Source organism: Vicia villosa, linkage group LG4 (genome assembly GCF_029867415.1).
Source record: "Vicia villosa cultivar HV-30 ecotype Madison, WI linkage group LG4, Vvil1.0, whole genome shotgun sequence".
Taxonomy (NCBI): domain Eukaryota; kingdom Viridiplantae; phylum Streptophyta; class Magnoliopsida; order Fabales; family Fabaceae; genus Vicia; species Vicia villosa.
The window spans coordinates 61803163-61929259 of record NC_081183.1 but is presented as its reverse complement, the minus strand read 5'-3'; the positions used below and the strand labels follow the sequence as shown (position 1 = coordinate 61929259).

Here is a 126097-nt window from a genome sequence, read left to right as displayed (position 1 = left end):
TCCGTGTTATTTTCTTTGATACTCGTCCATTTCTTTCTTCAATAATCGTCCGTATTGATTAAAACACTCGTCCTCAATGATTCAAACACTCGTCCGTGCTATATTCTTTGATACTCGTCCGTATCTTCCTTCAGTACTCCTCCGTATTGATTCAAACACTTGTACGTGTTACTTCGTTTGATACTCGTCCGAATCTTTCTCCAATACTCGTCCGTATTGATTCAAACACTCGTACGTGTTACTTCTTTTGATACTCGTCCGTATCTTTCTTCAATACTCGTACGTATAGATTCAAACACCCGTACATGTTAATTCTTTTGATACTCATCTGTATCTTTATTACACTGGTCTCTGTTGATTCAAACACTCGTCCGTGTTATTTTTTTTTATACTTGTCCGTATCTTTCTTCATTATTCCTCCGTGTTGATTCAAACACTCGTCCGTGTTATTTTCTTTGATACTCGTCCGTTTCTTTCTTCAATAATCGTCCGTATTGATTAAAACACTCTTCCGCAATGATTCAAACACTCGTCCGTGTTATTTTCTTTGATACTCGTCCGTATCTTTCTTCAGTACTTATCCGTATTGATTCAAACACTCGTACGTGTTACATCATTTGATACTCGTCCGAATCTTTCTTCAATACTCGTCCGTATTGATTCAAACACTCGTACGTGTTAGTTCTTTAGATACTCGTCTGTATCTTTCTTCAATACTGGTCTGTGTTGATTCAAACACTCGTCCGAGTTATTTGCTTTGATACTCGTCCGTATTGATTAAAACAATCGTCCGTGTTAAATTTTTTGATACTCGTCTGTATCTTTCTTTAATACTCGCCCTTATTAATTCAAACACTCGTCCGTGTTATTTTCTTTGATACTCGTCCGTATCTTTCTTCAATACTCGTCCGTATTGATTCAAACACTCGTCCGTGTTATTTTCTTTGATACTCGTCCGTTTCTTTCTTCAATAATCGTCCGTATTGATTAAAACACTCGTCCGCAATGATTCAAACACTCGTCCGTGTTATTTTCTTTGATACTCGTCCGTATTGATTCAAATACTCGTACGTGTTACTTCTTTTGATACTCGTCCGAATCTTTCTTCAATACTCGTCCGTATTGATTCAAACACTCGTACGTGTTAATTCTCTGGATACTCGTTTCTATCTTTCTTCAATACTGGTCTATGTTGATGCAAACACTCGTCCGAGTTATTTGCTTTGATAGTCGTCCGTATTGATTAAAACAATCGTCCGTGTTAAATCTTTTGGTACTCGTCTGTATCTTTCTTTAATACTCACCCGTATTAATTCAAACACTCGTTCGTGTACTTTTTTTTGATACTCGTCCGTATCTTTCTTCAATACTTGTCCGTATTGATTCAAACACTCGTCCGTGTTATTTTCTTTGATACTCGTCCATTTCGTTCTTCAATAATCGTCCGTATTGATTAAAACACTCGTCCTCAATGATTCAAACACTCGTCCGTGTTATTTTCTTTGATACTCGTCCGTATCTTCCTTCAGTACTCCTCCGTATTGATTCAAACACTCGTACGTGTTACTTCGTTTGATACTCGTCCGAATCTTTCTTCAATACTCGTCCATATTGATTCAAACACTCGTACGTGTTACTTCTTTTGATACTCGTCCGTATCTTTCTTCAATACTCGTACGTATAGATTCAAACACTCGTACATGTTAATTCTTTTGATACTCATTTGTATCTTTATTATACTGGTCTCTGTTGATTCAAACACTCGTCCGTGTTATTTTTTTTTATACTCGTCCGTATCTTTCTTCAATATTCCTCCGTGTTGATTCAAACACTCGTCCGTGTTATTTTCTTTGATACCCGTCCGTTTCTTTCTTCAATAATCGTCCGTATTGATTAAAACACTCTTCCGCAATGATTCAAACACTCGTCCGTGTTATTTTCTTTGATACTCGTCCGTATCTTTCTTCAGTACTTATCCGTATTGATTCAAACACTCGTACGTGTTACTTCATTTGATACTCGTCCGAATCTTTCTTCAATACCCGTCCGTATTGATTCAAACACTCGTACGTGTTAGTTCTTTAGATACTCGTCTGTATCTTTCTTCAATACTGGTCTTTGTTGATTCAAACACTCGTCCGAGTTATTTGCTTTGATACTCGTCCGTATTGATTAAAACAATCGTTCGTGTTAAATTTTTTGATACTCGTCTGTATCTTTCTTTAATACTCGCCCTTATTAATTCAAACACTCGTCCGTGTTATTTTCTTTGATACTCGTCCGTATCTTTCTTCAATACTCGTACGTATTGATTCAAACACTCGTCCGTGTTATTTTCTTTGGTACTCGTCCGTTTCTTTCTTCAATAATCGTCCGTATTGATTAAAACACTCGTCCGCATTGATTCAAACACTCGTCCGTGTTATTTTCTTTGATACTCGTCCGTATTGATTCAAATACTCGTACGTGTTACTTCTTTTGATACTCGTCCGAATCTTTCTTCAATACTCGTCCGTATTGATTCAAACACTCGTACGTGTTAATGCTTTGGATACTCGTTTCTATCTTTCTTCAATACTGGTCTATGTTGATGCAAACACTCGTCCGAGTTATTTGCTTTGATAGTCGTCCGTATTGATTAAAACAATCGTCCGTGTTAAATCTTTTGGTACTCGTCTGTATCTTTCTTTAATACTCACCCGTATTAATTCAAACACTCGTTCGTGTAATTTTTTTTGATACTCGTCCGTATCTTTCTTCAATACTCGTCCGTATTGATTCAAACACTCGTCCGTGTTATTTTCTTTGATACTCGTCCATTTCTTTCTTCAATAATCGTCCGTATTGATTAAAACACTCGTCCTCAATGATTCAAACACTCGTCCGTGTTATTTTCTTTGATACTCGTCCGTATCTTCCTTCAGTACTCCTCCGTATTGATTCAAACACTCGTACGTGTTACTTCGTTTGATACTCGTCCGAATCTTTCTTCAATACTCGTCCGTATTGATTCAAACACTCGTACGTGTTACTTCTTTTGATACTCGTCCGTATCTTTCTTCAATACTCGTACGTATAGATTCAAACACTCGTACATGTTAATTCTTTTGATACTCTTCTATATCTTCGTTATACTGGTCTCTGTTGATTCAAACACTCGTCCGTGTTATTTTTTTTTATACTCGTCCGTATCTTTCTTCAATATTCCTCCGTGTTGATTCAAACACTCGTCCGTCTTATTTTCTTTGATACTCGTCCGTTTCTTTCTTCAATAATCGTCCGTATTGATTAAAACACTCTTCCGCAATGATTCAAACACTCGTCCGTGTTATTTTCTTTGATACTCGTCCGTATCTTTCTTCAGTACTTATCCGTATTGATTCAAACACTCGTACGTGTTACTTCATTTGATACTCGTCCGAATCTTTCTTCAATACTCGTCCGTATTGATTCAAACACTCGTACGTGTTAGTTCTTTAGATACTCGTCTGTATCTTTCTTCAATACTGGTCTGTGTTGATTCAAACACTCGTCCGAGTTATTTGCTTTGATACTCGTCCGTATTGATTAAAACAATCGTCCGTGTTAAATTTTTTGATACTCGTCTGTATCTTTCTTTAATACTCGCCCTTATTAATTCAAACACTCGTCCGTGTTATTTTCTTTGATACTCGTCCGTATCTTTCTTCAATACTCGTCCGTATTGATTCAAACACTCGTCTGTGTTATTTTCTTTGATACTCGTCCGTTTCTTTCTTCAATAATCGTCCGTATTGATTAAAACACTCGTCCGCAATGATTCAAACACTCGTCCGTGTTATTTTCTTTGATACTCGTTCGTATTGATTCAAATACTCGTACGTGTTACTTCTTTTGATACTCGTCCGAATCTTTCTTCAATACTCGTCCGTATTGATTCAAACACTCGTACGTGTTAATTCTTTGGATACTCGTTTCTATCTTTCTTCAATACTGGTCTATTTTGATGCAAACACTCGTCCGAGTTATTTGCTTTGATAGTCGTCCGTATTGATTAAAACAATCGTCCGTGTTAAATCTTTTGGTACTCGTCTGTATCTTTCTTTAATACTCACCCGTATTAATTCAAACACTCGTCCGTGTAATTTTTTTTGATACTCGTCCGTATCTTTCTTCAATACTCGTCCGTATTGATTCAAACACTCGTCCGTGTTATTTTCTTTGATACTCGTCCATTTCTTTCTTCAATAATCGTCCGTATTGATTAAAACACTCGTCCTCAATGATTCAAACACTCGTCCGAGTTATTTTCTTTGATACTCGTCCGTATCTTCCTTCAGTACTCCTCCGTATTGATTCAAACACTCGTACGTGTTACTTCGTTTGATACTCGTCCGAATCTTTCTTCAATACTCGTCTGTATTGATTCAAACACTCGTACGTGTTACTTCTTTTGATACTCGTCCGTATCTTTCTTCAATACTCGTACGTATAGATTCAAACACTCGTACATGTTAATTCTTTTGATACTCATCTGTATCTTTATTATACTGGTCTCTGTTGATTCAAACACTCGTCCGTGTTATTTGCTTTGATAGTCGTCCGTATTGATTAAAACAATCGTCCGTGTTAAATCTTTTGGTACTCGTCTGTATCTTTCTTTAATACTCACCCGTATTAATTCAAACACTCGTCCGTGTTATTTTTTTTGATACTCGTCCGTATCTTTCTTCAATAATCGTCCGTATTGATTCAAACACTCGTCCGTGTTATTTTCTTTGATACTCGTCCATTTCTTTCTTCAATAATCGTCCATATTACTTAAAACACTCGTCCTCAATGATTCAAACACTCGTCCGTGTTATTTTCTTTGATACTCGTCCGTATCTTCCTTCAGTACTCCTCCGTATTGATTCAAACACTCGTACGTGTTACTTCGTTTGATACTCGTCCGAATCTTTCTTCAATACTCGTCCGTATTGATTCAAACACTCGTACGTGTTACTTCTTTTGATACTCGTCCGTATCTTTCTTCAATACTCGTACGTATAGATTCAAACACTCGAACATGTTAATTCTTTTGATACTCATCTGTATCTTTATTATACTGGTCTCTGTTGATTCAAACACTCGTCCGTGTTATTTGCTTTGATAGTCGTCCGTATTGATTAAAACAATCGTCCGTGTTAAATCTTTTGGTACTCGTCTGTATCTTTCTTTAATACTCACCCGTATTAATTCAAACACTCGTCCGTGTTATTTTTTTTGATACTCGTCCGTATCTTTCTTCAATACTCGTCCGTATTGATTCAAACACTCGTCCGTGTTTTTTTCTTCGATACTCGTCCATTTCTTTCTTCAATAATCGTCCTTATTGATTAAAACACTCGTCCGCAATGATTCAAACACTCGTCCGTGTTATTTTCTTTGATACTCGTCCGTATCTTTCTTCAGTACTTATCCGTATATATTCAAACACTCGTCCGTGTTATTTTCTTTTATACTCGTCCGTATTGATTCAAATACTCGTACGTGTTACTTCTTTTGATACTCGTCCGAATCTTTCTTCAATACTCGTCCGTATTGATTCAAACACTCGTACGTGTTAATTCTTTGGATACTCGTTTCTATCTTTCTTCAATACTGGTCTATGTTGATGCAAACACTCGTCCGAGTTATTTGCTTTGATAGTCGTCCGTATTGATTAAAACAATCGTCCGTGTTAAATCTTTTGGTACTCGTCTGTATCTTTCTTTAATACTCACCCGTATTAATTCAAACACTCGTCCGTGTAATTTTTTTTGATACTCGTCCGTATCTTTCTTCAATACTCGTCCGTATTGATTCAAACACTCGTCCGTGTTATTTTCTTTGATACTCGTCCATTTCTTTCTTCAATAATCGTCCGTATTGATTAAAACACTCGTCCTCAATGATTCAAACACTCGTCCGAGTTATTTTCTTTGATACTCGTCCGTATCTTCCTTCAGTACTCCTCCGTATTGATTCAAACACTCGTACGTGTTACTTCGTTTGATACTCGTCCGAATCTTTCTTCAATACTCGTCCGTATTGATTCAAACACTCGTACGTGTTACTTCTTTTGATACTCGTCCGTATCTTTCTTCAATACTCGTACGTATAGATTCAAACACTCGTACATGTTAATTCTTTTGATACTCATCTGTATCTTTATTATACTGGTCTCTGTTGATTCAAACACTCGTCCGTGTTATTTGCTTTGATAGTCGTCCGTATTGATTAAAACAATCGTCCGTGTTAAATCTTTTGGTACTCGTCTGTATCTTTCTTTAATACTCACCCGTATTAATTCAAACACTCGTCCGTGTTATTTTTTTTGATACTCGTCCGTATCTTTCTTCAATAATCGTCCGTATTGATTCAAACACTCGTCCGTGTTATTTTCTTTGATACTCGTCCATTTCTTTCTTCAATAATCGTCCATATTGATTAAAACACTCGTCCTCAATGATTCAAACACTCGTCCGTGTTATTTTCTTTGATACTCGTCCGTATCTTCCTTCAGTACTCCTCCGTATTGATTCAAACACTCGTACGTGTTACTTCGTTTGATACTCGTCCGAATCTTTCTTCAATACTCGTCCGTATTGATTCAAACACTCGTACGTGTTACTTGTTTTGATACTCGTCCGTATCTTTCTTCAATACTCGTACGTATAGATTCAAACACTCGAACATGTTAATTCTTTTGATACTCATCTGTATCTTTATTATACTGGTCTCTGTTGATTCAAACACTCGTCCGTGTTATTTGCTTTGATAGTCGTCCGTATTGATTAAAACAATCGTCCGTGTTAAATCTTTTGGTACTCGTCTGTATCTTTCTTTAATACTCACCCGTATTAATTCAAACACTCGTCCGTGTTATTTTTTTTGATACTCGTCCGTATCTTTCTTCAATACTCGTCCGTATTGATTCAAACACTCGTTCGTGTTTTTTTCTTCGATACTCGTCCATTTCTTTCTTCAATAATCGTCCGTATTGATTAAAACACTCGTCCGCAATGATTCAAACACTCGTCCGTGTTATTTTCTTTGATACTCGTCCGTATCTTTCTTCAGTACTTATCCGTATTGATTCAAACACTCGTACGTGTTAGTTCTTTAGATACTCGTCTGTATCTTTCTTCAATACTGGTCTGTGTTGATTCAAACACTCGTCCGAGTTATTTGCTTTGATAGTCGTCCGTATTGATTAAAACAATCGTCCGTGTTAAATCTTTTGGTACTCGTCTGTATCTTTCTTTAATACTCACCCGTATTAATTCAAACACTCGTCCGTGTTATTTTTTTTGATACTCGTCCGTTTCTTTCTTCAATAATCGTCCGTATTGATTAAAACACTCTTCCGCAATGATTCAAACACTCGTCCGTGTTATTTTCTTTGATACTCGTCCGTATCTTTCTTTAGTACTTATCCGTATTGATTCAAACACTCGTACGTGTTACTTCATTTGATACTCGTCCGAATCTTTCTTCAATACTCGTCCGTATTGATTCAAACACTCGTACGTGTTAGTTCTTTAGATACTCGTCTGTATCTTTCTTCAATACTGGTCTGTGTTGATTCAAACACTCGTCCGAGTTATTTGCTTTGATACTCGTCCGTATTGATTAAAACAATCGTCCGTGTTAAATTTTTTGATACTCGTCTGTATCTTTCTTTAATACTCGCCCTTATTAATTCAAACACTCGTCCGTGTTATTTTCTTTGATACTCGTCCGTATCTTTCTTCAATACTCGTCCGTATTGATTCAAACAATCGTCCGTGTTATTTTCTTTGATACTCGTCCGTTTCTTTCTTCAATAATCGTCTGTATTGATTAAAACACTCGTCCGCAATGATTCAAACACTCGTCCGTGTTATTTTCTTTGATACTCGTCCGTATTGATTCAAATACTCGTACGTGTTACTTCTTTTGATACTCGTCCGAATCTTTCTTCAATACTCATCCGTATTGATTAAAACACTCGTACGTGTTAGTTCTTTAGATACTCGTCTGTATCTTTCTTCAATACTGGTCTGTGTTGATTCAAACACTCGTCCGAGTTATTTGCTTTGATAGTCGTCCGTATTGATTAAAACAATCGTCCGTGTTAAATCTTTTGGTACTCGTCTGTATCTTTCTTTAATACTCACCCGTATTAATTCAAACACTCGTCCGTGTTATTTTTTTTTGATACTCGTCCGTATCTTTCTTCAATAATCGTCCGTATTGATTCAAACACTCGTCCGTGTTATTTTCTTTGATACTCGTCCATTTCTTTCTTCAATAATCGTCCATATTGATTAAAACACTCGTCCTCAATGATTCAAACACTCGTCCGTGTTATTTTCTTTGATACTCGTCCGTATCTTCCTTCAGTACTCCTCCGTATTGATTCAAACACTCGTACGTGTTACTTCGTTTGATACTCGTCCGAATCTTTCTTCAATACTCGTCCGTATTGATTCAAACACTCGTACGTGTTACTTCTTTTGATACTCGTCCGTATCTTTCTTCAATACTCGTACGTATAGATTCAAACACTCGAACATGTTAATTCTTTTGATACTCATCTGTATCTTTATTATACTGGTCTCTGTTGATTCAAACACTCGTCCGTGTTATTTGCTTTGATAGTCGTCCGTATTGATTAAAACAATCGTCCGTGTTAAATCTTTTGGTACTCGTCTGTATCTTTCTTTAATACTCACCCGTATTAATTCAAACACTCGTCCGTGTTATTTTTTTTGATACTCGTCCGTATCTTTCTTCAATACTCGTCCGTATTGATTCAAACACTCGTTCGTGTTTTTTTCTTCGATACTCGTCCATTTCTTTCTTCAATAATCGTCCGTATTGATTAAAACACTCGTCCGCAATGATTCAAACACTCGTCCGTGTTATTTTCTTTGATACTCGTCCGTATCTTTCTTCAGTACTTATCCGTATTGATTCAAACACTCGTACGTGTTAGTTCTTTAGATACTCGTCTGTATCTTTCTTCAATACTGGTCTGTGTTGATTCAAACACTCGTCCGAGTTATTTGCTTTGATAGTCGTCCGTATTGATTAAAACAATCGTCCGTGTTAAATCTTTTGGTACTCGTCTGTATCTTTCTTTAATACTCACCCGTATTAATTCAAACACTCGTCCGTGTTATTTTTTTTGATACTCGTCCGTTTCTTTCTTCAATAATCGTCCGTATTGATTAAAACACTCTTCCGCAATGATTCAAACACTCGTCCGTGTTATTTTCTTTGATACTCGTCCGTATCTTTCTTTAGTACTTATCCGTATTGATTCAAACACTCGTACGTGTTACTTCATTTGATACTCGTCCGAATCTTTCTTCAATACTCGTCCGTATTGATTCAAACACTCGTACGTGTTAGTTCTTTAGATACTCGTCTGTATCTTTCTTCAATACTGGTCTGTGTTGATTCAAACACTCGTCCGAGTTATTTGCTTTGATACTCGTCCGTATTGATTAAAACAATCGTCCGTGTTAAATTTTTTGATACTCGTCTGTATCTTTCTTTAATACTCGCCCTTATTAATTCAAACACTCGTCCGTGTTATTTTCTTTGATACTCGTCCGTATCTTTCTTCAATACTCGTCCGTATTGATTCAAACAATCGTCCGTGTTATTTTCTTTGATACTCGTCCGTTTCTTTCTTCAATAATCGTCTGTATTGATTAAAACACTCGTCCGCAATGATTCAAACACTCGTCCGTGTTATTTTCTTTGATACTCGTCCGTATTGATTCAAATACTCGTACGTGTTACTTCTTTTGATACTCGTCCGAATCTTTCTTCAATACTCATCCGTATTGATTCAAACACTCGTACGTGTTAATTCTTTGGATACTCGTTTCTATCTTTCTTCAATACTGGTCTATGTTGATGCAAACACCCGTCCGAGTTATTTGCTTTGATAGTCGTCCGTATTGATTAAAACAATCGTCCGTGTTAAATCTTTTGGTACTCGTCTGTATCTTTCTTTAATACTCACCCGTATTAATTCAAACACTCGTCCGTGTAATTTTTTTTGATACTCGTCCGTATCTTTCTTCAATACTCGTCCGTATTGATTCAAACACTCGTCCGTGTTATTTTCTTTGATATTCGTCCATTTCTTTCTTCACTTCTCATGGCAAATATGATGCTGCATGCCTACCCTACTTCTCATGGCAAGATATGGTGCGCGAAAGAGTAAAAGGGACAAGGAGACAATACCGAACGGATAGCAAATCCGCAATGAGCTAGCAAGTGTAAGCAGAGAAGTCCAGAATACTTCGTGTAAACCATCATCAAGCAAAGCAACTCAGAAAGCATCGTCGCGAAAATAGATCACCAGCGACATGTGGCACGCGTCGAGCATAACTACATAAGCAACCTGCAAGAGAACACAAGCCATACAATGCAGGAATATACATCTCAATGAATGAGAGATCAGATGAATCCCGTCGGGAAGAAGTTCGTATCCCACAAATAAAGTGGAACACGACTCAAATCAATCGCTTTGGAAGCGAATTCGTGTCCCACAAATAAAGTGGAACACAAAGTAAGTCGAATCGCAATCGAAGGCTCTCTCGAAATACCTCGCACATCTCAACAACTAAATCAGTAATAACAAGGAAGCATGCACCGACCATAGACAATACTAGCAATTAAATTCTAAATGAATTCTAAAAGAAAATCTAGCAAGATTAAATTGTTTTTTATGGCATTTTTATCTAAGAATAAGAACAAAACTATGTACAAAATATTAAAATTCTAACAAGCAAAAGGTATGACATGTTTTTATTCATTATCTCTTTTATCAATGCGAGAAATCTAATCAAACATAATATTTTTCATGGCATTTTATCAAAGAAATAAAACTAAACAATATAACAAAACATTAAAATTCTAACAAGCAAAATATTACATGTTTTTGTTCTTTTTATATCAAGCAAAAATCTAACAAAGTGAATTCATTTTATGTTTTTATTATACTCTTCTTTTTTATAAAAATAAGAAGACAAAAAAAAACTAATTCTAAACATGCAAAATGGTGGATCAAGGGGGTTTATTGTTGGAAACAGTGGTGCAGAGAGAAGCAAGGGCGCAGGGCCCAGGGATTGAGGCCCAAGGGAGTTATTTTTGTATTAGAAAAAGAGGTGCGTCGGCTACAGGGGTGTATGGAGTAGCAATTCGGTGATAAGGCCCAGAGGAGTGTTTTTGTATTGATAGCATGACCAAAAAATGGAGAGTGCGCGGGCCTATGGGGAGGTACAGCAACGAATTCACTTAGAGGCCCATGGAGTTTTATTGTTACAGTTTGATTTTGTTACCAAAAACAGTGGAGTACCATGCTCTTAAGGGGAGTGTGCATAAGCAATCCGTGGCCCAAGTCATTAATCCACAAGATTTTGAATCAATTCAGATTTAATTACCAAAATCGTATTAAACTCAAATTGACTCAAACTTCATTATACTTAATCAGGAAATTATGGGAATTGGATCCTCTCCAATTTTTCTTCTCCTGCCTTCTCTCATGTGCAATTTGAAGTGGTTGGATTAATCCAACTGTTGGAAAAAAGACACCATTTAGGGAAGAGAGAGAAAACCTATTAGTTTTAATTTTCTTTTATTCTGTTCATATCTTATATAACTTCAAACAAAATAACGACCATATCAATTTTTATTTTCTTTTATTAATCAAATGTTTTAATAATAAATATACTATAACTATTCTTATTTTTAATTATAAAATATATAATAGTAAATTATCCAATTTATTATAACAAACAATTTTTTTTCAATGTATAATTTGTGTGGTTCAACAGTTTTTTTATTGACTATTCTAAATAAAAGAACGTTAAAAATTTAAAACGTAATATATAATAAGTTTTTTTCCCATTTTTATGGTGACAATGTGAAATAATTAAAAAAAATTAAGTCCATCTTTAGTGATATAATTAAAAAAAATTAAACAATGATGTATAGTAAATTATAATCAATTTATTATAATTATTGTTTATGTTGACAGTATTATACAATTTTAAATTTAACTATTATTTTTTACTTATATATATTTGTCTTATGATGTTTATGATACATAATTATTATTCTGATTATTCTCATCTTTTAAAATATAAAAATTTACTAGTTGATTAAATAGTATGGAATTATTTTAATTATTAACAAATAAAAATATATAAAAGTATTTTTTGATAAAAACTATTAAAATAAAAAAAGAATAGCTTGAGTGAAAACAAATTATATAGGAAATGTTGTGGTTTTTTTATGGTATTTTGTTTTAAGTTATATAGGATAGGAATAAAATAAAATAAAAACTAATACTTTCTCTCTCTCTCTCTTCCCTAAATGGTGTCTTTTTTCTTTTATATCTTTTAGCCATTGGATTAATCCAACCATTTAAAACTGCACATGAGAGAAGGCATGAGAGAGAAAATTGGAGAGGATCCAACTCCGAAATTATGTCAATTTAATAACAATTAATCAAGGGATTAACTCACTCTTAATTGAAAGAAAAAACAAAAAGGGATTTAGGGCACAAACTTGTGATAATCACGTTCTTCTTCTCCACATGAACAGCAGCGGCTGTGGTATCATCTCCGTCTCTGATCAAACACTCAAGCCTCCGTCTCAATTGATCCTCTCTCGGTTCGCATCCTTTCTCTGCTATCGATTTGCTCTCATCTCTCCCCGTCCTCAGTTCTCTCTTTGCCTGGCTCTCACGTCTTTCTCTGATTCAACTATGAACCTTAGTTCAACCGATCGGATCCGATGGTGCTTCGAAAGCTGCTATTCACCGAACTAGAAATCCGTAAGTCTTTCGATAAACCTCAGGTACTTGATGCTCTTTTGTTCGTTTCTGAATCTTGATGCATGTTCTGAAACGTTGTTGTTGGTGATGATGAGGTTGAAGTTTTGTTCCTGAAGATTATTGAAGATATGGTGCTGATGTTGATCATTAAAGTGCGAAGATGACGATTCGATTTGATGGAGACTCGATGGAGCTCGAAGAGAGAAGGTTCGAGAGTGAATGAATCGTAGTCCTTGTGATTGAAGAATAGAGGAAGATTTTTGTTGAATGATGATTGGAATATTATCGGTGATTGGTGAAGAAGATGGATGAATGAAGAAGGTTTGAAGGGTATGGTGGTTTTCTGATGCGTTTTCTGTGCGATGATTGATGAAGGTTGAAGACTTTGATGAGCAATAAATGGAGTGTTTGTGAACCTTTTCTGTTATCAATTCAATGGAGAGAGCTTTTGATTTATGTTGAAGCTTGGAGAAGAAGACCAAGAGAGAGCCAGAGTTTGTTACTGATGAAGATTAAAGAAAATAGAGAGAGTTTTCGGTTATGAGTTTGTTACGTTTTGCTTCTCTGATTTTTCTGTTATCAGGTTGAATCCAAAGAGGGAGAGAGTTGAAGAGTGTGTTGATTTAAGATGATGAAGGTGGATTGAAGTGTGAAGAAGATGAAGAACGGTTCAGAGGAGAGTTTCGTGGCTCAAGAGTTTGTTACATCTTTCTGTTACCGAGTTTTTTTCTTTTTCCTCCCCTTTTTCAATATTTTCTGTTATAAACTCCTCCCTCCCTTTGGAATTCAGTTACCTTCTCTTTTGTTATGCTCTCTGTTGGTTATGCAGGCAGGCTTTGACATGTTGGTTCACCGTTCGGTTCGAATCCTCTATGATGCAGGGTATGTAGCAAGTGGCGGTTTTGAGCTGATTGTATGGAAGCTGATTTTTTTTAGCATAAATTTTGGTATATAGTTTTCTATGTGGTCTAACGCCAAACTGGGATTAGGGATGTCAATGGGGCGGGGCGGGGGCGGGGATACATTCCCATCACAATCCCCGCCCTCGAATTTATTCCCCATCCCCGCTACGGGGTAATTTTCTCCCCCATCCCCGTCCCCGCGGGTCCCCACAGATCCCCGCGGTTCCTGCGGAGATCCATAAATATAATTTTTTATTTATTATTTTAAATCAAATTAATAGTAAAAGCTTCAAAAACTAACCACAAAAAATTTAGAAATTATTTCTTTATGATAAATATATTGTTTTAACAATATTTAATCTATAATATTGAGTGTCATGACCACCAAAATTTAAAAAAAAAAAAACTGAAATAATCATTTAGATCCCACTCTTTTACAAACAATACATATATATTTTTAATTTTTGTATAAGATTAATCCTATAAAATGAAAAATAAACTTACATAATAATTTAAAATTATACATAAATTCAGGACATTATGCTATTTTAGGCGGGGCAGGGACTCCACGGGGCGGGGGATATTTACGCCACCCCCGTCCCCAAAGTGTCTTCGGGGAGATTTTGTTCCCCGTCCCCGTGGGGAGAAAATTCCCCGCCTTTGGGGCCCCAAACGGGGAATCCCCATGGGGATCCGTTAGCGCTAACGGAGACAAGTTGACATCCCTAACTGGGATGTACTGGATGTAAGGGTATTGGGATCTTGGTTATTTTTTGTTGTTGTAACTTTTGCCATTTGAATTTTGAATGGGCTTTTCTTTTGTAGTGGATTTTGAATAATGGATGGAAATTGTATTGAAATGAGTTTGAAACTTGAATTTTGAATGGACTTTTCTTTTATAATCGGGACCCGAAACAATTCTATACTTTAAACCAACTAAACTTGCACATTGAGATCTCACAGTCAAAAGTATTCTCTAATGAATCAAAATCCTCAATCTAACGAAAGCTCGTCTTCGATTCTCAAACCACAAATGATTTGCATTTCCAGCAACCAATTAATTTGAAAGAAAGAACAATGATGCCTTAATTACAATGAATCATCAAGTCATATATCATACAAAATACTTCCTTAACTAATGACTTTAACATGACCATAATACTTGGAGAACTTCTTTGATGAAGATAAGAATTGAGCACATAAGAACGTCTCGACATGAAATCCAATGATTCTCAGTTGAATTAACGATTGCAGACACCATGTATAAGAAACTCTTTATAATTTTCTTCAGTTTTCGAATGACGAAATAAACGTCCTTCATAACTTATGGCACAAAGAAAGAGGGCAAATTTTGGGGTGCAACAGTCTCCATTATGGGTTGTAAGTCCAAACCTATAATGGATAATTGCCAGGATTTCCACGTACACGTGGGGGGTGAGTGGCACGTGCTCCCCATCCCGGGTCAACTGCCCCATGATCTTCGGAAACGTGGATGAAGTTGCCCGTTACGAGAGACGAAACATTTTTACTTGTCGTGGGAGGCAGTTGATGACATGCCCTCGAGTGAGAAGCACATGGGAAATATGCTCTCCACTAGCCCTAGTGGATTGGGTCAGTGTATTGAACCATCCTCGACACGAATGTAGATTGGACTCTGCCCGACAGTGGACCAACTCTACGCCCAGTCCATAACAGTAAATATAAATAAAGTTTAAATATAATTTAATTAAGATGAAGTTTTGAAAAAATGTATCAACATTTAATTAATATAATTGATTGTTTCAATTATAATCAATAATATTTGATTATTTTGTAAGCAAAATATATTAAATTTAAATTTAAATGCATAAAATGTGAAATGTAATAAATTTTCAAATTTATTTATGTCTGTGATTTATTTTCTCTAAGTAATTAATAAATTAAGTCATTATACATTTTACAATTAAATCATTCATTTAAAATTTATATAGATATAAATAAATTTCATATTATACCAAATATTATTTTATGGGGTTAAAACTTTTTCAACAATTTTCATTTTTACCACATATTAGCATTTTTTTAATTTGAATTTTTTACGAGAAATTGATTTTGCTAATTTAAAAATATTAATTATTTTTGACAATTTTAGTATACTATTTATTTATCAATGCATATTTATAAATCTTACTAATTAAAATTAATGCACGAGTCTTTTATTAATATCCATTAAGCTCTTTAAAAAAATATTTATAATTCGATGCAATGTGCATTTTTTTTATCAACGATTTACTCTTAAATTCATGTCATCAAATACAATTAGATTTTGGATGATATTTCAGAGAGAAAATTTCTTTACAACCCCCATGTTTTCTTGGTCACCTCTGGTGAAAAACCCAAACTACCTCTTACTTCGAAAATGCATTTCCGAAATGCAAAAAAAATGCTGTTTTCGGAGATGCATCTCCGAAAATGCCTTTTTTTTCTTTCAAAATTTGTCTTATTTCGGAAATGCATTTTCGAAAACAGCATTTCGGAAGTGTATTTCCGAAATACTGCGCGTTTTGCAGATTAAGCAAAACAGCTCCCTTCCCCATTCAATTTACCAAGATTTTTGCAAAAGCAAGTGGAAATTCTACATTAAGGCATTCCAAAAGCTACTCTATCTCAACCTAAATCATCTCAATCTCTTCAATCGGTAAGTTTTTCGATTTTTAGATCTATTATTCAAATCTCTATTAGGGTGTTTAGAAATTGCAAAAATTATATTGGGATAGGTTGGTACTGCTATTTAGGTTGTTTAGAATGATTAAATGTAGTTTTGATGTTGGATTTTGGGGTCTGCCATGGAAGCTGCAGGAGTTGTCTTCGCAGGGGTGTTTCAGAAGTTTATTTCCGAAAACACCTTCATTCCCAGTTTCGGAAATGAACTTCTGAAGTGGTCCAGAATTGAACTTTTTTTTGTTTTTTCAATTGTTTCGCATTCTTATTGATTTCAATTGTTGTCAGGAACATGGAAGGCAACCCAGCACGCATCAGACAGGGGAGAGAGACCCAAACAGCGTCGGCTAGACGCGAGCGAGCGGCGCAGCTGGCATCGATGCAGGGACGGGGTCGTCGTGTGCGAGTACCCGTGTAGATGGACGAGGGTACATCCTCATCTGGATCCAGGAGTCGTCTGGCTCGGGTCTCTTCTTCCCGCCAGGAGGAGGAGGAGGCAGTTACATACCACGAGGCGGAGGAGGTACCGGATGTTGACCCTCCACACGGAGAGCACGAGGAGCAGGAGGAGGGCTACCCGGGAGGGCCCAGTGACACGAAGTTGTTGATTACCTACAACGAGCACGTCGCTCGGCATATATGGGGGGGAGAGGTATTTTTTTATAATTTGCCCGACTTTATTATTTAACCGTTTTTAATTTAACTGTTTATTCAACATTTTCTTAACGGTCTAATTAACAGTGTTTTTATTTGTTTTTGTTGTAACAGGAGAGACAGACTTTGAAACAGGTGAACCACGCCTGTAAGATTTTCAGTCTCTTTAAACCAGAGGTGCAGTGGTTTAACGACGCGGTGACAGCTTCAGGGCTACGTGGGCTGTGCATGACGGGGTATACCACCATCAGCCACGGCATGCAGGGGGCCTTTGTGGAGAGGTGGCACAGGGAGACGTCTTCTTTCCACTTACCGGTTGGGGAGATGACGATCACCTTGCACGATGTGCAGTGTCTTCTCCACTTGCCGATCAGAGGGAGGCTGCTGGACCATTCCCGGATCCAGCGGATCGAAGCCATTGAGTGGATGACGCTCTATCTCGGTATGGAGTCAGATATGGCTGACTATAAGTGTCAGACGACAAATGAGCCTCATATCCGGTTCACCACACTGAACGCTTATTTCGAGAACCACCTGGTGGCGGCGGCTGTAACAGCCCGAATTTTATTATTTGGCTAATTAAATTAAATAAGGATTTATCTACTTAATTTGGACGAAGTTTGATAATTAATTGGATCGCCGGTGTTATTGAGAAACGTGTTCGGATTATTAAGTGAAGTTGGAATTTATTCGATTAATCGAAGAATTAATAAAGTGGAATATGTAGAGAAATAATATTAGAAATAATATTATTATTGGATTTTTATTTAATTGAGATAAAATCGGATTTAATTGGATTAATCGGAAAATAATGTTAAGGATAGTAATATTATTTGTTGGAGCATAATTATTTATTTGAACTACTCTATTTTATCAATTGGGCCTAATCAGTTAGAAAGTGAAATTTTATGGGTTAAGCCCAATATGAATAATATAGTAAGGGTTGGAAGAGTAGAGGTATCATAATTTTCATTTGCAAAAGAAGAGGAGAAAGGAGACTAAGAGGAGCAAAAAGGGGAAGAACAACAAGGGGCAAAAGCTAGGGTTTGAAGCACATTGGAGAGGTAAGGGGGAGAATCCCTAATCATTATGGGTTAGTATAATGGGGTAATTGTTAGATTAACATATTATATTTGTTCATAGTTAAATCTTAGAAAGTATGTGTTTTAATTCCTGTTAGTATATTGAAATCTGCAGAAAATTTGGATTTGAAAACAAGATGTAATACTGGAACAAACAACTGTGTCATTTATTTGTTTTAGGAACGAAACTGGGAGTGGAGTAGTGGTGGGTATACCGATACACTAGGAAGCGTGTACTCTGTGCATTAATCCTTCATCCCTTCGCTACAGTACTAGCTAGTCAAGTAGTAGTATGCGGTGTATAGCCTCATAAATTGAATACGTGTTAGTCTATACCCTTAGTTCAATTGCTACTATTACTACCCATTAGCACAAGAAAGCTGTAATTATTGGTATTAGACTGAAGAAAAAAACGTGAAATAGGCCATAGTGAATGTACCATTGGTTCAACTACAGCGTATTAGAAAAGTTCACTACTTACTGTAGCGAATAGCAATGGCATGTGGTGGTGGTGACCACTTACTGTATCGTGATGTAATTAGAGAATAAAATAGTACTTCCTTTCTCTTCATGCCCTTTAATTCACTTGCCAATGTTATTTGTTCATTGGTCAAAGGAAAGTGTGGATTAAACAACATTTTTAGTGATAGAATGCTATAGGATAAAGAAATGTCATGGTGATGCATCATTGGCCAACAAAAAAAAATAAATAAAAAACGTGAGGACCAATATATATTGTGATAGGAAATGCTAAGGTACCAACACCTACTTAATTGTCCATTACTGTTGTTTTCCTGAACTATAGAAACGTGGATGCATGTCCTCCTAGTATATGTTTCACTTAGTTGTTCTCCTTTATTAATTAATTGGCTACTGTTCATTACTTTTGGTCAATTGAAGAGACATACACACACCACTTGCTTTTTGAATGAACATGATACTATGATGTACCATTGGAAAATAAAAGTGTGAAGTAGCAATATATCTTAGTAGTAGAAGTGCTAAAGGTACATAGTTGTTCAAGTAAAGGAGAAAACGTGATTACATTACACACTTGATAGAATTAATATTATATGACTACACATTTGATAGGATTAATTATATCACTACACACTTGATAGAATTAATATTATATGACTACACACTTGATAGAAACGTGAGAGAATATATATATATATATACTTATATTAATTAATAAATGGGAGATATCAATATAGTTGATTACTAGAATGTTTAATTGATAAGTTTTGGTAGACTAATTAGTAAATAATCATAGTTTGGTGAAATTAATTATTATATTAAAATAGTAGACTTCTAATAGAAATGACACATAGACATGTTCTAGTATTGTTCTAAGGTAGAATCTTTTATGAATAATTAAGTAGTATAATTCTAATGGCTTGTTAGTTTATTATTAAAAGAGTAAATCGTATCTAATTGAGAAATTGTGAGCTAGTATATAACAATATTAATGACTAGTATTAATTAAAAATGGTGGATTGGATTTGTGTGTTGATTATTATATGTGAATAATGCTTATGTGATGAGAATGTTGTGTACAATATTGTGGAATAATTCATTGAGTGAATTATTGTGATATGCTAAATATTAAGATGGTAGAGATGATCTTAATTGCATATGGTTGATTAACATTGTACATACATTCATATCATGGATGCCTTGAAACAAAGGTGGTTTGCTTTGAAACATAAGCGAGGCTTAGATTCTAAAGTGAATCGGAAGCGGTAAACTATATGTTTACGTTTGGTGGGCTTTGGTCTTGTCCGGATCGGAAGCGTGGCTTGGATTCTAGATATTGAATCGGAAAGCGGTGAAACTTTGGGTTCACAATTCGGTACCACATGCATAGCGTCACATATCTTGCATTGAGTCACATTAAAATTATGCGATAATTGAGTATGTGAAGTTGATGTAGTTGTGATATGTGTATGAGTTGATAATTGAAACGAGTGAAGTTTGAATACATATTTGATTCAATGTGTGAATATGTGAGAATTATGATTGTGTACTTAATTGGGAATATAATAGTAGAATTGAAATATTATATTATTTAAGCTTGTTGTATACTCGATAACATGTGAATTATGTGTTGATTTCTATTATATATTCCGTTTTACATACTATGACTAATTACTTGAAGTATTGATTTAACCATTGTATTCTGTTATACTTTCTTCATAATGGTTCGTATTCTCACCCTTCTGTTTTAATGTTGCCCTCGTTTGGCGACATGCAGGTTCTGGAGTTTAGTAGCCGCGTGTGACCTAGCCAGAGGTTCTTCCTTGGTTATTGGAGACTAGGTAGTGAGTCGATGCTCTGGTCATGTAACACTGGGTAGACTAGGTGTATTGAACTCATGTTATATTTGCGTATGTATTATGCTATGACTGGTAAACTTATTTATTAGTTACATGTCTTTTGAGAGGTTTACAAGCCAAACCATTTTGATTATGTTTATGTTGAATTGAGATTTATTAGTCGATGTATGATCATGGTATGGGACATGAATCATTATAAATCACATGAGTATCATATATTTCCGCTGTGAATGCATATTCAGATTAAATTGTGATTTGATATTGAGTGTTATTAAAAATGACCAGGAGTATTGTGTTGTATGGAATAAACGCTGTCAGTTTTTTTTAAAGGTTTTTAGTTCTTCTAAAAGCATCAATGTGACGCCCTTTTGAATTATATGCATGTTATTCTCTGATTATTTGTTAAATATTTTGGGGTATAGAAAGGGGTGTTACATTAGTGGTATCAGAGCATGGTCGACCAGTTGGTCAAGGTTATTAATGTCTTTTATCCTGTTGTATTTGATTCGTGTATCTGACACGATCGATACTGTTTTGTCTGGTTGTTTGGTTATTTAGGACGATGGCTGCGGGAAGGAATGTTGACATTAATGTTGAGGCAATGATGAGGTGGACTGGTGCGATTGGACAAGCGCCGCAACAGAATGTCGGTTATGGAGGAAAGGATGAATTCCGTGCTTTTGGGGACTTTCGAAGGTGCAACTCGCCGATCTTTGAAGGAGGGTATGGACCGGACAAAGCGCGCGCATGGATGAGAGAAATCGAGAAGACCCTTCAAGTCGTGAGTTGTACTGATGTACAGAAGGTACAGTTTGGTACTCACATGCTGACAAAAGAAGCTGACGGTTGGTGGAATAATACTGTGCGGAGATTTGAAAGAGAAGGTATTGAAGTTACTTGGACTCTTTTCCGTGATGCATTTTTGGGAAACTTTTGTCCAGAAGATGTGCGTGGAAAGAAAGAAGTGAGGTTTCTACAGTTGAAACGAGGAGGAGAACAGTTCCGTGAGAAATCGTATGATGACATGAGGGGACAATCTGGTATTGGCAAGAAGCCAAGTGGGGGAGGAGCTTCTATTCCTATTAAGTGCTACAGGTGTGGCGAGACAGGTCACAAAACTGTTGATTGTGGAGTTGGTTCGAGTAGGATTTGCTACAATTGTGGTGAGCAAGGACGCAATTGTGCCATGTGCGATAAGCCAAAGAAGGAGCAAGCGGAAGGAAAAGTGTTTGCGTTGTCTGGTGCTGAGACTACTTCTAAGGATAAGTTAATCTGAGGTACGTACTTTATTATTGATAATGGTGCAACGCATTATTTCATTTTTTTGGATTGTGCTATAAGATTGGATTCATGTTTTATCTGTTATGCATGGAAGTGTAGTCATTGATAGAACTGCGGTGGCTTTGTTTCTATTTCTTTTACGTGTTTGAATTATCCGTTGAGCATCTTGGTAGAGATTTTGGGATTAATTTAGTTTGTTTTCCGCTAGACCAATTTGATGAGAATTTGGTATGAACTGTTTGGAGTTGAAGCAAGTAATTGTAACTTTCAGAGAGATTTTGGGTATTGGTGTTTTATGTAATTTCGAGTGCGAGTTTTGAAGGAATACTATAATGGTTTAGTAACGATGGTTTATGCTTCATTATGATTGTCGACTGTCTATTGACAAATTGAGGACTTGATCACCCTTAATCTATTGTTGATAGAAGAAGAGATCGTATTGGACGGAATAGACTTCTCTTACTAACTTGGTAGCGTGTAAAGCGACTAAGGAGAAGTTGAAGAGTAGATTTGAGGAATTGTTTGAGAAGAGGTTCATTGTCTGAGTGTATAGTCGTAGAGTACCTCTGTTTGTCGAGTAAGAAGAAAGAAGGTTGTGGCCGATGCATTGAGTAGGAAATAATTTTATAAGTTATGTTGAGGATTCAAGAATTGGAAATTGTTGGAACGATTTAGAGAATTGAGTTTGGTTGTGAAGCGACGTCTTCGTGTGTTAAGTTGGTATGTTGAAGCCTACTTGTGATATTATTGACAAGATTATAGAAGGTTAGCAATCGGATTTTGTAATTGGTTGACAAGATGATATTGATTAATCAAGGAAAAGTGATAACTTTTGGATTTTCGAGAATGGTGTCATGAGATGTTGTGATCGAGTTTGTATTCCTGATGGTTCGAATTCGGACAAAGAGAATTTTGGATGAGGAACATCGTAATGATTTGAGTATTAATCATGGTGTTAATGATGTATCGAAATTTGAGGAAATGTGTAGTGGTAAAGTATGAAGAGGGATATACCGGAATCGTGTATTTGAGTTGGATTTGTCAGGAACCGTTTCGTTTGGTGCAACAGTTATCTATTTTCGAGTGGAAGTGAGATAGTATCTCTATAGATTTTGTTTCGAGATTGACGAGGCATCGAGTAATTGTGAAGTGAGTTGGGTCAGTGTGGATAGTTGACGAAATGTGCTCGTTTTATTCCGAGGAAGATGGATTACCCGATGAAGAGACTTGCTAAGTTGTGCATCGAAAGAATTGTGTGTTTACATGGTATTTTCTTCGGATATTGGGATGACATCTTTTGAAGCTTTGTGTGGTCGTAAGTGTAGAACGTTTTGTATCAGTATGAATCGAGAGAGAGAGTGGACGTGGTTTTGGTGTTGAGATGGTTGTGTCGACTGAATTTTCGAGGACGAAAATATTTTAAGTGGGGGAGAGTTGTAACAGCCCGAATTTTATTATTTGGCTAATTAAATTAAATAAGGATTTATCTACTTAATTTGGACGAAGTTTGATAATTAATTGGATCGCCGGTGTTATTGAGAAACGTGTTCGGATTATTAAGTGAAGTTGGAATTTATTCGATTAATCGAAGAATTAATAAAGTGGAATATGTAGAGAAATAATATTAGAAATAATATTATTATTGGATTTTTATTTAATTGAGATAAAATCGGATTTAATTGGATTAATCGGAAAATAATGTTAAGGATAGTAATATTATTTGTTGGAGCATAATTATTTATTTGAACTACTCTATTTTATCAATTGGGCCTAATCAGTTAGAAAGTGAAATTTTATGGGTTAAGCCCAATATGAATAATATAGTAAGGGTTGGAAGAGTAGAGGTATCATAATTTTCATTTGCAAAAGAAGAGGAGAAAGGAGACTAAGAGGAGCAAAAAGGGGAAGAACAACAAGGGGCAAAAGCTAGGGTTTGAAGCACATTGGAGAGGTAAGGGGGAGAATCCCTAATCATTATGGGTTAGTATAATGGGGTAATTGTTAGATTAACATATTATATTTGTTCATAGTTAAATCTTAGAAAGTATGTGTTTTAATTCCTGTTAGTATATTGAAATCTGCAGAAAATTTGGATTTGAAAACAAGATGTAATACTGGAACAAACAACTGTGTCATTTATTTGTTTTAGGAACGAAACTGGGAGTGGAGTAGTGGTGGGTATACCGATACACTAGGAAGCGTGTACTCTGTGCATTAATCCTTCATCCCTTCGCTACAGTACTAGCTAGTCAAGTAGTAGTATGCGGTGTATAGCCTCATAAATTGAATACGTGTTAGTCTATACCCTTAGTTCAATTGCTACTATTACTACCCATTAGCACAAGAAAGCTGTAATTATTGGTATTAGACTGAAGAAAAAAACGTGAAATAGGCCATAGTGAATGTACCATTGGTTCAACTACAGCGTATTAGAAAAGTTCACTACTTACTGTAGCGAATAGCAATGGCATGTGGTGGTGGTGACCACTTACTGTATCGTGATGTAATTAGAGAATAAAATAGTACTTCCTTTCTCTTCATGCCCTTTAATTCACTTGCCAATGTTATTTGTTCATTGGTCAAAGGAAAGTGTGGATTAAACAACATTTTTAGTGATAGAATGCTATAGGATAAAGAAATGTCATGGTGATGCATCATTGGCCAACAAAAAAAAATAAATAAAAAACGTGAGGACCAATATATATTGTGATAGGAAATGCTAAGGTACCAACACCTACTTAATTGTCCATTACTGTTGTTTTCCTGAACTATAGAAACGTGGATGCATGTCCTCCTAGTATATGTTTCACTTAGTTGTTCTCCTTTATTAATTAATTGGCTACTGTTCATTACTTTTGGTCAATTGAAGAGACATACACACACCACTTGCTTTTTGAATGAACATGATACTATGATGTACCATTGGAAAATAAAAGTGTGAAGTAGCAATATATCTTAGTAGTAGAAGTGCTAAAGGTACATAGTTGTTCAAGTAAAGGAGAAAACGTGATTACATTACACACTTGATAGAATTAATATTATATGACTACACATTTGATAGGATTAATTATATCACTACACACTTGATAGAATTAATATTATATGACTACACACTTGATAGAAACGTGAGAGAATATATATATATATATATACTTATATTAATTAATAAATGGGAGATATCAATATAGTTGATTACTAGAATGTTTAATTGATAAGTTTTGGTAGACTAATTAGTAAATAATCATAGTTTGGTGAAATTAATTATTATATTAAAATAGTAGACTTCTAATAGAAATGACACATAGACATGTTCTAGTATTGTTCTAAGGTAGAATCTTTTATGAATAATTAAGTAGTATAATTCTAATGGCTTGTTAGTTTATTATTAAAAGAGTAAATCGTATCTAATTGAGAAATTGTGAGCTAGTATATAACAATATTAATGACTAGTATTAATTAAAAATGGTGGATTGGATTTGTGTGTTGATTATTATATGTGAATAATGCTTATGTGATGAGAATGTTGTGTACAATATTGTGGAATAATTCATTGAGTGAATTATTGTGATATGCTAAATATTAAGATGGTAGAGATGATCTTAATTGCATATGGTTGATTAACATTGTACATACATTCATATCATGGATGCCTTGAAACAAAGGTGGTTTGCTTTGAAACATAAGCGAGGCTTAGATTCTAAAGTGAATCGGAAGCGGTAAACTATATGTTTACGTTTGGTGGGCTTTGGTCTTGTCCGGATCGGAAGCGTGGCTTGGATTCTAGATATTGAATCGGAAAGCGGTGAAACTTTGGGTTCACAATTCGGTACCACATGCATAGCGTCACATATCTTGCATTGAGTCACATTAAAATTATGCGATAATTGAGTATGTGAAGTTGATGTAGTTGTGATATGTGTATGAGTTGATAATTGAAACGAGTGAAGTTTGAATACATATTTGATTCAATGTGTGAATATGTGAGAATTATGATTGTGTACTTAATTGGGAATATAATAGTAGAATTGAAATATTATATTATTTAAGCTTGTTGTATACTCGATAACATGTGAATTATGTGTTGATTTCTATTATATATTCCGTTTTACATACTATGACTAATTACTTGAAGTATTGATTTAACCATTGTATTCTGTTATACTTTCTTCATAATGGTTCGTATTCTCACCCTTCTGTTTTAATGTTGCCCTCGTTTGGCGACATGCAGGTTCTGGAGTTTAGTAGCCGCGTGTGACCTAGCCAGAGGTTCTTCCTTGGTTATTGGAGACTAGGTAGTGAGTCGATGCTCTGGTCATGTAACACTGGGTAGACTAGGTGTATTGAACTCATGTTATATTTGCGTATGTATTATGCTATGACTGGTAAACTTATTTATTAGTTACATGTCTTTTGAGAGGTTTACAAGCCAAACCATTTTGATTATGTTTATGTTGAATTGAGATTTATTAGTCGATGTATGATCATGGTATGGGACATGAATCATTATAAATCACATGAGTATCATATATTTCCGCTGTGAATGCATATTCAGATTAAATTGTGATTTGATATTGAGTGTTATTAAAAATGACCAGGAGTATTGTGTTGTATGGAATAAACGCTGTCAGTTTTTTTTAAAGGTTTTTAGTTCTTCTAAAAGCATCAATGTGACGCCCTTTTGAATTATATGCATGTTATTCTCTGATTATTTGTTAAATATTTTGGGGTATAGAAAGGGGTGTTACATTAGTGGTATCAGAGCATGGTCGACCAGTTGGTCAAGGTTATTAATGTCTTTTATCCTGTTGTATTTGATTCGTGTATCTGACACGATCGATACTGTTTTGTCTGGTTGTTTGGTTATTTAGGACGATGGCTGCGGGAAGGAATGTTGACATTAATGTTGAGGCAATGATGAGGTGGACTGGTGCGATTGGACAAGCGCCGCAACAGAATGTCGGTTATGGAGGAAAGGATGAATTCCGTGCTTTTGGGGACTTTCGAAGGTGCAACTCGCCGATCTTTGAAGGAGGGTATGGACCGGACAAAGCGCGCGCATGGATGAGAGAAATCGAGAAGACCCTTCAAGTCGTGAGTTGTACTGATGTACAGAAGGTACAGTTTGGTACTCACATGCTGACAAAAGAAGCTGACGGTTGGTGGAATAATACTGTGCGGAGATTTGAAAGAGAAGGTATTGAAGTTACTTGGACTCTTTTCCGTGATGCATTTTTGGGAAACTTTTGTCCAGAAGATGTGCGTGGAAAGAAAGAAGTGAGGTTTCTACAGTTGAAACGAGGAGGAGAACAGTTCCGTGAGAAATCGTATGATGACATGAGGGGACAATCTGGTATTGGCAAGAAGCCAAGTGGGGGAGGAGCTTCTATTCCTATTAAGTGCTACAGGTGTGGCGAGACAGGTCACAAAACTGTTGATTGTGGAGTTGGTTCGAGTAGGATTTGCTACAATTGTGGTGAGCAAGGACGCAATTGTGCCATGTGCGATAAGCCAAAGAAGGAGCAAGCGGAAGGAAAAGTGTTTGCGTTGTCTGGTGCTGAGACTACTTCTAAGGATAAGTTAATCTGAGGTACGTACTTTATTATTGATAATGGTGCAACGCATTATTTCATTTTTTTGGATTGTGCTATAAGATTGGATTCATGTTTTATCTGTTATGCATGGAAGTGTAGTCATTGATAGAACTGCGGTGGCTTTGTTTCTATTTCTTTTACGTGTTTGAATTATCCGTTGAGCATCTTGGTAGAGATTTTGGGATTAATTTAGTTTGTTTTCCGCTAGACCAATTTGATGAGAATTTGGTATGAACTGTTTGGAGTTGAAGCAAGTAATTGTAACTTTCAGAGAGATTTTGATTATGTTTATGTTGAATTGAGATTTATTAGTCGATGTATGATCATGGTATGGGACATGAATCATTATAAATCACATGAGTATCATATATTTCCGCTGTGAATGCATATTCAGATTAAATTGTGATTTGATATTGAATGTTATTAAAAATGACCAGGAGTATTGTGTTGTATGGAATAAACGCTGTCAGTTTTTTTTAAAGGTTTTTAGTTCTTCTAAAAGCATCAATGTGACGCCCTTTTGAATTATATGCATGTTATTCTCTGATTATTTGTTAAATATTTTGGGGTATAGAAAGGGGTGTTACAGCGGCCAAATCCGAGGAGGCGGAGAACGCCCTATTTGTGGAGTATCACCGTGCCTGCGCTCTCCGGTGCTGGTTCATGTTAGTGGTAGGCGATGCAATGTTTGTGGACAAGAGTGCAAGATAAGTCGACGTGACCTACCTCCGCTACTTAATGGACTTGACTACCGTTCACTAGTGGAACTAGGGGTCATCTATTCTGGTATACCTATACCAGAAGCTGAATGAGGCCTCCAACTAGAGGACCAGGTAGTTGACCGGATCCTGCACACTACTGACGGTACGTTTCATTTTAATTGTTTCACATTTATTTATGTTTCGTATTTATTTTTAATACATTATGGTTATGGTGTTTGTGTTTCAGAGTTGGATCATCTCCTACTTCCCTCGCATCCACGGCTTCCACGTTGATCCTGAGTACGAGGACGCCATGCACAGGGCCGCCCGATACGTTCTCTAGAGGGGGAACAATGCAGTGGGACCATACCGTGGGTACCTCGACCGCACGATGCATGATGACATCAGTTGGAGGCCATTCAACGACTACACTGATGTTGTCGCCAGAATCTCGTTATATTCTGTCTGGTTGGGATGCGAGACCAACACCATGGTGCAGTATCTCCCTGAGCGGTGCATGCGGCAGTTTGAATTTGTGCAGATGATACCCGAGTGCAGCTCACTGGCATATTTGAGGATTGGGAGCGTCATGTGGTCCCAGAGGAGTATCGTCGCATGCAGGTCACCCAGGACTGACACAGTGTGGAGGTGTATGTCACATGGTTCTATCAGGTGTCACATCCTTTGATGACATCCGACGTTCCCGGCGCTCTTAGGCCAGCATACGAGGAGATCCTGGACAACCAGCGGGCCGAGGATGACCATGCCATTGATCTCCTGCCGATCTGTCAGCGGATAGAGATGCTTGGGCGGGACGCGTTGGATCGAGATATCGTTGATCAGGGAGGTCCAGAGGCAGTCGCCGTGATGGAGAGGATCGTCGATGATGCGGGCCGTGCGGCGGCATACAGGCGGCAGAGGAGGTCCCAGGGAGAGAGGGTTAGGCATACCTAGTAGGGGTTCGGGTTTATTTTTTTGTATTCGGATTATATATTTCGCACACTATGACTCCGTCTGTATATATTATTTTAATTTTATTTATTATGTTAGTATTTTACGTTGATATGTCGTTTGTTTTGTTCGGCTTTTTCGTTTTGTATATATTATACGTTTTGTATATATTTCGTACGGGACTATTAGAAAAAACATTAAAAAAAAGACTTCTGCATAATTCGGAAGTGCACTTCCGAAACACCATAAAATCTGAAGAAAAAAAAAGGTGTTTTCGGAATTGCATCTCCGAAAACACCTTCATTTTAGTGTTTTCAGAGATGCACTTCCGAAGTCTGGGAAAATTTAGAAAAAAAAATATTTCGAAAATGCATTTCTGAAGCAGGGATAAAATGGAGTTTTCGCTGGGGGTGACCCCATAGGAAGGTGGATAAAGAAAAAACCTTTGAGAGATCTCATCATTCGCTAATTCCAATATGTTGTATATCTTGTATAAAAAGATTAATATTGTTCATCTTGCTCGGCTGCAAATTGATCCTTATATACATTAAATGTGGTTTTTAACTTGTACACATCTAACACAAGATAAGTGTGTAGTAATTACAACTACAATGTAAATAAAGAACAATGGAGTGAATTTGACTGTATATTGTTTGTTTTTGGCAGCAAAAAAGACTAAGAATGAAGGCTCAATTGTAAGACTTAATTTAGAGTATCGACTCAACAAGCAGAGAAATAGGTGGGACTTCGACGAAAAATCGAACACCTGATATTAGTATATCATTCATAGTTAGACCTGACCAAATAATTTTCCGCTTTGCACGCCAGATTAGACGAAAATTGTTTTAACCGTCAGTCAGATATAAGTAGGACCGGTCCAATCCGTTTAGACGCCTAAAGCAAATTTTAAAATGAGGCTTTTAAAATGTATTTTAAAATATTAATTTTATGGTTATTAAGAGTTAAACTCAAGACAAAAAAAAATAGGCCTATATTTTACCAACTCAACTACAATAGTATATGTAACTCAAGTGTCATTATATATTTTTATAACTAAATAAAAAAATTTGAGGCCTTTTTTAAGCCCAAACTTTTGAGGCCTAAAGTCATAGCTTGGGTAGCTTGGCCCTTGGGCCGGCCCTGGATATAAGTCTTGCCATGCATCATTTATAAGTATTATTTCACTCTTATTTTCAACTACATCTCTATAACTTCAAAAACTTGGATGTTGAGTGCTATCATTGCAGATTATCTTCGCTCCGCCATACAAGTATCGTGGCTACATTCCAAACTTGTTTTACAGTATCACGGCTACTCTAATAATCATAGAGATCATATACGAGTCTATTAAGAGTATAATTTTTACATAAATAATCATTCTTTTTTCATAAGATGCTTAGTTGTAAATCTTTTTTTTTTAATATGTGCAATAGATTCAAATTCACCAAAATTGACAGTTCCTTCTAAATTCACGAATTTCTTACTGTTAGTTTGTTCGTTTGATCCAAAAGGAACAACATGAATATCATCAATAAAAACATTGTCAACCTTTTTTATGGTTAAAAAAAAATCCTTTTTTTGTTGCCTACTTTTGAAATGACTTCCCACAAACTTGGACGGCTGGTCAAAGACTTTAGCAGAAGTACCAATAATTTCTTCGGTAGCAATGGTAGTTTGAAAATGTCTTAGACTTTTTGTTTTACAATTTTGAAAATATACCACAAAAGAAATTACCAGATGGAGACATGTACTAGGTCGTCTTTGGATAAAACAATTCATTTCTTAATTGTACAATTACTACGCGGTAGATAATCAGTATGGAAATACACCCTTAAATTATGATTTGTTTGACCATTCTAAGTAATTTGTTTTGGAGAAATCCAAATAATTCTCCAAAAAGATTTTAATAATGATTGTTTGACCATTTTAAATAATTTCTTGAAGGATTAAACAATCAAATAATTCTTCTAAAAGAATTTAATAATGGTCGTTCGAACACTCCAAATATTTTTCAAATGAACAATTCAAATAATCCTCTAAAAAAGTCCAAGAAATGTCGAGAAAATTTAAGAATTAAAACATAAGAGAAGAATTTAACATTTCAACAAATGAAAACACAAAATAAAGAAAATGAGAAAGGAAAAATTCAAAAACTCATAAACAATTTTTAGTGTGTTTCATTTTTAATATAATGTTAAAAATTAAATTAGTGAATAAGTTAAGCAATGTAGAACATAAAATTTTCTCATTTGACACACAAACACACAATTTTTTTTAATAATATAGGACTTAAATTTATTTTTCCAAATTCTTCTTCAAATTAAAATTTTATCATGTTTCGACATCTCTAACTAATCTGATCCCCTTTTCACCCATCTTATTTTACGGACAAAAATATGTTTTCAACTAATTACCAATATGATACCCTTATATATTTTGCATGTAGCAAGAGATATGTATTTTATGATTGATTTTTTTTACATACAATCCAAGGTTAAGTTAGAAGAAGATGCCATAAAAATTGGTTTGCATGTCTATTTTAATTGGGCATGATTGATATTCAATTCGTGAGAATAGGGATGTCACCCAAGGGACTCCCCCACCTACCGTCTGGAGTCCGTCGAATGAAGAAAAGTTAAAATGTAATGTTGATGCGGGATATAATAAAGATTTGGGTTCAACAAATAAAGGGTGGTGTGTGAGAGACAATGTTGATAGTTTTGTTGTTGCAGTTGTGGCTTAGAATTACGGTATCTTATTCACTATTGTAGTGGAAGTCATGGCTCTGAAAGAAGTTATATGCAAGACGCTATTTTGCTATAATTGACCAATGTTTTGAAAGCGGCTCTCAATTAGTAGTTCAAACTATTCTCTCTAAGCACTATTTCCAAACTTTGAGGTTAAGTTCATCAACGGTCAATTTTTAGACTAGGCGTAATTTTATTGATGAGATACCTCCTTGTATTGCTCCTAATTTGATTAATGAAAATCGTTAAATTTTCTTTTATCAAAAAAAAAGTTTAGAAAAGACTCTACCATCGCAACCAACTAGGTGCTCTTAGGTTAAGTGTATTTTATTATTCATTTAAGAATCAATATTAAACAAATTTGAATACACTAATTAATTTTTTTTATTCTAATACTTTTAAAAATTAAATTTAAATCAAAATTTTGTAATTTTCCATAAACTTTAAAAAGACCTCGCATTAAAATTTGTCTTTAATACTTCATTTGGATTGGGATGCATCCAACCAAATTTGCAATTCGATTTAATTTTCAAAATATAGTATTAATCAAACAGTACTCATACCATGCATGGTTGTACTTGTACCTATACATGATATATTAAAATTATATATATATTTTTTTTTTTTGATAGGAAAATTATATTTGTTGAAAGGCTAAATTTACAAATTGACTTGTAAGTAATAATATAGTTTTAACTTTTAAGTTGAATGCATTTGCATTCGGCGCTGCAATTACACTGCAAACTTTATTTGGCGAAAACATGTGAAAAAATGAGATTGATGCCGTGGAAAGAAACATGAATCGATGTAAACTTAACAAGTTACGAACACTGGCAATTGTGCAAATTAAATTAACAAACTTAAAATATACTAAATGTGAAAGAAACCAAACAACTCAATAAGAAAACGAAGTACCATTTGCCAGTAACGAAACAAAATGAAGTAACATCTGTTAGATTAAAGTCAATAAACAAACAAATAGAAAAACAACCCAATTAACCTAAAACTAAATTCTCACAAACAACACTAGAAAACACACACACACACCATGATTACAACAATTGAACCTTAACCCTAACTTGTCTCTCCCTCTTTCACTCCCTGTGTTGTTCCTCCATTCACTGTAGAAAAACACCTCTGCGATCTACCAAAACTCAAACCTTTTTTCTTCGGCGAATCCAAAGACCTAAAGATAAGATGTTTCACAGCAAGAATCAAATCGATATCAGATTTTTCAGGAGGACTCAAGTTAAAGCTCTGAAATTCATGTGCCGCTTAACCGCTTCATCAGTGCTAATATCTTTCTGCGATTTCATCGTTTCTTCTTTCACAGCCTCGACGCATAAACCGCAAATCCAACGGCCATGGTAACACTCACGAACACGATCAATGTACGGCTTTGTACACTCCTCCGCTAAGCCGCAACAGTAACACTTGACGGTTTCAATCGAAGCCATCACAATTCAGAAATCTGAGAAACAAAACAAAAAACAACAAAGATTACTTTATATTTATTTATTGATTAAATTAATGACGATTATTAATACAGTTTCAAAATTTGAAAATTTGAAACGCGAGTAACGGATGATTTTAGAGAAATTAATGTAGTATGATCGAGTTATTACCGTATTGAATTTAGAAGATTGTGAAATTAATGATGGTGCAATTATCGCTCCTTTTCCCACTCAATATCGCCGCCGAATAACAGAGCACTAAATAAGATATGGTGCATTTCAGAGCCCTAATTGGCTCTCTGGAATACAGTACTATTTTTTATTTTGATTTTGAATTCTAATTTCACACATGCTGCAATGGTCTTATATATACTAGTAGTAATGTGTGATCATATAATATGTTGTGTTTTCATTTATTTATTTAGGAAATTAGAAAAGATAAGCTCGTGTGGAAAATGCAACATTTGGTAATGATTAATTAGCGCTTTGGTTGAACTGATACGGTGAGTTCAAGATTACGCCACGTTGATTGTGGCGTTGATGGAATATGGGAAGATACGTGGCGTTGTGGGATTTGTGGGGAAGGGGATTTACTGTGATGGGTAAGACGGCAGGTTTGTTTTCTTTTATGGAGTTGCGGCCTAAAGTAGGAGTGGTCCATTGACTATTTAACACTGACAACTGTCAAGATAATTACGGTTACATTATGGAAAACGTGCATTTCACGAAATAACACTAGTGTTCTTGTTTATGAGCTAGTAGGTTTCTATGGTCACAAAACACTTTGGTACAAAGCTTAAGCAAATTAAGAAACAAGCAAATTTTTAAAATTATTTTTTAAATAATTAGTGTCAATTCGGAATTAACACAATAGAGCATTTTACAATGAGAAAAATAACATATTTATTCAAAATCTTAAAGTTATAGATGTTTGAGTTCTCTTTGTTATAAAATGTTCATATTTTCTTTTCTAATCAACAACGGACTTTTTATTCACACTTGATTCTCAACAATTGAAAGAATAAAATGTACAATTAATATAGGGTGAATCGTTATCTGCCCAACTCAAAAAATTGTATAACATTACATCCAGCGTAAAGTACAATTTTTTATGGTGGATAGAGAAGTTTTTTTTTTAAATATTTTTTAACAATAAAATGCTTTTAAAATTTTATATTTAGGATGAGTATAAAAATTAACTTTTTATTTATATGATACTATATTCTCTTAATATTGCACTAAGTGACTATCACGATAATGTCATCGAAGCAGCTCTTTGAGATTCTTTTGCTTCAAAACTATTTGATTTTCTCAACTCAAATTAAAATGGCACTCCTGTCATTATTGTACTAACCCATGGTTGGTGCAAACCATGTGTGCTCGCGAGTTTTTACAGGATAATCGCTTGTGTGTTGTGCTCGCGAGGAACATGTTGTACTTCAGCGGATTCAAATTTTGTCATCCTTTCTCGGACCAGAGTTAGGTATTCCGAGAGCACAACACAAGAGCGAATATCCCGGATCGGTCATCAAACCGGGGAGGGTACTAAATCACTGGTTCATTAGTCGAACCACTGGGTCCTTAGTTGAATCGCGTGATCAAACCGGATTAAACCAAATAAGTCGATTTAATAGACCTATCATTATAAGAAAACTATATATGCATAAATCCGGTCGAGTCAGATCATTCAATCTCTAAAATAATATAACTAACACTTAAATTTGTGGAAAATATCATATCATAAATTCACTAGTTCATAAATTAAATGCAAATTTAAACATAAGTATCACACATAACAAAATTGTGTAAATTATAAAGTCTAACTGCAAACAAAATCTAATGGCAATATAATCTAATGGAGTACTTTAGAACAAAAATACTCAAATATCTATTAAGTTTAGTTCCAAGGAGGTAAAATTATTTCAATGTTGGGATCTCCTTCAATATCAGAACCACCTACAGCAAAATCAATTGCATTTGCAACATCTTTCCCATCAATGATATCATTACTTTGGTTATTTTCTCCATAATTAAGTTGTGCAGCTCCCTAAACGTCAACCTCATCCAAATTTAATTCATCTATAACAACATCAATTTAAAGAGTTTAGCAATTGACATATAGTAATAAATTATGTTAATTCTCTATGTTATGGTTGACATTATGTTTGTTAAAACTAACTTATGGGAACATGTTGAACAGGATGTTCTATTCACTTCAACTGAAGAAGACATGTCAAGTAAGATGTTTCATGCAAGATCCATACGACATCGTGTCTGTTAAGTAACAGCTAGATTTGTTGAAGTATGTTTTATTTACAAGTGCATAATATTTTGGAATACTATGCAATCCTATGTGGCGCTTGATTTAGGGATAAGAGATTGTCTCTGTTTTCAAGATATTTGATTGATTTATAAATATGGAGAATATTTAGGAAACTAAAGATTGAAGTCCTATCTTCGTAGAAGATTGTGGAATATTTTCGGGAGTGCCCTGCTGCGATTTGAAGCCCAAGTTCAATCCAGAAGATTGTTTTAAATAGCAAGCAACAAACCTAGTATTTTCATGAAACGTACATTGCAGTTAGGGATGGCAACAAAGCCCATACCCGCGGGTACCCACCTGAACCCGCCCCGAAGTTGACGGGGAAAATCCGCTTTGACTGGGTTAGGGTTTGGGTTTTCCCTTATTACAAAATATGGGGTCGGGTCGGGTAATGGGGACACTAATACCCACCCCGAACCCGCACCGTTTATTTTATTCTATATATTAGTATATATTTTTGATAATTTAGAATAGTAAATACATAGCCAAAGTTTTGATATTTTGATTTAAATTTATTATTTAAAATATTTGAAATGTATATATGATTTTTTTTAAAATTGTTTCATTTTATTATTTATAAAGTAATTTCATTTTGGAAAAAATAAATATTTCTATTAAAAAAATTGATTTTACTAAATGGATGATAACGGGGCGGGGATACCCGAAACCAATCCGAACCCACTTGGGTCGGTTTTGGGTTTTAATTCTCCATCCCCGTTTGGGTTTGGGGCGGAGAATGGGAATTGTTTTGGGATTCGGGGTTTGGGTTTGGGGGAGGTGATAACCGTCCCCGACCCGCCCCGTTGTCATCCCTAATTGCAGTTTGTGTTAGGGTTTGTGCATTCTTGTATTCTGCGAGCCTTTCTAATATCATGTTGATAGAAGAATTATACGCTTTCATTGAGTTGTAAGTTCTGTGTTCATTCATAAGTTTTTAAGCATTAAATGATTGTGTCTTGGAAGTGTGTCTTCTAAAGTTTTGTAATTGATTATCACGGTTGTGATTAAGGGGGATTGAGGAGGGCCTCATACCTAGGTGAGTCTTAGGCAGAAGTATAGCACGGGTAGTGATTAAGTGAGAAGGCAGTAAATCGGAGGTTGTTTACGTGTGAACTAGAGGTTGTTTGCATAGTACTTCGAATTGATACTATCATATTGGACTTATCTCTTACTCGATAGTCCCCAGAGTAGGTATTGTTTATACCAAACTGGGTGAACAATTACTTGTATTCTTTAAAGTTTCTGCACTGCTTTATTTTATATTTTGTCATTGTGTGTTTTTTAGAGATCATTGTCTCGACATCCTTTAGGACATATGAGATCTAAACACCAGAATTTCAAATTAAAACAACATAATTGTAATCACAATAACGAATACCATACTAATATCATTTAAAATAGGTTGGATTGTCATACTAGCAAGATCTTTGCATAGTGCTTTCACCTTCTCAATGGTCAAGAATGGTGGTGAATCCTCTAACACCCAATTAGAATGATCACCGAGTGTTTCAAAATTAATAGGATCTTTGCGTAGTGCTATCACCTCCTTAATGCGAGCCTTATTCTTTTTAGATGAACTAATTAATGGGTTCGTTTGTACTAGCAATTCACCCCTCCTCCATAAAGAGCTCGCTTTCAGCTACATTTGAAGTTTTTCTTTTCTTGCTCCACTCATGAAATGTTGTTTCATCTGAAAACGAATTTCTGCAGGCATTAACTCACAAATTTCAACAATTCAGTAACAATAACCAGTTTCAAAAGAACAACACAAACCCCGATTTAATCTTCAACAATTTCAACAGATAAGTTGAAACAAAGGAGAAATGAACCAAGAAACGATGCCGAAACCGGAATGTTGCGGTGGAGATGACGAACTTGGAGTTGGTGGTGCGGAGGAGAGAACGACGATGGTGCGGTGGGGAGAGAGACGGAAGAGTGGTGATGGAGGACAAAGAAAAACGGCCGGTGATGGTAACGTCTCGAAACGACGTGGTGGTGTTCAATGCGATTCTCTCAGTCGTTCTACTTCTTATGTAGTTCTGCTTCTGTTTCACTTTCCGATTGGATAAGGATTGGAAAATCTTAGTTTTTTTTAATTCCAAATGTTCAAAACGACATTGTTTTGACTAAAAATTCAATTTAAAAAAAAAGCTGTTGAACAGTCGGTTTACAGGAACCACCGGTTTTCTGGTTTTCACCGGTCCAACCCCTGTTTTTAGTGTTTTCCACCAGTTTAACGATTAGGGCGGTCCAGCTATTGAACTAGACTAATTACTGGTCCGATTCCCTGTCCATTCGGTCTGATCCAGCTTTTACAACCTTGCTTGATACTCTCCCTGTACTTGAGATGCGATGAGCTGAGAATCCGTGTAGATTTTTATCTCTCTAGCTTCCAAGTCTTCGGTCAGGCACAGTCATGTGAGGAAAGCTTCGTACTCCTCCTGGTTGTTCGAAGTAAGGAAGGATAAGATGAGAGAAACTTGATTAAGATAGCTTCCTCGTTCTCGAGTATGATTCCTGCTCTGCTTCGTGTCGAGCTGGACGTTTTGTCTACGAAGATGGTCCACTTGTGGACTCCATTTGACGGGGAGGCCATAACGGTCATATTTGATACAAAATCTACTAGTACTTGAGCTTTCAGGGTCTTTCTCCTCTCACATCCAAATACTTATTGTAACATATGAATCCAAACACGGACAAATAACATTTATTTATGATACTAATATTTATTTATACAATTAAAATAACATTTTCAAATACTATATTATTAGTTAATATTTATAAAAAAACTATTGTATACATATTTTTATAAATAATTTCAAAACATATTTAATATTTATATACGGGAAAATATAGTTTGATTCAAATATTTGTATATATGGAAAAAAAAATATTTGTGCTCCAAATATAAATAAAAATATGTTTTTTTAAATAATAAACTTTCTTGGTTAAATAATATTGTATTTCTTTTTTTCATTCTTAATATATTTGAGAAACATATGTGCGTAACGCACCAGTACCGATATGAACGCACGAGTGTCCATATTAGAATTTCTGCAAACTCACTGGTTATTATATATTTTTTTGTATAATTAAAAAAATTAAAATTAAAATATTTAAAATAATGTATGAATCAAAACACGATAAAAATATTTATTTTTTAATTATTTATATTACTAATATTTTTATTTTAAAAATATTTTTAATTTAAAATATAAGATAATATATAAAAAATTAAAATATATATTACTGATGCAAAATAATTTTGATAAAATAATTTTGTTTTTAAATATGTCTTTCTTTTAAAATAATAAACTCTTTTCATAAAAAAAATATTTTTTTTATTTATATTTTTTTATATTTTAAAAACAAAACGTGCCAACCACATCAGTACTCGTCCAAAGTGGTGGCACCGGAATCCTATGTTTACTTGCCCGGTAGAATGCATCAAAATCAATTTTGGGCCTGTAAAATCAATTTTGAAGTGTTTGTAAAATCAATTTTGAAGTGTTTGACATTCTCAAACAGTCTACTGCCACCAAGCTTTTTTTGGTTCATAATTAATTTTTTATGAAGCTACAATTCCTAGCTTCTTGAAATCAATTCTAAAAATCAATTCTCCCTTTCCATCAATTTTTCTTTTTTGCTCTTAAATTGAACAATAACCTTAATTCTCATATTTTTTTATCCTTTTCGTCATTTACACATCCAAAAACCATTTTGATAAAAATATCCAAACAATATTTTTCATACAAATCGCTTTTGTTGTGAATATATCCAAATATAAATCATTTTATATTAAATTCAATTTTAACTAAAGTCAATTCTACAAAATCAATTATTTCAAAATTAATTTTTTTCACGGCAAAACTAACTGGAATAGATTTAAAAGAAAATCATATTTAAAAGATATTATTTGCAGTTTATGACTAGCTCTATAAGTTATTTTTATAACTGGGAAATTGGTTCACAATCCCATAATACAGCACTGTGATGTCCCTCCAATTTCAAAATGTAACTATAACAACTAACAACTGTTGTTCAGGCTTCAGAGAATGAATCACAAAGTTGAAAATGCATTTGCACAACCGTTTGCGACCCACTTCCATTCTCAAGAAACCACTCACCCAACACCTTCACTCCCATTCCCATTCCCATTCACACCCTCCCTCTCTTCCTCCTCAATGGTTTTCCATCCTCCGCCACGCCATTGCCCAATCCGATTTACTCCTCGGAAAACGCACTCACGCCAGCATTTTAACTTCCGGCCAAACCCCCGACCGTTATCTAACCAACAACCTCATCACCATGTACGCCAAGTGCTCCTCTCTTTCTTCTGCACGTAAACTGTTCGACATAACGCCTGACAGAGACCTGGTCACTTTGAACGCTGTTCTCGCCGCGTATGCTCATACCGGAGAGCTTCCCGAGGGAGACAAAGCTCATGAAGCCTTTCATCTTTTCCGTCTTCTCCGTCAATCCGTTGTGCTTACCACTCGTCATACTCTGTCACCTCTCTTCAAGTTATGCCTCCTCTATGGTTCTCACTCCGCTTCTGAGACTCTTCATGGTTATGCTGTTAAGATTGGGTTGCAATGGGATGTGTTTGTCGCTGGTGCTTTGGTTAATATATATGCTAAGTTTGGAAGGATTAGAGAGGCGCGTGTTTTGTTTGATAGGATGCCTGTTAGGGATGTGGTGTTATGGAATGTGATGATGAAGGCTTATGTTGAAATGGGTATTGGAGATGAAGCGTTGGTTCTTTTCTCTGCATTTCACAGAAGTGGGCTGCGTCCTGATTGCATCAGTGTTCGTACTATTCTCATGGGGTTTGGTAAAAAAACTGTTTTCGAAAGGGAGTTGGAGCAGGTTCGAGCATATGCAACTAAGTTGAATATGTGTGATGATGATTCTGATGTTGTTGTTTGGAACAAGACTTTGTCTTTGTGTCTCCAAGCAGGTGAAGCGTGGGAAGCTGTTGATTGCTTTAGAGATATGATCAAATTGCGTGTACCGTGTGATAGTTTGACTTTTCTTGTGATCCTCTCTGTGGTTGCCAGTTTGAACCATCTTGAACTGGGAAAACAGATTCATGGTGCTGTTATGAGGTTGGGATGGGATCAATTTGTCTCTGTGGCGAATAGTGTTATTAATATGTACGTTAAGGCTGGTTCTGTTTACTATGCAAGAAGTATGTTTGGTCAGATGAAAGAAGTGGATTTAATATCATGGAACACTGTCATATCTGGTTGTGCTCTGAGTGGTTTAGAGGAGTATTCGTTAAGGTTGTTCGTTGATTTATTACGGAGTGGACTGTTGCCGGATCAATTCACCATTGCGAGTGTTTTGAGGGCTTGCTCCTCTCTTGAAGAAAGCTACTGTCTTGGTAGACAGGTTCATACTTGTGCTTTAAAAACTGGGATCGTCTTAGATTCGTTTGTTTCAACAGCTCTAATTGATGTCTATTCCAGGAGTGGAAAGATGGAGGAAGCTGAGCTTCTTTTCCATAACCGAGATGGATTTGATTTAGCATCTTGGAATGCTATGATGCATGGGTATATAGTGAGTGATAACTATCATGAAGCCTTGAGGCTATTTGGTCTAATGCATGCAAGTGGAGTGAAGGCTGATCAGATTACTCTGGCGAATGCGGCTACAGCTTCTGGGTGCTTGGTGGGGCATCAACAAGGGAAGCGGATTCATGCCGTTGTTATAAAAATGAGATTCGATTTAGATTTGTTTGTCATTAGTGGTATTCTAGACATGTATCTAAAATTTGGAGATATGGAAAGTGCACTTAAAATATTCAATGAGAATCCTTCGCCAGATGATGTTGCTTGGACCACTATGATTTCAGGGTGTGTAGAAAATGGGAAGGAAGAGCATGCTCTTTTTACATACCATCAGATGAGACTTGCTGGAACGCAACCAGATGAGTATACCTTTGCCACCCTTGTGAAGGCTTGCTCTCTTTTAACAGCACTAGAACAAGGGAGGCAGATTCATGCAAATGTTATGAAGTTGAACTGTGCTATGGATCCTTTTGTGATGACCTCACTTGTTGACATGTATGCCAAGTGTGGGAATATAGAAGATGCATATGGTTTATTTAGAAGAATGAATACTAGGAGTGTTGCCTTGTGGAATGCCATGATAGTAGGATTATCTCAACATGGCAATGCTAAGGAAGCTCTCAACTTTTTCAATGAAATGAAATCTAAGGGTGTAACGCCAGATAGAGTTACTTTCATTGGGGTCCTTTCTGCCTGTAGTCATTCCGGTTTGACATCTGAAGCCTATGAAATTTTTTCTTCTATGCAGAAAGACTATGGAATTGAGCCTGAGATTGAACACTATTCTTGTCTCGTTGATGCCCTTAGTCGTGCGGGGCGCATACAAGAAGCCGAGAAGGTGGTATCGTCAATGCCCTTTGAAGGTTCTGCTACAATGTATAGAACATTGCTTAATGCTTGTAGGGTTCAGGGAGACAAAGAGACTGGAAAACGCGTCGCAGAAAAGCTCTTTAGCTTGGAGCCATCTGATGCAGCAGCATATGTTCTTTTATCGAATATTTATGCTGCTGCTAACCAATGGGAAAATGCAGTGAGTGCTAGGAATATGATGAAAAGAGTGAATGCAAAGAAGGATCCAGGGTTTAGTTGGGTAGATATAAAAAACAAGGTGCATTTATTTGTTGCTGGGGATAGATCACATGAAGAAACTGATTTGATATATAATAAGGTGGAGTATATTATGGAGAGGATCAAAGAAGAAGGATATGTCCCTGATACAGAGTTTACACTTGTTGATGTAGAAGAAGAAGATAAAGAGAGTGCTTTATATTATCATGGTGAGAAGCTAGCAATAGCTTATGGGCTCATGAAAACTCCACCATCAACCACATTGAGGATAATTAAAAACCTTAGAGTGTGTGGAGATTGCCATAATGCAATCAAGTATATATCAAAGGTTTTTGAGAGAGAGATTGTTGTGAGAGATGCAAATCGATTTCATCATTTCAGGAGTGGGATATGCTCTTGTGGTGATTACTGGTGAATATTTTTTACATTAATCATATTTCATTTTCCCCTTAATAATAATACTAATTAGCTAACTTACTTACACATTCTCTAATAGAGTAAGGATCCACTCCATTTCTTACCCTTCATTTCTTTTCCATTACTATAGTTTTATGTACATTAAGTTAAATAAATAATAAATATGTGTTACATGTCGTCGAAATATGTGTAATATACACAAAAAACTATGGTAATGGAAAAGAAATAGAGTGTAAGAAATGGAGTGGATCCTTACTCTCTCTAATAATAGGTGTTAAGAGAGATTTGGATTGACTGCAGTAAAAAAAAGTTACACATTTACACCGTTAGTAAAGTTTAAATTAAACTCAATTTTATAACAATAACAATAATTAAAAGTAATCGTACATGACATATATAATTAAAAATGATAAAAATAAATAAAATCTCATAATTAGTAAAGTTTAAATTTTTTCATCCTCATGCCTAAAACGTTCTCAAATATATTATGCCAGGTTTGCTTGAAGTTGTGATTGAATTTGTTATTCGCGAAAATTTGTTCTTTATAGTCTTGTTGCAAGATTTAGATGATGTGATAAATATTTTGGTTGTTGTGACAGTGCTATTTACATTATTATAAAAGTAATCAAAATCACCTCTATATGAGTATCGTTTTTCCTATAACAATCAAGTTGTGTAATATGATGCAAACATATATGGATGATTGAGTTGAGTGTTTTCATGTGCTAGGCACGCATTGGGTCACATATAATTGCAAACTAAATTTGAATCAATACAAATGTCCGCTCCACATTCTTTCTAGTCAATTCTTGATGTTGGACAAATAGTGTTCTCTTTTCTCTTCGCGACATTGAAAAAATCTTGACAAATGTTGCAGACTCAGGATATAGATAATTCCCTATATTATATGAAGTCTTATTGATTGTATATTGCCTTGTGGGAGTTTGTCATTCAAAAATATATTGTATTGGTTTAACACGTTAATGACATTGTTTGAATCTACATTAAAAAATGCATGTTAAATCCACATATCTATTGTGATGTCACAACTTCAAACATGATCGTGAATTTACCATGATCACCTAAAAAAAATTATCCTTTTTATACAACTGGACAATTTTCTATTTCTAATGCATATAATCATTTGAACCTAACATTCGTGGAAAATCATCTGATTTTCTAATTTGTAAAAGATGCTCAACATCATTGTTGTTAGGCCTTCAAAAATATCTGACCCCAAATACCTTATTCAATCCTCTTACGGATCTCTCTAAGAACTCAACTGCAGTTCTTTCACCAATTTGAACATATTGGTCTACAATGTCAGCGGGGTATCCATATACCAACATACAAATAATAGTGGTACTTTTCTTCAATGGTGAAACAACCATTTTACCAGTTGGATAGACCTATGCATTCCGAACCTTCTTCTCGAAATTAAGCATTTGTGTATGTTAGATTTTTCATAAAAGTAGTCATTCAGCAATAGTTTACTCCCTTCTTCACGGCTCTGATATATCAATGTTATTCTCTGATATATCTACGCCCTTTTTCATTAGTGTTGTCCATAAATCCATCTTCCATTAACTCCTAAAAGAGTTTGTTGAGACCATTTGAATTGTGTTGAATCCATTAAAGTGAGAGAAGAGTGAGAGAAAAATGAAAGAACATTGAAAGAAAGATGATGGCATATATAATTATATATGAATAGCCGATGCTTTAAATAACAACTAGTATGAATAACGACTAGCTTGACAAAAGACTAATTTGAACGACGACTAGTTTGACTAACTACTAGTTTGAATAATAAATAGTTTGAATAACAAATATTTATTATGAATTAAAGTGGCACTAATGACTATTTTACATATACGTTGGTACATATTAAGTACTGCATGATATTTGATTTTGATAATACTAGAATATTCCATCTTAACTAAAATTCATATTTTTCATTTAGCTTGTTACAAACGCCATGCATATTCAAAATTGAATGATAATCGCCATGATGATAATGTTGGGGATTCCGGAAGAGTCGAGAGCACCAATGGGACCAATGCTTCAGGATAACAAGAGAGGGAGACGCCACATCTCAACCCAAAACCTTAAGGTGTTAGGTAAATGGATCCTCTCTCTTATAAATCCAACATTATACCCATTCATAGGCAATGTGGGACTTTAACCACTCACACTTGCACCCAACATTCTCCATCACAAGTGTGGGTCCCCACATCCTATAACAGAATCCTACACCGGATCCAGCTTCCGCTCCCCCACCAAGCCGAATTAGGGCTTTGATACCACTGCTGTAGAGTTCGAGAGAGTGTTAGGTGCCAAGTTGTGTTAATATTTAGTTTAATTAGTGGCACCTTTCGACCGTTTTTATCGAGTATTCGTACAATTCCCTGAAGTTTTAGATAATTATTTTTAGTTTATAATTTTTAACTTTCATTTTATGTTAATATGTGTTTTAGTTATGATTTTGTAAATTGTAGACATGGATTTAGCGTTTGATATTTACTTAGTATCGGTTTATAAAATGTTATTTGTATTGTTTAAACGGTGGAGAAATTGGCGGTTAAACAATACGGTAAATCTAACTATATCGTTGCGGACACAGACGGTATAGACGTCGATACGTTAAGAAGTTCATATATATATATATATATATATATATATATATATATATATATATATATATAGGTTAACATACGAAGTTAGGTCGATGAAATCGAATCTTGATACATTTTCTTTAACTTAGAACTTTCATTAATTTACTCTTTGCTACTAAAGTATTGAATGATCTTTTGCAAACTCAAAACCAAAGTAACCTTAACTCAAGACAAAATAAGCTATAGAACGGCAGTGATATCGCAATAATCCCTGTGGATACGATATAAATGAAAAGTACACCAGTATACTCTTTCAACAGAGAGTCGGAAGCACCAACGGGACCAATGCTCCAAGACCACAAGAGAGGGAGACATCACTTCTCAACCCAAAACCTTAAGGTGTTAGGTAAATGAGTTCTCTCTCTTATAAATCCAACATTACACTCATTCATAGGCAATATGGGACTTTAATCACTCACACTTACACCCAACAGATAATGCCTCGCTTGTAGAATTTTTGTTCTTTTTGAAGAACTTTAAGATGCTCTCATCCATTTAGGTTCATATTGTCATGCTTACTTAAGATTGAATGATGCATATTTATCCTTAAAAGAAAAAGCATGTGCATTTGTTAACGTCCATTAGGTCCCATTTTTCTTTCCATGAACAACTTGTTTGTAACGTCCAATAAATTTTTGAACAAGGCCATTTATTTGATACCAACCATATTTTAACTAGATGTGTTACTTTTCTCACGATTGTCCACGATAATGATCATAATTAGTAGTGATTCTTAACCAAAAATTGTCTTTTTTTAAATTAATTTTTACAATTGGATCCTTTGAAATAATGATTCATGATTGTATATGAAGTGTATTATCCTAATCCCTTGTGAATAGTTCTCGAATTTTAAAAATTGGAACATCTTTCTTTTTCTTTAATGGTAATATTTTTCAAACCATCTTGAATTGAAAATTGTGAAATTTGAGGTTCATACATAAACTCAATTGGCGTTTCAAGTTCATGATGAAAAACTCTACCCATAAGTATTTATTTGAGGTCTACAATACATATTAGGATTGGTTAGTGACGGTAAAAATACAATGGAGTATGTTGGCGATAATAAAATTAAGAATTTTGAATATTAGAATGTGGATAATTTTGTATAGATGAAATATAGATTGTTGAAAAATATATTAACTATGATTCTTTTGATCTAATCAATAGAAATTTTGAAGTAAAAAGATAAGAATTTAAATAAAATATTATCAAATGAAGATCAATGAGATGAAATTGTGAGAGAAATTTAAAAACTAAAAGAAATTGATGACATTGTAGAAGAGGAATTGAATTTAAGAGCAAATGAAGATTATATTTTTTATAATCTATTCTTTTTATTTTTGATGAGATCATCTATTTTTTTAATATATTTTCACTCTCATTAAAAAATATATAATATTTTATCAAAATTTCCTCAATTCATATGCATGATTAATTTGAATTGAGAGAATTTAATTTGAATTTATATTATTATACATATAAATATTAAAATAATTATAAATATTTGTGATTGAAGAGTAGTATTAATTTTTTTAGGCTAAATTACAGTTTTGGTCCCCCTATTTTAGGTTTTTCACGATTTTGGTCCCCCTATTTTCTTTTTAAACAGTTTTGGTCCCCCATCTCAATTTTGTCCATGAACAGTACATGTCCGTACATGAACAGTGCATGAACAGTTGCATCAAAATTGGGATGGGGACCAAAATTGTTTAAAAAGAAAATAGGGGGACCAAAATCGTGGAAAACCCAAAGTAGAGGGACCAAAACTGTAATTTAGCCATTTTTTATCAAGAGAAAAATAAAAACAAGAGGAAAAGATTCAATTATTTGGTTCTTAAACACCATAGAAGCGTTACTACCCCATAATCCAATTGAGAAGCAAAAATGAATCACATATTCAAAGAGTCGGCATTTGAAGCACCATATTTAGCCAATCAATTAACACATTTATTCTCTTCTCTCAAAGTATAATAAAAGGAGACCACCAACGAAAAAGAAATGAACTTCCTAATAAGAAATAGTAAAGTTGCATGGAGTGAAAGTCATTTTGCTTAGTGTCAGCAATTAAACCCAAAGTTGTCTTAGAGTTAGATTCCATGACGATAGATTTATATCCAAGACCCTAAGCCAATTAAAGACCTCTCCAAATAGCTGACATTTCCACCAATAGGTTAAAAGCTCTGCCCTAAGATCTAGAAAAACTATAAATCCAACTACCTCCATCATCTCTCAAAAGGCTTCTAAAACCAATATTCCTAGGATCACCAAAAGAAGAACCATATACTTTGACTTCAATAAAGCCTTAATGGGGGATGTAAGCAAACTTTATGAATCACATGATGCTTATTTGTTGTACCAAGAACTTGGATCATGGAGGAATGATACAATAATACACTATTCATTAAAACTCAATTATCTTTTTTCACATTCTAGAAAAATCTTCGATTCTATTTCGCTAAATCTCAAAATACAGTTACTGTTGTGTGCAATTGTGAGGTGTTAGTCTCACATTGCTTGAAAAAGTGGAGGTTGAACACTTTATAAGTGAGATGACCCATACACCTATCACCTTAAGGTTTTAGGTGAATATGTGGTGTCTCTTTCACTTGTGTGTTTCTTTTGATCCGATGTGGATGCTCCCCGTGATGACCCAACAGTGGTACCAGAGTCGATGGTTCAATTAAAGGATCGACTCCTTGTATCGAAAGTCATCCTGACAATGTGGTGGTCAGGAGGCGTGTCCAGTTGTTGTGCCCGCAACGGCGGTACAAGCGGGAGCATAGTGGATGGACTCACATTTAAGGGGGAGATTTTTGTGTGCAAGTGTGAGGTGTTAGTCCCACATTGCTTGGAAAAATGGAGGTTGAGCACTTTATTAGTGAGATGACCCATACACCTATCACCTTAAGGTTTTAGGTGAATATGTGGTGTCTCTTTCACTTGTGTGTTGCTCTTGATCCAATGTAGATGCTCCCCGTGATGACCCAACAGTTACTGTGGGCATAATGTCTACTTCGCTAGTGGCATGATGTTTAAATCAACTTTGACAGTCTTGCATGTAAAAATCATAAGAATCAGTGGGATAAAGATATCTTTATATAGACCTCATTGTAGGACAATCATGAAGAGTGTGCATATCATTTTCCACAATCACACGACATATATGATAAGAAGTATTAGTGGTAAGATGTCATTAATATTTGGACACATTAGTGGCAAGACTTAGTATTATTTTTACTTAAAAGTATAATTTTTATACATTTAAATAACTAATGATAACCAAAAATCTAAAACCGCAAATATACACATAATCTCCACATTGGGTATAAGACGATATTTTAACAAGTTTTTAATATAAAATAAATAAATATCTTATAAATATTATCTTCTATAATATCAATTTAATATATTAACCACAAATTAACCTATCCATACGAATGTACGAATAATTTATAAGGATGTGATATTGATGTGTTATACATATGAAAAGATAAAACAAAATGTGACAAACCCTTTCTCATTCTAAAAGCCTTTTTTTCTCCGCCTTCTCTTAATCGCCTGCGTCTCTTCTCCTTCAAATCTAAACTTCCAGTCTCTGTTGTAGCCTTCGACTAGGTTCGAGAGCTGTCGGCAGTGCGCCAATGATCTTTTTGTAAACCATTTCAAGCAATGACATAGTTCTTTGAAGAGGTTTAATCCAACAATAGAGGTTTTCTCATTTGTTTATTTCGTTTCTTCTCGCTAGTGGTTGATTTTTTGTGACAGTTGGTTAGATCGGTTCTTAATCGTGGTTTGAAGTGGGCAGATGGACAATTATTATCTTCGTGGTCTCTTTGGTGGTCCTTTCATTGTTCAACAAGCTCGTACGATTGAAGTAGATTGTGGTTTTGGGTTGGACCTGGATTACCATTTTGGTTTCGCTTCAAACCGATTCACATCTGGTTTTGTATTGTTTGATTTTTTGTTACAGTGCTAGCTAAATCGTTCATTGATTCACATTGTCTTTGTTAGCTGTTCAGATGTCTAACTGAGGTGGGTTAATTATTTCTTTTGCATCTTCGATTTTGGTATCTCTGTATGTTGGACCATAAATGATTGTGATTGTTTGGTGAAGTTTGTTAGTGAGTTATTAGTTAATGAACTCGTTATCATATTGACGGTCGAGTTTATTTGTTGTTTTCAAAATTCGAATTTAGTGTTATCAATTCACGTTTCACTTTTTTGCAATTCGGTTTCATACCCTTGTGTGAATTTGTTGAATTGTGCACGTAATGCGTGAATGCAAATTCAAATTTTCTTTATTATTTTATTTGTTCTTTACTTTTACTGGGTTAATCTTTATATACCATAGTTTATTTATACTATTTTTTAAATTTATTTAGAGTAATGCATATTTTTTATAAAAAAAAAAAGAATGATCCATATTCTTCTCTATCCTTTTAAATTTTTTAAATATTACATCTTAAATATAATTATTTCTTCCGGAGTTCAAACCTTCATAGTTATTTAGTAGAAACTATATCATAAGTTATTTAAATTTTAAAAAAAAATGTGATTTTTTTTTCACTTCAAATTAATCATATGTATCGTGCCAAAATATAAACACTATTGGACTTATATTACCAAAATTCTTACTTAACAATTGAAAAAAATAATCATCAAGACAACATCTTAATTATATTATAATAACAACTATTATAATATCTAATTTACAAACCTAATATGATTTTTCTCTAAGATTATAAACAATAGTCTAACTTTGAATTTGAATAATAAAACTTTTTCCTATATATTCTCCAACCACCACAAACACAAATTTGTAAAACTAATAAAAAAATTTAAAGTCTAGTCAACAACAAAAACATTATAAACGTAAATTATTAATTTGCCACAAATAAAGGAAAAAAAATTATAAATGTAAACTAATAATTTGCCACAAATAAAGAAAAAAATTCAAAAATTGTGTAGGGTACACCCCTTTATAAACTCGCGGCGCAGCGTATAACTGCCCCAGTTCACTTTATTGTTACACACTTACACTATAGCATTCGTACTCTTTCGTTCTCTTCTTCACTTCACTTAGCTCTATTTGTGTTTTTTTTTTTTCTTTTTTTCCAGTTCTCTGCAATTAAAACCAATGCAATTGTACCTTTTTTTTTTAACGTTAATTCATCTTTTTCTGTTTTTTTGTGTGTGTAACGTGTAACCTAAGACCTCTGTGTCTGGTTTCTTTTCATAATAACTGAAAAAAAAAATCAAAACTTTAAACAATTTTTCTCATGGATTCATCTAACGACGATCATAATCAGAATCAAACTAAGAATCTCAAGCGAAATTTCGATCAATTGTATGCAAAACCCCATGTTGAAGTTTCACCCTCTCAAGAATCTCTCGTTACAAATTTGGTTCCTAGAAGGTTTGATTCGGTTTTTTTTGCCCCTTTTTCTTCAACTACGCCATTCATCAAATTTTGATGATTTTTGGCTAGAATGATCATAAAGATTGCATTTTTGGTTTCATGCATTTTTGGGTTTCATGTGTTTTGTGTTTTTTAATTTTTACAGGGATCAGTTAGAGGCGTTTGAGATTGCAAAGAGGAGGAACACAATAGCAATCATGGATACAGGTTCAGGAAAAACACTGATAGCTATCATGCTTATTAAGGAAGTTGGTCAAGCTGTTAGGTCTAGTGGTGTCAAAAAGATCATTGTTTTCTTAGCTCCAACTGTTGTTTTGGTCAATCAGGCATGTTCTATGTTCTTTTCTTAACTCTTTGATTTCATAAACTGTTGTTTGTGTATTCATTCATTCATTCATCCATCTACATTGCAGCAATACAAGAATATAAAACATAATACTGATCTTCAAGTTGAGGAATACCATGGGGCTAAAGGAGTTGATACATGGAATTTCGAGAGCTGGCAGAAGGAAGTTAAGGACAATGATGTATGTTTGTTTGTTAACATGTTTTTATCTATGTCGGAAAATTACTATAACTTTCTTTGTTTATCGGTTATTTTATCTTCATTGATTTGCAATATTGACTGGTTTCTGTGTTTCATGGGTTTTAACTTGAGAGCTTAGGATGAATTAGTTCTAGAATTATATTGGTTAAAAACCTTCACTGTCAGGAGGATTTTAATATTCAGGTTTCAAGCTCAAAGTTTACCACATTTGCGACATTTCTAGTACTATGCTTATAACTTTTGAAATGAAATTGGCTTTTATATATGATGGTCTATATAAGGAATGTTAATCAATGAAACAAATGCGATGTGGTAAAGGTAAAAACATTAATGCAGATTGTTTCTGTTTTATAGGTAATGGTTATGACACCCCAGACTCTGTTGGATGCCTTAAGAAAAGCATTCTTGAGTATAGAAACGATATGCTTGATAGTTATCGATGAGTGTCATCAAGCATCAGGCAACCATCCCTATGCAAAGATAATGGTGGTGAGTGCTAGAAAACAAAACTTGTTTTTTCTTGTATTTTCATTGATCATACATTATCTTTCGTCTTTCATTAAATTTTTTGTATTAGGGTCTGTTTGGTTGGAAGGAGACGGTAGAGAAGGAGGGATTATTTTAAACTTTAACTGTTTGGTTTTGTTAACTTCCTTCCAAAAGCAGGGAAATTTAGAGGAGAGTGAATATTTCTTTAAATTTTGGATTAAAAGTTTTTTTTAATTTAAATTCACCTCAAATGTTACAATGGTGAAAAAACATTTACACTTCCCCTCCATCGAAATTACTCCTCTCTGCCGCACCAAACACAACACATATATAAAATCCCTTTCCTCTTCTCCCGCCAGTTCAACCGAACAGATCCTTAGAGAATAAATTTTCATATGAAGATTTGTGTCTTTTGTTGGTGAAGGAATTTTATCACCAAGCTAATGTGAAGCCAAAGATTTTTGGGATGACAGCATCACCAATTGGTAAAAGAGGTAATTGTTTATGTGCTAACTTTGATAAAATACCACAAGCTTTGTTTCTTTACATATTGAAGCTTTCCGGCTCGGATAGTGTACTTTTCAAATAAGTTTGAGCCGCAATATTTATCCCATTGGGCCCTACGTTTTAGTGAAGCTCTTTTCTTCTATAAAAATGTTAACGGCTTTTTAATCATTGCTTCCTCTCTTACTTGAAGGATTAAAAATATGTACTTTTCATAATTCTAATGTCACTCAGAGTCTAGATTGTGAGTGTAAAAACAAGCTATATTTTATATTTTTGCATTATGTCATGAATTAGGTGTTTCTTCTACTTTGGATTGTAAGTATCAGATATCAGACCTTGAAAACCTCTTGGATTCTCGGGTAATTTTAATTTCTTGGCTTACTCAAGTTATTTTTCAAGCAATGCTCATGTGAGATTATGTTTAGCTAAAGAAGGTAAATGGTTTTGTTTATGTAGAAATATACGGTAAAAGATCGGACAGAGATGGATACATGTATCCCATCTGCAAAAGAGAGTTGTAGATACTATGACCAAGCTCGGTCCCCTGCTTTGAGTTTGAAGCCGAAAATTGAAGCCTCGTGGTCGAAGGTATTTGTGGGTTTCACATTTATGGATATGTACAAGATACATATATTAAATGTCTGCTTCTGTCGTTTTTTACCCTCTCTTATTATCTTCTTATGGTAAATGATACTGACCAAAATTAATATGTTTGGACAGTGTGATGTGTTGTTATCAGATTTTAAAAGTAACTATAAGGATATGGACGATACATTTAAGACACTGCATCAGAGGATGTCCAATGAGCTTGCGAAGATTTTATATTGCCTCGAAGATCTTGGACTGCTGTGTGCTTGTGAGGTATTCATCGAACTTTGAGATATTATGGAAAAAATCGTGCAATAAAAAGAAAGAAAACGGGAAATTGTTCTATTTTTGCTTTTCATAATGGAACTTTAAAGCTTATCTAACATATGCATGCTCTTAATGAATCTGATTTTGTTTGTGCAGGCTGCTAAAATATGTCATCAGAAATTCTCCAAAATTTACGGAGAGTGTGAAGTTTACAGAAAAGCCAATCTTCATTCAGTGTGTAACTGTCATTGAAGAAGTAATCCAAATAATTGAAGAATCCCTCCATCTTGGTGTGCATATAGATTTTGTTTCTCCTTTTTGGTCTTTTCGTCTTTTCGAATCTTCACCTTATTTATTTGAGATCGCTAAATTTTGTTGCTATTATTTCTGCAGCTGATGAAGTGATTTTGGATGTTGAATTTGATTTTTCAAAGGCAGTGGACATGGGATACATATCACCCAAATTATTTGAACTCATTAAACTCTTCCAATCATTTGGGTATGCAACTATGAATTCATTGTAATGTTGTATTATGCATCGTAACCATCTCATAATCTATCATTCTGTGTTCGTAGAGAGCCTAGTCAGTTATTGTGCCTCATTTTTGTGGAAAGAATCATTGCGGCTAAGGTGATTGAAATATTTGTGAAAAAAGTTTCCCAGATATCTCATCTCACGGTTGCCTATGTAACTGGAAGCAATACATCAGCTGATGCACTGGCTCGTAACAGGCAGAAAGAGATAATGGATTCTTTCCGATCCGGAAAGGTATTTATTTGGTCACCTACATTACGACATTTTTTAAATGGTTGGCTTAAGAAATCTCATAATAGATTCTTAAATGTTTTGTGTTGTTTTTTTTTTAAAATTTAGATCAATCTTCTATTTACTACTGATGTACTTGAGGAAGGAATCCATGTGCCAAACTGCTCGTGTGTGATACGATTTGACCTCCCCACGACAGTTTGTAGTTATATCCAATCTCGTGGAAGATCTAGGCGTGCTAACTCCCAATTCATCTTGATGATCGAGAGGTGATTATTCTCACTGCAAGGGTTAAAAACTTTTTATGACTAGTTTAGATCACTCTCGAGCCACATACGTTCGTACACAAACATACTTACAAATTAATTAATTATTACATTATATTTACAGGGGAAACTTGAAGCAAAGAAATCAGGTTTTTGACATAATCAAGGGGGAGCGTTCCATGACTGATGCAGCTGCTAGCAAAGACATCGAATCTAATTTAAGGGCGTTTACAGCAAGGAAAACAGAGGCATACTATGTGGATTCTACTGGAGCATCAGTAAATTTAGATTCTAGTGTTAGTCTTGTAAATCAATATTGCGAAAAGCTCCCACGAGATAAGTAAGATTAGATCCTAGTTTTTTTGTCCAACTAGTTGAAACATAGTGTTATGAAACAACTGATTTATGCAATGTGAATTGTATTCTATGATGTAGGTATTCCTCTCCAAAGCCCAATTTTGAGTTACTACCTGTGGAGGGAGGGTACCAGTGCAAACTAATTTTACCGCCTAATGCCGCTTTCCAAACAATAGTTGGGTCTTCAGGAAAAGACATGCGTTTGGCAAAGAGTCTTGTATGTTTAGAAGCTTGTAAGAAGCTTCATCAAATGGGCGCCTTAAATGATCATCTTGTTCCTTTCGTTGAAGATCCTGCAGAAGCAGACATGAAAAGCAAGGAATTAAGTTCAGGTGCTGTTGCAGGCGCAGGTATAAACGTTTTGCTGATTGAATTTTATTCTTGCTGAACATGTTTTTATTTTAGGGACATGCAAATGTTTGTTTATGTCATCCAAAGTATTATGTTACTTATGCTGATGCAATTTGATTTTGCTTTGCTTTTGGCATTTTAAGGAACCACGAAAAGAAAAGAGCTACACGGAACGACCGGCATTCGGGCATTATGTGGTTCATGGGGGGACAAACTTGATGGAGCCAAATTTCATGGGTATAAATTTGAATTCCAATGTAATATTGTCCATGAAATTTACTCTGGATTTGTTCTTCTGGTTGAGTCAAAGCTTGACGATGACGTGGGAAGTATGGACTTAGATCTGTATTTAATCTCAAAGATGGTCAAGACTTCTGTCATTCCATGTGGGGAGGTTGACTTGGATGCTGAACAGGTACGAGAATAAGTAATTGAAGGTTTTGTTGGATCACGATTTTAACAATTTTGCCACCAAAGAAATTACCGGGTCGAGTCGCGGATCGGTACGCTTTCTTTAAGACGTTTCGCGGTACTGCCAAAATTATGCAAAGCAGCTCTTAATAACCACGACGCCTCCAGGATAAAACAGCCCAGTTCTATACTATACGATTACTACTTGCACGGTAGATAATCGGTCTAGAAATACAACCTCAGATGGTACTAAGACCATTCAAATATGGTATACATACCATCTTAGTATCTGGTATAATGACCAGTCGTAGTAATTTCTCAAACCAAGAGAAATTTCAATTATTCTCTAAAGAGAATCCAAGAAAAAATTATACTTATAATTTCTCAACTCAAACGAGGAGAAATTAACATTATTCTCTAAGGAGAATTCAAGAAAGTACTCGGAAAATTCAACGAGTAGAAAGAAAGGGGGAGAAGTTGGCGCTTCGACAATTCGAAAGACGCAGAGTTATGAGATTGAGGAAGGAAAAACTCAAAATAAGTTTTTGGTGTATTTTGGAATGAAACAAGTGACTTCCTTATATAATGAAGTAAATTAGCCAAGATTTCTAATCTAAGCAATGTGGGACTAAGGAGTTTTTTCAACTAACATACAATGTGGGACTTTAACTTTTTCATTTCATCAATGTGGGACTTTAACTTTTTCAATTCATCTCCCTATATTGGAATATATTCATGATGTTCCAACAATCCCCCACTTGAATTTAAAATAGTGTTTCAGAAGTAACGCCAAACGTTTCTAAGATTGTGCATAAGCAAAGGTGTCTACGACTTGAACCTTTGCGTAGCAAGTAGGATTCCGATTCAACAAGAGTGACACTATTGTCTTGAACTCTATCTCAGACATCAGACCCGCACACAATCTTTTCTTAAGGTGTATTCTTAATAGCCCGTGCTTTTAATGGCCCTGCACGTGTATCCCGGTTTAGTGAAGGCTCTAGGAATTCTGCCTCGAAACTCCATAGGAACCGACCTCAGTTCCACAATCACATAGGTGAGTCTATCAAGAGTACTCCTGTAGCCTAGGTACTCCCTCATATAAAGTATAGATCTCATTAAGAGTTTCTATTATCTCATCCTCTTATTACTTCAGGATTCATGCTTATTTTATTTACTCTAGCATGATCGCCTCATATTACTCACAACTTGTTATTACCCATTGAACCTATTTCTTGGGATCTCCAGTCATTTAGGTCGGGTTACCATCATGAGCAACTCATTTCTGTATAGGCATTAGTCCCATCTTTTTGGATGTATTATGGACTTTCTCTCTAGCTAATCCTTTCGTCAAAGGATCTACTAAGTTTTCATCAGTGCGTACATGATCCACTCTTACAGCCCCTTTAGAGATACAATCTCTAAGGGTGTTGTTCTTTCTACTTATTTGACGTCTTTTACCATTATAATAACGGTTCTCAATTTTTTGCAATAGCCGCGGTACTATCGCAGTGGATCAACACAACTGACATTGGTTTTTCCCATTAGGGAATCTCAGCTAGCAAGCATCTTAACCAACTTGCTTCTTCACTAGCATTTGTTAATGCTATCAATTCAGACTCCATCGTGGAATGATCCAGAATAGTCTGTTTCTTTAATTTCCAAGATACAGGTCCTACAACTATGTTGAATACATAGCCACTAGTAGCTTTGGAATCACCTAACAAGGTATTCCAATCTGCATCACTGTATCCTTCAAGTACAACAGGAAATTTCTGATAATGTAGGCCGAGATCTATGGTCCTTTTAAGGTACCTCATGACTCGCTCAATAGCTTGTCAGTGCTCGTTACTCGGTCTACTCGTAAATATGCATAACAATCTTACGACATACACAATGTCGGGTCTAATACAATCAGTGGCATATCTAAGGCTGCCAGTGATGCTCGCATACTCTGTTTGTCTTACACTTTCACAAGTGTTCTTAAACAATTTCACACTTGGATCATATGGTGTGCACACAGGTTTACAATCAAAGTATTTATATTTCTTTAAGATCTTCTCCACATAGTATGATTGATCTAAAGAAATTCCTGGCTCGGATATAGTGATCTTGATACCAAGAATCACACTTGTTTTTCCGAGGTCTTTCATATCAAAATTGTTGCACAATAATGATTTCATAGCATTAACAACATGAATGTTTGATCCAAATATGAGCAGATCGTCTACGTATAGACATATGATAGTGCATATGCGATTCTCAGATTTATAATAAACGCATTTGTCACTTTCATTCACTTTGTATCCATTCGATATCATTAAGTTATCAAACTTTTCATGCCATTGCTTAGGAGCTTGTTTTAGTCCATACAGAGACTTATCTAACTTACAGACCTTGTTTTCTTGTCCATGGATCACAAACCCTTCTGGTTGTTCCATATAGATTTCTTCTTCTAAGTCACCATTTAAAAAAGGCAGTTTTAACATCCATTTGGTGTACTATTAAATTATAAATAGCAGCAATTGAAACAAGTACCCTAATGGATGTAATTCTAGTGATTGGAGAGAAGGTATCGAAGAAATCTACATTTTCTCTTTGTCTAAAACCTTTGGCTACAAGGCAAGCCTTGTATTTATCAATAGTTCCATCAGGTTTTAGTTTCTTTTTCAAAACCCATTTACAACCGATTGGTTTGCATCCAGGAGGCAAGTCTACTAAGTTCCAGGTCTTGTTAGACTCTATAGATTCTACCTCATTGTTTATAGCTTCTTGCCATAAATATGCATCCATAGATGACAAGGCTTCTTGACGATTTACTAGATCTTCTTCTACATTATAAGCCACGTAATCAGGCTCATAGTATTTAGAAATTCTCACTCTTTTACTTTGTCGAAGTTTTGTTTCTACATTGTTGTTGCTTTCTGTGCTTCTTATCACAGAAATGTGACTCGATTGAGTGCCCCCACTATTTCTCGATTTGAAAGGAAATTTGTCTTCATAGAAATCAACATCATTTGATTCTATGATCACTTTTTCATTTAAGTCATAAAACCTATATGCCTTACTGTTTGCTGCATACCCAATGAGTACACATTCATATGCTCTACTAGCGAGTTTAACTCATTTTGGCCAGAATTTTGACATAAGTTAGACATCCCCAAGTTCTCAAATAAGACAAGTTTGGTTGTCTTTTCTTTAATATCTCATAAGGATAGATATTACTTTTTGACTTGGGAACTCTATTCAGGACATAACAAACAGTCAATAAAATTTCCCCCACTAGTGAGGTGCAGCACCAGAATTCATCATAATTGCAACAAAAAGTTCAGTAAGAGTTCTATTATTTGTTTCTGCTTTACCATTCATTTCAGGGGAATATGGAGCAGTCGTTTCATGTACAATTTCATGTAGTTTATAAAAATTATTAAATAAACTAGAATCATACATATTACCTATCACTACAAATTCTTACTAAATCATTTTCAATTTCTTTACAAAGTTTTTTAAAACTTATCAATTTCATTCACAAAAAATATCATTCTTTGTGATGATGGTGTACAAATCTACCCCAATAAACTGACTAAATCTTGCCTTATTTAGAAGAAGGAAAAAAACATAAACATGATTCTTTATTATCCCGGAAGCATACATGACATCCTTCAAGATTGAAGTCTTTTCACAGGTGGACCTTGTTCCACTTCTCCAATATCGACAACATTAGTGGTGTGGATATCTCCCAACAACACTTTCTTATCTTTAGTATTCGTGTATGTTTTAAACATAACACGGTGTATGTTTTAAACATAACACGATCATAACAAACACGACGAGAGACGCCTGTGGTTATCCACCAACCATCATATCTATCAACCATGTTGATTTCAATGATCATATGAATAAATTTTCCATTAGCCAGGTTAACCCGTGCATTACGGGCTACACCAAGTTCAAGCATTACATGCTACATCTCTTAGCCATATGACTTAGTTTTCCACAGTTGAAACAAAAGGAAAACAACGTCATTTCTTTGAGGTGGTGGTTGTTGTCTAGTTGGAGCAATTGGGGCCATAGAAGGGTTCCCATTCTTAATTCGGTTCACAATATTGCAGTTCTAATTCTATAATGATTTGCCATATGGCTTTAGAACCACACCGAATTTATTTTTGTTGTTTAAAACAACCAAGACTTTTCTATTTAATCATGTCTCTGATATTCTTCTTTAATGAGAATAATCAGTCTCTAAATAAAAATTATTTTATTTTCTAACAAAGCATAATTCATAAAAACTTTCAAACTAGGGGCAGTTTGTCAATAATAAAAGAAATTCAAATTGTATATATAAGTACATACCTTTAGTGATGATCTCATGAGCAATCTTTCGAAATTTGTGATTTTGGATTTTCACTGACTTTTCATCTACCTCTGATACTTCACGTAGCTTCTAAAATTGTTCTTCTGTTCTCTAGCCTCTTCGATGTCATACTTTTTTTCAGATTCTCTTAAACATATTTTGAAGTATCGCAATTACTATAACAGTCATACAGATTATTTGCGATTTCATTTAGAATGTTATAATCATTCTTTCTATAAAGTGATTTCTTTCCTAAGCTGTAAATTATTCGCTTTAATCTGTGCAGCAGATTCAACTTCAACACTATTATGTGTTCCTTTTGAATCCACAGATTTCTTACCTTTAGTTTATTCGGTTGATCCAAAAGGAGCAACAAAATGTCGTCGGTCAAAATGTTAGCTATCTTTTTCAACATTAAGAAGAAAATCATCATTTGTAGCCAACATTTGAAGTGACATCTCTCAAACATGAACGGTTTGTCAAAGAAAGTATCCGCAGAAGTACCAATAATTTCTTCAGTAGCCATGGCAATTCGAAACGTCTTAAAATTGTTGGATCACGATTTTAACAATTTTGCCACCAAAGAAATTACCGGGTCGAGTCGCGGATCGGTACGCTTTCTTTAAGACGTTTCGCGGTACTGCCAAAATTATGCAAAGCAGCTCTTAATAACCACGACGCCTCCAGGATAAAACAGCCCAGTTCTATACTATACGATTACTACTTGCACGGTAGATAATCGGTCTAGAAATACAACCTCAGATGGTACTAAGACCATTCAAATATGGTATACATACCATCTTAGTATCTGGTATAATGACCAGTCGTAGTAATTTCTCAAACCAAGAGAAATTTCAATTATTCTCTAAAGAGAATCCAAGAAAAAATTATACTTATAATTTCTCAACTCAAACGAGGAGAAATTAACATTATTCTCTAAGGAGAATTCAAGAAAGTACTCGGAAAATTCAACGAGTAGAAAGAAAGGGGGAGAAGTTGGCGCTTCGACAATTCGAAAGACGCAGAGTTATGAGATTGAGGAAGGAAAAACTCAAAATAAGTTTTTGGTGTATTTTGGAATGAAACAAGTGACTTCCTTATATAATGAAGTAAATTAGCCAAGATTTCTAATCTAAGCAATGTGGGACTAAGGAGTTTTTTCAACTAACATACAATGTGGGACTTTAACTTTTTCATTTCATCAATGTGGGACTTTAACTTTTTCAATTCATCTCCCTATATTGGAATATATTCATGATGTTCCAACAGATTTGAATTGAAATAGTATAGAGCACTAATCTGATTTTTTCTAAAGGTTAATTTGATTCTTTATTGTCTGTTGTCTTCTAGGTGGCGAAAGCAAAAAGCTTCCATGAGATTTTTTTCAATGGTTTGTTTGGGAGATTGATTCGCAAATCCGAAACAGCGAAAGGAGAAAGGGAGTTTTTACTGCAGAAAGACACAGATTTATTGTGGAATCCAAAAAACTCGTATTTGCTTCTACCACTTGAGAAGTCAAATGATATAAGTACGGGATCTTTGCAAATACACTGGTCTGCAATCAGTTCCTGTTCTTCTGCTATTGAGTTTGTAAGGCGTAAATTTTCGTTGGTTGCTGAAGATTCTGATTATACCAGTTCATCAGCTATGGAACCCGAAAGCACTAACATTTTTCACTTTGCCAATGCTGTCGCTGATGTTAGTAACATTAAAGACACGGTAGCTTTGGCGGTTCATACTGGAAAAATTTATTGTATCATTGATGTTGTTGATAACTCATCTGCTGAAAGTCCTTTTGATGGAAACAATGAGAAGTCGGGAAGCAAAATGACATTCTCTCAATATTTCAAGGAAAGGTGCATAGTTTGTTTTATCACACTTTTCATTATTTTCTCTCTCTAACTTTTACTTTCCTGCCATTCCTGTTATGAGCATAGTTGACTAAACAACTCAAGTTGACCAGGTATCGAATCACTCTAAAATATCCAGAACAGCCTTTGTTAAGGCTGAGGCAAGGTCATAATGCGCATAATCTTTTTTTGAACACTCCCGAGGAAGGTTGGTTGCTCCTTCCTAACTTCCATTTTGTGTCATTGAATCATATTTTACTGACTGATTATTCACAAAGACCAACAAACTGTAATAATTAGTGACACACCTTAAACTGACAATGGAGAAGTGATATCACACACAAGCTCACATAAACCTATATTTATCATGTTGTTTAAAATCGGAAATGTGTTGGCTCGTTATGTTAAAATTTTGACTATGATATTTTCTTGGAGTTTGGCAGATGCAGGGGAAAAGTCATCACAAGTTGGCCCGATAAATCCAAAGGCACCAATGCATGTTCACATGCCACCTGAGCTTCTTTGCCTTCTTGATGTTAAAAGAGACGTGTTGAAGTCAATGTACTTGCTACCGTCTCTTATGTACCGTATTGAATCTTTAATGTTATCCAGTCAGCTTAGAGCAGAGATAAATGGTCACACCGACAATTTCAAGATACCTAGCTCTCTGGTTTGTCCTATATAATTTGATTTGGTAGAAAAGATATGCATTGATTTGTGATGTTATGATGACAATCTGTTTCGTCTCTTTTTTCTGTCTGCTAGATCCTTGAAGCACTTACAACTTTAAGATCCTGTGAAAAGTTTTCTATGGAACGACTTGAGTTGCTGGGAGATTCTGTTTTGAAATATGCTATCAGCTGTCATCTCTTTCTTAAATATCCTAAGAAACATGAAGGACATTTATCTGCCAAAAGACAATGGGCTGTTCGTAATTCAACCCTACATAAACTTGGAATAGATCGCAAATTACAGGTAGTTTTTACTATGGCTATTATTTTTTATTTCGCCACTGTCAAGGAGCTTAAAACTTAAATTCTTAGTAAATAATATGTCAATGCTTATTATTTTGTCATGTTTTCTGACAGGGATATATTCGAGACTCCGCATTTGAACCTCGTCGTTGGATTGCTCCTGGACAAGACTCTATACATACTGCTCCGTGTGATTGTGGGTTGGAAACCCTGGAGGTGCCTTTTGATCCAAAGTTCATTACGGAAGATCCACAAGTTGTGGTTGGGAAGTTGTGTGACAGGGGTCACCGCTGGATGTGTTCAAAGACTATTGCCGACTGTGTTGAAGCTCTTATAGGAGCATACCACGTTGGTGGTGGATTGGTTGCTTCACTTCACGTGATGAAATGGCTTGGAATTGATTCGGAACTTGAACTATCCATGGTTGAAGAAGCCATTGTTGCTGCATCTCTACATACTTATAAGCCAAAAGTAAATGAGATTGCAAGCCTGGAGACAAAAATTGGATATGAATTTTCTGTCAAGGGACTCTTAGTGGAGGCAACAACACATTTATCAGAGACAGAACATGGAACTGGTTGCTGCTACGAGGTAATTGTTATGTCTCATATTTATAATTAATCTAGGGTCTGTTTGGATTTACTTATATGAGTAAATCTTTTGGCATTAGCATAGCACTTGTGAGGCTGTTTGCGTGAAAATAATATATTGTGTGTCCATAAACCCTTATCATATAAGTGTTTATGCTATATAAGTTGTTTATCCAAATAGGGCCTTATTGAATTTGTAGCTTATTAAAATATCATACATCTTATCTTTTTGATTTTTTGGCAGAGGCTTGAATTCCTCGGTGACTCAGTGTTGGATCTTCTCATCACATGGCATCTATATCAGAGTCACACTGAAATTGACCCGGGAGAGTTGACTGATTTGCGTTCTGCTTCTGTCAATAATGATAGTTTTGCACAAGCTGCTGTTAAACATAACCTTCACCCGCACCTTATGCATAGCTCTGGATTATTACAAGGCCAAATATCAGAATATGTAAAGGCCATTTCTGAATCAGAAGACAACACTGTATCACTCCCAGGGGTTAAAGCTCCCAAGGTTAGTTATGTTATCATCAGGGTTAAAACGACAATTAACAACTTTAAGAATGTGGTTCAGTACAGATACTAGCACTTTTTTTTTTTTTTTTATAATTGTGCCATTGTTTTTGTTGTGACTCAGGCACTTGGAGATCTAGTTGAGAGTATCGCAGGGGCTATACTAATTGATACCAAACTCGACCTTGATCAAGTGTGGAAGGTTTTCAATCCTCTGTTATCTCCCATTGTTACCCCCGACAAACTTGAACTGCCTCCATTGCGTGAATTAAATCAATTATGTGACTCTCTCGGCTATTTTGTAAAAGTAAAAGTAAAGTGCGATAAGAAGGGATTCATGGACCATGTTGTGCTTAGTGTACAGCTGCCAAATGCTCTTCTGGTTCGAGACGGAAGGGGACCGAATAAAAAATCTGCAAAAGGAGATGCTGCTTATCATTTATTGAAGGACCTTGAGGTTTTTTTCTCTCTTTAGAATAGTTCTTAGCTGCTAAATTTTTTTAGTGTAACTACGTTAAATTGATTTGTTAATCTTGCATGCTGCTTATATTGTGATGCTACAGAAAAGGGGAATTTCGTATAGCTCCTCCAAGGGCAAAAGAGTAATAGATTTCAGTACTCCTGCTTGTCAAGCTGAAGAACAACCCCCACAGCCAGTAGCACATAAAAAACCGAAATTGGACAAATCTAACTTAACAGCAAAGGAATCTACTTCTGATGTCAAGCAGACTTCCAGTGATTCCTCTGATTGCAATGGTTCTGTTCCAGGTTCGCACCAACAAATATTCTTGAGTTTAATAGCAAGTCTTGTTAATGTTCACGTCCGTAGAAAATTTACGATGTGCATTGCTGTAGCATGTTTTAATAACTACTTATATATTAACTAATTTCATTCTTGACTTCGTGTTGTACAGTTATTTTATCGATTAATATGAAGAAGGGAGGACCACGGAGCTTACTATATGACTTGTGCAAGAGAAAGCAGTGGCCGTTGCCTTCATTTGATTCAACAGAATACAAAGACAGGTGAATCCTTAACGGTGGTGTAGTGCTAAAAAGTATAAATATTATGTAAATATAATAATGTGAATCTGATGAGTATTGTTTGTAACAGAACTCAATTTCAATCGGTTGAAGGCTTGGAAGGAAGCAAAGGAACAAACTGTTTTGTGTCGAAAATAACCTTGTGCATACCGGATCATGGTAATATAGAATGCAACGGAGAGGCTAGAGCTGATAAGAAGAGCTCATTTGATTCTGCTGCAGTTAGTGTGCTCTATGAGCTTCAACGCCTCGGAAAAGTTAAAATCGCGGATGTTTCCCAATAATGTGATTCTTTTAGACTCACCAACTAACTGACTGAATGTTATGGTAATCAAGTCCCTGCAACTGAGGTGATTCAATTCTCTCCGGTCGTGCTGTATTTTCAGCAGAAAAAACAAGTGCAAGAGAGGAAAGATGAATGGAAGATAGAGACTTGATGAAGTGAGAAAAATAACAGCAGAGGGATAGAGGCTGTAGGTTTAAATAGAATCAATGAGAATATGAATTTTATCAGATAAGTTGTTGTATAATCTGATGATATTCGCGTTATAATATATTCTAAAATATACATGGTTATAATTAAAATGTATATTTTATTTAGTTTTTGAGTATGATGTTTACATTTACATTTGGTTTTGGTTGAAAAACTATCTCAATCTAATTGAAACAGCTCTGCAACATGATTTTATAGCTAAACCTACTAGTTTGTTTTATTGGATGTATATACTTCAGCTGAAAAATGTTCTTGACCTACTCAAAGGTTGCTACAAAATTTCAAATTACATTACAATAATTGTACAATGATACAAAGAACTCGGACGTGGAGTAAATGAAGATGCATCAGCCCACTCATCTAAGAAAAATCTAGGGCTAGAAGCTATCAATCAGTTTTACCAACCAGAATCGAAAGAAGGAAAAAAACTATCAATCAATCTTCCTTGAAGTAAGAAACTTCTTTGTGATATCAGATTTCAACTTGCACCCAAAAGTATGTGTTTTTATAACTATGCTGTCAATGTCTTCCTCCTTCTTTTCATAAACGTAGAAAGCTATAAATGCTAAGGTAAGTCCTGAAACAAAGACAAGAAACAAACTAGTATCATTCTCATCCAAGCATTGTGAATTCAAATAAACAAACAGCATGAGACAGAAAAGGGGAGAGTACCTATAGTATACAAGTTATGAAGTGAAAATGCTCCCAGGAAGCTAAGAACGAGCATAGAGAAAACAACCTATTGATCACAAGGGAGAGATGTGTCACGTCTATGTAAGATTGACTACATATAAAATTTTGATGCAAGAGATTTTTGTGCATACCTTGAAGAACAACACCGAATTATTCCCTTCTGCAATAGATTTTAAAGCACTCACAGCAAAATTCCAAGATGAGGCTACTCTGAGAGCAATTCGATTTGACCTATCTTCTGATAAGTGGAACCATGATGGGGGCATTTTCTCAATAGTGTACCCCAATCTGAACAAGCATAAAATGCAACTAAAGTTAGAATTTGTAGATTTTGAGAGAGACAGATTATTTCCTAAGTAAGGAATTACTCTGCACAGTCAATTATATTTTTACACTATGTATATCATCTTAAATATTTGAAACTACATCAAAAGAAAACTATGAAAAAATATAAACAAATTAAATAAAGCAACACAGGTAGAATAACATATTTACAACACTGAACATAGTACTTCCTTCTAAAATAGGAGACACTTGCCAACAATAGTTACTATATTAGTAGTACATCATTGGACAAGTTAAAGACATTATGACAACATAAAAGGTTAATTGACAACCTGGTAAACTCGTTGGTAGACAGATTACTTACATTTTTGCAGGAAAAATGCCATGAACGAATAAACCGATTGATGAGTAAATTAGAAGCTTTGCAAGAGCAGTAATGAAGGTATTCTCAGATGCAATGAAGTTGACATATATTGCTATCAAGACTAACAATGTGGTGAAAGTTTGCTTTTTATCCTTCCAAAGTAAAGTGTCCGCAACTGCAAATTGTAGATCAATTAAAACTACTAGATAAATAAATGAAAATTGTAATACAACTCTTAGCATTAGCTAGTTACACTGATGAGTTTGTATAGTAAGTAGAAGATGCCAAAGTTGAATACACAAATAAGTGATCCCCGGTAAAAACGTTTAGGAATGATAATGGATTTCGTTAGAAATACCAGCTCCAGAATCTGAACTTTCCAATTGCTTCAGTCTTCCTAGAGACTGTCCGTCAAAAATATACATGTTTTATTACAATTTTAAAATTTAAAATGCAATGCTACATAACATGATAAGATATATGGAATCCTAAACTTCAACTTCCTTATGTTATATCTGCAATTTTAACCTAATATTTATCTTGGAATATGTCTTTCACACGTCTGAAATCTGCAATTTTAACCTATTAAGAGTTTCAAAGCCACTCGGCCTTCCAATAAAATAATCGAAGAGCAGTAGCCATGTGTCTACTTTACAACGGCAAAATCAAAACAAAAATGGCAATTCCAGATATCACAAACAAAGATGTTAGAGGAGTATCGTCGATTATTCATACCTCTTCCACTTCCAAGATAGACAGAAGCTTTGGAGGGACCTTCTCTTTTAGACGTAACTTGATTTTCAGCCCTCAAATGTGGGTATGATTCAATTGTCATCCGCAAGCCTTCCTGCAAGATAAAGTATAATCCCTTAATTACATGTGAAGAACACCGTGCAAAAAGTAGGGTTGACATATATACTCAGTGCAATAGACGTAATGCAAGAACCTTTGTTCCCATAAACATCATACATTTTAGAATCATGTCCCATACTTGATTTCTGAAACATGTTTAGATGAGTCTTAACTCCAAATTATCAGTAGTTTTGTGTTATTGAAATTAGTGAGCATCTCATTGTTTTTTTCAAAGCAAGAACAACAATATAATCACATGGTTCGTGCATGAAATTAGCAACATCAGACTTCGATGAAATTTCTAATCAACTTTTATGATTGTCACCATTTGAGCATCTCAATAAAGTTCAGAAGCAGAAATGTAGGGAGTTAAAACGGCACAAATACTTTTCTGAAACGTCACAGAACCTGTAGAGTTACAACGGGTACATAGCCAAGGCGATCCTTTGCTTTTGAGCTATCGTAAGATCTGGTGCAAGATAAGAGCCTTATTCTTGACGGGGTTAGCTGAGGCACCTTCATCCCATATGGGCTAAGAAGCCTATATATCAACTCCACCAAATGTGCAATTGGCATGACAACAAATGCAGGGATCTTTATTCTTGGCCTGCAAGTTACATATCTCAGATAACAAAGGAAAGATACTGACCGAACAGCACCATAAATCAATAGTTAAATTTGTATTTGTTTATTTGGAAGAAAAACCAGAAACGCATTCCTTATCCCTCAAAAAAATAATGTAAATGAGTGTTTGTTTATAATAGAAAACCAATATTCTCATGGGTATAAGAAATAACTGTTAAGTGTGAGTTAGGCTAAAAAACACAATCAAGTGCTTATATTAATTAAGGATGCATTTGGATAAATAAACAACTTAATTAAGAATGTATTGAATAAGTGCTTCTTATATAAGGATTTATGTATAAGCTATTTCTAAAATCAAAGTGTGAATATAGTTAAATTATTTTCATATAGCGGTTGTAAACTATAAGTCACCCTGGAGGGCTTATTGAATTAAGTTAAAAACAGCTAAAAAGATATCATATGCTATTTTTAGAAGTTCCCTCAAACACTTACACAGTTGTTAATGCCATAAGATAAACCCAAATTAGCTATCAATTGAAGAAAAAGAAAGATCTAAAGGTTAACAGTAAAAAAGAAATCACCTTTGATATCCAAGACCTTCCAAAATCAAAGACATGAATTCCCAAAACTTTATAGGTTCCATATTTGTGATGAAGTATGCCTATATAACAAATACTTATCAGCATGACAACACACTAAAGTAGTTGCTAAGTTTACTAAACTTAATATGCAAAGCTGATCATCGGGGAAAAAAAGTTTAGCTAGCAAGTATTTGCCAACGAATATGTTTTTCATGTTTCCTCATTTGTCCAAATAAAAATATTCTACTTTTCGACATATTAGCATCATTCAATAAAGAGGGTATACCACTGAAGAATAAACAATGATTCATCGAAGAGCTTCGCTGTCCAAAACTTATTTTATATGTCTATTAACTTTCCCTTAAACACACAACTAGAACATTACTAAAAAAAGTAATATGGTACCTGTCCTGCAGCTTTTTCGGAAACGCTTCCCTCTGAAGCTAAAGCTCGATCAGCACATATATGGCCGTGCGCCACATTTTCAACATATGTGAAATCATATACATTATTGCCATCACCAATAATGAACTGGTAAGATTATAATATAAATCATCAATGAAAGGTTTAAGAAAGTTTCTGCTAATAAGTTGTTACACAAACACATTGGTCCCCCAACAAGTTTTTCCATATCCCTCTTCTTAATATCATTAAGAAAAAACAACAATTTTGTTATCAATCTAGTCCAATTTTGTTCTTGTGGTTAATTTTATATTCAATAAAACATATCTAGAATATCCTAATAAAAATGAAATTTCCATGACTGTTTGGTTAGTTATTTAAGCAATAAAAGACGTCAAACATTTACCAAAAGAACGAACAACAACATTTACCTTGGATTTCCCCGCCCTGGCAGCATCAACCAATGACGGTACCAAGAGTTTATCACCAGGTCCAAAAATACTGCTAGGGCGTATGCAGCAAGTTAGTAGTCCACCAGTCCCGTTAGCCTTAATAACCAACGCCTCACCCTCCGCTTTAGTTGCCGAGTAATGATCGTTATGCTGGAAACAACAATAGGATTCAAATCAAGATTCCAGACCATAACAAACATTTCAAATCTACTTCCATCCCAATTGCTATATTCCATCATTATCATTATAATATATGTATAATATAAAACCTCTGTCCATCCATCTCAAGTTCCAATCCAAGTCAAAAAAGAACTGAGAGTTGAAAATAATAGTAGGTAGATTATATACCTTAGATGGATAAGGCAATGATTCATTTCCATTATGAAGTGCGTTAACACCGTCAAAAACAACACTAGGAGAACTAGTATAAATGAGTCTCTTCACTTTTAACTCCACACACGCTTCAATAACATTCTTTGTTCCTTCAACAAGAACCGTTAACCATCTAAGTTAGATCGAAAACAACAATTGTTAACACAACAATAGAATATCCATGTTTTACAGTTTTTACCTTCAACACTAACTGAATAATGTAACTGATAATTATTAATAGAAGAGTTCGGAGCAGCCATGTGAAACACAGATTCAACTCCTTCAAACGCTGCATCGATTAAAAACAAATTAACAATGATAATTATCAATCAATCTATGTAATCTATGTAGAAAATTGTTTTGAAGATACCTTTCAAGAGTTGAGCCTTATTGCGAAGATCGACGGAGACGTATTGAGCACGACCGGAGTGTAGAGCTTGACCGAGGAGGCCTAATTGTTCAGAGGGTTCGAGTTCAATGGTGGGTCCCAAATCGGCGATGCGTATGCAGTAGGTGTTGAATCGGATTAGCATTTCCACTAAATGTCGTGCGGCAAAGCCGCGGCCTCCGGTGACCACACACCACGCCTCATCAGCCGCCATCGATTAGAATATTGTTTGTCAGTTATGGATCCGGAAGTCGTAGAGAAGAATGAGTAGAAAGAGAGAGTGAAACAAAAACAGATCCAGTGAGAAATTTAGCTGGTGGAGTTCGTGGGTTAAGTGAGAAGGAAGGGAAAAATCACTGATTTGATTTTTAATTAAATTGTAGGAAGCCAGTGAATTGGAACAGCATGTGAATTGTGATAAGAAAGAGCTTTTACAGGGAAAAAAGAAAGTGAGTCAAAGTTAATGAGTGATAACGGGAACCGCGTTAGTTAACCTAATTGAAGTTGAAATGTAACGGAAAGTGGCAGAGAGAGAGTGTGTGTGAAAAGTTGGGAAATGGAGGATTCTTAAAGTGAGGGTAAAGGGGAAGATGCGTGAATTGTGAGAGAGTGGGAGTGAACGGAAGTTACCTGAGAGGTGGTGGTGGTGAAACCATGACGGTGGCGCTCTGGGTCATGATCGTCGGAGATGGTTTTCTGAGAAAAATGATGGCACGGTGAAGCTTAATTTCAATTCTCTCCGGTCGTGCTGTATTTTCAGCAGAAAAAACAAGTGCAAGAGAGGAAAGATGAATGGAAGATAGAGACTTGATGAAGTGAGAAAAATAACAGCAGAGGGATAGAGGCTGTAGGTTTAAATAGAATCAATGAGAATATTTATGAATTTTATCAGATAAGTTGTTGTATAATCTGATGATATTCGCGTTATAATATATTCTAAAATATACATGGTTATAATTAAAATGTATATTTTATTTAGTTTTTGAGTATGATGTTTACATTTACATTTGGTTTTGGTTGAAAAACTATCTCAATCTAATTGAAACAGCTCTGCAACATGATTTTATAGCTAAACCTACTAGTTTGTTTTATTGGATGTATATACTTCAGCTGAAAAATGTTCTTGAATTAATTTAACAATGCTGCATGCTTAAGACTATGTTTAAACTTTTAGAACCTATGAGAAACATTTTAGAAGAAATTTTCAACTCATTATAAATATAAGAGTTTTTTCATTGTGCATACGAAGGTAAGAGATATAACTAAACATTGATTAAACCAGGCTAATTTTTCTGGCCAAGCTCAAGTATGATTGTTTCCACCTAATTATATTCCTAGATTTTACCATGTGCATAATATGAAGGTGAAATTTGCTAATAATATGAGACAGAGTATTTTAAGAATTGTGTATGTAGTATTAAGATGGAAAGACTCCTCTAATTAGCTTAATTGTGAGGTTTGTTCTATTATGGTGGCTTAGACATCAAATGAAACCGGTTAACGAATGATGTTTCTCTATTTAAAATTATTTAGAATTTACTAACTAATGCTAATGATTTATGGTGTGGTGCTCAACATGTTCATTATTGTTATTCCTCCTCTTCTTTTTGAAGATGGTGCTGACAAATTATGGTGAGGTGATAATAGTAGAAATCATGAGTTTTATATTGGTATATCATTTGAAATATAATTATATTTCTTCATATTTGATTGTTGTTGATACAAAATTACAAATATAGTCTAGAATGCTGTTTGGAAGTGGAAATGCTCCTATCCAATTCAAACATTCATTTGACTTATGTTAATGACAAATTTTTACAAACTTTAGGTGCCTCAGGTGGAACCCAACAATCTCTCCTGATTGTAATTGGTGTATAGACACTAGTTCATGTACTTTGAAATTTTCCTTTATGCAACATAAGTATGAACTAGATAGGTTCATTTTAACAAAATCACTCAATTTTTTTTTTCTTGCAGGAATTGAATTTATTACAATTTAAAAAAAAAAAGATTGCGGATTTTCACAAAGTACATTGTAAGTTTGTGTTTATGATCTCTTGTTGATAATTGTAGATGTGAAGAAACAAATCAATTTTTAAAGTGGTCTTTCAGCGACTTGAGAATTGAAAATGTCAACCAAGTGGAGAACAACAATAAGTTCTTAAGATCAAAGATCAAACATGTTCATTGCATTAGAAAAACAGTTAGATTAAGCTCAATTGAGTTGGTACTTAAAAAAAGTCTACTTTCAATGCCGAATCTAGAGGCATACTTAGGGATTCCTTAAAAAATTGGGTGAGAGGCTGTGCAAAATATTAGTTTGTGTGATATTTTTGAATTTTCACATGGTTTGGTTTGAGGGAATTAGTGAGGGTGCAATTAAATTGCTCAAGTATTCTATTTCTATGGTAAAAACTAAACCCCTCACTCTCTTATACATGTAAAAACTTCATAGGTCAAGTATTCTATTTCTATGTTTTCTTGTATAAATCATTTGTAACCAATAAGATTGCTCTAAACAAAGATTGACATTTGTTACGAAAAGCATGAAAATCGTAACAATGAAAAACCAATAGTTCAAGCGGTTTACAACTCGTAAAAAAAATGATTTACAACTTACTAGTTTCTGGCAAATTTTTGTGTAGACTTCAGCATAAAAATGAAAATTAAAAAACCCTTGTAAAGACTTGGGAAGGTAGTTGATCTTCAAGTATCCATCTTTTAATAGATAACTTTTTTATAACTTCGGCTCTAAGTTACTGCTTTTTCCTATTTCGCCAATCTCCCATTTCTTGTATTCACAGTTCCCATTTTGGGCACCCTATTCTTCCATTAATGTTACAAATACAATTCTGGTAAAACTAGTAACTAACCCGGTTTTGTTACGGGACGCGCATTTGTTTAAAATATATATTCTTTATTAAAAAAATTATCTGATTATCCATGAAAAAATAATAATTAAATGTATAATTAATAAAATAATATTTTGATCAATAATTTTATGTCCCGTTAATAATCAATATTTTGATCAATAATTTTATGTTTCCGTGTACAAATATTATATTGATCAATAACTTCATGTCGCCGTGTACCTTTAAAAATATTTTGATCAGTAACTTTATGTCCCGTTAATAATTAATATTTTGATTAGTAATTTCATGTCCCGTTAATAATCAATATTTTAATTAATAATTTCATGTCCAGTTAATAATCAATATTTTGATCAATAACTTCATATTCTCGTGTACAAAAGGTTTAGTAAAACATAATCTTATTTTTGCATCACATTTTATACACTAAAACTAATTTAGAAAATATTATTAATTTCATTTTAGAAGCATAAATTCTCATATATATTATTTTCTTTTTAAAATAAAAAATTGTAAAAAATATTTTATTAAAAATGACTTGTTATAAAATCATTTACTTAGGTGAAAAATATTATCTTTCACTATTGTTATTTCTTAGAGATGTTCACATCATTATAATATTTTGAGATGACACTACCACTCTCCATACATTCAATTTAAAAACAAAGTGCACCCATGAGACAGTTTACTAACATAAATGTTTTTTAATAACTTTTCTTTTTTTGAACTTAGTAACAAACTGGTGTTAGGTTTAGAAGCAACCTTGTGCATATAATGAACTGTAAGAACTTCATATAATGATTTAAAACAATAATTTTTAAGAGTAAGCATTGTCATTTAGAATAACACATACAAGTACAAGAAAGGAGAGTGAAGTATAAGGCCATGTAAGGCATAGAAAAAATAACAGAGTTAGCAGAATATAATTAAATAAATATGAGACTGGGTATTGAATATAGCTAGAAAATAACTATAAAGAAATCAAATATAAAGTAGATGAACTATGAGGAAGTACTAAATGATGCCTAAAAACAGGAGTTTAAGACTCTCAATCCAACCTAATAGGTCATGTTGTCAGGATCAATATTGTCTTGCCAAATGACTTGCAGAACATAGAAAAGAGGCTTAGTAATCACTTATTGTGTTTCTCAATGATGAATAGCTAAAGGTAACTCTACAAACTTCTTAAATGTTCAGCATTAACCATTTCGAATTACTATGATGTCTTTGATGGCCTGCAAGAAAAGAGACAAAATTATTTAAATTGTGATCGAAGGAGAGTATCGACAAATATCAATGAAGAGGCAATAACAGAATCTACAATCTTTTATCTTTGAGAATAAAAAGAATCCTACATCCTATTTAAGTGTGATAACTCATTTAACTGAGTATGGCAAGGATCAAAGTATGGCAAGGATCAGCTAAATGATGGCAAATCATAAGTATACTGACATTAGCAAGTACACTTCTCTGTCATGAACCATGAAGCTGAAATCTAAATACTTTGATGGATTAACTCCATTAACTTGTCTCAAACATTTTAATGCCCGCAGAAGAATCCGGAGACTTCTTTACCAAAAGTGCGGACGAGTTAGGTGTGCAGCAATGCACTTTCAAGGAACTTAAGCATACCCAGAATTTACTATATTGTAAACAACATTCAACCTTTGATACAAACTACAAAGTGTTAAATGTAAAAATCTCAGTATGCTAAATTGTTAGGGAATACTTCAACATGAAATTTAGCATAATTGCCAATAGTTTTTTATAGTGACATGCTGTCCACAAAAGAAAATATTCTCAGTATTGTTTCAAAGAGTTATCTAAATGGAGATATATCAATTAAAATAAAAAAATTAGACACAATTCTCAATAATCATAAAATCAAAGAATCAAACTTTAATTAAACCTATAGAGAACTGTAAAAATTCATGAGATCTAACCTCCGACGTCAATAGCCTAGTTTGCTAGAGAATCAGCTGCACTGTTATAGCTCTTTAAACATACAAAAAAGAACATATTTGTTAATGGTGATGCAAATACATAAGGATATCTTATTGGCCAATATCCACAGATTCCACAAATTCTGACCTGTTGTTAACATCTCTACCTGCTGATGGATAACATATTGGCCAATATCTCACTCTTGTTCCTTTGTACAAACACACAGCTTCAAACACACAGCTTCAAAAAGTGCAACAGAAATTAACGACCCTGTACATTTGTTTTTGTTATACTAAAAGCATTGGTGTTAAATAGAAGCTATAGCATATCAGAAATTTGACAAACCAACATTGGAGAATTCTTTCCATGAGCCAACCACTCCCCGAAAACAGAATTTTCGCCTTACCTCAACTTTAAATTCGCTTGACCTGAGCTTTTGTACAGCAACTCCAAATTCAGTTTCAGTTACACATAAATACAAAATACCTGTCCGAAGTCAAAACCAGTTGTAGGCCGATTTCCGATCCGGTGCAGATATGCCCTGAACCGACACAGAAGCCAAACAATAGAAATAATAGAAATAATATTACATATCACTGCAAACAACCAACGACTAAAAAACCTATGTAGCTATTTGATCGCGACAAACCTTCGACAGAAGCATAACCCGACTTCTTAAAAAATATCCCACTTCCTATTATTGTTATATGTTGTGGCAGGTTTATATATCCTTTGTAAATAGTAAGTCTATTTGCTTGTAAAACACAGGAAGCCTCCCAACTATCATAGAAAGTTCCATCAGGGTCAAAGGTCGGTGCATTAATCAGGTCGAAATGCCCTTTCACACCCCTAATTTCTTCTTGAAGAATCAAAATAAAAAAATAAATATGAAAATCAGAAGCCTTAGAAAACTTGAAATGGTATTGGAAGGAAAAACCAAATTTACGTTATCGTAGAACTTGGGTTCAAATTTTCCAGCACTTTGATCAGTAGTTGTAACAGTTGATACATCCTGACCACCTCCAAGAGAAAACCATACAATAACTTGAAAAATATCACCTGAATAAATGTAAAAAATAAATAAGGTTTTCAAGCAAAACTGTCAGCAACAATAACAACGGTCTCGCGAAACATGAGAAGTCAACTCCTAATATTATGAGCAATACATTCCTAATATTAGGAGCAGTTAATTGTATTTCATAGTGTAAATACAACAGAACGAAGATATGTATCTTCAGAAAATAAAGAAGGGAGATAATGACTACAATTCAAGGTATAGCCTCTGGCATTCTTTAATTACACAATTAGAAAATAGATTATCTAGCAGTATATATGCAACCAAATAGTTGGAACTGTGATGTAACTTCTATATATAGATAAGACAATAATTGCAATAACCTATGAAATAAATAGTCCATACTTGCCACCAAATCCTACCTTTGGTACGTTCTACCGGCAAGGGAGAACTCCTTTTCCGTCAGATACTGATCTGGGTTATAGTCCACCCTATGTAAGTAGCAACGATATCGACACCAAACACTTCCACCATCACCTTCAGATTCGCCGTTACAAGTACAACTCTGGGGGCGACCCCCTTCTGATTTCGTATCTTGAATTAGCATATCAACTTTTTTCCTGTACATACAACAACTAAATAAGATTGATAGTTGATCTTCTCTTATGCATACAAAGCAAGAAAATCTATTATATGTATATGAAGCAAGCAAATTAAACCAAATAAATCAATTTACTTAATTCCTTCATTCTAACAGAAAATTAGGTTTTAGTGTTTGTTTGAGAAAATTGGGTTTCAGCACCAATAACCAAAACATTGGCTTACCCGCTCGAATCCCGGTTTCTTACTTCTTGAAAAAACAATAACAAAATTTTAGATATGAAATGGATAGACAAAGGCATCTACAACAATAAGTTCTTAAGATCAAAGATCAAACATGTTCATTGCATTAGAAAAACAGTTAGATTAAGCTCAATTGAGTTGGTACTTAAAAAAAGTCTACTTTCAATGCTGAATCTAGAGGCATACTTAGGGATTCCTTAAAAAATTGGGTGAGAGGCTGTGCAAAATATTAGTTTGTGTGATATTTTTGAATTTTCACATGGTTTGGTTTGAGGGAATTAGTGAGGGTGCAATTAAATTGCTCAAGTATTCTATTTCTATGGTAAAAACTAAACCCCTCACTCTCTTATACATGTAAAAACTTCATAGGTCAAGTATTCTATTTCTATGTTTTCTTGTATAAATCATTTGTAACCAATAAGATTGCTCTAAACAAAGATTGACATTTGTTACGAAAAGCATGAAAATCGTAACAATGAAAAATCAATAGTTCAAGCGGTTTACAACTCGTAAAAAAAATGATTTACAACTTACTAGTTTCTGGCAAATTTTTGTGTAGACTTCAGCATAAAAATGAAAATTAAAAAACCCTTGTAAAGACTTGGGAAGGTAGTTGATCTTCAAGTATCCATCTTTTAATAGATAACTTTTTTATAACTTCGGCTCTAAGTTACTGCTTTTTCCTATTTCGCCAATCTCCCATTTCTTGTATTCACAGTTCCCATTTTGGGCACCCTATTCTTCCATTAATGTTACAAATACAATTCTGGTAAAATACAGATGCTAAATACTCAACTTGTGACTTTTAATGTACCTTACGCCCTAAGTAATAACTCATACACATTGGAGTTGTTGTCTCCACTTACGCGCTTCAACATTTCAAAACTTGTACGGCTTCCCAAAAACTCAGTTCGTTTGAACATCGCATATCCACGCTCTGCTGTTTCCTTACTTGAGTACACGGATCGAAGCTTATCCGCGTGTCTTGAATCTGTATGAATCGCCACTTCTATTTCATGGCTTGACATGTTCTCCTACCACAAAGATAACCACATCCATTAACTCATCTGTGACAGTTCTAGATGAATGAGAGGCACATAAACAGTATAAACCGTATTATAAGAAAATGTAGATAAGGCCTGCAAATTTTCCTTGTACCTGATAAAATGCATGTATATGATCCAACACTTGAAGACATGTAAAACCGTTATTGTTGAAAAATATTCTTGAGGAAGGGCCGATCTCGGAAAACCAGTCGACTGGGAAGAGTATGGTGAGAAAATGATTTTTAAATACCAACTCAGATTTCTCACTGCAAAAAGCCACAAATGAGATAATTATAAGTCATATTGACTAAATCAGGAAAAGAATCTTTAGGCTATAGAATTGATAACAACCTTTCTGTTAGAGGACGTGTGGAGTTTGAAAATGATGCGTCTGAATCCTTTGCATCCCCTTTTGCATCAAAAAATATTGAAGTATGATTATCATTAGGATCTTCAGCGCTGAAAGAGTCTGTATAAATAGTAGCAGATGAAGTTGCCTCTGATATTGACCAACAGATAGAGTCCAGAAGGTTGTTCGGTGTTATCGGCCGGATCGGGGTCTGACATGTCTGCTATTTCATGTTGAAGATTATCATGGATAACAGACTAAAGAGGGGAAGATGATCGTGCTTGAAATTAAATATTACAATCTTAAGACTGACCTGCATTCGCCGACCACGGCGACTTCTAACACCATTTTTTGCCGAATTTACAATTTGTTGTCTTTCTTCGTAACTAACATCACTTTTACTGCCTAGATGATCGTCATGGACTTGTTGCTTTACTACTTCCTGTTATTATGTCAACAAAATTCATATCACAATTCCAGGAAAAAGGGGGGAAGTCTAGAGCTTTAACACCTTCTAACAATGTTTGGCAAATGAAATGCAATAGAGAAAAATGAATTTGAGATTGTAAAGGAATGTAATGAGAAATTACCTTCTCTGAAAGGCCATTATGAACGTCCTCGAGCATCAAGCCAACTTGTCTAGCTAAATCAACAGACATGTTAACAAGCCTTTGCACTTGTTTCTCCTTAGCTGTTTTGAGAATCCACAGTGGCTGAGACATATGATATATAAAAAAGACATCATTGTGATATAAATAATACTATTAACTTTTGTGAGTCCAAAAGTTGCATGTCTCCAAAGGTTATTTTCAATGTTAAGATAAACATTAACAATGTAGAAGCACTCACTGTAATGAGGTTACTAGAGTATCCAAGATATCTTTGAATGGATGTCCCTTCAGTCACTACATGACTAACATTGCAACCAACAAACCATTGTTCCACCAAACTAGCACCTTCTCTTGAGGCAGACTCGACAACCTATTGAATATGTAAAGCATCTAAATGTGTCATATAAGAACACTTGAATCATACGCTAACCTAACTGAAACAAAGGAAACTATACTGTTACAAAATGCTAGATATTTATTGTTAGTTCACATGAATTTTACCTTGTTCCGCAATTCGGATGAAATGTGTGGATCAACATAGATGGAGCAACCAGACAAAGTTGAGTCTAAATTTCTGTTAGACTCTTCTTTATCAGAGAATCTTAGATATTCTTCAGCACGATGAGAATGCTTTGTTTCATGGATTCTTGCAGGAAGACAATTTCCAGTATTTGTATACCCTCGAGGCAATCTAAAATCATCCAAGATCATATTGTTATCTCCGTAGCTCTTCAGACTATAAAGTGATTCAGTCAACCTTAGTGTCGCAGACAAAAAGAAAACGCATTCAGGTCCTAACAATAACAAATATCACCATAAACTGCACCACGGGCAGTAATCACAACAAAAATGTATAGTTTGTTAAATTTAATTAGATACTTTAAGGTCCGCATACATTCCATATAAGGTGAGAAAGACCAAAACATAAGAAGTTATATCAGGTTACTTTATTATGCATGACTACATAGCACAACAGCTAATTACAACCACCAATAATGATAACCAAAATAATAATAAAATAAATAATTAGAAATTAAATGAACTCAATTACCATTTTTCTTGACGCTATCTACAAACCAACCCAGTGTGACAACAAAGAGACCATTTTTTGCTCCATGCTTCAGTGCATGCTCAAATTTGCATCCACCAAAGTTGTGCTAAATGTTAAAGATTTCATGATGACACTAAACCAACTAACACAAACGTACTACAGAAATATCCATGCTGTGGAAAGTGGATGGAAAACAACAATCATGACCATGATCCATGAGTCATCCACTGAGTATAAAATAATAATATATTCATTAACACAGCACAAATAAATATAGATAAAGCAATGGTGTCAATTGCGGATCAAGGAAAATAATGATTTGTTCAAATTCCGCTATGCAGCTGTGCTATATCGTAGATAGTTCACAATATTTTTTATTAAATAGCGTATCACAGAAAATAGTTATTTGTTCAAAATCCGCTATGCGATAGCGCTATAGTGCTGCTATGGCCACTGTTAAACAATACTGTGGGACAGAAATTACTTCTCTTCTCTCCCACAAACAAGAAAGTTATGAAAACAATTTCCAGGATTTGGCCGTTTTTTTTCCAGTGTACATGACAGTATATGAAAATCACAACTTCCTATTACAGCATCATGCTTCTGCTATTATTAAGTAGGAAAATTTAGAAGAAAAGGATATCTGAACCACCAAATGAGTACATTGAGGATGCAGATTGGGGCTATACAGGCCACCTAATCTCTCTGTAGCCTCCTTGACCTGATTCCTTGCTTCTGCCAAAACAGCAATTCAAAGAATAACAAAATCATGGTATGAATATCTCTTATAAGTTCGATATCTCTAAACCTTCTCAACCTCTAGCCTATGAACATTTTATTATTAGTAGAAAACAATGCAAAACAGAAGAGGTAGAGAAAGCTAGATTTCATAAAATATATATACTAAATTACTAATTACTATCAACAAAATAGATAATGCAAAGAAAAACACTTTCGTTTCTCAACTCCTTCTTCAACTTTCTTAGTCTTTATCACAAAATGGTTGGTTCACTATTTCAAAAAGAAAAGGCTTGAAAGAACTTTTAGAGTTTAACCAATGACTTGGAAGTCAAATAACATAAATACGGGAAATCCAATTGAGCGAAGACAAAATAACGAGTATATGAAATGAATCCACACCTTTAGATAAGCCAGTTACGCATATAACAAGACCAGCAAAAGGAGCAGTCGATGACACTTGCGGAGAAGATGAAACAGGAGACATTTGATCCAATGGCGGAAGACCTCTGATTGAAGTAAACGAAGACGAAAACAACCTTGAACACCCTTTACCACTCACAATATCAACTCTACCCTCACCACCCATAACTGCCACAACTAAACAGTCAACAATATTTTACTAAGCAACACTTTTAAAGAAAAACTATTTCTTCATCAATCATCACCAACCAAGCAGTTAAAAATCCATAAAACACATATACATAAAAGAACTCCTCATTAACAAAAAAACCAGTTTCTGATATTTCATAAATGAGCAATAACAATATACAATGATGTCAATGAATAAAAACAAATGAACCCAATTGACAGTTGTGAAAATTGAGATGAATGAAAGGGGAAAGTTGGAATCTTGAGTAAAGGGGTAATAAAATTGCAGACAAAAAATGGATTTTGAAGATGGAAAAACTGTGGAACTTGTTTGTTTTGTAGTGTACAGAAGAGGACGATAAGAAAAGGGAATTTTTTTGAATATAGTGCTGAGTGGTCAGACGAAGAGTCACAATCAAAGTTTCAATCTTTCTTTTTCTGTGTGTAATGTACGCCAAAGAAAGTGTGTGATTCCATTTTGGTACTAAAATTGAATTTAAAAAAAAAAAAAAACTGCTTTTCGAAAATTGGAACAGCATGTGAATTGTGATAAGAAAGAGCTTTTACAGGGAAAAAAGAAAGTGAGTCAAAGTTAATGAGTGATAACGGGAACCGCGTTAGTTAACCTAATTGAAGTTGAAATGTAACGGAAAGTGGCAGAGAGAGAGTGTGTGAAAAGTTGGGAAATGGAGGATTCTTAAAGTGAGGGTAAAGGGGAAGATGCGTGAATTGTGAGAGAGTGGGAGTGAACGGAAGTTACCTGAGAGGTGGTGGTGGTGAAACCATGACGGTGGCGCTCTGGGTCATGATCGTCGGAGATGGTTTTCTGAGAAAAATGATGGCACGGTGAAGCTTAATTTCAAATTGAATCCATGCCATCGACTTTTTTATTTTTAAATATTTTTTATGTTATTTTGATATTTTATTTAATATACATTTTTATATTTTAAATATTTATTTGATTTTATACTATTTTGATATTTTATTTAATATACGAATGTTAATTAATGTGAATTATTAGGTTAAATATCATTTTTCTAATTCAAGGTTATTTTAAGCTCTTAACTTTTTTAAAAATTAATTTAGGCTTCAACAAATGATTGAAACAGAACGGGATCGAGTGAAATGAAGATTTTATTGCAAATTTGTCATTCCGTCCAAATTGTAGGAGAAGAAATATGGTATAAACCTACTTAGAGCAACCATTTCGCTTCATTTTGTCACTTTTCATTTTGTTACATGATAAACTCATTGGAGACTCAACTTAAAACTACAAATAAAAAAAATAAAAATTTTCTGGTGTTAAGCTCTTTAAGAGCAGATTATTACAATCAGACTTCCAATTTGGTCTTTGGCTGTTGGTTCTCATTTGTGAATGCAGATTATCAAGGTCTCACCAAGTCGTTCAATCATGGAAAGATCTATTGCTCCTCTGTTACAGCTAGACTTGTAAATATGAACATAGGGATTCCATATGATAAATTACATATTTTGCCTCTAAACCAAAAGGTTGAAATAGCTGGTATTGGCGTGACTTGCTTGGATGCCAACCACTGTCCAGGTTCCATAATAATACTCTTTCAACCTCCGAATGGTCAGGTGTGGCTTGGACTGACTTCCTAATGAACTTAATTATTGTTTGCTAGCTACCCATTGTTTTAATAGAACTTACTAGCTAGTTTTCTTTTTACTTAGGTGGTACTTCACACAGGTGATTTTCGTTATTGTGAAGAAATGGCAAACAACCCTTTCCTGCAGATACGTCCTATTAATACTTTAATTCTTGATACCACATACTGCAATCCGCAAGTGAGTCCATATGTGAATAATGAATGATTTCTTTCAAATGACACGACTTATTAAGTTTTTGCTTTGGAACTTAACTTCATCTTGTTCATGTTCATGACATAGTAGTTAACTTGTCAAGACATTATACTCCGTCTACTTGAGACAGTGTAAAAGTGAATTGATTTTCAATTTCTGACCTGACAAGTTTTCTTGAATCAACGTTTCTCAGAGGCCTTGGGTTCTCTTACAGTTTCAACTATTTTCTTATGTTTTAGTGGCAAAATATGTTGAAGATTTGTAATATGTTTCATTGCAGTATGATTTTCCAAAACAAGAGGCTGTAATACAATTTGTTATTGACGCCATCCAAGCAGAAGCTTTTAATCCCAAGACTCTTTTTCTGATTGGCAGCTATACAATTGGTAGAGCTCAAGTCATCTCTCTTTCTGGCTATTTATGATTATACTTAACAATGTTTGTCTTTTCCCTTTAATATTTGTTTGAATATGCTGTAGTTTTTTAGTTTTTAAGTATTTGGGCAGTTGCTTTTGTGATAATATTGCCCTTTACCCAACTACAGGGAGACTAATGAGAAAAAATTACCACACCTTGTGTTTTATTATGTTTTTATAGGAAAAGAAAGGCTATTCTTGGAGGTTGCTCGTTCGCTTTGCAAAAAGGTTTATGTGACTGCAGCAAAATTACGCCTTTTACAATGTCTAGAATTTACTGAGGAGGATATGCAGTGGTTTACTTCAAATGAGCATGAAAGCAATATTCATGTTGCCCCTATGTGGACACTCGCAAGCTTCAAAAGATTGAAGCATATATCAAGTCAATATGCGGTGAGTGCATGCTGCTACCTGTTTCTCTATCAAAACCATTATATGCTAGCTCTATGGTGTTTTTCAATGTTGACAAGGAACATATCTTAAAGTATGCACGTCTTTATGTACAACACATCTATAGCTACAGATACTAATATTCTTTACTACTTCAGTCTGATCTTTTGTCTGATAACCATTCCATGACAAAATGCTTGGTGTCTGATAAAGAATCCATGGCTGCTACTTGGTCCACTTGCTAATCAGTTTTACAGCTTTCACATTGGATCTTTAGTACTGAATTATGTATCGTTTAACTTTGAATTTCACATTTCTAATTATCAGATGTATTTTCTTTATTCAGAGTCGGTTCAGTCTTATAGTTGCTTTTTCTCCTACTGGTTGGACATTTGGCAAAGGTAAAAAGAAGTCTCCTGGAAGAAGGTGGCAGCAGGGTACTATTATAAGGTGATGCTTTAATTATCTTAATCAATAAAATCTTTTATGTTTATGATTATATACTTATGTTACGGTTGAAATCTTGAATCATATACCTGCTGCATGCATTGCTCCCTCTCTTCTTTTGGTTCAATAGAGCTTGTTATACCAAACCCCTGACCTCAACGGTGCATTTTGATTCATATTCACTGAACTAGTCTATAGGCGCAAAAAGATAGTTGGAAAAACAGTTTGCTTGCGTTGCTTAAGTTTGTGTAACTATTAACCAACCAGAGTTTTCTTTTTTAGATATGAAGTTCCTTACAGCGAGCATTCCAGCTTTACAGAACTCAAAGAGTTTGTAAATTTTGTATCTCCCAATAACATTATACCAAGTGTGAATAACGATGGACCAGAATCTGCGGACGCAATGGTTTCTCTCCTGTCAACTTGATTTGTACACTAAAAGGGGTTCAGTCTACCCTTGTAACATCTGTGTTTGAGAGTCAGTAAGTTGCTTGAGCAATAGGAGCAGCAGTAACTTTTTATGCCAATCACTTTTCAGAGGTAAACTTGAGTTTGCTGCTTTGCCAAAAGGTTGAAATGTGAAAAGAGAAGAAAATATATATTTTAGCAGTGGAGCTTATCTTGCTTATTTTCATGCGAAGTTATGGATGTTTTAGTCCGTGACATAAAATTTTAAGTGATTGCTGTCTACTACATACTAAGTTGGGAAGTGTTTACAACCCCTTCCTCTGTTGATCCTGAATTAACTCAGTGCTCTTTCCAGCAATAAGATGGAGCTTGTCAAAGTTCTTGCTGCACGACAACCTGTTGGTCTTATTACTACTAGACTAATAGAGTTGTTATTGTTTGAGATCATTAACATTTGGTTGCATATAATAATACTCAGCTCTTTAAACAACCTTTATAGCCTGTATTATTTAATGTCGCTTTTGTACTTCAAATCTGCAGCTTCCTACATTCTTCTGTAACTGACCATATAATACGTAACATTGTATTTATGCTTGTAAGTTGTAATGCCTATAGCATATCAATTATTTTCTGGTTACACTTCTAAAAATTTGGTTACATCTGCAAATGACTAAAATATTCTTAAATTGAAATTAAAATTTCAACTGGAATCTTATATAGAGGTGGACTAAAATCGGTTCACTTATTTTTTATTTATTAGTGATATATTTAATACTTTGTTATTTAGTTTGTTTGGGTTAATCCTATTTTAAGATTTGTTATTTAGTTAGGATTAATCCTATTTTCCAGCATTTGAAGGATAAACCATCGGTCTATATATAAATGCATATTATGTATTATTGTTTAATTGTTGTTCACCACAAAAATACAACACAATGTACCTTTAAGTTAACATTTTATTATGGCATCCGAGCACGGTTTCGATTCGGAGAAGATATTGGAGAGTAAACGTACCTCCAAATTTGAAACAAGAGCTGCCAAAAGGTCCGGTCCAAAAGGTCTGGTCCAACATGCTCTGTCCCGATAGGCCAAAATGTTCAAAAAGGTTGGCCAGACCCGATTGCTTAATGGCCAGGGAAAATGAGGCCAACTAATTTTTCAAAGGCCTGTGTAGTCCAATGGGGCCTGTGTAGTCCAATGGACCAGCCTGACCTGTATTTCAATATTATAGTTTTAATTTTATAAAAAGGAACGTAATGGATAAAAACTACATAATATAAGTAGAGAGTTATTATAAACTTAGTTAAGTGATGTATAAATATTCATCAAATCAACATCCATATATATATATATATATATATATGAATACCACAAAAATATCCATGTAAAAGTAAAAAGTAACTTAATATTTATCACCAATACTTATCAAATTTTCTCTTCATCTCACAACCATTTCCTTGATCACATCATCTTGAAAATATATCTTCATCATTTTTAATTTTTCTTTATTACTTGAAAACACATTTATGCAATCATATCTTATCTCAAATCTTTTTTCCCAAAAATGTACCAAAATCTTTTTTTAATGGGCCATCCCGAAGTCCGTTTGGCCCGGCTCGGACCATGAAAAACATAGGCACGATGGACTGGTCCAAAAAGATAGGGTCGTGTTTTTTTAAGGTATTTTGCGACCCGACCCACGCTAAATTATTGGACTTATGGACCAAACCCATTTTGACAACTCTACCTGAAACGAAGAACACAACAGAGAATACGCAAGCCTATCATCTAAACAACTTTGATAATACTAGAACCCCACTCGTGATAGCAGTGTTGAATGGAGAGAATTACTGCACACGGTCAAGATCAAACAGACGGCTTTGCGTGTAAAGATGAAACTTGGTTTCTTTGATGGAAGCATCAAGAAACCATTCAGTCAATATAAAGTATACCATGACTGGGAGAAGGTAGATTCAATGGCGACGACTTGGTTGATCAATGAGACAAAACCAAATATACACATCAACATGGAACTAATCTCCCCCTTTGATAAATTTTGGCTAAAACAACCAAAGCACAGTTAGGTCCTGAAGATAACACACATTTACATGGTAGCATGTAAATTTAAACACAAACTGCAAAGATATATCAGAGATTCCACAACAGTTACACATAAGCTCTTTGGAGCTTGTAGATACATTCAGGTTTATTACTCCTCGTGTCATACAGAACTAGTACTCCCCCTCAAAAAGAAACCATGACAAACATGAACTACTCAAGTTCACACATCAAATGCATATGCAGCAGAAGATTTTTAAACAGCCTCACAATCAGCAGGATGTCAAAACATCTTGCACACATTTGTGAACAGAAATATATCTTATAATATACTACTTCCATCTTATAATAATATTCTTAGTCTCCTGTCATTTTATGTAATAGTATAGTTTATTTGGAGTTAAGAAAGTTCATATGTTATTAAGGGAGTTATTGAAGTTCATATCCTAGCATTACGGGTACTCATAATATGTTGGATTATAGTTCTTTTATGTCTTTTGAAATTTATTGTTTACCTGTGTATAACAGTAGTTGTTATTCGTGTAGTTATACAATGCGTCTTATATACTTTATTTTTTGTTTTCTATTTTTGACTACACACAATGCAACTTTAGTTCAAAAACAATATAAGTTTACTAATGAAATCATATTTTTATTTTGGATTCAACTTTCTTATAAAAAATGTCATCTTAAATCAGTGCGAGTAACTTACCAGAATCCGTATGTATGCACGAGTTTGTTACTAGTATTAATTATAAAAAAAAACCAAGAAATGAATAATGTTTAGAGGAAAAATAGAATGCTATGAACAAAAAAAAGGTATGTCTGTATATTCGTACAGAATAAGTTGGGTTAATCCATAAATGAACCATTAAAACTTATCATAACCAAGAATGTTAGAGACAAAGCTGGTTAACGTTCTGCCTTAAACTTAGACAAGCTTTTCACTTATTTCATCAATAGATTAACCGAGCTAGGTCGAGCCAAGTCATTCGAAATTAGAAATGTCATGCATTTCTTATTCATAAATAACTAGCTAAATGATACTAAGAAATATGAAAGTAAATTATGATTTATGAGCAAAGTTATATGACAGGTTTTGAATCAACCTACTCAAAGGTTGCTACAAAATTTCAAATTACATTACAATAATTGTACAATGATACAAAGAACTCGGACGTGGAGTAAATGAAGATGCATCAGCCCACTCATCTAAGAAAAATCTAGGGCTAGAAGCTATCAATCAGTTTTACCAACCAGAATCGAAAGAAGGAAAAAAACTATCAATCAATCTTCCTTGAAGTAAGAAACTTCTTTGTGATATCAGATTTCAACTTGCACCCAAAAGTATGTGTTTTTATAACTATGCTGTCAATGTCTTCCTCCTTCTTTTCATAAACGTAGAAAGCTATAAATGCTAAGGTAAGTCCTGAAACAAAGACAAGAAACAAACTAGTATCATTCTCATCCAAGCATTGTGAATTCAAATAAACAAACAGCATGAGACAGAAAAGGGGAGAGTACCTATAGTATACAAGTTATGAAGTGAAAATGCTCCCAGGAAGCTAAGAACGAGCATAGAGAAAACAACCTATTGATCACAAGGGAGAGATATGTCACGTCTATGTAAGATTGACTACATATAAAATTTTGATGCAAGAGATTTTTGTGCATACCTTGAAGAACAACACCGAATTATTCCCTTCTGCAATAGATTTTAAAGCACTCACAGCAAAATTCCAAGATGAGGCTACTCTGAGAGCAATTCGATTTGACCTATCTTCTGATAAGTGGAACCATGATGGGGGCATTTTCTCAATAGTGTACCCCAATCTGAACAAGCATAAAATGCAACTAAAGTTAGAATTTGTAGATTTTGAGAGAGACAGATTATTTCCTAAGTAAGGAATTACTCTGCACAGTCAATTATATTTTTACACTATGTATATCATCTTAAATATTTGAAACTACATCAAAAGAAAACTATGAAAAAATATAAACAAATTAAATAAAGCAACACAGGTAGAATAACATATTTACAACACTGAACATAGTACTTCCTTCTAAAATAGGAGACACTTGCCAACAATAGTTACTATATTAGTAGTACATCATTGGACAAGTTAAAGACATTATGACAACATAAAAGGTTAATTGGCAACCTGGTAAACTCGTTGGTAGACAGATTACTTACATTTTTGCAGGAAAAATGCCATGAACGAATAAACCGATTGATGAGTAAATTAGAAGCTTTGCAAGAGCAGTAATGAAGGTATTCTCAGATGCAATGAAGTTGACATATATTGCTATCAAGACTAACAATGTGGTGAAAGTTTGCTTTTTATCCTTCCAAAGTAAAGTGTCTGCAACTGCAAATTGTAGATCAATTAAAACTACTAGATAAATAAATGAAAACTGTAATACAACTCTTAGCATTAGCTAGTTACACTGATGAGTTTGTATAGTAAGTAGAAGATGCCAAAGTTGAATACACAAATAAGTGATCCCCGGTAAAAACGTTTAGGAATGATAATGGATTTCGTTAGAAATACCAGCTCCAGAATCTGAACTTTCCAATTGCTTCAGTCTTCCTAGAGACTGTCCGTCAAAAATATACATGTTTTATTACAATTTTAAAATTTAAAATGCAATGCTACATAACATGATAAGATATATGGAATCCTAAACTTCAACTTCCTTATGTTATATCTGCAATTTTAACCTAATATTTATCTTGGAATATGTCTTTCACACGTCTGAAATCTGCAATTTTAACCTATTAAGAGTTTCAAAGCCACTCGGCCTTCCAATAAAATAATCGAAGAGCAGTAGCCATGTGTCTACTTTACAACGGCAAAATCAAAACAAAAATGGCAATTCCAGATATCACAAACAAAGATGTTAGAGGAGTATCGTCGATTATTCATACCTCTTCCACTTCCAAGATAGACAGAAGCTTTGGAGGGACCTTCTCTTTTAGACGTAACTTGATTTTCAGCCCTCAAATGTGGGTATGATTCAATTGTCATCCGCAAGCCTTCCTGCAAGATAAAGTATAATCCCTTAATTACATGTGAAGAACACCGTGCAAAAAGTAGGGTTGACATATATACTCAGTGCAATAGACGTAATGCAAGAACCTTTGTTCCCATAAACATCATACATTTTAGAATCATGTCCCATACTTGATTTCTGAAACATGTTTAGATGAGTCTTAACTCCAAATTATCAGTAGTTTTGTGTTATTGAAATTAGTGAGCATCTCATTGTTTTTTTCAAAGCAAGAACAACAATATAATCACATGGTTCGTGCATGAAATTAGCAACATCAGACTTCGATGAAATTTCTAATCAACTTTTATGATTGTCACCATTTGAGCATCTCAATAAAGTTCAGAAGCAGAAATGTAGGGAGTTAAAACGGCACAAATACTTTTCTGAAACGTCACAGAACCTGTAGAGTTACAACGGGTACATAGCCAAGGCGATCCTTTGCTTTTGAGCTATCGTAAGATCTGGTGCAAGATAAGAGCCTTATTCTTGACGGGGTTAGCTGAGGCACCTTCATCCCATATGGGCCAAGAAGCCTATATATCAACTGTAACACCCGTATATTTTAATTTTTAATTTAAATGGAAATTTAATTTAATAATTAGAATTATTGGTGGTTTGTGGGATTTAATTGGAAGAAGGATGGTTTATGGTGATGGGCCATGTGTGATGTTAAGGAATGAGGGGGTGTTATGTTAGTAAAGGTCTTATTCCAATTAAAGTTTATTTTATAAAATAATAAGAATTGGGAATAAGGGAAAGGAACGTGAAAAGCATAGCAGAAGAGATGAGGAATTGGAACACGAAGAACGTGAAAGAGGAGCAATGGAGGGAGAGACCAATCAAGAACTCTTGGCTAAGGTAAGGGGGGACTCTCTGGTTATCATCTATTATCGTGTTCTTAGATAATAATATTGATTAGGGATGTTGTTGAGTCAATTGGATCATATGTTAGGTTTAGAGAGGTTATGAATTGATGAAAATTGCATGAATTATTGATAGATTATGTGTTGTTTTGATGTGTGATGATGAATAGTGATGCAATTGATGTTTAACTGCCTGCATATGATGTTTAGAGTCAGTTTTGGACTCAGATTGAGTCAGATCGCAGGATCTGACGCAGACCCGATAGTCTGCGAAATCGCCAGTTCGCGCCGCGTCCTAGTGTTGGCGCCGCGAAGGCGTACTTTTTCCTCGCATCGCGCCGCGTGCATAAGTTGGCGCCGCGAACGTGTTAGTATGGTTCAGGTCGCGCCGCGAACTTTGGTTGCGCCGCGTGCTGTAGCGTTAGTTGTTTTCTTGGAAAAGTTAAATGATGTGTAACTTTCGAACCGTAGGTCCGTTTTTAGTGCCGTTTCGAGCACGATGAATCTTATGAGATAACCTACGTGTTTAAATGATGAAATGAGGTGTGAATCCAATTATTTTTAAATATGATTTTATTTCTTGATGAATGATGTATTGTACATATATGTGATGAGATGTGTTAAATACATGCTATGTTGAAATATTAATCATGTGACGATTTGTTTGATTGGATGATGTATTGTCAACATATATGATGAAATGTGACAATATAAGATGTTGTTTTGAAAACATTATGATGTGATGATTTGTAGAGAATTGTATGATGTTGATTGATTTGTTTTGGAATGATGTGGGTACATGTGTGTTCTCCTTATTGATGATGATGATTGATGTGGACACATGTATGTTCTTTAATGATGATGATGATGATGATGATTGATTGTATTGAATGATGCTAATGTATATAAACATACTTTGATAATGACGATGATGTTAATGATGATGATGAAATGAGTATTTGATGATGTTACTCATTAGACTTGACGATGGTATAAGTATGTTGTATATGTTGCATTCATTCATGTGCATTGATGATACTGTATCCATAAGGGTGTGTTGGATCAGTGAAGGGCATGATTCCCATTGTGAGGAATCTGTGCTGGCAGGGCCGTATCTTGATGATGTTGGATCGGTCATGGGTTATTCCCATTTGATGAGGTTGGTACCACATGCATAGTGTCAGTTCATACATATGCATACTTTTATAACATGATTGGAAGTATTCCAGTGTTATAAATATCGATGATGTGTTGGTTGTGTGTTTTGTTGAATTAATGTTGAGTATGATTGTCTGTTCGAAAGATGTGTTTTGTTGACGTTTGTGTAAATGATGGATGTTCCTGATAATCTGAATATGATGAAATTGGGTGAATGATATAACTATGATGTGTTGTTATTTAAGATGCAATAACATTTGTTAACTGTGATGAGACTCACCCTTACTGTTGACATTTTCAGATTGAGGATAGCTGCTTTCGACTTGGTGAGGATTAGCTCATAAGTCAGGGTTTAGTATAGCGTCAGGTGTCATGCTCTGATATTGTAACACTGGGGGAACGCTAGTTTAGAGTTATGATGATACTCTACTGTGTTGTTATTGTATTAGATTCTGTGGATTATTGCATAGATGATGTTATGCTTATCCGTATGATGAATTTTCCGCTGCGTAAACATGAGATTTTATGTATTATGGTGAATTGTTCCTTAGTGAAAGCATGACAATGAATATATGATGAATTTGTTTTAAATTGAATTGTGGCACCCTTGTTTTCATGTTTTACTCTGAAAATTATTTTATAAATTCCGTGGGGTTTAGAAGGGTGTTACAATAGTGGTATCAGAGCAGGTCGGTCCGTCCGGCCAATTGTTGAGTCAGTTGAGTTGCGCGACAGTTGTATATTGTCGGCATTTTATTCCTTGGTATGCGACATGTGAGTGAATCACTGTCGGTACTTGGTTGTTTGTTGCAGGTGATGGATTGAAACAAGTGGGGGAGAAGCTCCGCTTCTCGGTTATGTTTCAGTTGTAAGATGATTGATTCAGTAGGCTGTTGTTGGAAACAGTGCGAGCGTTGTCGGAGTTTGTTGTTTCCCGAGTTGAATGTGACTTGAAATTAAGACTTCACTGGGAATTGAGTTGGAACATCTTGAAGGAAGATGATTAGAGGTAATTGACAGTTATTGTAAGAGAAGGAGATTGGAGAGTTGCGATGTGTCAGCTCTGCTGGTGTGCTGCGAAGTTGTCAGTTGATTAGCCTTGCGTCTCGGAAGAGGTTCAGTTACGAGTTGCAATGAGGATTGTTGTCGTGATGTTGCAGGAAGCGGACTTCGGCGGGGGAATGTGTCGCTTAAGTTATAAGGATGTTTGGAAGTGAAGAGATACGATAAGGGGCTGTTTGGAATGTGATAGAGTTGAAGAGAATGAGTTTTGGAGAGAGATTTTCGTAAGCAAAACGCAGGAAAATTGCTGAATAGCTGCGGAACTTCGAAAATTCATAACTGGAGTTCTGGACACCAGAATTGAGTTCCGTTTGAAGCGTCGGAAAGCTAACGAGATGAACTTTGTTATAAAAATGGTTGCAACAGCTGTAAGATAATTAATTGTGACAGGATTACGTTGGCAAGAGGTGAAGTTACGGTTACTCTTGTTCTTATAACTAGACTTGTTTATTGGTACTGCACGGGATATCAGTGTCAGTGTTGAACGGATTGAAGGAATAATTGGAAGGCTTGTTGAGAAGTAATTTTAAGAATTGAATTTATCAGTTGAGGAGCTTTGGATATATTGTATAGAGTGTCGCTGCATGATGTCAGTGTTGCATTTTTCGGGCAATGATTGGAAGATTCATATCTTGAGTTCCGAGTGTCGGATTGATGTGCCGTTTGAACCTACGAAGAGGAGGGATTGTGTTCTAATTTATGGTAGAGTTATAAATACAGTAGAGTGACCCTATGAGAAAAGGTTCTGAAGTCGGTTATGGAAGCGTGAAACTTGTTGAATAAGAATGCCTACTACCGCGTTTGTTTGAAACAGAATTGAGTAGAATATGTTGTCGATGAATTAATTGACGAGATGTTCGGTGATAAAGATGACTTGAGTACCGATGGATTTTAGTGAGAAGAGAATTAGTAGTAAAGATGGAATAAACTTTAAAACTCTTGGAATCGTATTTGTGATGGCAAAATAACGATAAGTATAAAAGAAGAATTGTAGGGAATTTCTAACATTTGTTGACGTGAGGAAGACTTTGTTGAGATTCCGAGTGGGATGATATTTGGACGTGAAGGATGTAATAGAATTTGGATTAAAACCACGAGTTATGAATGTTGTCTTGGTCTTGCAGGCTAATTGTATGGTTCAAAATTCGAAGTGTTTAGTGATCATAAGAGTTGAAGTACCTCTTTGATCAGAAAGGGCTTAATATGAGGCAGTAGAGATGATTAGAGTATATTTTTGGATTAGGATGTTGGTTTGAATTACCATCCTAATGAGGAAAATGTTGTGCTTTTGGGTTGCGTAAGAAGTCTTTAAAATGTCGGTGCTAATGATGAATGAGTTGGATTTAATTGGACAATTTTAAGACTTGAGTTGGTATGTAAAGGCACTCCTAATAGTGTTAGATTGGGTATGCTAGAAGGTGACTAGTAGTATTCTTGAAGAGATTAGAGAAGGTCAGAAAGATGATGTTGAGTTGATCGATAGGTTGATTTTGAATTACCAAGGTAAAGGCGGTGAATTCGGAATCGACGAGAATAGTATAATGAGGTTGAGTGATTGGATTTGCGTAACTGATGTTTTGAACTTCTGAAGAATATCCTAGAAGAAGGACACCGTAGTGAATTATTGGATTATGACGATGTTAATGAGTTTGGGTGCAAACTCGGAAGGGACACTATTATGTAGTAACGACGGTTTATGCTTAAGTATGATTTTCAACTAATATTGACAAATTTAGGACTTGATCACCCTAAATCTCTTGTTGGTAGTAGACGGAAATCATATAGGTGGGATGAACTTGTTTGTTACCTTAATGGTTTAAGATGTGATGAATACTAAGCCGTGAGAATAATCACTCACTATGTTGTGTGAACTTATGGAGAAGTGAATATGAAAGAGTGCAATATATTGGATGATGACCTAAGATGGGTAATCAGAGTCGTGTAGCGAAAGTGTGATGTGGAGTTGTGTTATGAGTACTACTCGTGGACAGTGAGGAATTAATATGTCGGGAGCCTACTTAGAGAACATGTATTAATCTATATGTTGGATTTAGAGTCTAGTGGATGTAAAGATGTTGTGTCGGGGAATTAGAACCCTTTTGAATAATTTCCGAGATGATGAACATGTTATTATGGTTGTACGTGGTTGACGAGTATGCAATCGGCGAAGTTAAGACGATGAGTTGATACTATATGATGCTATAATAATTTTGTGTTGTGAAAGGTGTTATTGTAGATTTTCATATATAATGAGGAAATATACTTTATGAAGGATGAAGTTGATTTAATTCTTGGAGAAGAGTGGGACTCAGTTGAGTTATTTTGTAAGCAATGGTATATTGAGGTTGATGAGTGTGGTTATAACTACTCATGTATACTCGTTCCGATGATTGGAATGTCTTAATAGATGCAGTAACTCAGGAATTTGTTGTTGAATGAGTATAAGTATTGCTAAGTGGTAAATTAATACCATGTATGGTAAAGGAGGATTTTAAACGAATGAGTAAAGAGAGTTGGAATTGGGCAAAACTAAGAAATCTAATTGGTGTAGATGATTGTAATGAGTAATCGGAGTAGTGTAGCGGAAGCAGAATGTAAAGTGTTGGATAGTTGATGGTGTGAATTAAGAGGAGTCAGATAATTTGAATTCAATGGTATGAAAAATACTATTATTGAGTTTTCTTGAAGGAAGCAGTTGGTGAAAAGTGTAAGTATTACTTTATCACGCAAACGAGAAAATGTGTTTCAGGTTGGTACGTTTGAATATGGAATGCATTACTGCATTGTGGATCAAGTGTGATCATACTAAGGATTGTGTAATTGTATTACTCAGTTGTTGAGCGTATGGTATAGGTTGTACCTTAAGTTCTATTGTTGTTAACCTTTTGGAGATACTATGAGTGGTACACCTTGGATGGTCAAATGTGACGTAAGAACTGGGATTGGGATGTATGAAACATGTTTCCTGTTGGTTATGTCAGATGGATTTTGAGGATAGACCGATGGTAATGTTAATTGGGAGCTGAAGAGTCAGGTGGAGGACTCTTATACGAGCTGGTTACTGGAGGTATGTTTTCGAGGACGAAAACTCTTTTAGTGGGGGAGAGTTGTAACACCCGTATATTTTAATTTTTAATTTAAATGGAAATTTAATTTAATAATTAGAATTATTGGTGGTTTGTGGGATTTAATTGGAAGAAGGATGGTTTATGGTGATGGGCCATGTGTGATGTTAAGGAATGAGGGGGTGTTATGTTAGTAAAGGTCTTATTCCAATTAAAGTTTATTTTATAAAATAATAAGAATTGGGAATAAGGGAAAGGAACGTGAAAAGCATAGCAGAAGAGATGAGGAATTGGAACACGAAGAACGTGAAAGAGGAGCAATGGAGGGAGAGACCAATCAAGAACTCTTGGCTAAGGTAAGGGGGGACTCTCTGGTTATCATCTATTATCGTGTTCTTAGATAATAATATTGATTAGGGATGTTGTTGAGTCAATTGGATCATATGTTAGGTTTAGAGAGGTTATGAATTGATGAAAATTGCATGAATTATTGATAGATTATGTGTTGTTTTGATGTGTGATGATGAATAGTGATGCAATTGATGTTTAACTGCCTGCATATGATGTTTAGAGTCAGTTTTGGACTCAGATTGAGTCAGATCGCAGGATCTGACGCAGACCCGATAGTCTGCGAAATCGCCAGTTCGCGCCGCGTCCTAGTGTTGGCGCCGCGAAGGCGTACTTTTTCCTCGCATCGCGCCGCGTGCATAAGTTGGCGCCGCGAACGTGTTAGTATGGTTCAGGTCGCGCCGCGAACTTTGGTTGCGCCGCGTGCTGTAGCGTTAGTTGTTTTCTTGGAAAAGTTAAATGATGTGTAACTTTCGAACCGTAGGTCCGTTTTTAGTGCCGTTTCGAGCACGATGAATCTTATGAGATAACCTACGTGTTTAAATGATGAAATGAGGTGTGAATCCAATTATTTTTAAATATGATTTTATTTCTTGATGAATGATGTATTGTACATATATGTGATGAGATGTGTTAAATACATGCTATGTTGAAATATTAATCATGTGACGATTTGTTTGATTGGATGATGTATTGTCAACATATATGATGAAATGTGACAATATAAGATGTTGTTTTGAAAACATTATGATGTGATGATTTGTAGAGAATTGTATGATGTTGATTGATTTGTTTTGGAATGATGTGGGTACATGTGTGTTCTCCTTATTGATGATGATGATTGATGTGGACACATGTATGTTCTTTAATGATGATGATGATGATGATGATTGATTGTATTGAATGATGCTAATGTATATAAACATACTTTGATAATGACGATGATGTTAATGATGATGATGAAATGAGTATTTGATGATGTTACTCATTAGACTTGACGATGGTATAAGTATGTTGTATATGTTGCATTCATTCATGTGCATTGATGATACTGTATCCATAAGGGTGTGTTGGATCAGTGAAGGGCATGATTCCCATTGTGAGGAATCTGTGCTGGCAGGGCCGTATCTTGATGATGTTGGATCGGTCATGGGTTATTCCCATTTGATGAGGTTGGTACCACATGCATAGTGTCAGTTCATACATATGCATACTTTTATAACATGATTGGAAGTATTCCAGTGTTATAAATATCGATGATGTGTTGGTTGTGTGTTTTGTTGAATTAATGTTGAGTATGATTGTCTGTTCGAAAGATGTGTTTTGTTGACGTTTGTGTAAATGATGGATGTTCCTGATAATCTGAATATGATGAAATTGGGTGAATGATATAACTATGATGTGTTGTTATTTAAGATGCAATAACATTTGTTAACTGTGATGAGACTCACCCTTACTGTTGACATTTTCAGATTGAGGATAGCTGCTTTCGACTTGGTGAGGATTAGCTCATAAGTCAGGGTTTAGTATAGCGTCAGGTGTCATGCTCTGATATTGTAACACTGGGGGAACGCTAGTTTAGAGTTATGATGATACTCTACTGTGTTGTTATTGTATTAGATTCTGTGGATTATTGCATAGATGATGTTATGCTTATCCGTATGATGAATTTTCCGCTGCGTAAACATGAGATTTTATGTATTATGGTGAATTGTTCCTTAGTGAAAGCATGACAATGAATATATGATGAATTTGTTTTAAATTGAATTGTGGCACCCTTGTTTTCATGTTTTACTCTGAAAATTATTTTATAAATTCCGTGGGGTTTAGAAGGGTGTTACATCAACTCCACCAAATGTGCAATTGGCATGACAACAAATGCAGGGATCTTTATTCTTGGCCTGCAAGTTACATATCTCAGATAACAAAGGAAAGATACTGACCGAACAGCACCATAAATCAATAGTTAAATTTGTATTTGTTTATTTGGAAGAAAAACCAGAAACGCATTTCTTATCCCTCAAAAAAATAATGTAAATGAGTGTTTGTTTATAATAGAAAACCAATATTCTCATGGGTATAAGAAATAACTGTTAAGTGTGAGTTAGGCTAAAAAACACAATCAAGTGCTTATATTAATTAAGGATGCATTTGGATAAATAAACAACTTAATTAAGAATGTATTGAATAAGTGCTTCTTATATAAGGATTTATGTATAAGCTATTTCTAAAATCAAAGTGTGAATATAGTTAAATTATTTTCATATAGCAGTTGTAAACTATAAGTCACCCTGGAGGGCTTATTGAATTAAGTTAAAAACAGCTAAAAAGATATCATATGCTATTTTTAGAAGTTCCCTCAAACACTTACACAGTTGTTAATGCCATAAGATAAACCCAAATTAGCTATCAATTGAAGAAAAAGAAAGATCTAAAGGTTAACAGTAAAAAAGAAATCACCTTTAATATCCAAGACCTTCCAAAATCAAAGACATGAATTCCCAAAACTTTATAGGTTCCATATTTGTGATGAAGTATGCCTATATAACAAATACTTATCAGCATGACAACACACTAAAGTAGTTGCTACGTTTACTAAACTTAATATGAAAAGCTGATCATCGGGGAAAAAAAGTTTAGCTAGCAAGTATTTGCCAACGAATATGTTTTTCATGTTTCCTCATTTGTCCAAATAAAAATATTCTACTTTTCGACATATTAGCATCATTCAATAAAGAGGGTATACCACTGAAGAATAAACAATGATTCATCGAAGAGCTTCGCTGTCCAAAACTTATTTTATATGTCTATTAACTTTCCCTTAAACACACAACTAGAACATTACTAAAAAAAGTAATATGGTACCTGTCCTGCAGCTTTTTCGGAAACGCTTCCCTCTGAAGCTAAAGCTCGATCAGCACATATATGGCCGTGCGCCACATTTTCAACATATGTGAAATCATATACATTATTGCCATCACCAATAATGAACTGGTAAGATTATAATATAAATCATCAATGAAAGGTTTAAGAAAGTTTCTGCTAATAAGTTGTTACACAAACACATTGGTCCCCCAACAAGTTTTTCCATATCCCTTTTCTTAATATCATTAAGAAAAAACAACAATTTTGTTATCAATCTAGTCCAATTTTGATCTTGTGGTTAATTTTATATTCAATAAAACATATCTAGAATATCCTAATAAAAATGAAATTTCCATGACTGTTTAGTTAGTTATTTAAGCAATAAAAGACGTCAAACATTTACCAAAAGAACGAACAACAACATTTACCTTGGATTTCCCCGCCCTGGCAGCATCAACCAATGACGGTACCAAGAGTTTATCACCAGGTCCAAAAATACTGCTAGGGCGTATGCAGCAAGTTAGTAGTCCACCAGTCCCGTTAGCCTTAATAACCAACGCCTCACCCTCCGCTTTAGTTGCCGAGTAATGATCGTTATGCTGGAAACAACAATAGGATTCAAATCAAGATTCCAGACCATAACAAACATTTCAAATCTACTTCCATCCCAATTGCTATATTCCATCATTATCATTATAATATATGTATAATATAAAACCTCTGTCCATCCATCTCAAGTTCCAATCCAAGTCAAAAAAGCATTTTAGGAATTACAGCATTAAATGATTGATTTTTGCTTATAATATCCTCTTTATTAAATTTAATGAAGTATTGGAAAATGAAATATAGGGGTATCTTAGGAATTACAGCATTAAATGATTTAGTAATAATTGATTTTTGCTTATAATAGTGACCAAGAATTAGACCATTTTTTTTGCTTATAATAGTGACCGGATGGTGTATATGAATTTAAGTGTAGTAGGAGACTCCTATTTATTGTCAAAACATTTAATATTATTAATCTACCATACTTGTTTTAGTACATTTTAATTAGAATCGTCTTTAAAAATGTGCAGAGTTACAATATAGAGTCTCAAATTATTTACAATTAAATTACAGTTAAATAGGATATTTTATTAGATTGTTCATGGTTAAATGAAGAGTAAATAGGATTCTTAATTAAGAGTAAATTAAAGACCACCCTGATTCTAATTCTAATGTTGTGTATAAAATATAATTTATTCTGTTGCAATGTATGTTATGAAAGATAGGGAAAAAATAGGGTGGCAAAACCATGGATTTTGCCCGCACTTTTGTTAGGGCGGTTCAAGGTTTTAGACCCTTATCCTTTAGTGTGGCAGTCTCGCTTCATTCCGTTTTTTATACGGATTTTTGCGGACACATGCATTAATATAAATTTTATATTTTTAGATTTAAAAGTGTAGTGCTTACGGGCTTAGTCTGTCTCGGCCTCACTTTTTTTGGAGAGAGTCAAGGTTTTAGACCGACACACTCAACTATGATCGCTTCGCCCCATTTTCTTGCGAGCTTTTGCGGAGCGAGCCTAAACAGGACAGGCATGTTCGTTTGCCATCTAAGTAAAAGGGATATTATGACTTTGATATTAATGTAATTGAGGTCATCTCATGTTCTTTTTGGAGATAGAATTGGAATTTCTAAACTAGAGTGTTAGCAGAGATACTCTGTGGACTTGTTTTGTTTTATTCATATCTATCATGGCCCAAGACTACAGTACAATATGCATTGGGAGATAGATAGCAATGGATCAAAAGCTATAAGCTACACAATGAGGGACGAAGAACAAGAAAGAAAATAAAAGGTCACAAGAGTCAATGAAGATGTAACCATCAAGTGATAAATAGGGACACAACTTTGACAAATAATGGTAACAAACTGTACAAGACACTGATTGCTTACTTATAAAACCATAACCAAAATTCAAGCTCAACTTTGGAAAATAAATAATTGTGCTAACTATATTTTAGTTTTTATACAATATTAAATTTAATCAATACAAAATTGTTCTTTTATGATTAGTTCTCTTTTTGTGATTTTGGTGAATTTTGTTATTGGTGTTTAGTTTCTAAATCAAATAAAAGACTAAACATAGATTAGAATAAATAAATAGGAAATAGAGTTGATAGAATAGAAGTATAACTTTTTTTTTAACTGTTAGATGCATGCTGTTCTTAAATTTATTTGAACTAAAAATCAAGTGTGGATACATGCTTTTCTTAAATTTTTACTATTTGAACTAAAAATCAAGTGTTAGATACATGTTTATCTTAAATTTTATATTTGAACTAAAAATCCTCATTACCCCAAACATTGTGAATTCCCAAAAAAAAAAATTTAAGTATTTAAATTAAAGAGAATTTTTTTTTTAAATTTTTATCAAATTTCAAATGTTAAAAATGTTTCAAATATTCACTTTATAAAATTACATAATATAAAATTTTCAAGGTAGATTGACTCAGTTGATAAGTAGTTGACTCACATATTGAGAGATCGTGGGTTTCATTCTATATGAGGATTTCGTTGGTGAATTATTTATAAGTAGGGGTGGCAAAACGGACCCGGCACATGGGGAAATCTCGTTTTGTTCACACTTTTTCGCGGGGTGGGACAAGGTTTTATGCCTTCTCCCTTTAATGTGTCTGTCACGCCCCATTTTTTGTGGGTATGAGTTTTTCATACAATTTTACTATTTTTAGGTCTAAAAGGTTCGATGTCTGCGGACTTTTGCGGGACAGCCTAAACGGGACAGATATGCCTGTTTGGCACCCCTATCTATAAGTATTTCTATTAAAAAAAATTAACTTTGAGGTCTGCTTTAACCTTAATGGTGGCCCTGAGTCCGACCCACCTAAACGTTTTTGTATAAAAAAACATAATATCACTGACTAATTTACTAATGGAAATCAATGGTAATTTATATACAAATGGAAAACAAAGAAAAATTACTTCACTTTAAATGACAAATTTTAATATTTATAAAAGTTACTTTTATAGTTTAAAGAGACGCAATATCATTATGCATGAGTCTTTGAATTTTAAATCATGAATCTTTGAATTTTTTTAAAAGAGCAATTGTCTATGGTGTTTGGAAACCAAATATATTAAATATAAATGAAATAAAGTATGTTGATTTTTCCGAACATATTTTTTCATGTTGGACCAATTTGCATGAAAACAGTTTTAAAAATTGTTTGTCCTATGATAAAACATATAATTCTTAGTCACCACAAGGAGGAATACATCAGTGAATTTTACACATGTCTCTTTCTATCATAATCTCCAATAAAATATCAAAACATTTGATGGCCTAATTGTTCATCTTCTGTTCTAAAAGTCTATAAAAAAATAGTGGCGCTTCTACTTCAATTTGCTGAAACAAATGTATTCCTTAACATTTAATTATGCCAAATTATATTCATATGTATTTTTTTTTAATATTTGGAGAAGATCAGAAAGGGGTGGAATAAAGTTTTCAGGGAGATGGTGATTCTTATTTATATTTGGAATATTGAACACTTGTAGATTTGTAATTGTTTAGTATTATATTTGTATTTTTTTATTCAAGGTTCAAATTTTAATCTTTTAAAATTTTCAATTTATTTAACTTTTCTTATAAATCAGGGTTGTTCAATCTTCGCTCTGATTTCAGTATAAAAAGTAGAAATGTAAATCCAGAATTCTTACATTAAGATGAATTACTAGTTAATGTATGTTTTGTTTCATCGGCCTTAAATTAATATGTGTGTGATATTCAAAATGTAAAGATTTGAATAAAAATTTTTGAGGAAATTTTATAAATAAGTTGCTAAGAATGAATTGGTACAAAAGTAGTATATAAGGTGGATAACGTTTTAAATAGTTGAATCAAAGAAAAAAATTTCAAAGTCCGAAAGATCATCTTCCGAAAGACTCTATGACTATGTTTCTGAGTTTGGAGGGGAGGAGAAGAGAATGCTTTCGAAAACGAAATTTTAAAAATTTATAGAAAAATATTGAACATTTTTTGAAAAAATGATTATGTTTAGAATAAAAGAGTCATTACTAAATATTTAATTTTCAGAATAGTATAACAACCTAAAAGATATTTGAAAATTTTATGTAAGCCCTCCAAAACCCTCCTTCAATACAATTTTTTAGTTTCCCATTTTATGGGATTTTTGATGTTATGAATAAAATCAAACCCTACAAAACCCTCCTATCCAAAATCTTTTTATTCTTTTCACTCAATTCTTCCTATTTTCCAAAGTCCTCCCATCCATTCCCCTCCAAACTCGCAAACAAAGCCTAAGAGGGGAGGAGAAAACTTCCGAAAATGAAATTTTAAAAAAATATAGAAAAATATTTGTCATTTTTTTAAAAAAATATTTTTGTTTAAAATGATAAAAGAGTCATTATTATTACTAAATTTTTAGTTTTGAGAATATTATAACAACCTAGAAGATATTTGAAAAATTTATGTAAGCCTTCCAAAACCCTCCTTCATTACAATTTTTGAGTTCCTCCAATTTATGAGGATTTTTGGTATTATGAGTAAAATCAAACCCAAAATTCTCATGCTCAAAATCTTTTTATTCTTTTCACTTTATTCCTATTTTTTAAAATTCTTCCCTCCGTTCCTATCCAAACTCGCAAACATAGCCTAAAAAAAAGCAAAGCAAGTTTAAAAGGAAAAAAATAACTTCAAAAAAGAGGGTCAAGCCGCTCAAGTTAAAATTTTAGGCCACACAATTTTGAATCCAAATATACAATAAAATAAAAACAATTATTTATAAATATATAAGGTGTCATGATTAATTTAAGGATGGCTAAATTACAATTTTGGTCTCTCTATTTTATCTTTTTTTCGATTTTGGTCCCTCCATTTTCAAAATCACGATTTTGGGTCCTTTTGAATTTTCTATTGAAAAAAAGACAAAAATAGGGACTAGTTTTGCAAAAAAAAAAAAGCAAAATAGGGGGCGGAAATTGCACAGAAAATTTAAAAAGGAAACTAATATAGTGATTTTTTAAATAGATGGATCAAAATAAAAAAAAACGACAAAATAGGAGGACTAAAGTTACAATTAAGCTTTTAAGAATTAATACTTTTTTTCTCTGTATCTTATATTCAGAGTTCATTTTAATTTCTTAACTTTAAAAAAACTATTTTTTTTTGTTATATTAGTCAAAGTTAATCAATAAACTATATGACAATGACCATCATACAATGTGATAGTTAGAGAGGCTGCAGAAACTATCATACAGTTCTTTAAGTAAAATATTTGAACAGTTCTGTATTGTTACCTATTGCATATTTTTCCTACATTGAGTTTGAATATGGATTCCATGATAGCTTTGAAGGTACAACACAGATCACCATTTGTAAATATCCCAATCAGACTATAATTGTCATCAATAATAAGAAGTCGCCCACATCTTTTACTCGTCAGCTTCACAATTAAAAACCTAATTATTCCAGCTAATTCAGTAAAAGAAAAGATACTACTAAGTCACTATTCACACACACACAAATTTCAATTTTCAATTTTCTTTTTCATAAAATTGCAGTCTTCTGTGTGGAATTCTTTTTGGAATCCATTTCCATCATAGGACTACGATGGTTTCTCTAATAAATGTATTTTTGACGAGATGGTAATGGATAATGAGAACTGGGAGTTGGATTTTATATGCTTTTTGCATCAAAAAGTGTTTTGGATTTCAGATGGTGTTTTGGGTTTCGGATGGATGGTGTTTTGGTGTTATAAGTTTGAAATGGTCTTGAGTTCAACCAAGAAGATGACGAATATTTTAAAATCTATAAAATCTCCTTTAGTGATATATTAGACATAGATCAAACGGTAATAAAAATTGAATGTTACATATTATTTGTCACATCACTAAAAATTGACATTGTTACACACCAAAAGTTGAATGTTTTAAAAAGTTGAGCAACCAAAATGGTCATTTTGAAATTTATGAGACCAAAATGAATCATGGATACAAGATGCGGGATGAAAAAGGATTAAACGTTAATTTATATGTTTTTTTAGGTTGAACTCGTAAAAAAATGTATCTATTACGAACTAAGAATTGAGCGTTTAGAATCATTTATCTCATTTGTTATTCCTTTATTATGTGATAATCATCGTATCTATTAGCATATTTATGACATATAGCAAAGTTATTGTAGCTTGATGAACCATGATTTCAGGATGTCTTGCATCAATCCGGGTTGAAGGATTTCTGCAGGTCTGCATATGACACGTTGAGATGCACCATTTCATCTTTCGATCAATGAGATAACTATCACATATCATGCCTTCTACATCTTTTAATCACAAAAAAGATTATTAAATCCCTCTAGAATCGGTATACCTAAAACATTTGACCTAAAGATGACATGTTTAGGAGCTAATTCGGGTGATGTCCAACAAGAGATAAATGCCACTAGAGAATTTTGTGTCATATTTTCTTTCCCTATGAAAAATTATGTTGACCACTTGAATATTTTTGTGATGCTACATGTGATGATGCACGGGTTGCATATCATAGAGTATCTGCATAAAGGTTATACTTCAAGGTTTTGTTGCCACAAAAAATTTTGTGGACAAAAGTGTGACCTATGTCAATATTGTCTACATTAAATACTTTACTGACTTGAGGAGGATTCACGAGTATAACTGAGGAGCATCTTGTTTGGTGTACCTCTATTACAAGTTAGCTTAAGGTAGTCAATAGAAGTCGTGGCAGTTGTCTGAAAACAACAGTCTATTCATAATTAAAAAACTTACCCTTATTGAAATTATTTTCATAATACTTATGTTACAATATTACTGATATTTCATCTCAACCATTTTCAAGCATGAATCCACTAACATTTTCAACGTATACAGATTTATTTTAAATTGCACTTGCTTGCATCGTGACGGATGACATTTGTTTCATGTCGTGCAGTGAGCAGCGTCAAACACAACTATTGGATGTGATATCTTGGTACTCTGGATTATTGACTTGGGGTTCTCAATTTATATATCAACATCTACCTAAACAAGTATTGTTGCAGTTTGGAAAATCTGTATGATATACATTACATAAAGAACTCCCACAATTATTGCTCCTGCCATTGTTCCTCCGCAAAGATGTTGATGGAACATTTCCAAACTACAATGAGCATCTTATACCATCGAATGTATGTGATGGGTCAACTCCTCATCCATGGAATATGATTACATCTAATAATTTTATAGTATCACGTCTTTACATGACAACAGATGCAAAAAGAGATCTCAATAGAGCAGCTCATCAGGAAATACTAAAAGAGATACAAGCAAGGGCAAACCGTGTCATGGATGTATTTGCATATGTTGTTGTATTATGGCTATTAAGAGATATGTCATAGTTAGAGGAAAGTTTCAAGAAAGCAATATAGGAAGCAAACGAGAAACATGTGTTAGATACTTTGTAACTGTATTTTAATTTATATTTTAATATTAACATTTTAAAAATTTATATGTAATTTATCAATATTTTATTTAACAATTTGATCATATTAATGAATGACTAACGTGTATGATCTATTGTCAATATGATTTAAAAATTACTTAAAATTATGATTTACTAATATTGAAAAAATGATTCAAAATTATTCTGCAAATAATGTCAAGGAATTTGGATTTATCTGAATTTTGAAATTTGAATTCACTCTATTGTTATAAAATAAACACACAGACCCAAGACAATGCAAGGAGTGTATAAGAAGATTAACATGCCAACATTTTTGGAAATTTCTTTACCCACCTCCTAACCTTCTTACCCACCTCTGGAGAAATTACCAAAATACCCCTTATTTCGGAAATACATTTCCGAAAACGTACTTTTATTGGAAAAAAAATGTGTTTTCGGAAATGCACTTCCGAAAACACAAAAAAAAGGTGTTTTCGGAGATGCATTTCTGAAAACACTCCCTTTTTTGAGTTTTCGGAGATGCATTTCCAAAAACACTCCTTTTTGGGAGAGGGAGGTGTTTTCGGAGATGCATATCCGAAATATTCCAAGACCAAATTGGTCTTGGAATGTTTCGGATATACACTTCCGAAATAATTCAATAATTATTAAAAAATTAAAATCAAGGTGAATCAATACAATTAATAGGTATAAAATGAAAGTGAATCAATAATTTTCTAAGATTCTTACTTAAAATAATTTTCTCCTATTTTTAGTAATAAATAATTTCCTCTCTAATAAATCATAATTCCCTATTCTCATACATAAAATAGATTTTTCACATTTTTGTATAACTATCTAATTATACTTCATATAAAAAAATCATAATGCTAAATATTTTTGAATTTTTTTTTAATTTTATTTAAATTTAATCATATTGAATTCACTTAATATAAATAATAAAGTTGTTTCATTTTTAAATATAATATATACAAATTCACAAAGTGTCTATAAAAAATATACAAAAACTAAATAATAATTAGCATAATAATTTTATTGTGAAAAAAAATATATAATTGTATTTTAAATAATTGTGAAATTTGTTTCAAATAATGAATACACGTTTTTTTAATTAAAAAATCACATTTTTTTCTTAATAAATAATAAAAATAATGTATTATAATTAATAATAATAATAATCACGTAATTTATATTAATTTTTCTTAAAATACGTGATTTTTAATATTTATTTGTAGGAAATGTTATTTTTTATTAAATAATGATTTATCTCAATTTTAAACAAATGACAATTTTGATAATTAAGAAAAATTATATTCTACAAACTTATTTTAATTTTTAATTTTCAAATTATAAATTTTTTAATATTAATAAATAATAAACGTTATATTGAAATAAAAAAAAATCTGACCTTCAATCAAATTTTGTTATTTTTATTTAAATAAACTTATATTATATATACTTTATATACACTATAAAAATTGTTATATTTTTAAATAGTGCGTTAAAATATAAAAACTATATAAACAGTAAATATAAAAACAAACAAGGATTAATGATTAATCCAAAAATATTATATAAAGTGAACAATGAAATTGATAATATTTTGTAATCATTTTTAAACATTTTAAAAAATATTATATATATTTTTTATTTTTACATATTTGTGTGCTTATTATTCATTATTTATGCACATTTTGAGCATTATTTTTTATTCTATTTAAAATTGAAACAATTTTATTATTTACTTTAATTAATTGAATATGATTTTTTAAAGAAAATAAAAACGTGAGTTTTGTTTTAAAATAAGAATATGTTATTTTTTTATAAAGATTAACAATTATTATAAATATATAAATAAAAAATTATAACTTATTTTGTAAGTGAAATTATTTTAATTTTTTAATTAAAATTATTTTAAATTTTAAAATTTGAATTAGGATAGAAATATATAATAACTATTATTCATAACTCATAAATTATATCAAAATATATAATAATTATTATTTATTACTCATAAATTATATCAAATTTATGATATGTGAATTAATTAATATCCTAAAATTAATTTTTGGGATTATTTAAGATTTTTTTTGTTGTTTCGGAGATGCATCTCCGAATTAGTCAAAATCCCAATTTTTGGGATTTTTTCGGAAATGCACTTCCGAAGTCTGGAAAAATTTAAAAAAAAAAATATTTCAGAAATGCATTTCCGAAGCGGGGTAAAATGGGTTTTTCGCTGGGGGTGACCCCCATAGGGAGGTGGGTAAAGAAATTTTCACATTTTTCTTGTAAATGGATGTATCCAAACTCCAATGTTGGAACGTTACAAAAGACATTTTTGGATTTCTATAAGAGGTGTAAATATTACATGGATACGATATTTTTGTATTTTCATAAGATTTGATTATTGGTGAATTTTTATCTACCCAACTCAAAAAGTTGGGTAAGGTTACCTCCTTTATAAAATGCTTTGAAAACAACAAACATTTATAGTATTTTAATAAATAATTAAATGTGTTAAATGAGATAGATTATGTGATTGGTTGGAGATACACTACCCAACTTTTTGTGATAGGTAGCCCTTGATTATTACATGGAGTAAAGTGAATACCACCTATAATTATGACACATGCTCCACACTTTATATCCTAAAAGGATGGTGCCACTGCCGATGCTAAGCTCAATCAATATGTTGAATATTTAAGGGAAAAAAGGGAAGCTAAAATCAAAAGTGAACGTGAGTCGTGTGGGAGTGCACGTGCACCTCGTATGAGGAGGTGAGAGCGAAATAAGAGACTAATTATCCAGAAATTTGTGAGATTAATTAACCAAAAGCTTGTTGTTGATTGTTTAGGAAGAGAGCTCTAGATTCTCTAGAATCACTGTAGGAGATGCTTCTGGCAACTTAGGAAGCTTCCGTAACCAAGTGAGTTTATCTACCATTGAATAATACAATCATTTATCTCATTTGTTCATTCTTTATCATGTGATAACCATCGTGTCTACTAGCATATTTTTGACATAAGGGAAGGTACATGGATTAAGTAGATAGACACTTGGTCAAGGAACAACGTTAACCTCACAATCACAATATAGTAGAACACCATAGACACGGACTTAAGATGACAATGACATACTCAAAAAGTTCTCATATGACAAACTTACAGAGTTCTCAAATAGACAAACTTACAGAGTTCTCAAATAGACAGAACATATGCTTGTGTGTGTGGGAATGTATATGGTTTGTATTTAAAGGATTGTATATTAACAAAACATTACCATTTCCAAAAAATTGAGTGATAATTACCGATTGTGTCAAACTTAACTTTAAAATCAGGTTAACTTTTGCACAATACAAAAGAAAACAAGTGGGAAATAATTGGAAGTAAAATAAAATTGACAGTCCAATATGGCATTGACCTCCTGAAATACAATAATAGTATTGAAACAAATTTCTTCATGCATTAGAAAGTACTAAGATGGCATGGTATAAGTTAACAGACTTGTGTCTGAAAAAAGGTACAAAAATCGTCTATCACGTTCAATTTTATGAAGAAAAAGGGAATTCCGGTTCTAAAAAAGGAATGGAAAAACTACAAAATTGGGTCTACAAAGATGAACACAGAGACACTGCCCAACTAGCTACAACGCCTGGTCAAATAAATAAAATGGTTTAATACCACCAACTTCAGCTACATACCGCATTACATCACTCCTGACCATACTCAAACTGAATGATCTCTTTGGTAACATCAACTACCTCTTCAACTTCAATGTCCTTTGCCTCGTATTCCTCTTCCTCGTCACTAGCTTCTCCGTCCCTCAGATGCATCCTCTCTAACCTCTCTTCTTCATGCATCAGCTTCCACTCATTGACCCACTTGTCCCAATCTTCTTTCAAGACCTTGCGCCTCTCACGCTCCTGCTCACTCAGCAACAACGAAACATCTTGATCTTCTGCTTCATATTTCTTACTATACTTCTTCAAGTTCTTTGCAATCTCTTCCTCTTTCTCGGGAGTCAAGAAGGGTGGTGGCCTTGGTCTCCATAAGAACTATAATTTGAAAGGTAAAAAACAACATGAGATTGGTTAGTATGAAGAGAAAAGGCAGTAGAACAAATTATACTTTTAACACTAATGGAAAATTACCATGTCCAAAACTAAAACCATTTAAACATTGTTCATAAAACAAATAATTCTTTGAACGATTGTAATACAAAAAGACAAGCAATGCATTAAGTACTAATGATATTATAGTTACCTGAAAGAAGTGATCCTTCAATATCCGATAAAGATGTTTGCCATTGAAAGACCATATATTGAATCCATTTTCCATTTCATGAACCGAAGTCACAGCAGTTGCAACATACCTTACGATCAGTAAAAAGACAAAAGGTCAAACATTTAAGTGCTAGGATAATTATAATTAACTGGTTTTGCACAAATTTATCCATGAACTGCTGCATTAGTCAGCAATATCATGACTTGTTTGGATAAACAATATACCTTCCAGTTGGATCCCATTCAACGTCGGTTGCCATAAAATGATCAGTAGTAGCCATGGTTTCAAGCTCATCAACGTTGTAAAATTCCAACAGTCCATTGAAGCCTTTCAACCCTGCTAATACAATGAAGCGTCCTGCAGGAGACCAAAATAAAGCATTTGCCTGCTTTCCTTTCAGAGTAGTGATATTGAAACACGGCCAGTGTTCTGAGCAGTCCGCATAGAATAGATACTAATATCAGGCTTAGGATTGTCGCCGTGAATAACGGCAAACCTATGTCCCTTTGGCTCCCAAGCAAATGCAATGATCTTATCATTCTTATTCTCAAGCTCTAGAACTTCAATCGGTATGTCACGTTCCTTAATACGGAAAAGCTCAAAGCCAGTGTAAGTGCTTTTCTTTGTCTTGGTATATCGGTCCACATTAACAGCAAGGTAATCCCCATTGCTCTGCCAGTACATCTTGCAGTCACTGACACTAAAAAGGTTTTTCTGTCTGAGTTCTTCTTTGCTGGGGATTGAAACAAGACTTACCTACAAAATCGTAAAAGAACATAAATTTAGTTAATATAAAAATACAACTATTTAATATAAAACTATTGAGTAGAAGAAAAACCCATGACATGACCATAAAGCCAAGGATAACAAATATTTACCCTGGCAGGCTGGTTCCCACCTCCTGTCTCAGGAACAAACAGTGAAATGATTGGATCAGTTGGTGACCAGCTGAAATCCATTATATTTTCAACCTTTAAGGATTTTTTGTCAACGAGAGAAAATGTTTCTGCCTCATATACTGAAAGTACATTCTTCCCCATCCTAGCAAAGTACTTATCTTCCCTTCCACCACTCCATCTGCAAAGCCAATAAAACAAATTCATTACTAAATAAGGAGTGAAAAATGCTAAAATATTTATGCTAGATATGTAGAGATCGTACTTGAAAACAGGCCAAGACACCCCAGTGACACCCCCGGTACCTCCGATAGCAAAATCATCAGCACTTCCCTTAAAATCTCTCATCACTTTACCAGTTCTCACATCAAATATATTTATTATAACCCTCTAGAGGAAGAAAGTTGATGTCAGATATAATGTCACAAAAAACTCAAAAGAAACAGCAAAAGAGAGGACACTTACATTAGCATCCCGGGGATTGCTTGGTTCATGGCTGCTATATGTTACCAAATACTTCTCACCAGGTGAAAAATCAATTAGCTTCACCTGTTATTTATACTATTATCAACATTAATTAATGTAAATAAAATAATATATAGTATAAACAACATAAAGAAAAGCTCAAAAAAAGACCTGGGGATGAGCATAACGCATGAGTCGATTGAAGGTTGTAGCACCTCCCCAGACTGCTGCCCCCTGACGGTGAACTGTTGCCAAGTATGTGCCCAGAGGAGACCATTGTACAAAACTCTCAGTCCAAAACTGTAATTCAAAAAATATATGAACATTGTACAGGGATGAAGTGAAACACCCCATACATATATGTCTAGAATAATATGTAGTGATGCTATAAATGGTACAAGAAACATACATAAGCGGTAAAGACAAGAAAAAAAATCATATACAATTCAAGCTTCCAACTAAGATATATACGATCGACTTGTCTTCAGCAATACACAGCGGAAAGATAACGTCTAACGAGGTCTTCCTGCCATTAGCTTGTCCACAGTCTTCAAAGCAATCCGTCAAACAATCCGTCTACTTCAAACCTGCTCCTGAAAAATAATAAGATGATTGGGTTGAGATTACTAAATCTCAGTGAGTTCCCCTATCTTACGGGTTCGCTCGGTCCTACAAGGTGCATGCAATCAAACGGATTCACCGAGAATCCGGGTTTTTCCTCACGGCCAGGTACAAGTACAAACAAGGGTAACGCCACCATTGGAAGTCCCATAACTGTCCAATGAGGCACAACAACAAGCACAAGCCAAGTACAAACAGATATGCAGACCCGTACCCATGTACGAGAAATCCAGGAGTAAGTGTACGTCCCACTCATTAGGCTACGCAATCCACACCCTCGGTGAGTAACCAAGTACATAGCATCAAGAGACTTGCACAAGCACATCGCAAGACTAATCGGATACTCTTCCTAAATGGAATCCATCCGAGATGAGTTGTCACCGTGACATTGCCTAAATGGCGTCCGGCCCCATCATTGTCCACACGCAGATGAGTTACGCCGAGTGCAAACACGCCTTCTTGACAGTACAAGCCCACCGGGCGAAAGCCTAGTGATCTTGCCTACGTGGCATCACTAGAGGTGAATCGGAAGTAATGTCGCCTACATGGCATTACTTCTCCACCATACCAAGCACGCTGATGTGTAACGCAAGTGTGGAAGTGCCCCCTACGGCCCTCACAAGCACATCGCAATGGTAGCTCAGGTGTGTAGAACATACCGAGAACGCTGATGTGTAACGCAAGTGTGGAAGTGCCCCCTACGGCCCTCACAAGCACATCGCAACGGTATCAAGTGTTCTATGCGATTTACCCCCTAATAGTATAGGCCTACTCCGATTCAAGCATATACACACGTCACCGAGATCACACAGCACGGTGTCAGCCATCACACAGGCAATCACATCCGAATGTTCAACCGGAACAAACGGAAAACAATGCATAATCATACATAACATTACATGTGATTTATAACTCATCCCACATGCATATCAATGTCATAACCATGGTGTAATCATGCATTTAATCATCATAGAAACACATATTTAATTAAACAATTCCATGATAATTCTCAATTCAAAACAAGAGACAGTCAGTTCCCAATTCGGAACAAAACTGCACTCAAGAGGGAAAAGTATAAATTCTGCATCAGACCAGTTCGCTATGCGAACTGCCAGCGAAGCCCCGATTCGCTACAGCGAGCAGTAGCGAGCCCCAGCGAATAAATCAAATCAACTCCCAGACTTATTCGCTACTCGTTCGCTGCAGCGAACCATTCGCTACAGCGAACCAAAGTTCGCTACAGCGAAGTTCTCTGCACAGGGAAAAATCATAACTTCTATAGTACTCCTATACTTCCTTAAATAAGATCAAGGGTCCAAATACTCAGGTTAGAACCATATTATACAGCCTAATAACCAAGGTAAACATCTTGTCCTAAGTTCCACACAAGGTGAGCATCTTATAGACATAATCTTAAGGCTAAAAGTGCTTATTCCAATATTATACAACACCTAATCCTATGCCATAATTTATATCTGCATCAAAAGCATGTTATCTAGGAAATTCCATATAAAAAACTGGAAGACCTTTCCAACGCTTCTGACGGCGCTCCGTTTCGAGTTGTAGAACTCAAGATATGGTCGTTTAAGTGAAACACAAAAGTGCAGTCTGCAGACATTCGCTGCAGCGAACACAGAGTTCGCTGTAGCGAACCTGACAGTGCAGAACACGAATTTTGAGTTCTAACATCCATTCTTTGCATCCCAATCCATCCCAAATCAAACCCTAACATGTACCAACATACCAGGACATGCAAGAACGTCTAAAGAACACATTTTGTACTAATTGATCAAGCATGCAACAACAATCATCCAAACATTGACACATTCAGGCATGATCTCACTAACCCATTCAACATGTAATTAATCCCCATTCCTACCCAAGTTCTATCTAATGGAACTCACCTGACTTAAATGGAGATTAGAAAGGCAAGCTTGCTGCATCAGAGCTCCCATCATAGCCATAGCTCCTCTTCCATCATCACCAAATCCGTAACACACCCTTATTCACTTTCAGCAATAATGCTCCATGTTCAAACATGTTTTTCTCCATGATCAAGAACATGCAAGAGGCGATCCATATATGCAAATTGTAGAGAAATTCGTAAGCTTTCCAATGGGACCAGAATCAGCTCAATCGGAGTTACGAGCGGAGAGTTATTACCTGATTAGTGAAGGCTGTACCATAGTTGCGAAAATGGAGGATGAAGATGATGAACATGAGTCTTCCTCTTCTCTCCCATGCTTCTAAGCTTCTCATTTCCTTTTCCAATTCTGATCCTTTCAGCCAAACAAACCCTTATAATGATATACTTTTTCTTTGGACCAATTTGCCCTTTAACTAAGCCATATTTACCAATATGCCACATGGTTCCTTTCTAACTAAATCCACTAGCTCTTCTTATAAGCAAATTCTTACATTGATACGGAATAGGACCAGACGTGCATTCTAATTTCCAATTATCCAATTAAATGATAATTACTAGTGTCGGCAAATCGGGGTATTACATTCTCCCCCCCTTAAATAGAATTCGCCCTCGAATTCCTTCTGATCACCATGTCAACAAACACCTTCACATCTTCTCCTTTGGATAAACCTTACAACTCTGTTTGAAACTTGTTTCATCTAAGGAAACACAATCCACTACTAATAGACTTGTGCTCTACCGTCCCCGATTGAAAACCTCAGATCTTTCATAACACATCTCTTCTGAGGTCTCCAACCTCTACACATCATACTGAGTCTGTAGCCTTGGAACTGATGGCAATCCATGCCTAGTTGGATATTCATCATACCACGTATCTGCTAAACTCATCCTTACTAATATAAGCCCCAGAATCTCCACTTCTGCCATAGGTTCCCAAAAACACTGCCATTCCAAGAAATCTTATTACAACTTTCCTTCAATGACGATATCCCAGATTCACTTCCAAACAGATCCTTCATTCAGTCTTAGACCACATCATTGCCACTGCAAACCACAAGGGAGTAGAATTCCGGAACTACAACCTTGATAGCCCACAATTTCCCATAAAGCTCCACTGAAAGAAAAGGTGAACTCTAACAGCGGTCCTACAACCATCATCCAAGTGTTCACACACGCTCATAAGTGCACCAGACATATCCACGATGAATCTTCGTCAAGTAAAATCCTTCACTTGATTTCATCATTCCAATGGTCACAATAGTCACAAGTTTGATCGTCGACCAGGGAAACATCTGATCACACGTCAATCATGAATCCTCCTCTAAGCCGGCCCATCAACATTACCTCTCAAGATTATGGTGGATCATTGAGAGATGGAAACAAACCATAACATTACTCTAGAGAGTTCTCTTAGGAAGATATCTCCATTCCAACACAAAATCTTACAAGTAGACCGTCCATACCCACTACATACTCATCTGATTATGCCTATCCGTTGCGCTACTCTGATCTCTACCGGTCACACACTCATTGGAATCCTCTGAATTACACCTGTCCATGGTCCACTTAGTTCCTTTACTACACCACACTTAGTCTCTTAGTAGCAACAGTTCCTCCTCGGCACTCGTCCAAATACAACACACGCCAGAATCTTAAACACACTCATCGCCCACTACTCCCCGAGGTTGAGTGATCCCAAAAATCAAGTCACCTAATCTTCCATTATTCTGGATTAGGTTCATTCGAACACAACCCGGTCAACATGCCTTGGTTCAAGAACTCTCGAATCCAAATGCTTTCCCTAAGTACGAGTTTTCCTTATCTTACTGACACCCAAACCTCATAGTTGTTGCAATAACTCTTCCTAACCATACGACTACATATCGTTGGTGTGACAATACTTCTAATAATCTCTTCTCAGTCGCACTTCAATCACGTAGTCGCCTAATGCCTTTTCATCTTTGAAGCTAACACAAAGCTGACTTCTTCAGTTGTGTTATCCCAATGCAACATTTCTAGCTGCAGAGGTTTAGTCACAAAACAAGAGATCATACTCCGTGCCTCAAACATCCCCCTTTGAAACTCCATGATGCTTCCAAAACCAGTGTGCCTCTACTTTCCCAAATCCGACATTGTCTATGTTACTAGGGACCTACCAATATTCCTCTAGGTATATCCCACATCGAGCTAATCCAAGATGCGCTTCATCCACTCCAACACTGTTCACCAAGGTTATAGTTTAGTCACACATTGTGCTGTGCAGGATACACTATTCACATATATTTCAAATCTCGGACAGTCACGCGCAAGGCTCATCAATCTGACAGATTAAGAAACATCCACAATGTAGAAGCCTAAAATTCTTACATGATCATGACCACCCAAGGTCTCCTCATAAGCGTAACGTTAGAATCTAATCCATCTCATTGTCACCCTCTCGCATAATCCTGAATCATCGAGTGAGACATTGGACTCTTATTCCACCTACCTTATGAGAATCTTGGGTTCGTATCTCACGGGTATCAAATCAGGATCCTACCTCGAGTTTCAGATCAACTCTGTTTCATATCTGTCGGAAAAGATGATTCACACATCTCGTACACGACAGCGATACTGTGGTGTCATACCTATCTGATAGTACTAACATGGTGGTTCGACTCCGAGGCCATGCCTTCAAGTAACTTACCCAGTAGCGTATAACGATCTCCACTCGTATCCTATCGCCACGACCGACAATAACTGGACAGGTCTCCCACTAGGGTAATTGCTCCTCGAGTCCTTTTAGTCACACTCCTTGGGATGCTTAAACCTAAGAGTGTCACACATCCAATGTTAACTTCCTCTGAACGCAACAAGTTAGATCTGATTTGATAAGAATTTCGTCTGAGTTCCATGCCAGGAGGGCACTCGTTCACACAGGGTACACACAATATCTCTACAGATAACTCCCACCATACCAGAACATCATGGCTACAACGACAATCTCAAAATATGTTCAACCTGCCGTTGTTGCAGATAATCCACTAGTTCAATCCACCTAAGTACCCAACGCCTAGCGTAGTTCTACGACTTCACTCGGGGTTAGATGAATCACAACTAGTAGGAAACCAAGGATCACTACACTCTACATTCTCATTCATTCAGTTGTCTCCTAGCGTAGTTCTAGGACTCACGCATTTCCGAGTGAGCATGAAGATGCAGTAATTCCTTTCACTAGAACAGATGTCTAGGAAATTGCCCAATTGGAGGTCACTACTTCTACTTGTTCGATCAGCCCTTCACTGGGTAACTACCTACTACTTAGGGTACACCAGAACGAGTCAGAGCGTAGCTCCTTATCTATACAAGTACTTCCCAAGCCAGATTGACTAAAAGATCCAATATCTCTATCCAACTCTCAGAAGTCGTCCATTAAATCGTTTCTCCATTCATGCCTCCTACTGACACCATGATCGAGCAATGAACTCCTTAACTGTTATAAGCTGAGCTCTATCACAGAATTCCCCTACTAAGTTCCTACCAAGGTGTCTCGTGAATTGCCTCCATCACTACAAGAATCCAGAGAAGGTTCACTCCGTCCAATCGAAATCTTAGAACTTCCGATCATCTCAAACCTTACTACGATACTTGGGTTGTCCATGATTACTCGACCGACACTCCTCTTATGGCAACTAATCTCAACATCCCTTCTACTCAACTGGCTTCTACTACTTCAGCTCGAGCCGTTCAGATCTTACGCATCCTCGTAGTGGCTCTACCACGATCTTATCTATCGCATATACAGTCAGTGAGCTGGCCAGGCTCAACGAATGAATACTACGATAGTAAAAATCGGGCTAGCAACACACACGTGTGAGGGAGAAAAGAATTGCTATTGATGTCTCATGGCAGGGACAAGGATCGACCTGCTCTGATACCAACTGAAACACCCCATACATATATGTCTAGAATAATATGTAGTGATGCTATAAATGGTACAAGAAACATACATAAGCGGTAAAGACAAGAAAAAAAATCATATACAATTCAAGCTTCCAACTAAGATATATACGATCGACTTGTCTTCAGCAATACACAGCGGAAAGATAACGTCTAACGAGGTCTTCCTGCCATTAGCTTGTCCACAGTCTTCAAAGCAATCCGTCAAACAATCCGTCTACTTCAAACCTGCTCCTGAAAAATAATAAGATGATTGGGGTGAGATTACTAAATCTCAGTGAGTTCCCCTATCTTACGGGTTCGCTCGGTCCTACAAGGTGCATGCAATCAAACGGATTCACCGAGAATCCGGGTTTTTCCTCACGGCCAGGTACAAGTACAAACAAGGGTAACGCCACCATTGGAAGTCCCATAACTGTCCAATGAGGCACAACAACAAGCACAAGCCAAGTACAAACAGATATGCAGACCCGTACCCATGTACGAGAAATCCAGGAGTAAGTGTACGTCCCACTCATTAGGCTACGCAATCCACACCCTCGGTGAGTAACCAAGTACATAGCATCAAGAGACTTGCACAAGCACATCGCAAGACTAATCGGATACTCTTCCTAAATGGAATCCATCCGAGATGAGTTGTCACCGTGACATTGCCTAAATGGCGTCCGGCCCCATCATTGTCCACACGCAGATGAGTTACGCCGAGTGCAAACACGCCTTCTTGACAGTACAAGCCCACCGGGCGAAAGCCTAGTGATCTTGCCTACGTGGCATCACTAGAGGTGAATCGGAAGTAATGTCACCTACATGGCATTACTTCTCCACCATACCAAGCACGCTGATGTGTAACGCAAGTGTGGAAGTGCCCCCTACGGCCCTCACAAGCACATCGCAATGGTAGCTCAGGTGTGTAGAACATACCGAGAACGCTGATGTGTAACGCAAGTGTGGAAGTGCCCCCTACGGCCCTCACAAGCACATCGCAACGGTATCAAGTGTTCTATGCGATTTACCCCCTAATAGTATAGGCCTACTCCGATTCAAGCATATACACACATCACCGAGATCACACAGCACGGTGTCAGCCATCACACAGGCAATCACATCCGAATGTTCAACCGGAACAAACGGAAAACAATGCATAATCATACATAACATTACATGTGATTTATAACTCATCCCACATGCATATCAATGTCATAACCATGGTGTAATCATGCATTTAATCATCATAGAAACACATATTTAATTAAACAATTCCATGATAATTCTCAATTCAAAACAAGAGACATTCAGTTCCCAATTCGGAACAAAACTGCACTCAAGAGGGAAAAGTATAAATTCTGCATCAGACCAGTTCGCTATGCGAACTGCCAGCGAAGCCCCGATTCGCTACAGCGAGCAGTAGCGAGCCCCAGCGAATAAATCAAATCAACTCCCAGACTTATTCGCTACTCGTTCGCTGCAGCGAACCATTCGCTACAGCGAACCAAAGTTCGCTACAGCGAAGTTCTCTGCACAGGGAAAAATCATAACTTCTATAGTACTCCTATACTTCCTTAAATAAGATCAAGGGTCCAAATACTCAGGTTAGAACCATATTATACAGCCTAATAACCAAGGTAAACATCTTGTCCTAAGTTCCACACAAGGTGAGCATCTTATAGACATAATCTTAAGGCTAAAAGTGCTTATTCCAATATTATACAACACCTAATCCTATGCCATAATTTATATCTGCATCAAAAGCATGTTATCTAGGAAATTCCATATAAAAAACTGGAAGACCTTTCCAACGCTTCTGACGGCACTCCGTTTCGAGTTGTAGAACTCAAGATATGGTCGTTTAAGTGAAACACAAAAGTGCAGTCTGCAGACATTCGCTGCAGCGAACACAGAGTTCGCTGTAGCGAACCTGACAGTGCAGAACACGAATTTTGAGTTCTAACATCCATTCTTTGCATCCCAATCCATCCCAAATCAAACCCTAACATGTACCAACATACCAGGACATGCAAGAACGTCTAAAGAACACATTTTGTACTAATTGATCAAGCATGCAACAACAATCATCCAAACACTGACACATTCAAGCATGATCTCACTAACCCATTCAACATGTAATTAATCCCCATTCCTACCCAAGTTCTATCTAATGGAACTCACCTGACTTAAATGGAGATTAGAAAGGCAAGCTTGCTGCATCAGAGCTCCCATCATAGCCATAGCTCCTCTTCCATCATCACCAAATCCGTAACACACCCTTATTCACTTTCAGCAATAATGCTCCATGTTCAAACATGTTTTTCTCCATGATCAAGAACATGCAAGAGGCGATCCATATATGCAAATTGTAGAGAAATTCGTAAGCTTTCCAATGGGACCAGAATCAGCTCAATCGGAGTTACGAGCGGAGAGTTATTACCTGATTAGTGAAGGCTGTACCATAGTTGCGAAAATGGAGGATGAAGATGATGAACATGAGTCTTCCTCTTCTCTCCCATGCTTCTAAGCTTCTCATTTCCTTTTCCAATTCTGATCCTTTCAGCCAAACAAACCCTTATAATGATATACTTTTTCTTTGGACCAATTTGCCCTTTAACTAAGCCATATTTACCAATATGCCACATGGTTCCTTTCTAACTAAATCCACTAGCTCTTCTTATAAGCAAATTCTTACATTGATACGGAATAGGACCAGACGTGCATTCTAATTTCCAATTATCCAATTAAATGATAATTACTAGTGTCGGCAAATCGGGGTATTACATTCTCCCCCCCTTAAATAGAATTCGCCCTCGAATTCCTTCTGATCACCATGTCAACAAACACCTTCACATCTTCTCCTTTGGATAAACCTTACAACTCTGTTTGAAACTTGTTTCATCTAAGGAAACACAATCCACTACTAATAGACTTGTGCTCTACCGTCCCCGATTGAAAACCTCAGATCTTTCATAACACATCTCTTCTGAGGTCTCCAACCTCTACACATCATACTGAGTCTGTAGCCTTGGAACTGATGGCAATCCATGCCTAGTTGGATATTCATCATACCACGTATCTGCTAAACTCATCCTTACTAATATAAGCCCCAGAATCTCCACTTCTGCCATAGGTTCCCAAAAACACTGCCATTCCAAGAAATCTTATTACAACTTTCCTTCAATGACGATATCCCAGATTCACTTCCAAACAGATCCTTCATTCAGTCTTAGACCACATCATTGCCACTGCAAACCACAAGGGAGTAGAATTCCGGAACTACAACCTTGATAGCCCACAATTTCCCATAAAGCTCCACTGAAAGAAAAGGTGAACTCTAACAGCGGTCCTACAACCATCATCCAAGTGTTCACACACGCTCATAAGTGCACCAGACATATCCACGATGAATCTTCGTCAAGTAAAATCCTTCACTTGATTTCATCATTCCAATGGTCACAATAGTCACAAGTTTGATCGTCGACCAGGGAAACATCTGATCACACGTCAATCATGAATCCTCCTCTAAGCCGGCCCATCAACATTACCTCTCAAGATTATGGTGGATCATTGAGAGATGGAAACAAACCATAACATTACTCTAGAGAGTTCTCTTAGGAAGATATCTCCATTCCAACACAAAATCTTACAAGTAGACCGTCCATACCCACTACATACTCATCTGATTATGCCTATCCGTTGCGCTACTCTGATCTCTACCGGTCACACACTCATTGGAATCCTCTGAATTACACCTGTCCATGGTCCACTTAGTTCCTTTACTACACCACACTTAGTCTCTTAGTAGCAACAGTTCCTCCTCGGCACTCGTCCAAATACAACACACGCCAGAATCTTAAACACACTCATCGCCCACTACTCCCCGAGGTTGAGTGATCCCAAAAATCAAGTCACCTAATCTTCCATTATTCTGGATTAGGTTCATTCGAACACAACCCGGTCAACATGCCTTGGTTCAAGAACTCTCGAATCCAAATGCTTTCCCTAAGTACGAGTTTTCCTTATCTTACTGACACCCAAACCTCATAGTTGTTGCAATAACTCTTCCTAACCATACGACTACATATCGTTGGTGTGACAATACTTCTAATAATCTCTTCTCAGTCGCACTTCAATCACGTAGTCGCCTAATGCCTTTTCATCTTTGAAGCTAACACAAAGCTGACTTCTTCAGTTGTGTTATCCCAATGCAACATTTCTAGCTGCAAAGGTTTAGTCACAAAACAAGAGATCATACTCCGTGCCTCAAACATCCCCCTTTGAAACTCCATGATGCTTCCAAAACCAGTGTGCCTCTACTTTCCCAAATCCGACATTGTCTATGTTACTGGGGACCTACCAATATTCCTCTAGGTATATCCCACATCGAGCTAATCCAAGATGCGCTTCATCCACTCCAACACTGTTCACCAAGGTTATAGTTTAGTCACACATTGTGCTGTGCAGGATACACTATTCACATATATTTCAAATCTCGGACAGTCACGCGCAAGGCTCATCAATCTGACAGATTAAGAAACATCCACAATGTAGAAGCCTAAAATTCTTACATGATCATGACCACCCAAGGTCTCCTCATAAGCGTAACGTTAGAATCTAATCCATCTCATTGTCACCCTCTCGCATAATCCTGAATCATCGAGTGAGACATTGGACTCTTATTCCACCTACCTTATGAGAATCTTGGGTTCGTATCTCACGGGTATCAAATCAGGATCCTACCTCGAGTTTCAGATCAACTCTGTTTCATATCTGTCGGAAAAGATGATTCACACATCTCGTACACGACAGCGATACTGTGGTGTCATACCTATCTGATAGTACTAACATGGTGGTTCGACTCCGAGGCCATGCCTTCAAGTAACTTACCCAGTAGCGTATAACGATCTCCACTCGTATCCTATCGCCACGACCGACAATAACTGGACAGGTCTCCCACTAGGGTAATTGCTCCTCGAGTCCTTTTAGTCACACTCCTTGGGATGCTTAAACCTAAGAGTGTCACACATCCAATGTTAACTTCCTCTGAACGCAACAAGTTAGATCTGATTTGATAAGAATTTCGTCTGAGTTCCATGCCAGGAGGGCACTCGTTCACACAGGGTACACACAATATCTCTACAGATAACTCCCACCATACCAGAACATCATGGCTACAACGACAATCTCAAAATATGTTCAACCTGCCGTTGTTGCAGATAATCCACTAGTTCAATCCACCTAAGTACCCAACGCCTAGCGTAGTTCTACGACTTCACTCGGGGTTAGATGAATCACAACTAGTAGGAAACCAAGGATCACTACACTCTACATTCTCATTCATTCAGTTGTCTCCTAGCGTAGTTCTAGGACTCACGCATTTCCGAGTGAGCATGAAGATGCAGTAATTCCTTTCACTAGAACAGATGTCTAGGAAATTGCCCAATTGGAGGTCACTACTTCTACTTGTTCGATCAGCCCTTCACTGGGTAACTACCTACTACTTAGGGTACACCAGAACGAGTCAGAGCGTAGCTCCTTATCTATACAAGTACTTCCCAAGCCAGATTGACTAAAAGATCCAATATCTCTATCCAACTCTCAGAAGTCGTCCATTAAATCGTTTCTCCATTCATGCCTCCTACTGACACCATGATCGAGCAATGAACTCCTTAACTGTTATAAGCTGAGCTCTATCACAGAATTCCCCTACTAAGTTCCTACCAAGGTGTCTCGTGAATTGCCTCCATCACTACAAGAATCCAGAGAAGGTTCACTCCGTCCAATCGAAATCTTAGAACTTCCGATCATCTCAAACCTTACTACGATACTTGGGTTGTCCATGATTACTCGACCGACACTCCTCTTATGGCAACTAATCTCAACATCCCTTCTACTCAACTGGCTTCTACTACTTCAGCTCGAGCCGTTCAGATCTTACGCATCCTCGTAGTGGCTCTACCACGATCTTATCTATCGCATATACAGTCAGTGAGCTGGCCAGGCTCAACGAATGAATACTACGATAGTAAAAATCAGGCTAGCAACACACACGTGTGAGGGAGAAAAGAATTGCTATTGATGTCTCATGGCAGGGACAAGGATCGACCTGCTCTGATACCAACTGAAACACCCCATACATATATGTCTAGAATAATATGTAGTGATGCTATAAATGGTACAAGAAACATACATAAGCGGTAAAGACAAGAAAAAAATCATATACAATTCAAGCTTCCAACTAAGATATATACGATCGACTTGTCTTTAGCAATACACAGCGGAAAGATAACGTCTAACGAGGTCTTCCTGCCATTAGCTTGTCCACAGTCTTCAAAGCAATCCGTCAAACAATCCGTCTACTTCAAACCTGCTCCTGAAAAATAATAAGATGATTGGGGTGAGATTACTAAATCTCAGTGAGTTCCCCTATCTTACGGGTTCGCTCGGTCCTACAAGGTGCATGCAATCAAACGGATTCACCGAGAATCCGGGTTTTTCCTCACGGCCAGGTACAAGTACAAACAAGGGTAACGCCACCATTGGAAGTCCCATAACTGTCCAATGAGGCACAACAACAAGCACAAGCCAAGTACAAACAGATATGCAGACCCGTACCCATGTACGAGGAATCCAGGAGTAAGTGTACGTCCCACTCATTAGGCTACGCAATCCACACCCTCGGTGAGTAACCAAGTACATAGCATCAAGAGACTTGCACAAGCACATCGCAAGACTAATCGGATACTCTTCCTAAATGGAATCCATCCGAGATGAGTTGTCACCGTGACATTGCCTAAATGGCGTCCGGCCCCATCATTGTCCACACGCAGATGAGTTACGCCGAGTGCAAACACGCCTTCTTGACAGTACAAGCCCACCGGGCGAAAGCCTAGTGATCTTGCCTACGTGGCATCACTAGAGGTGAATCGGAAGTAATGTCGCCTACATGGCATTACTTCTCCACCATACCAAGCACGCTGATGTGTAACGCAAGTGTGGAAGTGCCCCCTACGGCCCTCACAAGCACATCGCAATGGTAGCTCAGGTGTGTAGAACATACCGAGAACGCTGATGTGTAACGCAAGTGTGGAAGTGCCCCCTACGGCCCTCACAAGCACATCGCAACGGTATCAAGTGTTCTATGCGATTTACCCCCTAATAGTATAGGCCTACTCCGATTCAAGCATATACACACGTCACCGAGATCACACAGCACGGTGTCAGCCATCACACAGGCAATCACATCCGAATGTTCAACCGGAACAAACGGAAAACAATGCATAATCATACATAACATTACATGTGATTTATAACTCATCCCACATGCATATCAATGTCATAACCATGGTGTAATCATGCATTTAATCATCATAGAAACACATATTTAATTAAACAATTCCATGATAATTCTCAATTCA

General features: G+C 35.1%; 7 protein-coding genes, 1 long non-coding RNA gene and 2 pseudogenes across 10 annotated transcripts; 4 read left to right on the top strand and 6 right to left on the bottom strand.

Moving 5' to 3' along the window:
* Nucleotides 1–18108: 18108 nt before the first annotated feature.
* Nucleotides 18109–26309, top strand: LOC131599210 (uncharacterized). Of its 2 annotated transcripts, XM_058871652.1 has the most exons (4): nt 18109–18167; nt 20443–20506; nt 21083–21801; nt 26034–26309. In XM_058871652.1, the coding sequence occupies exon 3, from the start codon at nt 21087–21089 to the stop codon at nt 21798–21800; it is 714 nt and encodes a 237-aa protein (XP_058727635.1). In that variant the 5' UTR covers nt 18109–18167; nt 20443–20506; nt 21083–21086; the 3' UTR covers nt 21801; nt 26034–26309. The 2 variants fall into 2 exon arrangements, 1 of the variants encoding a protein (XP_058727635.1); XR_009282632.1 differs by lacking the exons at nt 18109–18167; nt 20443–20506; nt 21083–21801 and adding an exon at nt 23679–23756.
* A 6416-nt stretch (nt 26310–32725) lies between these two features.
* LOC131599209 (uncharacterized) lies at nt 32726–33590 on the bottom strand. The gene is made up of 2 exons (XR_009282631.1): nt 33421–33590; nt 32726–33266 (listed from the first exon to the last, which is right to left on the bottom strand). It is a non-coding gene; the product is annotated as an uncharacterized LOC131599209 (long non-coding RNA).
* Nucleotides 33591–39646: 6056 nt separating this feature from the next.
* Nucleotides 39647–42628, top strand: LOC131597279 (pentatricopeptide repeat-containing protein At4g33170-like). The gene has a single exon (XM_058869986.1). The coding sequence runs from the start codon at nt 39647–39649 to the stop codon at nt 42626–42628; it is 2982 nt and encodes a 993-aa protein (XP_058725969.1).
* Nucleotides 42629–50420: 7792 nt separating this feature from the next.
* LOC131594857 (endoribonuclease Dicer homolog 3a-like) lies at nt 50421–65221 on the top strand (annotated as a pseudogene).
* Nucleotides 65169–70938, bottom strand: LOC131594858 (3beta-hydroxysteroid-dehydrogenase/decarboxylase-like). Of its 2 annotated transcripts, XM_058867064.1 has the most exons (12): nt 70045–70926; nt 69874–69963; nt 69651–69784; nt 69282–69452; nt 68854–68979; nt 68449–68528; nt 67691–67889; nt 67166–67277; nt 66431–66605; nt 65913–66069; nt 65761–65827; nt 65169–65665 (listed from the first exon to the last, which is right to left on the bottom strand). In XM_058867064.1, the coding sequence occupies exons 1-12, from the start codon at nt 70274–70276 to the stop codon at nt 65520–65522; spliced, it is 1689 nt and encodes a 562-aa protein (XP_058723047.1). In that variant the 5' UTR covers nt 70277–70926; the 3' UTR covers nt 65169–65519. The 2 variants fall into 2 exon arrangements, with proteins under 2 accessions (XP_058723047.1, XP_058723048.1); XM_058867065.1 differs by lacking the exons at nt 65169–65665; nt 65761–65827; nt 65913–66069; nt 66431–66605 and adding an exon at nt 66668–66834 and having other exon boundaries at nt 70045–70938.
* A 6609-nt stretch (nt 70939–77547) lies between these two features.
* LOC131594856 (uncharacterized) lies at nt 77548–81977 on the bottom strand. Its single transcript, XM_058867063.1, has 10 exons — nt 80932–81977; nt 80435–80526; nt 79792–79894; nt 79242–79501; nt 78979–79110; nt 78720–78842; nt 78443–78571; nt 78132–78349; nt 77893–78046; nt 77548–77768 (listed from the first exon to the last, which is right to left on the bottom strand). Exons 1-10 carry the CDS (start codon nt 81116–81118, stop codon nt 77550–77552), a joined length of 1617 nt encoding a protein of 538 aa, XP_058723046.1. The 5' UTR covers nt 81119–81977; the 3' UTR covers nt 77548–77549.
* A 382-nt stretch (nt 81978–82359) lies between these two features.
* Nucleotides 82360–84801, top strand: LOC131597278 (DNA cross-link repair protein SNM1-like). Its single transcript, XM_058869985.1, has 6 exons — nt 82360–82719; nt 82816–82929; nt 83225–83330; nt 83542–83753; nt 84097–84200; nt 84480–84801. Exons 1-6 carry the CDS (start codon nt 82360–82362, stop codon nt 84622–84624), a joined length of 1041 nt encoding a protein of 346 aa, XP_058725968.1. The 3' UTR covers nt 84625–84801.
* A 2903-nt stretch (nt 84802–87704) lies between these two features.
* LOC131594854 (3beta-hydroxysteroid-dehydrogenase/decarboxylase-like) lies at nt 87705–90257 on the bottom strand. Its single transcript, XM_058867059.1, has 6 exons — nt 90118–90257; nt 89593–89704; nt 88858–89032; nt 88340–88496; nt 88188–88254; nt 87705–88092 (listed from the first exon to the last, which is right to left on the bottom strand). The coding sequence occupies exons 1-6, from the start codon at nt 90229–90231 to the stop codon at nt 87947–87949; spliced, it is 771 nt and encodes a 256-aa protein (XP_058723042.1). The 5' UTR covers nt 90232–90257; the 3' UTR covers nt 87705–87946.
* Nucleotides 90258–98675: 8418 nt separating this feature from the next.
* LOC131597277 (3beta-hydroxysteroid-dehydrogenase/decarboxylase-like) lies at nt 98676–99763 on the bottom strand. Its single transcript, XM_058869984.1, has 4 exons — nt 99722–99763; nt 99507–99677; nt 99079–99204; nt 98676–98753 (listed from the first exon to the last, which is right to left on the bottom strand). The coding sequence occupies exons 1-4, from the start codon at nt 99761–99763 to the stop codon at nt 98676–98678; spliced, it is 417 nt and encodes a 138-aa protein (XP_058725967.1).
* Nucleotides 99764–110002: 10239 nt separating this feature from the next.
* LOC131594853 (eukaryotic translation initiation factor 3 subunit B-like) lies at nt 110003–112519 on the bottom strand (annotated as a pseudogene).
* Nucleotides 112520–126097: the final 13578 nt, after the last annotated feature.

What these genes read in the sequence shown, in the direction of transcription:
- LOC131597278 (XM_058869985.1), top strand. Translation starts at nt 82,360, where the DNA reads ATGATAAACTCATTGGAGACTCAACTTAAAACTACAAATAAAAAAAAT. An exon ending in GATTGGCAGCTATACAATTG is followed by an intron (nt 83,331 to 83,541) that starts GTAGAGCTCAAG and finishes ATGTTTTTATAG; the next exon opens with GAAAAGAAAGGCTATTCTTG. An exon ending in CAGCAGGGTACTATTATAAG is followed by an intron (nt 84,201 to 84,479) that starts GTGATGCTTTAA and finishes TTTCTTTTTTAG; the next exon opens with ATATGAAGTTCCTTACAGCG.
- LOC131594858 (XM_058867064.1), bottom strand. Translation starts at nt 70,276, where the DNA reads ATGGCGGCTGATGAGGCGTGGTGTGTGGTCACCGGAGGCCGCGGCTTT. An exon ending in TAAGGCTCAACTCTTGAAAG is followed by an intron (nt 69,964 to 70,044) that starts GTATCTTCAAAA and finishes TAATCGATGCAG; the next exon opens with CGTTTGAAGGAGTTGAATCT. An exon ending in GAAGGTCTTGGATATCAAAG is followed by an intron (nt 67,890 to 68,448) that starts GTGATTTCTTTT and finishes TGTAACTTGCAG; the next exon opens with GCCAAGAATAAAGATCCCTG.
- LOC131594856 (XM_058867063.1), bottom strand. Translation starts at nt 81,118, where the DNA reads ATGGGTGGTGAGGGTAGAGTTGATATTGTGAGTGGTAAAGGGTGTTCA. An exon ending in CGTAACTGGCTTATCTAAAG is followed by an intron (nt 80,527 to 80,931) that starts GTGTGGATTCAT and finishes CTGTTTTGGCAG; the next exon opens with AAGCAAGGAATCAGGTCAAG. An exon ending in ACTCTAGTAACCTCATTACA is followed by an intron (nt 78,843 to 78,978) that starts GTGAGTGCTTCT and finishes CATATGTCTCAG; the next exon opens with CCACTGTGGATTCTCAAAAC.
- LOC131597279 (XM_058869986.1), top strand. Translation starts at nt 39,647, where the DNA reads ATGCATTTGCACAACCGTTTGCGACCCACTTCCATTCTCAAGAAACCA.
- LOC131594854 (XM_058867059.1), bottom strand. Translation starts at nt 90,231, where the DNA reads ATGAAGGTGCCTCAGCTAACCCCGTCAAGAATAAGGCTCTTATCTTGC. An exon ending in TACCCGTTGTAACTCTACAG is followed by an intron (nt 89,705 to 90,117) that starts GTTCTGTGACGT and finishes TTTATCTTGCAG; the next exon opens with GAAGGCTTGCGGATGACAAT. An exon ending in TCATAACTTGTATACTATAG is followed by an intron (nt 88,093 to 88,187) that starts GTACTCTCCCCT and finishes TCTTTGTTTCAG; the next exon opens with GACTTACCTTAGCATTTATA.
- LOC131599210 (XM_058871652.1), top strand. Translation starts at nt 21,087, where the DNA reads ATGGCTGCGGGAAGGAATGTTGACATTAATGTTGAGGCAATGATGAGG.
- LOC131597277 (XM_058869984.1), bottom strand. Translation starts at nt 99,763, where the DNA reads ATGGAATATAGCAATTGGGATGGAAGTAGATTTGAAATGTTT. An exon ending in GAAGTAGATTTGAAATGTTT is followed by an intron (nt 99,678 to 99,721) that starts GTTATGGTCTGG and finishes TGTTGTTTCCAG; the next exon opens with CATAACGATCATTACTCGGC. An exon ending in CCAGGGCGGGGAAATCCAAG is followed by an intron (nt 99,205 to 99,506) that starts GTAAATGTTGTT and finishes TAATCTTACCAG; the next exon opens with TTCATTATTGGTGATGGCAA.